Source organism: Saccostrea echinata, unplaced genomic scaffold (assembly GCF_033153115.1).
Source record: "Saccostrea echinata isolate AGI-Se365-2 ecotype Australia unplaced genomic scaffold, CSIRO_AGI_Sech_v1 ptg000009l, whole genome shotgun sequence".
Classification (NCBI taxonomy): domain Eukaryota; kingdom Metazoa; phylum Mollusca; class Bivalvia; order Ostreida; family Ostreidae; genus Saccostrea; species Saccostrea echinata.
Window position 1 is genome coordinate 30,792,954 of NW_026889758.1, and position 144,179 is coordinate 30,937,132.

A 144,179-nucleotide genomic window follows, 5' to 3' on the forward strand; every position below is an offset into this window, starting at 1 on the left:
GGATGGGTCGGGTCACAATAAGGGATTAAAGATTTACATAGGAATACATAGGGAAAAACTTATATATAGTTAAAAAAAAAAAAAGCATCCTCAGGTAGTGTAGATTAAGTTTGTTCAAATGATGACCAACCCCCACCCCCACCCCCGGGGTTAGGGTTAGGGGGGTCCACAATGGGGGGATCAAAGTTCTGCACAGGAATATATAGGCAAAAATATTCTTCTCAAGAACAGAAAAGCCATGTTTAGTCATATTTATATGGAAGCATCCTCAGGTAGTGTAGATTCAAGTTTGTTCAAATGAAGACCCCCCGGGGGTAGGGAGGGGACACAATGGGAGATCAAATTTTTACAAAGGAATATATAGGGAAAAAAATCTTTAAAATCTGCTGCTCAAGAACAGCAAAGCCATTTGTTATATTGATATGGAAGCATCCTCAGATATTTAAAATTCAAGTCCCCCTCCCCCATGTAAACTTTTTCAATACTGAACTCATGTGTGCTTTTTCCTAACTAATGTGCTCTGGTAAGCGATGTGGCCCATCGTTTTTTTATCTAATTTGTAAATGACGTGCTTCTCCTCTAAAGGTTATATCGACGCTAGTTCTTAATGGTTATAATTATATCAATGTGAAATTACGCGATTCATCAGCATCTAAAAGTAAGCTCTTTGATATATGTCTCATCATGACATTAGACGTACTCTACAAAGATGTTATTTTGGATTTTTATTTGCAATGATAATTGTACTTTGTTTCCTTTTCCTACAATGCCTAATTAGTGCAACTCAACCCATGTTTCCGTTTTATTCAAACACACTGTACCTAATAAGGACACGTGATTCGGTAAACACCTTTGCTCAATAACTAAGCGGAACTACAATTTAATCAATTTTAATGATAAACACACCGCATCCAATATCATTAAAAGATCTGAAATCCGCATGAAGACCCTATCTAATTAAAATCAATGTTTGATTCGCTCCAAAATTTTGAAAGTCGCTACACAAAGCGACAATTAAAATTTCGGAGAGAATCAAAGATCTCATTTTAATCAGATTGCTGCAAGAACTTGCTAGTAGTACAAATATTTTCATTATTTGTTTTTCCTCCTCAATTTAGTTACAATAAATGTGTTTGTACTTTGAAAACTTACTATTCTACTTAATGATTAAATGTCATAAGACAAAAAATAAAGATACTTGCAGAGTCAAAAAGGTATTTTAAGTTTGCAAAATATACCATATGTTTAGTTTAACGGAACGCTAAATACATTTAATGAGAGAGATTTATAGACATTCTGTTCCATAGGTTCTAGCCCATATTCATATCTGCGAAAAGTAATTCTTGGCTTTAATATTGAAATGCAAACAGAAGAATCATCTACAATTTACGGCGGATGTACATGTTGAGTTACCTGACTGAACACTGATAATTTTACGCACTATTGCTACAGTATTTGCTAATCCAAAGAGTCAGATCACCGTTCAGTCGAGGGGGATCAAACGATATGATAAATATTCACCTGTACCCTCAATCTTAATAGAAAGTAAAATTGCACTAAATATATTTGAACTTACAAAAACAAGGATATTGCATTCATAGATAAATGGGTTTTTTTTTTCTCTTTGAGTGTGCTTTGTCATTGTTTTGAATAGTAACATAGTGATACAGTCAATCATTGTCCACTTAATCACTGTGAAGGACGCCGGCACTTTCAACCTTCCGGATTAAGATCACTTTAAAGCTTGTTGAATATAAATGTTCTTTAAGTTTTAATTTCATTGCTTATATAATTGCTAAACTCCTCTGACTGCATTAAGAATTTTTTAGCCAAATAAACACAAGACAGATTCAGTTCCACAAAATATTTATTTGAAATGACAACATGTTACGTACTTCGGAGTGGTACTATTGATCAATCTGGCATTTCATAATAGTCTCGTAAAGATCTAGACGGACAAACACACACACACTCATACAATGCGTCATCAGTTTCAGGGAGTGGTGATAAGAGTGTATGGAACTCCAAATTAACATACATTATATTCAAATATTTGTCCATATCTTCAAATAATTGTACCTATCTTCAAATAATTGTACCTATCTCCAAATGAATTGAAGATAGGTACAATTGAATTAAAATAGGTACAAATGAATTAAAGACAGGTGTAAATAATTATACCTATCTCTAAATACTTAAACCTAGGTTCAAATGAATTACACCTATCTTTAATGGAATTACACCTGTCTTTAATTCAATTAAAGATAAGTTCAATTGATTTAAAGATAGGTACAATTGATTTGAAGATAGGTACAATTGAAACATATCCACAAAGGATTTGAAGATGGATACAATTCAATTATACCTAGGTTTAATTCGTTTTGTGTTATAGAAAATAATGAAAACTCCCTTTAATAGCGAATTGAACTTTGAGGGAACCGGACAAAGCATTTTTATGAGGAGTGGTTGTTATTGTCAGTGTCTTTATAATTATAGATAGGTTCAATTCAATTGCTTCTATCTTTAAAATAATTATACCTATCTTTAATTCATGGCATTTGTACCTATCTTCAAATCAATTGCACCTATCCTCAAATCGTTTGTACCTATGAATTAAAGACAGGTATAATTGAATTAAACCTATCTTTAATTCGTTTAGAGATAGGTACAATTGATTTGAAGATTCAAATATTTGAATATATGTTAATTTGACATTCCAAAGATAGAGTCACAGTGCGGGGAACTAAAAAGTCGGAATCATATTCGGTAAAAGCAACACTTACAGAATAAAAAAGATCTGTTTGATAAATACAAATGCCCTGAGAAGGGCTATTTCTAATGATAAACCGCCAGAAAGATAATGAATTGAAGGAGTTTAACAAAAACAAAATAACTACAAGTTAATACAAATGGGTAGTTGGTTGGCCAGTTTCCCTTATACCTAGCAGACACATACCAAAACTACACATATGCCTTACTGTAAACCAATTTTATTCGCGAGCGAGAAATATCCGCGAGTTTCGCGACCCTCCTTTACTTTTATTTCTCGTCGCGAACCAATTATTCAACCAATTATTCACCTATGTTTTATTGTAGAATGTTGCCTCGGTCGCGAAAATTAGTAGTCGTGGATGGATTCCAAACTGAGGAATCGCAAACAAAAGATGTCGCGAATAATAATTGGTTTACAGTATATTAGGTAGACTGTACCTCCGTTGTTGCAATAATATTGCAGGAATAATCAGTGGAATTAACTAATAGCTGATAAAAATCATTTTACATCATTGGACATGCATTTGAATCGTAAACCGCACTGGTACAGTGAATTATGACTACCAAGGTCTAACGTACAACATATAATAGGAGTATTGATAAAATCAGTGTCATATAAATACATGTATATGTATCATCAAAGTAACAAATTCATGCTGAAATATCTTTCCTATACGTGACATTATGATACGAGATGGTGCAAATACGCTAGCAACTATATTAGTCTTTTTACTGGAATGTGCATGACCGAGTTCACTGCACGGCATTCTGGGAAAACATATTATGTCAGCTACCTATTACATGCATGAAAACGGTGATGATAACTAACAGAAATCGATCTCGTAACTCTTTTTATACCCCCCCGCAAATGAAGTTAATGGGGGGGGGTATATTGGAATCAGCATGTCCGTCTGTCTGTAGACGAGATTTTGTCCAGAACATTTCTTGGAAACTGTTGCAAGGATTTGTCTGAAAATTTGTATACTTATTCGCCATATGAAGGTGTGCACCTGGTATTTTCATCATGATTGGATAATTTTTTTGCATTTTACGGGTGGGTTTTTTTTTTCATTTTTATTATGTGCAATGGTTTTGTCCGGATCTGTTCCCAGAGACTATTGCATAGATTTGTATGAAAATTTGTACACTTATTATTTACCATATGAAGATGTGCACCTGGTATTTTCAACATTATTTGATAATTTTTCTGCATTTTACAGGTGTGGGTTTTTTTTATTTTTATCGACTTAGTCATTTCGGGTTCATGTCTAAGGTTTGAGACATAGAATCTAGAACATCTGTACAAAAATGTAAACTACAGCTTAAAACTGCTTATTAGAACTAAAAAGAAATCACACAGTATTAAAAACACTTTTTACATTACACAGCAGATAGTGTAAATCCATTTGTCCTTTGGGAGTAATGAGTGGACATGCATCCAGTTAAAGATTAATAAATGGGTTCAGTGTGGGAAGCTGTTAGGGCATCTCTGATCAAGCAGGTCTTATCTATATCTCCTGAGAATGGGCAGAAAGAAATAAAGATCTCTGTTGTCTAAGTCTCTTAATTGTAATTTATGTCTGTCAAAATACATAGTTACTGGAACCAGCCTTTTATTTTTAAAATGAGTTTGATAGATCAATTTGATTTTGTATAATTAATTATGATATTTTTTCTCAACAATCAATTTGCAGAGTGTCATGTCTCACAAAGATGATAGATAGTTGCAAATTATTTTTTCAATGTAATAAAAAAAAAAACACTGTAATTATTAGTATTGATGTTTTATTAGGCTGCACCTTAGTTTCATTCATTAAAAAAATATAATGTGTAATTAAATTTTCACTTTAAATGTTTAAGCAAATTGTGAACACCTCTCACATCTAGAAAACATTCGTGATTTGGTACCTTCTCTGAAAAACCCAGCGGGGGGTATTTGTCCCTTTTGAGTTCTAGTTAACAATACAAATTGTGAAAACACGGACCCCTGGAGATTAAGTGCACAGAAGGAGTAAGCATCCCTTACATGAAAGAATACGTACGGTATTGTTCAAATAAAATCAAAGCTGTAAATTTTTGTGCTTTAATCAATACATTTCAGTTTGTTTGTTTTTTATTGTTGTTTTTTTTTAATACAGTCTTTTATATCAAATACTCGGCCTATTAATAGGGTGTTAAAAGCTAATTTTCACACAGGTACTTGGGTCTTGGTTTATAAATATGTATGTACCTTATTAATACATGTACGTAAAAAAGGTAAAGTACATTTTCACATATCAATAAGGTACATACATATTTATAAACCAAGATCCAAGCGATACCTGTGAATGTATCCCCCCCCCCCAAATAAAATAATTTATCAGTAAAATGTGCATGTTCGTTGCTTTTATCCTTGACGGAAAAGAAATAAGAGCATCTGAAGAACAATATCCATAACATAGTATAACAGGTTTCACAATAAACGTCAATTAATGAAATTGTAATTTTTCAAGTTTTTACGAAAAAGGGGAGTGGGGTGTCAGGTCAGTCATGAAAAATATGATCCAAAGATAGGTTGTATTTGCAAACGAAGTCACTATAATGACCATAGAATTTGCGAATTGCTGGCTTAAAATGATATTATTGAAAGCCCTGTAACATCAACTTATTTGTCAGTAGCCTGTCTCGGTTTTAAAATTGATCGTACTCAGACCATGCTCTTGCGTACCGACTTAGCTGGGAGACATAAACACAATATGCAGGTGATGGTTGTGTTACTACATAAATAAGGAAAGTTGACGATGTAAAAGCTGAAGACGTCCAATTTGTCATATAGTTTAGTTGTAAGTAGACCATTAACGTCTTTAGTCAGTTGTAATACCGGGTTGAAACGGATCATTTGAAAACGCATACTTATTTCACCTAAGTTTTGTGTTTTGTCCTTTAACCAGTACCATAATTTCCTAATTCCATAAATAATCAAATACTTTATTGTTTCAAAAGTTGTTAGAAAGGTGTTTCACCTACTTACTCGCTATTGATATAGATAATAAATTTGGAACATGCATTAGTCATGGCCAATAACTAAGATGTTTGTTTACTAGAAGACGGAGTGTTCGTTCCGACAAATTATGCTCTATCGACTTCAAAGCATGTACTAACATCATACAATGTAAATGACGAACAAAATACATGTAATATCTGTTTCTGTTTTCGTTGAAAGGATATCAGTACTTAAGAGAAAATGAGCAGCGAAAATATTAAAAATACGAGGGGACCTGGTGACATTTTTTGCTAAACAAGACTTTCTGAAAATCAAAGATGGAATGGTAATGCAATCAGTTTGAGGTATTTATCATTATTAATTTTCAATTAAAAAAATTAAAGAGCTTTGCATCAAACAACAAGTAGAAGAAATATTTTTGAAGCCAAGATCAGTAAATTATATTTCGTATTTGAAACATGGACAATATTTTCAGTATCAAAGAATTCCTTCGTGCATAAATGTATTCTGTCAAATTCAAATTGTGAAATCATCTTCCTACTATGGAAAGGGTTCGTGAAGTTGTGGGCTGGACCTGTAAACGAGTTGTTGGATGGGAATCTAACCCAACTTTCATTTTACGTCCGAAAAGACATCGGATTTCCTTTCTGAAGTTACTTCCACTAACACAATATAACAAAAAGTTAATTGTATTGTTGGAATACATTAACAGATTCGTCACAGCCCATAACAAAACAAGACGCGCCATTTCCTGATTTGTAGCATTTTCCGACCATTTGTTGTAATTCGCCAAATAAATGCTGATGGGAGTCGTTGAAATGAGAAATGTTGTGTTTAAAACTATTAGAGTGGTTGTCATGGAATGGATCCTTTTAGCTTTTTGTTGAATTCCTCCAGGTCCAACTCTTACATTCAATTTCTTATGAGTTTTAATGACATTTGTAATTATACAAACATTGCCAATCATAATAATAACAAAAGGAATAGCATTAAACTTTGCCAAATCAATCCAGGGCCAAACATCTTCGTAAAACTCTTGATAGACATTGGTTTCGTAATAACATCGCTGAAAAACTGTTTGGTTGTTCTCTTCTCTTGTAACGTCACCTATACCGTACAAAATATGAGCATTTACTAACACTAACATTCCAATAACAGATCCAAGAATTATTCCCGCCACGTGTTTGTTGCAGCGTTGCTTACTTGCATGTGGAAACCACACCAACGCAACGCGTTCTAAAGTGACGATTACCAAAATCCAGGCAGATATGTCTACCGAAAGATATACCATCCAAAGATGGAATTTACAGGTGGACTCATCAAATAGGCGTACATCTATGCCAAAGGTTATTTTGATCCAGTTTCGCAACAGACCGGTATAGAGGACTACGAGGTCATTAAAGGACAAAGTTACAAGGTAGACAACTGTTGTGTGCCGACGAAGATTTTTACGAAGGAGTACCACGATACAGATGATATTGCCGACAGTGCCTAAAACAATCATGATCGGTGGACAAAACTTCCACAGATTTCGTCCGGCATGAAATTCAGGATAGGAGGCTGGAGTTGAAACATTACTCTCTATTTCAACTGAAAGCAATACAATTAATCTAGCTGTAATTTTTAGCAATTTTAAAGTATTCTACATTTAAGTCGTACATATTGTCCACAGTGCATGGCATGATAGTCGTGTCTTTCATGAATTAAAAAATTCAATTTCCAATGTTATTAATTTAGGTAGCCAGAACCGCTCGGGAAATAAGATAGAAGTGTTCTTTGGTGCATCATTTAATTAATATTTTATTATGAAAGCAAAAGATTAGATTTGCCAGCATATATAAATATAAATATAAATATATATATATATATATATATATATATAAAATTAATTTTGCAGGGGAAACATCCTTATTTTCATTACCTGAGAATCAGAAAGTATATTCAAAATCTCCGTGTCACTAGGTCTAAGGACAACAACAGAGATTACGATATTTCTAGTTTTATATGTTTTTTTAACAATCATTAATCTTTGAAATTTGAATAGCAAGTCAACTTGTCATATTTTAAAATCGTTGGAAATACATATATATTTTAAAAAATCAATTTATATGAAAACATAGTAAATGTTATTCTGAAACTTATTTCCCATGAAATTGTCTTCAGTACAAGTAGGCTAAAGAGTTGTGATCAGTTGCCATTTTTTCTAAATCTATTCTCATTTCATTTTTCTGCAACCTATCAAAGCCTTTTGATGATTTTGTAAAAACTTACTCGTATCTATTCTATTTCTTTTCTTCACTCTAGACTGTCTATTATTGTTAAGTTTTCATTTATTTTTTGTTCTTTTAAATTACCTGCATTATGATAATATCATTCTCGGTTATGCTGTTTTCCCTCATCATAGTTTTGAGAAAAAATAAACTCATCATAAACAATCATATATTGAAAAAAGAATTAACTTGGATTGGATTTGCATGGAAAGTGGAAATCTTTATTTTACATATAAAAAAGAGGAAATTTAAGACTGAAAATTATCGGAAAAAAATACAAAAAATGACAAAACAATGAGTCTTACCTGGAAACATGATGAAAAATGTAGCATATTAATTCTTTGTAAACATGACGAGGACAGCTCTACTTGTAATATCACAAGCCGTATTTATAGTGCCTGAGTACATTATGTATAGACAATATCATTGGTTGTGGAACAGAAGATAGATCAGGTAGGATGGAACGAAGGGAAACGAAACAAATCAATTTTCAATACTTCTGTCAATTCAACACTCAGTTGAAATAAATTTATACCTACATTGGAAAAGATACTGTATTTCACTTAGAAATTGATAAATGAAAACTCCAACATACATCTTTAAATTACTTTTTCAAATATATGTTGTTACACAAGTGAAATTCTTACTTTTATAAAATTATTTTTTCCAAATTAAAAAAAGACCCATATAGGCCTTGACGATAAAGAGTAGTCTGAGTCTATAACCAACCTGAGACTGGCACTTTGGATTAATGCTGCATGAATTTTACAATTGATTGAGGACTCTATGTACACTATCACTTTGCATGCATGAAGCTGGTCTCATAGCTGCGTTTAGAAAATATTTAAAGATAAAATAAGGTCACCTTAGATCCACCTGAGGATACAAATTTTACATTCAGTACAGGGCTCTTAACTTTCTACCATCATGCAAATGTTATCTACATTGTCGTTTTCCAGCCTACATTTTATTGTAATTCAAGTAAAGTCGGCTACTGTATATAGTTAGACGAAGTCATTCGGAAGTAAGACTGGAGCCTTTCATCATTTGGGTCCAGGGAAGACGGGGAACATGATATTTAACCTTTAAGTTCCCCTTCGTTCTATATCAAGTTACGAATCCGAGGGATGCTTGCATTGAACACGTATGGATAGATGTTTTCATATTCAAAAGCTTTTCTGATGTGTGATTAATTGTTCTTAAAAGGAGTTACAGTGTCAATCACCAATATTTTGCAGATGTTATGTGTGTTTCTAGTAGGTGTTACATTTTATATGTTCTCCAATTAAACAGGAACAAATTACGTATGATAAAAGAAATCATCTTTATAGACAAAGAACTGGAATAAGCAAGAAAAACTGTAGACAATATTTAAACATATTGTCCGTGGTATTGCCCTGTGCAGAGTTGATAAACATTATGTAACGAAATCAAAGTATCTCACGAGACTAAATCCAATGGAATGTTTTATTTTAGTTACAATTTTTTATTGGATATTTTCACTAGTTTTTTTTAATTATTATTTTTTTTCTGAACATTGCTTTTGCAGGCAACAAATGCGTTCATTCAATTACACGTAGCTCAGTCGGTAGAGCGCTCGCTCCGTGATCGGAAGGGCGTGTGTTCGAATCACGACCGCGACTGACCTAATTCGATAAAAATAGGTAGCAGCTGTTCCTTCACTTTGAAGTGAAAGTTGCGGGTCCTTCAGATGAAACCTTAAAAACCGAGGCCCCGTGTTACGGTAGGCGTTGGCACGATAAAGAACCCTCACTGCTCATTGGCCCTGAATGCGAGTAAAGGTCTAAATTTGAAGTCCTCTACCGGTACCTGGTGACGTCTCTAAGTGAGTGAAAAATTCTTGAACGGGACGTAAAACAACATACAATCAATTTATCATTCTATTACCCTAGTTTATTTTCCGTAGAACTGTTTGTAGCAGAATCTATACAATGAGCTAAGATATGATTCAATATGAACCTTGAAGGAATGTATTTTCCGGATAGTATTGGGAAGACCCATACTATGTCCTATTTATTCAAGAGTCAGTCTGTAAAAAAAAAAAAATAGCAAAACGCTTTTCCAAGAGGTTTTGTACTGTCATGTATTGTATAACAAATTAAGTTTGCCATTGCAACCTGATATTTTCACTCAAAGCTAGCTCTATGTCTCCAAGTTACAAAAATATATCCAGGATCAATGGAAGAAGAGTACTGTATTCTTCCCTCTAGGTATTTGGTAGCATTACAAGAATCAAGTTACAACTGTAAAGTTAATCAAATTCAATTCTGAAATTGTCTATGCTGTATATATTCAATTTCTAAACAGACCATAAAAAGGAATTTTAGACGTATTACATTAAAACATATTTAGAAATCGATTTTTATTTAATTTCACATCAATTTAAATTTACAAGACTTCTATACTAATACAGATTCAATATATTCAGCCTAAGAGTATTTCAACATATTGCGTTGCAGAAGGCGTGTTAGTCATTAGTATTTGATTACAGCATACATGTAGCTCAATTGATACGTGTTGTAAAGTGACAAAATATATGTTAGTAGTCAGTTGGGATCATCAACACCGTAACACATTAGTGAAGAATCATTAAGTGGATTTTTACTTTGTTAACACTTACAAATTTTAGTCGGTGACTTCCAACATTCTTATGCTTCCCATTTGCATTTACAGAATGCTAATTATCAATTGCGTGTCTGAAATTTTAAAGTGCTTTCTGAGAAAATTGTCTCAAAAAGATCCAGAAGCTTTTAAGACTATTTCAAATAGATTTTAACTGGAACAAAAAAATATACTAAGTTATTTGAAATTGGCACTTACCTGTACTTCAAAGAGTTGTATATACATGTATCTCTTTTTCCTGGTGAACATTAATTTAACAGTTGTTTTCTTTCTGAACTATAGTACAGACTTTTGATCTTCAAACAATGCTATTTTGAAATACGAAATAAAAAAAATACGTTATGTGTAACAAAATCAGTGTTTTTATAGTGTCGAGTAAAATGAAGAGATTAATTACATGTACATGCCAATTATTTTCAGTCGAAACAAAGAAACAAAGCATATTCGCATAGTAGCCTGCATTATGTCTTGAATTCCATGACGGAAGAAGTCTTCGAAAGTTTTGCTTTTGAATCAATCATGCTCGTACTGAGTAACACTGGAAATACTCGCGTAGCACCTACCCCCATAGCTTTGGCATCAACGACGTGATTGTCCTTTAACCTTATCTTTTATATCGTCTACTGCGAAACTAGATGAAAGCAGCAATTAATTTGTCATAGATATTTCTACAGGGAATTTCACCTTCGGATGGTGTATCTTTCGTTAGAGGTAATAGTCACAGAACGAGTTGCTCTAGTCGGAAGCTATCTGCTTAACTTTACAGCAAACATATATCAGGAATAATCCTTGGATCTGTCATAGGAACACTGGCTCGCCTCTTGATAGGGAGAAGGCAACAATATCAAGGACATGCGACTCTTCAGCAACGTGGCATTGAAGCGATGCAGATCAGAAGTTTGACGAAATTATTTGACCTTGATTGATTTGAAAAAGCTGGGTGATATGATTTTAATTAGCAGTATAACTTAAAATTACAATTGTCATTAAAACTCAAGAAAAAAAATTAAATCTACAATGTTATGAAGGTCTGTCTTACGACAGGCACTCTGTAAGTTTTAACGACTATGTTCAAGAGTAAGCAACCCCACCACCACAACCCCCCCCCCCCCCCCCGGTAAGACCCGCCCTGAGCCCTCTATATTGATTAGGTAAAATGAGTAATACGTAGTCAAAATGGTATAAAAACAATGGCCCAACCAACAATTGATGGGAAACATGTCAGTCATGGCCCAACCAACAATTGATGGGAAACATGTCAGTCATGGTCCAACCAACAATTGATGGGAAACATGTCAGTCATGGCCCAACCAACAATTGATGGGAAACATGTCAGTCACGGCCCAACCAACAATTGATGGGAAACATGTCAGTCATGGCCCAACCAACAATTGATGGGAAACATGTCAGTCATGGCCCAACCAACAATTGGTGGGAAACATGTCAGTCATGGCCCAACCAACAATTGGTGGGAAACATGTCAGTCATGGCCCAACCAACAATTGATGGGAAACATGTCAGTCAAAATACGAACGAACGATAGCTGTATTTTCGAACAAGGTCATTATAACGACTAAAAGTCTGCAAAATGTTAACTTGAAACCAGATAGTTGAAAACTCTTGTACATCAACTCTTTTGTTAGTAGCCTGCCTCCGTTTAAAAATAGAGAATCAGTTGGGAGACATAAACGCCATATACAGGTGATGGTGGAATATTGCTATATAATTAGGGAAAGTTGACAGTGGAAAAGCTGGTCTTCTCGTTTGTCATATAGTTTTATTGATAGTTGGCCATTCACGTCTACGGTCAGTAAAATATCCAAATATAAAACAGATGTAACAGAATATGTGGTGTCTTAAATTTCGAGTTCACTGGGATTATTGAGTTGAATGAAGATAGCCATTTGTTAATTAACGTCGTCGATATATCGAAATGCTAAATTGAAAGCCACAGCAAGAGATTTCCGCCTTTCAAGTTTAAGTTTCAGAATAAATCCTGTGTCATAAGCATATAAAAATAGGTCGCCTAATAAAAGAGCAAAATTAGTCCCCAAACGAAAAGGTTAATGACAGAGCTTTATAGATAACGTCACCTGAAATTAAGGGTAAACAGTGACTAAAATATTAAACACAAATATAAAACAATGATTTTCAACTCTACTGGTCAGAGACCAGAGGAACTTATGAATTTATAAGGTGTCCGTCGTCTATCTGTAGACAATTTTTCAAAACGCTACTCCTCCTACAGTTTTGGTCCAGTTTCAGTAAGATCCGATACACAAGTAGACTATACTAAGATGCACAAATCCTTAATCGGATTTTGATTTTGACGAATTGTTGCCATGGTCACTAAAAATAAAAATTAAAAAAATTGCTAAATTCTTTCAAAACATTACTCTTCCAACAGTTTTTGCCCGATTTCAAATAGACTTGGTACACAAGTAAACTTTAAAGCTTAAAAGTACACTCCAGTAAAGCTTGTCTCATCTGGGTTTTTTTTTTTTTTTAGCCTCAACCGTTCTTTTCAGTAAAATATCAAAACGCATTCTCGTTGAGAGTGTAACAACTCGAAATTCATGAAACCTGCATAATCGGTGTTTAATCAAGAAAAAATAGTAATTTCATTATCATCGTATAGGCGCTTATTTTTCCTCGCCTATAAAATTGAAACATCTATTGATGTGAAAAGAACAAATGTTGGGCTATTCATGATCTTTACTTTGATTTATGAAAAAGACCAACGAATGAATCTCTTTCGAATGCACTGAGGTAGAATCTTGGGCAACATAAAAAAGTAAGATATTGGGTACAGAAAGACTGAATTTAAAGGGGCTTGGACATAGATTTAAAGTTAAATTTTTCTCATAATTTCGGTATAATATTATGAATTGTATGTTATTAGAACATTTCACATCGAAATATGATAAAAGCGCATTTAGAAACTTCTTTTATCTGAAAATTATTAAAACAACAAATTTTGGTAGGCGTTTGATTGACACATGTCCTTGCACTTTCACGAAGTAAACTTTATCTTTCATACTTAAGAAAAGTAGATAATTTGTTATGTATTAAGGATGTTGGATTCGTTATCAAAAGTATTAAGAATTTTTTATCAAGTATACTTTTAGAATCTACACACATAGCTTAGATAAAAATCAAAACAAAAAATGGGGGTCAATGTGTTTCTTTTGGCACTACGGAGCGTTTAATTTGACCTTTTTGCACTGTAATTACGTCTACATGTAACACATAAATCAATTTTTCAAAGTTTTTCCTCTGATATTTTTTATCCAAATAAATTATGGGAACAAATACAGTCTTTTTCATCTTGAATAGTCACATTAAAATTTGTGACAACAAAAAAAGTTTCAAATTATTTCGCATAGTCAAATATTTTACCTTTCTGCACTCAAATGTCATTTTTCTGGCATTGAAAATTTAACAAGCAATAAAAACATTTGAAAATAATGACATTTTTCTTAATTTAAGCAGAATGGTTAAAATTATTTTATGTATTCAGAAAAGAAAATTAAAAGTGGGGCTCTGTGATGTTAAATTTTAGATATTACTTAAATAGTATTAAATTTAAGCTTAAATTGGGGTAATTGTTTTTCCAGGAATTTCACAATACACTTGCTATATTTGTCAAATATGATGATACAATTCAATTCAGTTAATTTAATAAATAATTTAGGACCAACATAAAACATTTCAGTGCACAAAATAACTCTTGTGCAGGCTGCATGTAAAAATAGGAATCCAAACTTAACAATACTGTAAATACTTCGAAAGAGAAAAACTGATCATTATCTTTTTAAAAAAAGCTTCCGCCATAAAATATAGTTCCTCACCTAATGTTTTCGGTATGGAATTTAATCATGGGGTTTAAATTGAATATAGTTTAATTAGCATTGTAGAATCCAAATTTATTGTAAGCACCAAAAAATTACTAGTATGCAGAATTTTTTAAATAGAGGTCAAGACAAAAATCCGCTCAAAAGCTCGGGAACGAACCTCTTTAATGAAAAATATCGAAAGTGTAATCCAGAAAATCCACAGTAGAAACATGAGAAAGCAAAACCAACTCACAAGTATCGTCAGCCCGTGCTCAGTGATGTGTGCAGAGTAAACAAATGGAACACACCCGGTAAAACAAACATTATGTGCCCTGTTTAAGAACACAGATGTTTGACGCAAATGTTTTGAAGAATGTCGTTGTCATCGAATTCTAAGAATATTCATATAACTTCAAATCATTAAACTGAGTTTATTTTTTGAATAAACTAGAAATTTAAAATTGTAAACAATGCAACTGTGTCCAGGCCCCTTTGAAAGAGCTACATGTAAATCTACTTCATAAAAATCCATGAACGTAACTGGTGCGAGAGCGTTTAGTCGACATTGAACAGCTGTTGAACGTGAAAGCTTTATTAAAAGGAAATCCTTCCAACATTGAAAGCGTCTGTCCTTCTCTTTTTTTCGACAGAAATACAGATTTGCTGTCTGAGGCAACTGTTTCTGTTTCTAAAGGTATCTCAGAATACTTGCTTAAAATTGGCATTCAGTTGGGATTTTTTCAGCCCCAATAACAGTATTAATATTTACAGAACTTTTTAAAGAATTAAGAGAGAAAAAATTGAACATCTCAGTATTAAGTCCGAACAAGTGTTGTGGTGACTGTATTAAATTTTCATGAAAAACGCAATCGACAGGGTCTATTGCTCAGCGCTTAAGACCTAAGATTTACCGTAGTCAGAGTTACCTTAAGGAAGCTCTAAACACTAATCGAAAATGCTTTTTGGACTTTGAGAAAAATATATCATATAAAGGTGCACGTATTCAGTGTATCTAGTTCATTTTCAAGATAGGGTACCTGTCCTATTTCTGCAGGAAAAATGTTCAAAGACAAGGAACTATCTGTGAACAGAAATCACTGTTGTTTACTTACATCGAGAAAATTGATAGAAATGATGTATTCAAATACTTCATCTTGTTCTAATACAACATTAAGAATAGTTTAATTCATAACAAATTGTGTCATCAAGTGTAGATTCCCATTTATTCTATTTTTCTTCTAAGGGCAGATCACTCTGACTCAATAAAACTACCCTACAAAAAGTACTCTTTAGTGTGCAGTGTTTAGAGCTTCCTTAAATTTCATTTTTTTTTTAATTTGAAAATTTAAGTCAGTTAAATTGTGTGGAATGAATTTCTATTTTAAGAGCAAAAAGGAGCGTAATTTCTAAGGGATCCATATCCATATCGATTTTGTTCGATAATAATTTCAAAGGGTTCAATTGCTTTAAATCACTTTAAGCGTCATTTAATATTATTTTTCGTCTCTTGTACTTGCGAAAGAGTGGTAAATGAAATACAGATATAGGAAACAACAAAGCGCAAAGGTCAGCGCCTTAATCACCTAAGGACACTTACACTGATTTTTAATCGTATGTACACACGTATATCTAGATATAAAAAAGACTTCATCTAATGATATTTGATACCTTCACATAGAGAAGTGACAAATCTAATTAATTTTTTGCAAATTTAGTTTACTTTCACAAGTTTTGATTACAGGCAAATACTTAAAATACTGCTAATTGGTTTATTTAATTAAGTATTTAATTAAGCTTTCCTACACTGAATCATGGTGAAAGATCGAAGTTTTCATCATGGATACGACAAATGCGGATTTTTAATAAATAATACATACTGGTAGCAATATGTGGTTTTTATTTTAAGTCATACAAACTGAAATATATTTTATGTACATTGACACAATAGTACATACATACAATAGTACATACATAAAACCATGCTTTGTGCCAATTTTGGTTAATATTGGCGAAGTGGTTCTTGAGAAGAAGAAAGTTTACAGACGGATTGACAGACAGACAGATGGAAGGACGGACAGACGGATGGACAGACGGACACTGGGTGATCAGAAAAGATCACTTCAACTTTCAGCTCAGGTGAGCTATAAATGTTCCATCGATACTTACAATAGACCTAAACAATACAATGTCTACAGTACCTGACCATAAGTGAGTCATAATTTCATTTCTTTTTCACTATACATTTCATTGAAAAATGTCTTTTAAAAATATTGCAACGTTACTTGTCTCTCATTTTCATGACAAGGCAAAATGACAAAATGCAAAATTTCTCACAGTTTTGTGAAACTGCTTTTTTCAAAAAGAAAATCACATTATGTGTGATAATTTTAATGACCTTAGCATAAAAAGCAGAATTTCTTGCAGTTTCTTCAAATAGTTTCAAGATAAATTTACATACATGTACATGTAGGCGTTGCGGTCATATGAAATCGAACTGTTACCGCTCAAATTTGTTAAGAAATCATTGTAATTTGAGGTAACAAATTTTGCATTGATGAGTTCACAAATTATTATCATGATTAGTGTACCATTTTGCTTAGCAGATTAAGACAAGAAAGAAGATGGGCGAACAAGCCGAACGAAATGCCTAAGTGTGACAAACATGATGGTGAAAAATTAAATCTTAAAACAAAATTTTCTTTGATATTTCATCTAAAATTAAAGTATACTTCTTGTAAAAGCTCCACAATTTTCAAACAATCTCACAAAGATTGAAATTATTTGCGTATGAAATAGCATATACACAAAAAAGGTCATTTCCTCATACTAAGTTTTCGATGTCAGTGGGTCTTCGCTCCATATATTTGAAAGTTTATCCTCAAAGTTTGCATGAAAATATACATTTTTTTGGTTAACAAAAAGATGGAACAAAGACTCGCTATACCTTAAAAATACACTTTTATGACACAACATTTGCATCTTTCTGAGAAATACTTTCCGAGAAAGTCCATTTAGTGCAGGGTCATATCACAAACATGATTTAAATGCCACCATTCATCAGGCACTGTGTAGCTCAGTGGTCAACATGTTTGTCAGAAAAATAAAAAAAAAAAACGTGTTAGCCTCACAGGAAAATGATACTCAGGATTTTTATTGCTAGGGTTCGAACCCCACAAATACCACATTATTTTTTTTAATAACGGAATTTTTGCCAAGAAAATTTTCTCAGAAAAGTTTTGTTTATCATAATTTCATAAATTTCAATAATGAGAACTTTACTTTAAATACTAAATTCAAAAAACTGAATATGTTTTTTATATATCTGAAGCTATTGGCATTCTGCACGCCTTGTTCACCCATCTCCTTTTTAACAATTCTGCATAACTAAGTGGTTAAATCATGGAAATTGGGCTAAAATTGACCTCACAAGTTTTAATAAAAATTAGTTTTTCAATGAAATATATAAAGTGGAAAAATGACTCACTATTTACTGGGTCAATTTTTAACATTTCTGGTGCCATGACCATTACTGTTAAATAAAAACGTATTTTTCCTCTGTTAGAATACAAGATTTACTCATACTATGCACAGATCTATTCTGTACATACAAAAAAAAAAAATCAAAAATTATAATGCTTTGTAACGTATCTGAAAGCATTCTTTTAAAATCTAATTATCTAGAGTTTCTAGTTTTCAAAACAGAATAAACTAAAAGTCTCTGAGGTGGCTGTAGCCCTACTGGTGTGTACTTATAATAAAGATGTATCTTAAAAAATCCTAATCAGACCAAAACTGTACCGGGAGTAGCTTATTAAAACAATTCATAGACATATCTATTTTAGTAACCATGGCAATACTGTTTGTCAAAATCAAAAACCGCTAAGAGTTGTGTATCTTAGTATAGTCTACTTGTGTACCAAGTCTTACTAAATTTGAATCAAAACTGTAGGAGGAGCAGAGTTTTGAAAGAATTTCAAAGAAATTTCTTTTTTTCATAACCATGGCAACTTTGTCTGTCAAAATACGGCAGCCAGGCGTAAGCGACATATCCTTAAAAAAGGAGCATCGAGGATCTGATTTTAATCAGATTGGCTTCTTCAGATCCTCGTAAGCGACATATCGTTAAAAAAAGGAGCATCGAGGATCTGATTTTAATCAGATTGAAGTATTTGATAATTTGATATCCAATAATATTTGTAAAAGAGAAAGTCAGAAGCCCTTACTATCTGATTTCTTTTCTTATCCATTTTATTTCAACATAACTTTACATAGTGATCGAAAATTCTAAAATTAAACTTGGATGATATTACAAATCATTTTTGGGAGTTCAAACACTTTTCCTATAGAACTCATTTATACAAAATACGCAATACTTTTGTAACATATTATCAATGCTAATGACATGAAAGAACTCTGTTTCTTTTATTCATAATGTTATATTATATAATAATTGACACTCTCTATATTCTCTTCCAAATTAAAGATCTCCAAATTTTTTCCACTGAAGAAGATTTAGTGGATACATTTGTATTTTCACTTTCTCTTTGATGTAAGGACTTATCATCTATGGGTCACATCATACTGACATGTTCATTCACATCCCGTTACTTTCCTTTTTTCTTGTGAAGATTTGGAGCAGAAACCTTAACTTTTCCAGGTATATTTCGACTTGTATCAGCATCCTACAGGAGCAAAGAAAGTGACAAGTAAAACAACATATCCTTGATATAAAAATTGACTTTAATTATAATAAGAAATCAATGTTATTAGTCATAAAAGTATCACTTTAAATACATATGTGTAATTTGTATTTTGATTAGTTTATCTTACATGCAAGTGGACCATTTGAAACATTTTTTTAGCTTAAACAAATATAAAATTTGTCAAAGCAATATTGAGCTAGGGTGAATTACAATGCTCACCTTTAAAATGCGAATGAGATCTTTTTCCCTGGAAGATGTTGACTTTTCATGTGAAAACATATTGAGGGCAAGTTTGGCAGCTAAAATCAACAGAAAATACATTAAAATGATCTCTGAATCAAAGCATTTCTTTTCAGTTTCACTTGATATGAAAGAATACCAATATGAGCCTCTGCAATAAATATCACAGATTGAATTATATGCTGACTTATAAAAAGAACTAACCTTTTCCTCGTTTTGTACTTCCAGGTGTAAGTTTTACTTTAAATCTATAGAAAAAGAAATTATGAATACATGTATTCATGAAAACGAAAAAAGGTCAAGCAGTTTAGAATCATCAGAATCATTAAAAGACAAAAAACTCATTATGTGTACATTTATGTAACACAGAACATACATAATCTTATTTTAGTGATTCAGATTTGAAGAATGGCATGTTCAGTCCATCCATAAAATGTATTCCTTAGGAAAGCAATTATTATTCATCATAGTTCATTAAAACATGTCCTGTACATAATGATTACAGTAGATTTTTTCAGAGTAGAGTTTTAGTTTGAAAGATTTTTACCAAGCAAAAATTTGAACCTCTATTGCAGCCCCATCCTAGCCCTAAGGAAACTTCACTGTTTTGTAAATTCTGATAAACAGGTTCTTTAGAAGAAAAATTATAAATGATCCCACTCTATTTGCCATATTTCTTAATCATCTTCCCTTGATAAATAGCATGACTGGTCACCTTCTACTTGAACAAATTTGAGTCACCTTTACTCAAGGATACTTCATGTGAAGCAGGATAAAAATATTAAAAATTTTTACATAAATATTTTAAGTACATGCCATACATTACGTACATACGTATGTGGGACAACCAACAATTAGAAAAGCTTTGAGCCTCCTTTGCCATAAAACTTAGATGAGCTTTGAGTCTTTTGTTTCCTTGGTAAAAACTAAGTTTGTTAATGTATGGGATATGTTGACACATACTTGTAATTTAGCATGGTGCTATACGGAGCACACACAGGAACAGCATAGAGAAGCTCATCCTCTGGAACAGGGCACCCTGTCAAAGAATCCAGCATCATAACATCCTGAAACACATATACAACATATATAAATGTTACAATGTACATGCATATTAAGACACCTAATTTACACACAAAATTAAATCTTGTTAATACAGAATTTTTAAAAAAGAATCTTCTCATTTCTGTTTCCAGTGTGTGATAATATGTAATACATGTACATGTTTGTACACAAGACATTTCCATGTGGAAAAGATATATGTTCTACTTTTGAAAAGTATGTATAATCATTAGTTCTTCATGTAATAGTTGTTATCTATAATTAACTGACTAGTTTAGAATTAATAAACATGGCTGACAGAAAATGTCTTACATCAGGTTTATCGTCCTCCTCCTGCCTCTCATCATCAGAGTCAGCTTTTTCCTGGATAAGAATAAAACAGAGATTACCTACCAAATTTCTATTCCTTAAAAATAACCATTCTTCTTTATTTTATGAATACATGTATACTATTTTTTTTCTCAGTAACTAAGACAGGGACCTTCAAAAAATAGTTTAGTTCATAATTGGTCACCTTCAAAATCTTATCACTTACAAAAATATCAGCATATCTGCAATTTTTGAATAACATTTTCATCATATTTGACTGATTTGACTTGCACATTCTTAGAATATAACATCTTAATCTCAGTCAAAAGCAAGCCATGGTGGCTGTTTTGAACATGACAAAAGGGTAAAATACAAACACTGATCCATCTTATAAATACACAATACAAATCAAGAAACAGAGCAAATACACAGACCCCTGAAAACACTAGAAGTAGGATCAGGTCCCAGAGTATTCCCTGTAGACTAATCACATTTACCCCTGGCCCTCTCTTATGATCAAAAAATAAAGAAATCTGAACACAAAATTAGAGTAAAAACAAGGGCCTGACAATTGGTAAGAAACATCTACCGTAAACACTCTAAAAAGTTAAACTTTATTTTTTATTTTTTATTTTTTTTTTGAAAGGCACTAAAGAATTTTGCGCATGCTACATGTAAAATTGCCTGCATCAATCTTCCTTATGCGTGTGAATTTATAATTCTATCTAATGAAATATAACACTGCATCCACAGTATGCAATAAGACAAAATATGATGCATGTCTGTTGTCCTGATTCATTCAGTATTTTCAACTTACATGTATTTTGAATCTGTATTTTTTAAACATTTTTTTAAAATTATCTTGGTATACCCTACATGTATCTCTGTATCATTTTTCTTTCTCTATCATAACATTATAAAAGATTGTAAAAAATACAATGTACATGTAGATAAGAAAAACTTAATTTTTCCTATCTTCATGTAGTTTCATTTTTTTTTTATTTTTGGAAATTCATACCAAGTACTGAACAAAAATTGATCAAATTTTTACAACACTGATGGGTAGGCACTGTACACATTACAGAACTTTATATCTTGTCACCTGTTTAGCTGGGTTGTATTGCTGTTTCTCATTTTCCACAGTGGTTGAATCTGATGGTAAAAAACAAAGAAATGTAAATTATATTAGGACATTTATTATGTTTATTATATTATATGTATTAAAGATAGCTAATTTGATGATAATTTGTTTTACATATATTGAGTATTAAATTAATCTAAATTTAAACATGTTACAAAGTTACAGAAAAAATACATGCAGATATCTAATCATTAATGTGTATAATCAGAACAAATTCTCTGAACCTTTTCTATAAAGAGAAATACATCAAAGGACATTTTTTTCCTCATACCCTCAATGATGATTTCAGCTGTAGGCTTCAATATGATGTCCACAGACTTGGTTTGACCTTTACCCTTTTGTTGCTGCAACTGTTGCTTAGCACTGACAGGCCTGGAGTTCTTGGGCTGGTCTTGACCCTTCTTGCCTTTCTTCTTTTTGTCTTCCTTTTTAGAACCTGCTGACTGTAGAAAGAAAAGAATTCTATGACTGCAGAGGAATTATTATTACATACTAATATTAAGTACATGTATTTGTTTTCCATTATGAGAGGTGACATTATTTTTTATGGTTATCTGTTTGTCTATTTGTCTGCCTTTGAGCCACAATATCATAAGGGGTTTCCTATCCAAATTGCTCTCTCTCTCTATAAATACATGTACTTTACAAGTGATGAATCAAAACACAAATTGTAAACAATGCTTAAAATCACATCACTTCCTGGAAACAAATCAAATTCAATTATTCAGAAGGCAAAAAGCATTCCCACATCATCATATCTCTATTTTGTTCATTATAATTATATTAATATACATTTTTCAACCACTATCCATTGTAAGAAGTCAGTGTAAAGTAATTCTCACAGCTAAAATTTCCATCCTTAGTTGTCTCTCTTCTTCATCTTGATCTCCATATTTTTCTTTTATCTTTTTCATTTTACTCTAAAGTAGACCAACAAAATAAATTCATTACTGATCATTATATTTAATAAACCATAGACAGGAAAGTGAAAAGTTTGTTAACATCTACATACATGTGTATATGAAATCATGAGATGGAAATAAAATAGAACACATCATCAACATACATGAAATAGAACTTCTAATGAGAAAAACTCTCATCAGAGACAATCTTAAACAGTATTTATAAGTGCTAATACATGTACTTAGTATCTTGGTTACCTCACAGTTTTCGAACTTACTGCCGCTCTTTTGCGGCAAAGTCCAAGAGGCTCTAAATCTAAAAAAGATTTCTGAGGAATGGCATTGTTGGCACTAGTGACAATGATTTGAATAATCAGTATGTTGAAAGTACAATGTATTGCCAAGAGTTGGACTTCAAATAGTTGGTTGTCTAATTAGGAATGTTTAGAGTATTTTATCAGCTTCCAAAAGTAATGATTTTCAGAAAGAAATGGTTGAATTTGATTAGACGAGTTGGCTTAGTGAAAACTATCATCAAAAATGTAACAAATAAGGACTAGCTCCTCTCAAAGTTTTATTAGAGTGGTTCAGTGAATGTTCAGCGAGACATTTCACCAGAACATCTTTCTTGTCGTTCCTTATAAAATCCACAAAGATTAATCTTGTGTTGTATTCAACAGTTCACTGCCCCCCAAGCTAGCTAATAGACATTTCTGACCTCCACTACAAAAGAGTTCTGTTAAGGTAAGCAATCACGATATCAAGTACAATGTATTTTTATTTATCTGACGTATTTATTAAAAATTCTATAAATGTACATGCATAAAGGTTCAAATGAACACCATTTTAATACACCTCTTCAATAAGAATTCAATGCTTAAATAAATCTACATTCTTACTCTTTGTCCTCTCTTAGGCTGTATCTGGATAAGTTTTTCAGAGGAATCCTCTTCCTGAGGTTCTGTCCTTGGACTGGCATCTTCTGGCTGGTTCTCTTTCATATCCTCACGTGGAACCTTGCCCTTTCTTGGATTTAACCAGGATACACTATCTTCTTCATCATCATTGCCCTCTTTCTGTTGGTTTTGGGCTTTTTTAGCTTTCTTCATTTCCCTAAGTCAACAACATATAATGATGCTATGAATGACAATAGGCCCAAGGGCCTTAATGGTTACCTGAGTATAATACAACACTGTAAAGAGATCCCCAGAAGTAGAAAATAAAATGTTTGATGAAGATACATGTATGTTATCCGAAAGCAAGAAAAAAAGGATGGTCAGGGATCAACTAAAAAGTTATTATAGTGCTCAGTATTAAATGATAAAGTAGACCTATTTACTTGTGTGTACTTGCCAGTGCTAGTGCACTGCCATTTACCACTATCTCCAAGCAGACTAAACAAAACAATGTTGCTTGGGCAATAGAGAAACCCATCACGTTCCCTCCAACATAGACCTCTCTTGTTCTCTGAAGAACATAAATGTACCCAGATAAGGTATTTTTGTCTCATTTTTATTTATCTATTATCGACAAGGCTACCTGAACATTTAATGAAACTACTTTTTGTATTATACTTTAAAAATTCTCCTATAATTCTTTTATTCAATTGAACCACCAATTACTTTATTTGCAGAGATTATCATAGGTGAATAGCAAAGGGAAATAACTTCTCTCACGACAATGGCAGACAAAATCAGATCACAACATGTCACCTGGGTCACTCAGGTGACCTAAAAATTATTATTTTTTCTTTCCTTATAATAGAGATCAGAAAAAAACCTGGTTACTTACCTCCTTTGTTTAGCTGAAACCTTTGCACCTCTACCTCCACTCTAAAATTGTTGCAAACAAAATGATTTAGCCAGTGTTTCTTTTTTTAGGGCTTAAAAAGTTTGGAAATACTGATAATTTATATTATGTGATTAAAGATTTTGATTGTAGGCTTATTCCTTCTTTACATCTTTACAAATCATTACAATTTCATACTTCAAGTTTTAATTTATGTATTAAAAAAAAAAAAAAAACACACACAGACACAGAAAAATTCAATCTGTTTGTCATTGTGGAACTTTTACCTAAATTTTGGGAGCAAAAAAGAGCCAATTTTCAAATGGGACTGGAGCTGGATTTAATGGATATTAAGCAATATTTTTAAATGTCAAATTCTACATCATTTCATTATATGAACATTGATAGAACCCTTTTCTTCACAGGCCTGCTACATATACATACATGTATCATGAACACAATTAAATGTACATAGGATTATTTGAATTTAAATAGTCATCACTCCTACAAATACATGTGGTTGTTATATATTACATTTTACATGTACCTTTCCTTCTTTGTCCACTGCCATTGTTTCTTTTATCTGTGGAGCCTCAATACTACCATTTGTACTGCTCCTCTCTCGCTGAAGCTCAAACCTAAAGCAAATGAACATGTACAGCATATAAATCCAACAAAACAAGCCCTGTTTTACAGTTCTCCACAGTGTTTTGTTATCACTGGATAAAATGAATCTATGAAAGTTATTACTTACACAGCCATATAGTTTGTGTGCTACTGTACAACTACCTATTAACAAATCCTCCATTAGCAAGTACATGTACCTTCTTAAAGTTACAAAGGTGTCCAAAATTTGAATATAGCCAATTAATCATACTGGTAAATATACATGCTTGAATAACATAATGTTGGCTGTTCTTGTAGGTTTCCAGTAACCATGTTTCACTGTATACGTGGGTCACTTACTTGTCTCCCTTGACATGCTGTAATGATATTGCTGTATCTGGAAACAAACTCTCTGTCTCATCCTCTTCCTCAACTTTCACTTCCATATCAGTTCTATTATCATCACTACCACCTGTTCTATTTTCACTTTTCACACTTGTCTCTTTGCCTTCAAGTGCACTAGCTTTATCAACTGTACTGTCAATTTCACCAAAGTCATCCCTAAGTCTTTCACTGTTTTCACCATATTCACTGTTATTGTCATTCTGGTCATTTTCCTCCTTTTCACTTTCACTGTCAGAGTCTAGACTTAAGCTGTTTGTGTCAGCAGTAATATCACTCTCTGTTGCTAAGGAATCTGCTACAGATATGGAATCATCCTCTGTTACATGAACCTTTCTTTCTCCTTTATGTCTTTCAATACTTCCATCCTCCAACTGATGTAAAAGTAAGAAAGCAGTCTTAAATAAGCTAAAAAGTAGCACTTAACAATTTAAAAATATACTGATCTTGTAACAAAGAAATTTAAAATTAAGAAACAGAATTAACAAAAATGGAGCAAATACTGACAAATCTTTTCTTGCAATGTGATACATATATTTCATTATTCCTTCATTTGTCAGGTAACTGTGTATGTTAAAAAATGCAATACAGTCAAACCTCTTTATCTCAAACTCAATGGAACCAAGAAAAAACTTTCCAAGATATCCAAGGATTCAAAATATCCAGGGTGGAATACATAAAGAAGAAGTGGTTGTGACTTCCAAATCATTTCGACATATCCATATATGGTATTTGAGATACAGAAGGTTAACTGTATTTTGTAAAATTTCTGTACCTTGAACATTAATCCAAACCCATACACAAGATGGGTAGGTGGAAGGTAGTTTTTCTTTCCTGTTGGTTAAACAGAATGCAATATCTGATACACATAATAACTGAAGAGTTTTATTTTTACTATGGATTACATGTACTGTACATTTATCTTTTCTCCTAATTCCTAAAAGTTACCTACCCCTCACCATAAAGCTTCCTGTTGTGAGGTATTCACCAGATGGCGCTGTCTTGGATACTTGATCATGATACACCCACCAAGCACTTGTGACAACCTTGGCATCCCATGCTACACTGTTACAGATTGCCATGGTGCCTGCTTCATTGAGGCTCTTGGGTGGAACTGGTTCCCCTTCATACGAGAAAATTCAACATGTCAAAATATTGAAATATACAAATTTTAAACAGAGGGTATTTATAGTTGTTTTCATGTTCGATAATCAAAGTACACGTATACATGTGTTGGTAACTGTAGACATTTTTGTTGTATTATGCAACCTAACCTGATGGATTTTTGAGGACACAGCTACTAGCTCCATGGAGATCAGCATGAATGTACAAGTCCCCTGTTTAAGAAGCAATCAATATTTCTCTCATTTTTATCTTAATGCTGAACTTGTACATGTATGTACATAAATCATTCTTTGCAAAATCTCTCCTACTTTGAAAATCAAATTACATGATCTAAATTTTACACTTTCAAGCATATCTCAGTTACATGTATCTAAACTTCTACACAGACCTGGTCTGAGGTATCTTTTTACAATCATTTCATTTTGCTGCTGATCACGTCCACCAATTACCAAATAGTTCTCAGATGTAATGAACCATAGAAACTTTTCAAACCTATAAACCATTATCATTGAAAATAAATTTGTCTGATTTTTATCCTTCACATTAGATGATGATTTAGCCCTGATTCAATATAAATATCATTTAACTCTAATACATACCAGTATGTTTTCCTGGTTTTATTGATGGTTGCAGCTGTTGCTACTTCTTTGAGAGTTTCCTTAGTTTTCCTCTCAGCAGATTTTAAAGCCTGATTTATTAAAATAAAGGAAATTTGTAAATTCTAAAATTACCGTTGGTTTTCAAAGTTAGCGGCCACTGGCTAAAAATATACTTTAGGAATGTTTTTAAGTTTTGTGTGAGTTATTGGTGTGATCACTGATCACACAGACTTATCACGTGGGCATATTTCATGAAGCGCACTAGCGCCTCATGAAAAATATGCCTATGTGCGAGTCTGTGTGATTTACACACCAATCAGGTTAGGTTGCATAATACTGACCTTTGCAGATGCATCTATTGTTTTTTGTTCTTTCTTTGCTGCAGATTTTTTCTTATCAAAATATCTGTTAAAAATAAAATAATTACAATCATTAAATAAAACAATTTAAAAAATATATTTTTTAACACTGCCAATGAGCTAAAAATATTTGAAATTTTAAATTTCTTCTCATAAAATATCATATAGCCATTTTATCTTATCCAGTATACAAATCACACATAATGGATGTTTAATGTAGCTAAGGTATCACCAATAGAGACTTTATCCTCATTGTAAGAATTTACCTAATAACTTCATCTCACTCTATAGATTTATTTAAAAATGTTATAATAATAACTTTCCCTAATTTTTAAAATGAGGTATTGCATTTCTCCCCACCACCCTTTAAGAAACATTCTCTAGATAGGCTAATAGTCTATAAGAGACTTACTTCCTGGAGTTGCCATAAGCACTCATTGATATGTCAATGTCCACCTTTGTCGGTTTCAATATATCCTCATCTTCATCATCAAATTCATCATCACTATATCTATATGGGTCCCTAATATATCAAAAATCATATGAATACTCTAATATCTATCCTGTAAATTTTAAAATGTGAGTATAAAATCTCAAAATGTATATTTCCTTCAAAAGAAGGGTGTAAAATTTGAGCAGAAAATCTTGAACTGTATATTTCCTACAAAGAAGAAGTTGGTGAAAGAGTTCACTAAGTATTTACATGAATATGGAATTGAAACTGTTTTTGCTGTTTATATCAAAAATTGGGGGGGGGGGGGGGTTCAAAAAAAAATTCAGAGACATTAACAAAAAATCTCTTATTTCTTAGCAGCATTATCAAAGAACACAAGGTTTCTGGGCCGTATTGCTTAGTTGAGTCACAATTCTCTTTCTGACAAATGAACATATAAATACATTTAAATAAACTCACATTAAATTCCATTATTTTAAACAATTCTAATAACAGTTCATTAAAGCTTAATATCAACTTCTCTCAAATTATGGCCCTTTTTTCTTTTGAATGTCATTATAGTTCTGTATAAAACTTTGTTTTCTAAATGTGGCCCCATCCTAACATGCATATCATGATTTCTACACTACATGCATACTGAATTGTATACATATCAATATGACTGACTCTGGACTTGCTATTCCCAAGAAAATTTTTAATAGATTTTTTCTATATAAATGTATGACTGTATTTCAATATAAAACTTTGACTCCCTATTATGACTCCAGCCTAGCCTCAGGAACCATGATTTGAACAGTCCTGGTTCTACGCAATATTTAAATGCTTGCTTGTCAATATGGCGAAGCGATATGTGAGCATTTTCGTTTTCATAGTTCTAATCAGGACAATATTACTAATTTTGGTCCTGCTGTTCTTGAGAATACAACTACATGTACATATATTTAAAATTTACCCTCAATTGTGGCCCCACACAAGCCCTGTGGACATGGTTTAAAGAGACCTGAGTCTACACATAAAGATGCTTGATTATCAATATGACTAACTATGGACCTACCGGTTCTATTCTTGAGAAGATTTTAAGAGATTCTTCTTATATGCGGAGGAGCCTCGCGAATCTGATGCCGATAATCTGGACCATTCACCTTCTGGATGAAGTTAGTGGGGAACAATTTATATTTAGATGTACCACGGATGTTTCATTAATCCCCACACTTCATTAATATGTATGATTTGCTCAGGAATGCAACCATCTGGATAATGAGGCTCGACTGTACATGTATTCCCATATCAAAATTTGACCTCATATTGCAACCCCATCCTAGCCCCTACGAGCATTATTTGAATAAAATTGAATCTACACAGTGACTGTATAGGGAAGCTTTCAAATAAGTTTTATTATTGGCTTATTGGTTCTGGAGACTTTTGACCCCACCATATCTTATTTGTTTCTTGATTAAAGGGTGTGGCTTTTCATTTTAACAAGTTTGAATCCCCTTTACCCAAAAATGCTTTATGGCAAGTTAAGTTCAAATAGGTCCAGTGGTTATGTCAAAGATAAAAATTTTGAAAAAATGACAGCACAAGACAAAATGAGTAGCACTCTCTGATCAGAAACGGATATTTGAGCCTTTGGCTCAGGTGAGCAAAATAAACACCTTAGAAGGAGGGTGATGATGTTAGATTCTAGTTTCAGTCCTGTTATACATGAGGCCACTGGATCCCCCTGTAGCTGAGCTTCTTTGACCAGGTTCTGTATCTCAGTCCAATCAATCTGATTGGCCAATGCACTCCTTACAATCAGCAGAGCCTGGTCCACCTAAGAGTAGTTACAGTACATTAAAAAACATGCACTTTTTTTTTTAAATCATTTGTATTAAATTTAACTTTTCGTAAAGTATGGAATCAAATAACTTTTTTACAATGTAAATATTACATTGATTCTATGTAAAGAATTTATCATCAAACTCTTGTCTGGCCTGCAAACCTTTAAATTTTCTGGTAAAGTTCATAAAATTTGCAAGCTGTATTCATTCTACTCAAAGCAGATAAACTTTAAAGCACAATGTCACTTCTCAAGTTGCAGCATCATTACTCCATTACTCACAATTCAAATTCAGATTTCAGGAAATCAGCCAATGAATGAGTATATTTTAATTCTCTGTCTGGGGAAAAAAAACTTACTAGTGGCAGGTTTAATTCAATTAAACGACCCTTGTTGATATCAGTTCCCTGCTCCTTTTGCAACCCCTCTATTCTCTTCTCATGATCTTTCTTGATATTTTCCAATTTTTTGAGAGCTGACTTTTCCTAATAATCAAGTAAGAAATAAGGAATTTAATGGATCTTGCTAAAAAAAATAATACAAAACAGCATCTTTCAAAAGAGATGCAACATGAAATGTATTAAAATTTTTACTACATGAATAGAAATTAGAACCTGTGTTTACTGTGAGAATAACTAAATTTTAAGCATTTAATTTTTAAATTTTAATTATTTTAAAGAAAATGAATATAGACAAAAATATTTAATATAAATATATTATATGCTTAACAAGTGAAATACTCCAAATATACATGTACATGTACTTTACCTGTTGCAAAACTTTCATGTCTAATTTCTGACTCTCTAACTGGGAGAAGAATTCATCTACAGATTTGTTAAAGTTATCAAACATACAATGAGGTTTGTTTTCAAACTGCTTAAATAACATTGGATGAAACTCTTCATAGCTGTAAATAAAAAAAATCAAAAATATTGAAGTACATGTTATTACAATCAAGCAACTCTCAGAAAAGAAATGTTTTTTATCATTAACGTAATCTTACGTTAACAGTTCCGCTTGTTCTCCATCTTTGACTGCAGCTCTTCTTTCTTTCTTTTGAATAATTACTCCCTGAAAGGTATGAAAAGAATTCCTTCCATCAGGGGTAAAATATTATTGATAACTCTTATAAATACTTTAGCAAATAATCAAATCTTCAGTACACATGAAAAATCCTGTACAAACATTTAAGTTCAGTATCCTATTCTGATGGTTCACTTACCTGGCAAGGCTGTGATGATAATGTCTCCAATAAAGATTCTGCCATTTCTATTGCACTCTTCAGTTTATCCATATCTATTTCAGGTTCAAGAATGAGGAATGGAACAAAATAAGATTATAATTTTTTAAGATATTCACTTACTTTAATGTATCTCAATACAAGTTTGTTCTTTAAGGTAGATATTTACCAAATAGATCTAGAAATTTTAGTTTAATTTGAAATAATTCTTGGAATATCACCTTTTTTTGTCAAAAATCTTGATGCAAGTCCATTGTATAGTGTCTGAGAGAGGAATTAACAACAATTCTGGGGGGAGATTGGCAGTGAACGTGAACATAACATTTAATATACTTACCCTCTGTGATACTGAATCCTTTAGCCACCTTCACATTTTCTGGAAATCCAAGAGACTGTAGACAATGTTCAGTCAATGCAGGCCCATAATCTAAAGTAAACACATCCACATTTAAGTAAAATGTAATTTGCTTGAACTGGCCAAGATGGAAAAAGAAAGGGTACTAATTCAAAAAGAAAGAAAGAAAGATAGTTAGATAGATTAGAGAGAGAGAGAAACTAGGGATGTCAAAATGATATATTTTCTTATTCAATTATATGACAGCTTTAGTCAAAGAATATTCTACATGTATTACTCAAACTGTTCAATAAACCACTGTTAGTGTGATGAACAGAACCTTATTCAATGTAATGTTTCATGTATCATACCCAAACATATACATGTATCTACATGCCTACATGTATTCCAATGTTAAGATAGTGTAAAGGCATGCTGAATGGACATTAACATTTTATATACATGTATGTTTTTTTTAAAGTATAAGCCTCATACAAACCTATATGAGGAAGAAGAACTTTCTTCAAAACTTCTCCAACTTTGGCAGCCAAAATAACTTCCCTCAACCTTAGAAAAATTCACAAAATAAACTATATAAATGTCACAGACTAAGAAATCTTATTATCACACTATATTTAAAGTAAAATTCTGGTGGTTATGAATCAGGAAAATAAATGTATAAAACAAAGAAAACTGTTACGGTCAAACCTTGTTATCTCGAATTCGATGGGACTGAGAAAAAACTTCGAGATTATCCATGAATTTGAGATATCAGGGGTAAAATACTTAAAGAATAAGTGGTTGGGACTTCCAAATCACTTGACATATCCATGGAATTGAGATATCAGTGTTTGAGATACCAAAGTTCAACTGTATTTTACACTAATACATTGTACTCAATTATTGTTTAAAAATAATTTACAACCACCATGACTATCTCAGCAAACTTTACTTTATGAATTCTATAAGGATTATATGAATATGTCTCACTTCTCATCTGAAGGTATGGAATGCTGCTTGGCAGCACTGATTGGGTATGTTTCTCTCACAGCAAACTTTACATCCTGACAAGTGTCAGTACGAGGTCTCAGAATATTTAAAATGGTGTACTCAAAATCTGTCAGCACCACATTTCCCTAAAAAAAATTAACATTTTTTTGCTGATGACATAATATACAATATCACCTCCATTGGTCTGCAACATTTCAGGATCTTAAAAACTGCAGTATATAAATATAAAATTAAATTCAAAATATAAGTAGAAATATCCATTCACAATGTACATACATCCATTTACTTAATGGCTCACGTGAGACAAAACATTGGATCATTAATGGTTAAAGGAATAGAGTAGGATCAAACTAGGCCTTTTTTTACTGGTACTTTTTTTTATGAACAACACTGCAAATATTTTAATTAACTGACAACTACAACATTGTCAATATCATTGTCAAATACTCAGTTTGGGAACACAGTAAGATTAAAACTGATGAAATACACTGCACAGAAAGAAAACAAATGACATACGAATGCACTGAAGCCCAATTGCCTCAGTTATCAGTAAATGTACATAAACTTCTATTTTAGCTGGCTTTCCTTGCATACTAATGCATAGTTAATGGTGTTTATATTTAAAAAGTTGCTGGCTGTTACACCAGATGACTCACTCTATCATACAGTTCCAATATAACATGATAAGCAGCTTCCCCAGAACCAAACTGTAGGTCAACAATTCTGTCCATCCCTAGCTGGCAAATATTCTCAAGGCGTCTCCCCTTAATGTGCTTTCTCAGCTAAATATTTAAAAAAAGAAAATAGATACATTTGCACATTTCTTTGAAATATTAAAATAGATTCTCATTGCTACTAAAATATTTTTAATCAATAATTAACTTTTATGAAATTCACATTTAATTTAATAATGAAAATATTTATACCTTCATGGAGAAGCCTGAAGGAGCCATATTCTTTGGCCAGTCATACTCTGTTCCATGTATTCGAATACCAGATTCAATCAGAATCACTGCTTTATCATCAGGTCTAAATTGAAGGCCAAATAATAAGTACAAACACTTTTTATGGTACCTGCATCTTATTCCTCATACAGTCAAACCTTGTTATCTCGAACTCAATAGGAATTGAGATATCAGTGTTCGGGATACTGAAGTTCAACTGTAATAATTTTGAATCAGTTATCTATAAGGGCACTTATGAGGTAAATAAAGCTGCAATAATAATGTATATGATAACTACAACCACCATTTGTTCTGAACTAAACACAAAGATCTGCACATATAATACCATTTAGTTTTAAACTGAACAGTTTTAAATCAGTGTGGGCTCATACAGGGTTATTATTTTTTTTGTAGGGGAAAGTAAAATTTGCTTGGGCACTAGCCCCCTGGGCTAGTGTGTAGAAAAACTTTTCATTATGACTAGACTAGCTTATTTGTGAATGATGGTCAGGTCTGATCCTGAAAACGATCAATATCCTATTGACAACTGGATATTTTAAGGAATGTTTAGAAGGGGGTGGTCTGGAAAAAAATCATAAAAAATATATACTTCATCAACAAATGTGCTGCATCAAGAAAACATGTTTAACATGTTTCAAATTGAGATTGGGGTCAATTCTACAGAACACTGTGCAGGGGTCATGCGAACAAGAAGTTTCTGCAAAAGAATTGTTTTTCTTGCTTTTACGATGCTCATTTAGTTACACATTACACATACATGTGCTTGATGCAGCATAATTATTGAAACAGCATGTGGCTGATATTTAGAGATGTCAACAAATATTCGAACATTCGAATATTCATTCGATGAGTTAATACTGGAATATGAATTTAAGATTCGAATATTCGGTGTTTTTCAGATTTCACAAAAAAGAAGAGATAATAGATTTTAATTAGAACAGTGCTGGAAGTATCCCCGTCTTATTTACTAGCGATCCCCTGATTTCTTTCATTACTTTCTTATCTTATAGACCTTCTAAATTATTTCATTTTGAGTAAGGTAGACTAGTATAAAAGAAAGAAACAAGAATTATGAATGTATAAAACAAAAAGTACTTTCAGTAGTTTAATATGATCGGATCTAGAATCGATGACAATGAAATGAAATCCTTCTTGAATGTCTAAGAGACGTGAAGAGTGTACTTATGAAAATAAGTTATATTGATCATTGAATTACATCTTTGATAGAATCATCCTGTAATATTGTAAAGGGCTCAATTACAGAATAATGCATCAATTACTTGATTACCTCGGGTTGAATATATTCCTAAATTTTAAAATCATTATTAAATTAATGAACATAGGAAAATTGTCTATGGAAATGTTTGTTTTTATTTTCAAAACATTGTATCAAAGATTAAATTATATTAAGCAAATAATTGTAATTAATTATGTGCATTTAAATCTGAAAAGTAAACGACAATCTTGCCCCTGGTTAGATGACTGGTTCGTCAGTCTGAGCTTGTATAGATATCATTTGTTAAAATTATATTTCGGTTGTATACACTTAAATCAATTATCTATTTTAAACATGCATTGACAAATATCAAATGTAGAATTCCTTATTGTATATCTACAAAAGTCTACATCCATTTTTACTTTCAAAACCTGCCATGAGAGTATGATGATGTACATTTAAAATAAACCACATTCTATTCACATGATTCATTTTATCGAATATTTGAATACATTCATTGAATATTCGAATATAAATTATTGACAAAATTGACATCCCTACTTATATTAGTTTTATGATCTTTTTCCCCCCCAGATCACCTTGCTTCTGATGAACAATGAACATTCTTTAAAATCTTCAACCATAAAAAGGATTTGAGATGTCTCAACCTTCATTCATCATAGACGTCATTGGTAAAGGATTCAGACCTTTACTCGGCACTCATCCAAAACCTTCCCATCATGTGAGAAAGGTTATTAAATCCTCAATACCTCAATCAATGGTTATTGCATATTTCATATAAATTATTAGACCAGCTACATCTTCTGTAAACATTTTTGGAGAAGGGGGGGGGGGGGGGGGGGGTAGTTAGGGGGAAGATCCAAAGATTGATTGAAAATTAAATTATGAGCAGAGACGGTACGACTACATGTCCACTAAGTTGTCCATGCATCTGTAGAAAAATTAATGATTTGATAATTATAATGAAAATTACAGTTACAATGTGTTATATTCAATAAATGCAGTATTAAAATCATTTATCATTTGTATTGTATTGTATTGTTTACTGAAACACGCACACAAATGTAAAATATAATTCATGAACATCACAACAGTTTGAAAATTAGAAAAGTTGTCTTTGGCCAACAAATAAGTGGGATGAATTGTTAAAAACATTGGTTGAGTATCCTTTAGTGGAGATGTCAACCATCATAACTGTCACTGGGTGGAACAATTTTGACTTTCTAACATACATTACACTTACTTTCCAAGTTTAATGAGGTAGGTTTTAGAGTCCACATCATACACATTAACAACTCTCATACCATAAAATCTGTAAACAAACAAACAATATTGTGTTTCATCTATTGTTTTTACTTTTATACCAGCTTTTGTTACCAGAGATTGGATATTAAATTTAAAAAAACAAAAAAAAAAAAAAAACAATATTAATACATTATATATCAATATAATTATAGTAACATGCCAATCAAAAAAAAATTTTAAAAATCTATATGTAGCAAATTTATAATAGTTGGTTTTCAGATTCCGGATTGTTATCATGATCATAGCTACCTGTTATTAATTTTCTATTTAGCTGTTTAGTCTTATCTATTTGTAAACTAGGACAGTTTATTGCTTTTTAATTATAGTGATAATTAGTTAATCACAGGTGGTCATTGTTTAATGTTATGTATTGCCTCCCCACTTAGAGGAGGTAGATTTTTCACTCCCCACATTGTGGAGGCTCAGTATAGTATATAAGGGAGCAAATTTGAACAGTTAAAGTAGTTGCAGTTGCAGTTGTATAGTGAATTGTTGTAATATCAGACAGAATGGATTTAGACAGGATAGCGGGAGTTTAGGATTTTTATATATTCATCTGGATTATTTTACTATTATTTCTAATGTGAAGTGTGGACTATATATGTGTAAATATTTTGTGTAGATATGTAAATAAATTAGTGAACTTTTATGCGGACTTCATAGTCATTCAGCACAATACTGGGGAAAGATGAGAATTTAAGTAAAAACCGCTCGGACAGTAAATGTTTATCAACTCAGCAGTTTAAGTTGACTCCCCCGCAGCTCGGTCTGCGCTACATATACAAGAATCAATCAAAGATTTATGTAAATTAGTTATACTTGATAATTCCAACATTTACGAAGTAGTCTTATCCTTACATATATTTTCATTCATCCACAAGACAGTAAATAAATACAATCATAATCTAACATTTAAAATGATTATGAAATTTGTACGGCCATGTGAAATGAAACCAACATGTTAAACCTTTAGACCAACCTTTTCAGCTCTTTTATGACAACAGTAATATCAACTGTGCTGAATCTGGACTTCATTTTGATGGATACTGTTATTTATCTAAGGTTAAAGTAAAAATCTTAGTTTTTCATACATCAATCATTATTCAATGAAATGTTCATGATGTGTTGACATTACGAACTTCCGGTTCGACTAACCTTTGGTCTGTTCTCGGTGTAAAAATCCGGGTTTATTAAAATACTTTTTTTCCCTCTATACTGAATACAGAATAAACTAAGAGGTACTGTGAGGGAGCTCACAAAATAATACCCGTTCCTCCCAGCTGCAATTTATTTTAAGTGTCCATCACAATTTTGTGTAAATGTTTAAAAAAAAAGACACATCTTCTGATCATAAGAAATCTTTGAGAGAAATAATATGGACATTTAATGTTTCTCCATTAGAAAATTATGGATGCGATATGAATTTTACACTTTTCTATCAGTGACCTTGAATTTGCCATAATGACCCTGGGTCAAGTTTATGACATTTTCAGCTAAAAAAAAATATTTGGAGTTTCAACTCCCAACAAAAATTTTCTTCTTTTTTTTTTTTAACTTTAAACTTAAACTTGCCAGAATGACATAGGATGAAGGTCATGACACACCGTCATATCATAAACAATCTTTGTACCAAGTATGAACTTCCAATTAGCCTCCATTTGAGAGTTATAGACAGGTACTGATCAGAAATAAAACTTATTTTTTTGCCTGGAATGACCTTGGGTCATGGTCATTATGTACCCTCGGATCATATGCAATATTTCAATGACAAGAAAAGCTAGCTGTTAATGATGGTAGTTTATAAGTAGCTTATTAAAGGAATGTTTTTAAGTTTCGTGTGAGTTATTGGTGTGTAAATCACACAGACTTGTCACGTAGGCATATTTCATGAAGTGCGCTAGCACTTCATGAAAAATATGCCTATATACGTGCAAGTCTATGTGATTTACACACCAATAATTCACACTAAACTTATTTTGATTTCTGAAAAATGAACATTTTTATCATTAGTATATGTAATATAAGACTACAATGCCTTGTGATGTGTGGAATTACATTTTCAAGCAATAGACAAATCTCACAAAATTTGAGATAGAAAATATCATTTACTAGTTTGTCTCCTAGTTTGTTATAATTAAAAATAACGAAACCAACATATTTTTGAAACTCAATTTATTTTGTCTTAAGTAAACATAAATAATACATGTATAAACCTGAAATTATTAAAAAAAAAAATTAAATAAATCACATTTTAATGCTTTGAAAAGTGCAATAATATGTAGCAAAGATGGAAGTTAAAGTGTCAATCATAGAACAAATTTGATAACATTGTAAAACAAGAGTTATAGATCTTTGATATGAATAAATACAATGTATGTATTAAATTTTCATAGTCTAGTCACACTTGTAAAATATACACGTAGAGTACATTTGTAACCCTGAATATACATGTAGTACATATAGTTCCCTGTTAGAAATATAATTATATTTACATTTCTGTAATAATCACTCTTTTATTGTCAGCAAAGCATTAAATCACAGGTTTTCTTTATAACTTTGAGAATGTTGCTTGTTTCTTCTCTATTGCTGCCATTGCAGATTTCATCACATCTTCACTTTGAAGCATTCCTTGATTCCATAGACCCTAAAAATTATTTCAAAAAATCTTCAGAAATGCACACACATGTTATAATACCTTCTCTATTTGAAAATTTTATCCAGTTACCTAATTTACTTTTTGAAATATAGAAATAAACACACAGATTATGTTTCATCTCAGCCACACAATATTACCATTTATACTGATATCTACATTATTGTACCACAGGCACCTAATGTATGGATGGTTAACCCCGTCCCCACTTCTGAGAATTTTTATTAGACAAGACAACTTATCAAAAATACATGAATTCCTAGCCTATCACACCTCTATTCTGATATCTGACATAATTTTCCGGTCTTCTTAAATTTAATAGATTGGCCTTCTGTGCTTTACAAAAATAATTTCATTTTATTAGATGCATGCCGGTACGTGTACTGACATTATTTTTCATAATCCCTACAGCGATCTATATTTTGAGAATTATTAGTGTTGCAATTTGAACAACATTAAATACATATGCAGTATACAGAACATAAGTAGAACACCATAACAGACCTAGAGGCTAGATCTGTCTCTGACTTTACCAGGGAATGGTTTAGTTATTACAATTTTTCAATGATTCATATTTTAGTTTTTTATTTCATAATTATATATTGTGATTGAACAAATTCTAATTTTCTCCGTGGTAGTAAAATGACCTCACCACATGATTCAATCCCTCCTGTACACCATGGTCCCTAGAAAACACCAGGCTAACTTTGGTTCCTTGGACAGCAATTGGTGACTTTGAAGCAATCATAGAGGCCATCTCTAAAGAACCCTCAATCATGGCCTCCTTGTCTGGGAATATCCGACTGATAAAGAGGGTGATACAAAATACATGAATAATATAATATTAATAATTGTTAATATATTTCATTAAAACCACAAGTAAATTAATTACAAGTCTGAAATCAAAGAATCTAATGAAGCAAAGACAAGTTTTGGAAAGTTTTTTGTGTAAAATAAAAAAGGGGGAGGGGAATTTTAAATTTTTGGTCCCCAATTGGCCTCCCAGATGTAAATGAAAATTTTGAAACTTTATATATCTACAAGACACAACCAATCATATTCCAATTTAAAGATGATTTGGCTACTGCCTAAAATATCAGAGTTCTGGGAACATACTTTTTATAGAAATACCTTTTTTTGGCCCCAAATTAGCCTCCTTGATAAAAATGAAAATTCAGAAATCTTATTGCACATGTACAAGATATCACAAATCACATTCCAAAAGATGAATTGGTTAGTGCAAATAATGTTAGAGGAGTTTGAGATAGAAGATAGTGTTAAAGATGGACAGATTGGGATAATATCAATCTGCAAGTACATGTACCTTAACTTTCTCAAGAAAGAGTGGGTATAAAAAATGACATGCAAGTACTTGAATAAACTGATACAGATATTGTACCAAAAAAAACATGAGTACCAGAATGTTACGTTACCTTACATATCCAATTTGCTTTGCTTCATCACTGTAGAATTTCCTTGCTGTATAACAAAGTTCCCTTACTAAGCTATCATTTCCTACTATCTTTGGAAATCTCTGTAGCGTGCCTACATCTGCTGTAAGCCCAACATCTACCTCCTATAAAGATTATCACATCATATTAAAATTTCTTGATTAGGCCTTATTTTAACTCTTGTCAAAAATCTTATCAAATTAAAGCTTTTTCTGTATCACAAGCATATTATTTCTGCATCAAAATTATATTGTTTCTGCATCACAAGCATGTTGTTTCTGCTTTACAAGTTTATATAATTGGATTATTATTAATAAAATATCTGTAATTACTAACAATGATCCACTCTTACTCATACATTTAAATGACATACTTACAGTAAGTATCCAAAATTCACAAAACACTTTTGATCTTAACCTAGTACATGTACCTGGTATTTAGTTCATTTCCAAATATAAATACTGGTAGGTACATGCAGTGATAAGTTAAAAAATAAAAAACAACCTCATATCCATTGTACTTTTATATATTTTGATATTTTGAACCATTCTTTTACGTATTCATAAAACAATCTTGCCACAAATGTTTCTCTACATCTCTAGTAATGTAACTCTTTTACTTGCCTTTATTTGAAACCATGCATCACTGGTACAGTATCTTATATCACAGGCTGATGTCATGTCAACTCCACCTCCAACACAAGCATTGTGTATTGCTGCTATCACAGGTTTAGGGCACTGCATTCATAATATTTTTGTTATACTTCTTTATATAATTAAACTTAAACACTGAAGAATTAAGAAATGTGAACTAGATGTATATTACCCTGATGATAAGGAATAAATTAAGCAACCATTAACTTTCAACACTATGTTCATCTGAAACATGAATGATTCATGTCAGATTAATTTTGTATATCACAGTAGGCCCAAATTGAAATTGATTCCTTCGATTATTCAGAGTTTTAACTTACCGTATATACTCGCCTATAAGTCGGTCCGCCTATAAGTTGGTTGTATTTTATAAGTTTAAATTAGAGGGATGGACCTGCTAAAATACCGATCTTTTTATAACTCGCGTATAAGTCGGATAAAGAGTTTTGGACCAAAGTTTAACTCCCAAAAAATCGACTTATAGGCGAGTATATACGGTAAAAGTAGGTTGGTGGGAATTTTATTTTCCTGTTTCAAAATATGTTTTTTTTAATTTGTAGAATTCCCCCAATCAATATTCCCACACAGAAAATGTAGAACACTGCTCACTTTTTCAATAACTGTAAATGTCTCCTGATAGTCTCTGATTAAATTCCTTAATTTGAAGGCTTTCCTACCAACTTCTAGGTCTGAGCTCATAAAATCTTCGGCCATGTCTGTCAAATCTAATCCTGTCATTATAAAAACATATCAGCAGCATCCAAAACCAACACTTAATATGCTTTCAGCTTTCTTAATACAATGTACCTTTGTCCCTGAAAAGTAATGTGAAAAAAGAGATATATTTAAACTGGTACTACTCCATATATTCAACCTTTTGCACTCTGTTGGGCCTACCTGCTGTAAAAGCTTTGCCAGATCCTGAAACCAAAACAACTCTACAATCTTCATCTGTGGACAGTCTTTGAAAGCACTCCCTGCACTCCCTAAACAGAGATGTAAGAACATTTTAGTGCATATATTTAAAGAATAATTATCTATTTTGTCGGCTTTATGATGTGATCTATCAGTTTGCTCAGTGATAATTTGCATAACAATGCATATTATAAAATTATGCGAGCATACTGATTGATCATCATCATAAAACCCCCCAACCAGAGAGTTTTCTCTTACATTTACATTTTCACCTGATCCAATAAAAAAAAAATACTCAGTAATGAGAAATTTCTGCAGGAGGTGTATTACTAAGCAACATACAGCAAGAAAGCATGGATCAAGTTCTGTCATGTGCTGAACGAACTGCTTTATGAGGATATCAAGCTACATCATTGTATTACATTATTTGTAGTTTTATCAAAGGCAAGACATTTGAAAATGTAAATATATGAAATTTTATTTAACAACCCCCATTTAATTTAACAGAAAATTTTGACTAAGCACCTGTTGGCTTTGATAGGAAAAGTGCATGGGCTACTTAAAATCATTGTTTTTTTTTGTAATTGTCATACTGAGATGACATTGTAACAGTGATAGAAATACAGCTGATGAAATGTCAGAACAATATCACAGCTAAGCTTACCTCCAAAATGCTCGATTCATTGCATTCAATTTTTTGGGTCTGTTCATTTCCACTTGTACAACAAAATCCTTTGGTCTTGTTACTTTCAGGGTTTCAAATGTGTAATCCATTGTTGACATGTTCCTTGCTTTGCTTCCAAATGCCTGTGACTGGCCTGAATAATGCAGTTCATGATTTAACATAAATACACCACTGAATTAACATTACAGGTATCTTAAATTCTGTAAATAATTTATGTTATATTGGGTGCTCATGATTTATCTACACTGGGCATAAAGTCTACACTTTTCCATAATCAAGTACTCCTACACCCTGTACAGGGCATGTTTTGGTAAACAATATGGCTCAAAATTTTTAATACATGTACAGTAAAACTGCAGATTTTTTTCTGTATTTGAGATAACTGTCAAGTATTTGATAGGATGATTACAGTGAATTGGTTCAGTGCATTTTATGGAAAAATGAATTTTTCAAAATCATCAACAAAAACAAGTTTATAGCAAGTTCTGATGATAAAGTCACCATATACTTTAGAGCATGGCTAGATAGTTGGTTATATGGTTATTTATAGGTGGATATAAATTTGTTTCATACAATATTCTTGGCCTTTTCATAAAATGTTGTTTTTTTTCTTAAGTAATTCTTATTATATTTTTTGAGTATCCTGTGTCCTTAACATTGCCATAGGAACCGGGGGAGGGGAGGGGGGGGGTGGATATATAGAATACAGTTATACTGTAGAAAACATAGCTACTATTTGCTTATGCCCTCAATGATAACATCTAATGACCTTTTTTTTTTTTGCTTGTGAAGGAAATTTGAATTTTTGGTAATCCCCCCAAAACTAAAAATGCTTGGTTGTGTCCCCCCCCCCCCCCGAAAAAAACTACTTGCTTCCTAATTAATTCCTGCTTGAGAAGGAAGTGTAATAAAATAGCCAAATCACTTTTTTAATGGCTTAATCAAGCTATAAGAGATTGTGCAGGACCTGAAAAGATCAAGAATATAAAACTATACAGTAATACGTACAGTAAGCATGGTAAGCACATTCACAGGATAAGTCTCAAGCTTAACAATGTAAGTAAACATAAAATATAATCAAAACAAATATACAGACCAATAACCAATCTTTTTTGTATGACACCCAATGAGAAAAATAGTGAGCGAACTTTGGACATATTGACCAAACCGAAAGTCTAGTTGCAAACCGAAAGTAGAATTTCAGTCGGTAGTACATATGTAGTTCGTATAGCAACCTGATATTTGTCTTCTTTTTTTTTTTAATTTCTATGTTTGTCATATGATTTTCGTAATGAAAAAAAATTGTGATTTTTTTAAAACGATGACCATAATGAGGTTGCCATTTTGAGTAAAAGAAGAATTATAATTCAATTTACAAAGTGAAAGTACTAGAGTAGAGAGAACAAGAAAACAGAGGTTTGCGTAACGAGATTTACATAACTCACATTCTTGCTGCTTATAGAGATGTAAACGATGTCAGTTTGGAAATACGCCACTGCAGGGTGTGTTTTTGCTCTTTCAATCATGATCTTGAGGAAAATGACACGGTTTTATAAACGTGGAGTTCTTACTTGCAGTGAGGAAATGCGGAACAAGACCGTCATCATTACTGGAGCAAATTGTGGCATTGGGAAAGCAACGGCACTGGAGCTCGCCAAGAGACATGCCCGTGTCATTATGGCGTGCAGGAATAAGGAGAAGGCAAATGCTGCTATATCAGATATAAGAAAAATTACAGAATATGGAGAACTTATCTTTAAACACCTTGATCTTGAATCTTTCAAATCAGTTAAAGCTTTTTGTCAGGATATAATTGAACACGAACAAAAGTTACATGTACTGATCAACAATGCAGCAGTGATGAATCACCCCTATGCACAAACTGAAGACAATTTAGAAATCCATATGAGTGTCAACCACTTTGGAAATTTTTTGCTCACAAACCTTCTTCTTGATTTGTTGAAAAAATCATCACCAAGCAGAATAATATTTGTGTCTTCTGCCTTACATAAATATGGAAGAGTAAATTTTGAAGACTTTCAAGGTCAACAGAGAAAACCATATGCAGACAGTAAACTTGCTAATGTGTACTTTGCACGTGAACTAGCAGAAAGGCTCAAGGGGACAGGCATTAGTGTACACACATTACACCCAGGCATGGTAAACACAGAACTGTCAAGACATTCTGTTTCCCCAGCCCTAAATTTCATAGTGAATCCAATTAAATATCTTCTACTACCTTCAGCAGAAGAAGGAAGTCAAGGCATTGTAAATCTTGCAGTGGTTGATCTAGGCACTGATACTGGAAAATGTTATGGCAAAAAGGGTCAGGAAGAAAAGTGGCCTGAGATCTCTTCAGAAAAGGCAATATGGAAAAAGATGTGGGAAGTTAGTGAGCGATTGACCCAGCTCAATTAGTAATTTAACAATATTCAATGATTAATGTATTGGGCATAATTAAATTAAATTTGTATAAAACTACTGGATATGCAACTCGTAAAAAATCATTTTGTGCCTAACATGTCACTGAATAAAGTTTAGAAGAAAATTTATCACATCAGCTAAAAAGTACATGTATTATATAAATGTATGTGAATTACATCCATTAAACAGCTAAAACAATTATTTTAAAAATATTCTGTAGATTGGATGCTTTTTAAATTATTGAAGCTTTGCATGGATGCATGTATTTCATTTTACAACCATTCGTTGTCTTGTACAAGGTCAGAGCACTTGTTCAGCTACTAACAAGCTACTGAAGAAGCAATCTGATTAAAATCAGATCTTTAAGGTATCCGACCCATATTAGGACCTATTTTTCTAACCTTAAATATCCATCCTGTATTAAATACTCTTGATATTAATTCAAAGCATTTTAGAGTAGTGAAGGATTTACCAAGAGAAATTTTCAAAAATGTAATTACCTAAGCAGTAATTAATTAATGAAGATTGCATTGATGTCTATGGGGACAAGGAAATTTTTGAAAATAAAAATTTAAATACTAAGAATATCAAACAACAGGCCCAAGGGCCTTAACGGTCACCTGAGTATAATACAACAATTTAGAGGATCCATAGAGTATAAAATGAACTGAAAGGTGAAGCTTTGTCGCCCAAAAGCAAGAAAAATAGGGTGATCAGGATCAACAAAATAATTAGTCTAGTATTCATTAACAGTTCATAAATTAGGTTCTAATCTGTTCCCCATTTATCACTCTCACCATACAATATATTAAAGGTGCATAGACACAGATTTGAAGTTAATATTTTCTCAAATTTCCTGTATAATATCACGACTTATATATTGCAATAGCATTTCACACGAAAATATAATTAAAAACTTATTTTATCTGGAAATTATTGGAACTACGAATTCCTGGATGCGTTTGATTTACACATCCTTGCACTTTCACAAATTTTGTCTTTATCCTTAACATTTAAGAAAAGAAGCGATTTTGTTGTGTATTAATGAAAAACATTACATCTATAATCCAGAAAATTCAGAGTAGAAATGTGTGAAAGCAAACCCCTCACTAATATTGTCAGCCCGTGCTCAGTGTTGTGTACAGAGTTTAACAAATTGAATACACCTGTGAAACGTAAACTGTTTTTGTAAACAGGGCACGAGCTCTGTTATTGTTAATGTTTACGATTCACCGGGTGTGTTCAAATGTTAAAGTCTGCACACACCACTGAGCACGGACTGACAATACTGTGAGTGGGTTTTGCTTTCGAACATTTCTACTCTGAATTTTCTGGATTATAGTTTTAATATTTTTCATTAATACACAACAAAATTGCCACTTTTCTTAAGTATTAAGAATAAAATTAAAATTTGTGAAAGTGCAAGGATGTGTCAATCAAACGCGTTCAGAAATTTGAAGTTTCAGTAACTACGAGATGAAATAAGATTTTTATTATATTTTAGTATGAAATGCTATAGCAACATATAAGTGATGAAATTATACAAAAAATTTGAAAAATATTAACTTCAAATCTGTGTCCAAGCACCTTTAACAAACTATCAGTGCTTCTGTACTATTTTAATTCCTTGTTGAAATCTCTTACATTGGCCTCTCTTGGTCTTTGATGAACATTTTATAAGACACATTATTTTTGTCTCATTTTTATTTATCTATTACTTACAAGTCTACCTGATCATTAAAACTAGGAAAGTACTTTTTGTATTATACAATAAAATTCTTGCATAATTCTCCTATTCTATTAACCTTTTCAAGTACATTATTTACAGTTATTAATTATCAAAAGTAAATGGCAAAGGGGAATAACTCCTCTCAGTAGAATACAAATTAATAGAGCCCTGGTCAGGACCAGAACACTTGACCAAATGGTCCAGATGTTCAAAAATCTGGTAAAAATACCCTTCCTTATTAAAACTTTTACTCTCTTTGCCTCTGATATGCCCATGTGCAATGAAGATTTTTTAAAGAAATAATGCAGTTTTACTACAGATTCACTATATTATCAATAGAGCACCCCCCCCCCCCCCCTCCCCACCAAGAAACACCAGAGCCTCTCACTCTGGGATCAGAATTTTGCTCATCATAAGTAATCACTTTGTTTATCTGCTTTACACTACGGAGCAGACAGGATTATTTAATAGAATTATTGCATTTTCACTATATTATCAAGAGCCCCACCCTTACACCAGCACATCTGACTCAGGGGTCATGCAATTCACTACTCTGGAAGAAGCACTTTTGCTCATCATATTTATATACTTAGCTTCTTTGCTTTTTAACCAGAAGCAGAAAAGAATATTTTCAAAGAAATTTTGCTTTTCACTATATAATCAATAGAGCCCCCCCCCCCCAACCTTTTCACCAGAATGCCTGTCCCTAGGGCCATGAAATTCACAATTTTGGAAGAGGCATCCTTACTTATCATAACAATGTACTTAGTTTGTTTAAAAAATACCCAGGAGCAGAGAAGAAGATTTTTAAAGCATTAATGCATTTTCACTGCATTTCAATAAATAGAGCTCCGCCCTAACATCAGAACCCCTTATACAGGGACCATGAAATTCACAATTTTGGAAGAAGCATCCTTGCTTATCATAACTATGTATTTAATTTGTTTAAATAATACCCAGGAGTAGAGAAGAAGATTTTCAAAGAAATAATGCACTTTTACTATATGATCTATATAGCCCCGCCCTAGCACCAGAACCCCTGACCCTGGGCCTATGAATCTCACAATTTTGGTAGAGTCACTCTTGCTTATCATAACTATGTATTTAATTTGTTTAAATAATACCCAGGAGTAGAAAAGAAGATTTCAAAGAAATAATGCACTTTCACTATAGGATCTATATAGCCCCACCCTAGCACCAGAACCCCTGACCCTGGGGCCATCAATTTCACAATTTTGGTAGAGTCACCCTTGCTTATCATAACTATGTATTCAATTTGTTTCAATAGTACCCAGGAGTAGAGAAGAAGATTTTCAAAGAAATAATGCACTTTCACTATAGGATCTATATAGCCCCACCCTGGCACCAGAACCCCTGACCCTGGGGCCATCAATTTCACAATGTTGGTAGAGGGCTCAATGCTTATTACAATCATGCCAACAGTTTGACTGCTTGATGTCCAGGAGTAAAGAAGAAGATTTTAAAGATTGCATTAATTTTGGTGGTTTTAGCCCCACCCCTCAGGCCCCAGGGGGACAGGGACCATGAAATTCACAAATTTTGTTCCCCTTCACCCATAGACGCTATATGCCAAAATTGGTTGAAATTGGCTCAGCAGTTTTGGAGAAGAAGTTGAAAATGTTCAAAAGTTAATGCACGACGACGAACGAAATCGGATAGATAGCAATAGGTCACCTGAGTGACTCAGGTGACCTAAAAATGCTGTGGTGGAAAGATGTATTTAATTATAAAGAATAGAAAAGCGATTGAAAACTTAAGTTTCACCAGATAGATTTTTTTAGAATTGATTTTTATTGATTAAAAACAAAGGGGGATAACTCTTCAAGGACAGGACAAGGTCAAAAATTAGGACACATTCCGCTCTTACATATTGATACTAAAACATGAAGATTATGTCAACATATACTGAGTATTCAGCCAATATATCTGTTATACATTCAGATTCATTGAATCTGAGGCTGTTATGGGTCGGATACCTTAATTGCTACGCTCCGAAATTCTGATGGTCGCTGTACAAAGCGACCATCGGAATTTTGGAGCGTAACAAAGATCTGATTTTAATCAGAATGCTAAAGAAATACATTAATACAAGGGCTGCAATTATGAATAGCTGTATTGACCAGATATTCTTAAAGTCAAATTGTTTCATTATATAACATGTAAGTGATGTATATGTAGACTTTTTGAACATTTTCAGCTTCTCCTCTAGAACTGCTGAATCAATTTTCACTTTCAGCCAATTTTGGTATAAAGCATCAATAAATAAAGGGGAGCAATATTCATAAATTTTATTGTTTCTGTCTCTTTGGGGCCCTAAGAATGTAGAAAAAACCACCAAAATTAATGCAATAGCTTGATTTATTCTTAATATTTCGACACTTAGTAGTCAAACTGTTGTATGAAAAGATCCTTAACCAAAAGTGTGAATTCATGAGCCCTTAGTTCATCTACTTAAAAACTACATTATATAGAAAATCTTCTCTACTCTTGGATATGAAGGAGTCAAAAGTTCTCAGGATTATACTGAGCAATGAGCCCTCTTATAAAATTATGAAATTCATGTCTCAAGGGTTCAGGTCCCAGAGTGGGGACAACTTTTTACTAATAAGTTTTTTTTTTAGAAAATGTTCTTTTAGTTATACTCACTGCATCTGGACACCCAGCTGCCAAACTGTCAGCATGATTATAATGCACCCTTTACAAAAACTGAAAGCTCCTGGATTCAGGGTCAGGCTCAAGGGTGAGTCTAACGACCATATTTCGAAAATGCAATAATATTAGGAAAAAAAACTTTTTTATGTACATGTACTACAGTGAAATTTTTTTGCATGATTATTATGAGTACTAAGCCTACCTATGGAGTTACCGAAAAATAATAGATTCTAAAAACATTCATGGGGTGTTGTTTAAGAATTCAGGAATTTAAAATCATGTTAATCTAGTGGCCTAGACCTGTTTAATATGTTAATTCGCTCCTACGAAATAAAATTCGTTCCCACGAAATAAATTTAAGTAAGTTGTAAGCCGAAAACTAGTTTTAGATTTTCTCCTGTTTTATATCGATAAATATGAACATTAACTTTGTTTCGTCTTATTTATCCGCATTGCGACGTTTTAATTCAATTCACTTTATCGACAATTACCATGTCGGCATACAGTCATGAACAATAATGACATAAAACAAATTAACACGATTAATACATGCATATACAAAGTGACAAATGTGAGGTAAACAAAATAATTTGTAGTATATTTACATACTTTTAAGTATTCATTGCTGACTTTCTGTTCTGGTGTCAAAGCACTTTTTCAAGAAAAACATATCCTTCTAGCAGTTGTAATATTTGTAGGATTAACATTTTTTTCTGATGGGATTATCACTAGTATATGTGTTTACATTAAATATATATCAGTATATTTTCATCTATATTGGTCATACTTTGAACAGTATAGAACAAAATGATATTCATCTTCAATAAACAATTTTCATGAATAGCATAGACGTTTTAATACATGTATATATAATACGCATGCGTAAAAGTTATAGTTCCATTAAATTCTTGACCATTCATTTATTTTACAACGCAACACCACGGATGACGGCGTACGTTCAACTTCTTCAGATTCAGGTATATTTGACGATGCTATTAATTGAAAACACATCAAACTTCACCTTAGTTTTCTACTGTAAAATTGATGGAGACACTGTTTCTTGCCATCTCCGAAATAGCATCCTCACAATGTCAAGGTTTTTTGATTTCGGAACTCCACTGTGTGTAGTCCGAAATATCTGACGTTTTCCAGGCTTTTTTCACGATTTTGATATTTTACGTGCCAGAAAAACGTCAGAACCGGCGCAGTTACGAAAACTGGAAATTTCACCGTCTCCAACCAGAGCTGATTTTCGATACTTGCGAACTGAATTAAATGCCGAACTTGCAATTTATTAGTAGCACAATGCTTCTAGTACTCGCCAATATCGATGAAAAGAAAATATCACTCCATATTTCGATATATACAGTATTTGCGAGATTTTAAAATGCACGAAATGAAAAGAAAACTCGACCGTCTGATGAAATGTTTTCACCAGACTGTATATTTCATAAACAAACCCATAAAAACGATGGTGGTGAGTACTAAAGGCATTGTACTATTAATAAGTTGTGAATTCAGCATTTAATTCGGTTTGCAAGTATTGAAAATCAACCCGAGAATGCCGCCTCCAGTTGGAGGCGGCGAATTTCCAGTTTTCGTAATGGCGCTGATTCTGACGTTTTCCTGGCACGTAAAATATAAAAATAGTAAAATAGCCAGGAAAACGTCAGAAATTTCGGACTACACTGTGTGGAGTTCCGAAATCACAAAACCTTGACATTGTGAGGATGCGAAATAGAAGAATTATATATTTCAGAGATGGCAAGATCGAAACAGTTTCTCGGTTGTGTAAAACAACAGGATTTGAAGGATTTTACTCTAACCATTCTTTAAGCTTGATTTTTGCTTTCTTTTGATGGAATTGGAAGATTATTTTTAGATATATTTTCTTTTATTTTGCAACAAGCAGTTTCTCCATTGTGCGCAGGTTTTGAAGGATTTTACTCAGACCATGCACTCTGTAATTATTTTATAACTCTATAAAGCAACGACAGACACTCGCTCATACAACGAAGGACTGGATGGGAAACTGGTCACAATTCTCACAAATCACCTAACGAAAATACAGGTTTACATCACAGAATCAGTTGAGATTTGGCGAGTGAAATAGTTAAAGGCGGAAAAATGGACGTTCAACTAAGCAAACATAAAGCCAAAGGTTGTGTGTAGGAAAACGCATGCACCTGATTCTTCTTTTGTGTCCCCAAGATTCTGTGAATGTTCCGTGTATCAATCGTTTTGAAATGAAAAGTAATGAAGGGAAGTTATGAAATTTAAGATCGCGGTGTCACGGATTCCTCTACAATATCTCATGTGAGACATTCAGTTCACCGTGGATTACTCATGCCAATTTCCATAGGATTTTTTTGTAAAATATTTATAATTTACGCTGCTAATTTCGTACATTGTTCATATTAAATTGTATGATTTATCAAATCCTTTCCAGTGCTGTTTATTTATCTACATCTACATATTGCCCTTTGTTTTCATTTCAATGTTACCTGTAGCTGTCCAATAAGCTGAATTTCATTGGACGCCTACAGGTAACTTACTGGACGGAGTGCAGGACAATAAGAAATTTACTGAACCACAGGTTTAACAAAAAGTAATGCCTCGAAAATGTTTTAAGAGCCCTATATACACTGCACACTAGTGAGTTCTGATTTTGTGGTATTTTTATGCAGATAGAGTGATCTGCCCTTTGATCAAGAATAAAATAAATTGAAATGTACAGTTTATTACTTAATTTGTGATCAAATCAAGCATTCATAACACTTTAATAGGCCAAGATGAATAGGTAGAACACTTCATTTGCAGGTATTTTGCACACTTAAGTAAACAACAGTAATTTATGTTCACCAGTACTTCATTGTCTTTAAACATTTTTCTTGGGGGTAAATGCAAGGCACTCTATGTTGAAAATGTGATAGATAAGCTCAATATTTACACCTTCACACACTATAATTTTCTCAATGTCCAAAAATTATTTTCCTCTAGTGTATAGAGGGTCCTTAATATCAATGATATCGATCCAAGTCTGATAATGTAAGGTGTATTCTTTTATCATTCTCCAGTTTTGTATTGACGAAGTTATCATATTATAGCATATGCATGTAACGTGAAAAAACTAAAAAAATTGCAATGAATATTGTCAAGTCATTAGGTTATTATTTAAAGAATCGAGATATAACCTCACTTAATTTAAAGTGTTGAAATTGATCAATAATCTTGACCTTTGATAATGGAAAATTTAAAAAAAAATGTTAAATTGATCAATAATCTCGACCTTTGATCAAGGTCAACATCAAAATATTAGATAGTAAGCCACAAGTTTTAACAAGTTCCCAAATTATACCCCATTACAGAACATTACCTTAGCTCACTAGCATCAGACATGCATCAACTGATGATGCATAAACCACCAATCTCATAATCAATCTACAACTTTCTAAAAATTATCCATACTTGTATACAAACATTTACAAATCCGTTACTGTATTTGCTTTCAATAAAACATGAATTCCCTATTGTGGACCCTCCCTACCCCCGAGGGTCATGATTTGAACAATTTAGAATCTACACTACCCCATGATGCTTCCACATAAGTTTCAGTTTTTATGGTCCAGTGGTTCTTGAGAAGATTTTTCCATAGATTTCGAAGTAAAACATGAATTCCCTATTATGGCCCCACCCTACCCCCGGGGGTCATGATTTGAACACTACCCCAGGATGCTTCCACATAAGCTTCAGCTTTTCTGGCCCAGTGGTTCTTGAGAAGAAGATTTTTCCTACAGATTCCAAAGTAAAACATGAATTCCCTATTGTGGCTCCACCCTACCCCCAGGGGTCATGATTTGAACAATTTAGAATCTACACTACCCCATGATGCTTCCACAAAAGTTCCAGCTTTTCTGGTCCAGTGGTTCTTGAAAACAAGAGGCCCATGGGCCATAACGCTCACCTGAGTAACTTTGGCCTTGCTGTTTTTCATCTGATTTCCCCCTTGTAGTACTTATTGTGGTCCCACCCTACCCCCAGGGGTCATTTGAACAATAAGAATCTACACTACCCCAGGATGCTTCCACATAAGTTTCAGCTTTTCTGGCCCAGTGGTTCTTGAGAAGATTTTTAAAGATTTTTCCTACATATTTCAATGTGAAAATGGATTCCCTTTTGTGGCCCTGCCCTACTCCCAGGGGTCATGATTCGAACAATTTAGAATCTACACTACCCCAGGATGCTTTCACTTATGTTTCAGCTTTTCTGGCCCAGTGGGTCTTGAGAAGAAGATTTTTAAAGATTTTTATTACAGCTTTCAATGTAAAACTTGGATTCCCTATCGTGGCCCCACCCTACCCCGAGGGTCATGATTTCAACAATTTAGAATATACACTACCTCAGGATGCTTCCACATAAATTTCAGTCTCTCTGGCCCAGTGGTTCTTGAGAAGAAGATTTTTAAAGATTTTTTCTACATATTTCAATGTAAAACTTGGATTCCCTATTGTGGCCCTTCCCTAACCCCGGGGATCATGATTAGAACAATTTAGAAGCTACACATAAGTTTCAGCATTTCTGGCTGAGTGGTTCTTGAGAAGAAGATTTTTAAGATATTTACTACATATTTCAATGTAAAACTTGGATTCCCTATTGTGGCCCCGCCCTACCCCTGGGTATCATGATTTGAACAATTTAGGATCTGCATTACCCCAGGATGCTTCCACATAAATTCCAGTATTTCTGGTCCAGTGGTTTTTGAGAAGAAGGTTTTTAATTATTTTTCTAAATATATTTCAATGTAAAACTTGGATTCCCCACTGTGGCCCCGTCCTACCACCAGGGGTCATGATTTGAACAATTTAGAATTGACACTACCCCAGGATGCTTCCACATTAGTTTCAGTTTTTCTGGCCCAGTGGTTCTGGAGAAGAAGATTTTTCCTACAGATTTCAATGTAAAACTTGGATTCTCTAAATTGTACAAATCATGATCTGATTACCCGTTGTCCGTCGTCCGTGCGGCTGTCTGTAAACTTTTCACATTTTCAACTTCTCAAGAACCATTACGCCAATTTTAACCAAAATTGGTACAAAGCTTCCTTGGCTGAAGGGAGTTTAAATTGTTAAAATGAAGTGCCAAGCTTCCTTAGAAGGGAGATAATCAAGAAAAGACAAAAATAGGGTGGGGTCATTAAAATCTTCTCCTCAAGAACCACTGGGCCAGAAAAGATGAAACTTATGTGGAAGCATCCTAGAGTAGTGTAGATTCTGAATTGTACAAATCATGACCCCCGGAGGTAGGGCGGGACCACAATAGGGAATCCAAGTTTTACATTGAAATATGTAGAAAAAATCTTTAAAAATCTTCTTCTCAAGAACCACTGGGCCAGAAAAGCTGAAACTTATGTAGAAGCATTCTGGGGTAGTGTAGATTCTAAATTGTTCAAATCATGGCCCCCAGGGGTAAGGAGGGGCCACAATAGGGAATCCAAGTTTTACATTGAAATATGTAGAAAAAAATCTTTAAAAATCTTCTTCTCAAGAACCACTGGGCCAGAAAAGCTGAAAAGACTTCTCCTATATATTTCAATGGAAAACTTGGATTCCCTATTGTGGCCCTACCCTACCCCCGGGGGTCATGATTTGAACAATTTAAAATCTACTTGGACATAAAACTTGGATTTCCCCAGGATGCCTCCACATAAGTTTCAGCTTTTCTGGAACAGTGGTTCTTAAAAAGAAGAAAAAGACGGACAACGGGTGATCAGAAAAGCTCACTTGAGCTTTCAGCTCAGGTGAGCTAAAAAGATTTTTCCTATATATTACAATGTAAAACTTGGACCCCCAGGGGTCATGATTTGTACAATTTAGAATCTACACTTACCCAGGATGCCTTCACATAGGTTTCAGCTTTTCTGGCCCAGTGGTTCTTGAGAAGAAGATTTTTAAAGATTTTTCCTACAGATTTCATTATAAAACTTGGATTCCCTATAATTGGGGCCCCGTCCTATCCCCGGGTCATAATTTCAACATTTTAGAATTTACATTCCCCCAGGATGCCTCCACGTAGGTTTAAGCCTTTCTGGTCCAGTGGTTCTTGAGAAGAAGATTTTTAAAGATTTTTCCTCTATATTTCAATGTAAAACTTGGATTCCCTATTGTGGTTCTGCCCTACCCCCGGGGGGTCATGATTTGAACAATTTAGAATCTACACTACCCCAGGATGCTTCCACATGTTTCAGCTTTTCTGGCCCAGTGGTTCTTGAGAAGAAGATTTTTAAAGATTCCAATATAAAACTTGGATTCCCTTTTGTGGTCCCGTCCTACCCTCGGGGTCATAATTTGAACAATTTATAATCTACACTTCCCCAGAATGCCTCCACATAAGTTTCAGCTTTTCTGGAACAGTGGTTCTTAAGAAGAATATTGTTAAAGATTTTTTCTATATATTTCAATGTAAAACTTGGATTTCCTATTGTGGCCCTGTCCTACCCCCGGGGTCATGATTTCAACAAAATAAAATCTACACTACCCCAGGATGCTTCCACATATATTTCAGCTTTTCTGGCCTATTGGTTCTTGAAAAGAAGATTTTTAATGACCCCAACCTTTTGGTCTTTTTTGATTATCTCCCCTTGTAGGGGTGCTTGGTCCTTCATTTTAACAATTTAATCTCCTCTTCACTCAAGGATGCTTTGTACCAACTATTGTTAAAATTGGCCCAGTGGTTCTTGACAATAAGTTGCAATCTGATTAAAATCAGATCCTCGATGCTCCTTTTTTAACGATATGTCGCTTACGACATATCGTTAAAAAAGGAGCATCGAGGATCTGATTTTAATCAGATTGCAGTAAGTTGAAAATGTGAAAAGTTTACATATAGACGGACGGACGACGGACAACGGGTGATCAGAAAAGCTCGCTTGAGCTTTCAGCTCAGGTGAGCTAAAAATGGAATCAAAGTTTCTTGGTAATATACAAATCTACACATTATGTCTGAAATACCTACAAAGTTTCAGGAAATTCAGTACATTCGCACTGTAAAAATTGTGCTTAGGAAATATAAACACTTCCATTACGTGTTTAGATCTAAACGTGTTTGATTTTGTGTTTAACTACAAAACACTTACGTCTAAATGTATTTAAAATCTATACGCATTTAGATATTGAACATGTTTTTTGTTTTAAATTCGGTCAAGTGCAGAGTTATCTTCCCGGAAATGATATATATTTGAACGTTAATAAGCGCGGTTTCGAAACAAAGAAAGTCACAACAAAATAGTAAACGATATTTTCAAGGAAACTGGTGAAACTTGAGTGACAGTGATCGCAGAAATAGTGAAATACACATGAAAGGCTTCTTGTTACTTCTATAGAGGGGTATGTATGCTTTTGTTTAAATAAAATTTACATGAAGAGCAAGGTAAACAACATTAATTGCTTTTTATATCCAGAATGTCTTTGGATGCCATATCATGTATTCACTAGAGTAAATATTGAATCTAAAGATGCATAAATATCGATTAAAACATTTTAATTATATGCTCAATAGACTAGTTAAATGAATGTAAAACTGTAGCATCTTCATGCAGTGAGGGCCCATACTGTTACATAAATGCATACGTCCTTCCTTACAGGTTAACGTTATTGGATAGCCGAGAGAAAGAACTTCAAAATTCATTTCTGTTAATGGATGTGACAGATGAATTATACATACTACCATAGAAAATACTTTCAAGATTATTCAGATATTCTGCTGTATTGTTTACATCCCGACGGATTTAAAATAGTGAACTGTATTCCATCACACTGCAAGAAGCACACCATACATTTGTACCTGGAGTCTTTACAGTATTAACTTCGTACTGTGCTACTGCCTTAAAATACAGACAATTCAACAGCTGGGTGTTACTAACTCTTTAGATGCAAAAAGGATGGTATGTCAAAACTTCTAAAAGACTGTACAAAAAATGAAAAACATTCACAGGAGAAAGGAGTTCCGCCGAACGATGATTCCGTGAGAACACTTTATTGTGTGTTAGGTCTTTTTTAGCATTTTAATATGATGTTTATAAGTAAATAAAACTTATAATGGACACGCTTGTTGTATTTTCAGTTTTCTTGCAGATCCTTGTTTAAAAATTTCTAATCGCAAATCTAAACTGTTCAGAATTGTGTTTAAAATCTAAACATGTAAGCATTTACTAGGTTCAAAACACTTTTCATTACGCGTATTGAAATTAAACATGTTTAGAATTTAAATGCATCAAAAAAAGTGTGACAAGATTGTGTTTAGAAATGTGTCTAACATCTAAACACATTTTTACAGTGCAGGAATTATGCTGACAAACAGTTATTTAAATTGCTCAGTGATTTCGATGTGTTAATGAGTGCAAGTCCATGTCCAACGTTTGACAATTTATACATTTAAATAATTGATGGAACAAAATTATGATGTAGTCAAATAATTTTGTTTATATACTGTACTTATGAAATTATTTAAGGCAAAGCACTAATTTGAGGTATGTGTGTGGGGAGGGGGGAGGGAGAACTTTTTGTGTGCTTCTATCCAAGATTGTGTGTGTGGGGGTGGGTGAGGGTGTGTGTGTGTTGAATCATTAATATTTTAATCTCAAAAACAAAAGGGGTCTTTTAAGGTCATAAAATATTTCACATAAAATTTCATTAGAAAAGCTGATTCCAGTGGATTTCCTTATTACGTATAGCTAGAAAGTTTCTTTAATAATATCCAGAACTCTAAGCCAAATATAACGGAATCGAAATTTCCTGGCAATATGCACAAGCAGCACAACTACACACTGTGTCCTAAATGCCTGCAAAGTTTGACGAAATTCTGTGCAGCGGTTTATGAGGAGTTACGCTGACAAACTGTTCATCTCTATATTCAAGATATGGCCAAAAATCTAAGTTGAAAAGTGCCAAAATTCCAAGAAAAATAATGGAATCGAAATTTCCTGGCAATATGCACAACTACACACTATATGTCCTAAATATCTGCGAAGTTTGTCGAAATTCTGTGCTGCGGTTTAAGAGGAGTTGCGCCGACAAAAAAAAACAGGACTGATGGACTGACTGACTGACGGACGGGTCAAAAACATTATTAATACCCCCGCAACTAGTTGCGTGGGGGTATTTCAAAAGTAGATGGGAATCCGGTTTTTGGTCAGTCTTTGCTCTCTATACTGGTAAGAAGTCTGTAAGAAAGAAAACCCATAGAAAAAAGTAAAATTCTTAGGTGAAAGGGGTCATTGAACTTTATTGCATGATTAAGACTAGGTATCACACATGTTTGAATGCATTAATAAAGTTACACAAGTAATCAACAAAAACAATATCTAACAGTATCAACAAGGATGATGAACATTGTCAGTAATTCTTGCATTCATGCACATTTCATACCAACAAGGATGATGAACATTGTCAGTAATTCTTGCATTCATGCACATTTCATACCAACAAGGATGATCAACATTGTCAACAATGCTTGCATTCAAGTGCATTTCTTATAAATAGAAAATAAATTATGTATAATCAACAATAAATAAAGATATAGTAACATCATAAGAAGCAATAACAGTGAAGAACAACAATGACAGGTCCCGCCAATTAAAACATAACTATTCCTCCATGTAAAATTTGGGATCAGTGATAGAGCACGAACTAGGAGTTCTCTCATTTAAAATCTGAAACATGTTGATCTCTATTCTGAACAACAATGACAGGTCCCGCGAATTAAAAAAAATAAATACTATTCTTCCATGTAAAAGTTTGGAACAACTTGGTCAGAGGTAGAGCACGAACTCAGAATTCTCTCCTCGTCGGAATCGTAAAACGATCCATTCAAATCTGGAACACGTCGATCCCTATTCTGTATGACGCTCCCTATAAAAACTTCCGCATTTTCTGAAGGGGTCCTTCTGAGAACATTTACACTTTGAATCCCAACTTGTTCTTCCATTATATTGTCCTCCGTCTCGTTTTCTGATTGGCTCAAATCTTCCATTGATATGCGCCGGTTTAGATCCTCACCCATATCGTTAAAGATCATAGGTGGGTTGTTTTCAACTGGTGGATAAAAAATGCCTTCTGAGATGTTGTCCGACTCCTGTGAACTTACTAAAGAGAACGGGACATTGTGTTCAACTTCGTCGGAGAGAGATTCCGGACAAAACAAGTCGCAATCCGTAACATCTGGAACCTCGTCTCCAGCATAGTCATAGACATCAAACATTTCGTGGAGGTTGAATTCAGTCTCCTCTGATGTTTCTTGTAGAATCTCTTTGTTTTCGCTTGCTCCATCTCTTGCGTAGGTACCTTCAAATTGAAACGGCAGAATTTTCATCTTCTGTAATAAACAAAACATGTTTAATATACGTTTGCACATTTAAGTTTAGCAGTAGTAGCAACTTGATTAGCAAAAATAAAAACAAACAAACAAAAAACACTGACAGACGGACTGACAGGCGAATGATTTTTAATGTCCCCTCGCTTTCGCAAAAGCGGGGGACAATAAAGACACTCACAAGGTGAATGAAAATATAAATATTTTAAAACTAATAAAACTTGTACATTTTGCATCTGTATTTTGAAGCACATGTTCACAATATGTAAGATGGAAAGTGTATACCAAAACCTGTACATCAACCTTTTGCATTTTTTAAACGGCACTGTTTTGGTTATTTAAATTTGTAACGTAACAAAATCGGCCCCAAATCTGTGTGCGATGTCTGATTGTTAAGCTAAAACTTTTAAGAAGGAAATATATTAAATTCAAAATCAGGTGCTCTAACAACCATACTCCATCAAGATAGATTAATAGAACACGCCAGGGTAATGATGCAACAATTCCAATGACCCTTGACCTTGATAAAGAAAAAGAATATAAACATGATAAACAAAATAGTCGACTTTATAAGCAAACTACAAACTCATTTAAACATAGTGAAGTTATATACCTTCCTAAAAAAAATTAAATTTTGCACGTCAATTTTTTAATCAAAAATGGAATTCACACAACACATTTTTAAATGAATGTTTTCCTTTCGTGAACTTGAAGCGTAAAAAAAAAAACAATGTAGTACAGGGAACGAGGTGGATATTCCTTGTTTTCTAATTACAACACAAATTGCTGTATCCAGTAATTTAGAGAATTGCTGTTCACCTCCGTCAAAAGTGGACATTTTTCCGTGCTGCACGCCACTCCTTGACCGTTCAAATTGCCCATTTGGTATATTTACGAGTGTTAGGATTTTTTTAAGAGTCTATCAAATGCTGAATTTCAGGATCGGACACTTGTACAAACCGTTCATTTGTCGTCTTTGTCTCGACCTCGGGACTGGTGAAATTGACGCACTCATCTCAGTCTCCCATATCATGTCTAAAATATCTCTTGTATCGAAATTCATAATAGGTTCAATTTTTAATTCCGGTAGATCAAACGTCATACTTCCCAAATAATCTTCAACCTGTATTTGGTTCCTAACTGACCTAAGAAATTTTCCATCATAATTTCGATTGCCACCGTTTCTAAGAATTGCAATAGCATAAAATCACAAAAGTCATCCATGGCGTTCAGACTTGAATGGACAAGGTAGAAACTCAAGAATATACAGCGCACTATACTTTTCGAATCACATACTCTTTTTTCATTGGTCATATAAAATGGTATGCTGAAATTTTGATAGATCATGGCTAACTCAGTGCACGAGAATATAGTTGAATCGCGTGAAATTGATAGATCATGGGTAACTCAATACCTGAGTACCTTTTAACTCGTGCATCTTCACTGAAGACTTCAGACTCGTCTGATTTCTGAAGATACACTCGTTAAAAGGTACTTTATATATTACTTGAAAATGAATAGCATATCCTTGACTGGCATGAAAATTAATAATCTGACTCGAAAAATTTTGCCCCCCCCCCCCCCGACTCAAATGGTCGTCCCCTCAACAAGGTAGCTATCTACGTGAGGACTAGACCTTAATTTTATAGATTGTAATCAACAATTTCTGTGTTCAGTTTGAGTGAAAAAATATTTTTATATTTTATTTTTCTTTAGATTTTAGGCCTCGGAATGCACCCCTTTTCTTGCGTGCTCTGAACGAAAGTTCCTCGAAATGAGCGCATTACGTTATACATTCAACAATAGTTTTTCATTTCGTAGAAGAAAAATTCAAGAGGAGAACAATAACATGAATATTCACCAACATAGATAAAAATACACTGATAAAATAAAACCAAAAAGGGTGTGTCTTGCCTTTTATGCCATTCGAATCTTCCTTCAAGATTTGGCAGACGACAATATTTACAAACAAGTGTATAACACACCCGATTCTTATGACGCCAAATGAATTCATATTTGTTTTAACCTGTAATTTTTTATTTATATATATTAGTGTAGAAATATATGGAAAATATATTATCTTTTATACGTAGATTGTAGAATTTTACAAACATAATGGAATTAACCCTCATACGTGCTCATGAACTAGGACATACAAAACTACCCAAAACTTGTTTTAGGCCTCACAATAGTTGATGTCACGTGATTCTCAATTTTCCGGTCTAAATCTGAAAGGTGCAGAGGAATATTAGACAGAGATGGTTAGGAAAACATGTATGTAAATCTCATAACCAAGCATATGAAAATCTGAAGGGTAAGCGTGTCTCATTAGCGTAATCAACGTTCTTTTTAAATGTACTGTACAGATGTATATTGGGGAAAAAATATAAGTGGTACCATATCTAAACAGCGTGGCAAATACAAATCAAAATACAATATCAGATATGTGACATGTTTATATAATATCTACTTAAATTTGGGATCATCTTAAATACGTGTTGTAAAGTGTACTTTTCTGAACTTATTCCATTCGTTCCTTAAATCATTTTTTTCCCTTCCATTTTCAGAATTACGTACAAACCTAACGTTAGGGAATATATAGCTTAAAAATGTGGCATGAAGCCAGGAAGCAGGAGAAGAAAATCAGAGGTCTTATGGTGGATTACAAGAAAAGGGCAGATCGACGAAGAGAATTCTATGAGAAAATAGTGAGCAGTCATTTTTTTTACACGAACAATTTATTCAATCAGTGTGTTATTGTTTTGAAATGTAAACAAATCTCAGAAAATGGTGTTGTCATAATTCTACTTGTCTTCTCTTTTATTTAAAGAAACTTGATCCCACCCAGTTTTTGAGGGTGTATGGTCGTCCCGTGAAGGTGAATTTAGATCCTGCAGTGGCTATTGCAGCAGAGAGCCCACAAAGCATGTTTGTATTTAGCAAACCAATATTTCTATGCACATTTAAAATTGGCTTTGTATTTGTCTCAATTTGATCAGGGTTCTCACTAGGATTTTGCTTACTTGAGTCCCAGGACTCAAGATTTCTGAGAAGGTTGCATCCCAGCTTAATTTGATGCATCCCAGAAAAATTATGTTGCGTCCCAACTAAATTATTGCAGTATCCTTCTATCCAAACATCAGTAAAAATCTTTATCATTTAATCAGTTTGTTTATGCAATATTAAAATATTCAAGTATATAAACTGGTAATGCATTCAAGCCATATTCTAAAATACATGCGTAATCAATTGCCATAAAAATTAACTTGGTATTTATAAAGCTAAAATTAACTGTTGCATAATTAACAAGTACCCAAAAGTTGACTGTATACAATCACAGGTGTCATCTGCAATGAGGCGTAACTAATCCCGTCGGTTGTCTGCACTGGGCGAAATTCACGAGATAATCAAGCCGCATTGTGTATACATACAAGCAGTAATTATGGTTTCTACATTTAGAGAACACTCAAGATTTAAAATTTTTTTTTTTCGTAAAAAGCTGCAATGTGTATACAGCTGTCGGAGTTTGGTATGCAACACTATTATGACTATGGACTAATAAACATGAAATATCTTATGATCAATCCCTGTTTAAAAAAAAAAGAGAAATAAGTACAAGAAAAGTTGTTTCTTGGATAAACTCTATGATACTTACAGGAAGGTTTCGATTAAATATTACTTTGACAAATCCTAACATCTAAATTCCCCGTTTTTGAAATCACCCGAATTTTCTCGCTAACGAGGACGTGTACGATCATGAGTCCGCGTCCGCATCATTTTTAAGAACCTTGCGTCCCAAGTAATTTTGCTGCGTCTAGGAGGCAGATTCTTGCGTTAATGAGAACCCTGTTGATTACATTAATGATTTGTGTATAAATTTTTTATTCCATTTTTTAATAGTGATACATAAGTGTGAAGATTTCATGTAAGTTAATGTTAGTATCTTGAACATAGATTTCCATAATACCATGGATATATTTAAGTGAGTCATAAATCCCAGCTACTTCTCCTTTTGGTATTTCAACCTCAGTATCTTGAATCATCATAATATCTCAGATTTTTTCTCAGCCCCATCAAGTTTGAGATAATGAGGTTTGACTGTTTATAGTTTAATACTTAATCCACATGCATAAATTTTCAAGTTAGATAGCAAAGTTGTACATATATAATAATTTTGTTTACAGGATGCCTTGGCAAGGGGACAAAGAAAACATGATTGATAGATTTGATGTCAGAGCACATCTAGACATTATGCCAAAATTTAATCTTGTGGCACCACCCATGTAAGACTATTGTCTATTTTTACAAATGCATTTCAGTTTTATAATGCATTTTTTTTTTTTTTTTACATAATAAGAAAAAGTATTGATTTCAGTCACAGTGATGTACATACATGAACTATGTTTTGTTTTTTTTATATAATTTTTTCTTTAGATTGAGTCAGAGAGAAGAGGAAGAAGAGAGGAGAGCAAATTATGAGAGATATCGAACATTGGTTGAAAATGAAAGTGCAGGAGGTACAAATCTAAATGGCTTATTGACTGAAAATTCCATTTAGCCCTTTACCTGGATACTTGTAACTTTCACAAGACTAACAAGTTTTTATGGACCATGTTAGCACCTGCAGTATTCTAATATGTTTTGGATATTGTTATTAGAAGTTAACTGAAACAAAGAAATGAAATACATAGACCTGTACACTAAGAAAGAAATGAAGACAAAACTTTAACATATTTAAGTACAGTGGCACCTCGTTTATCCGGACGGCTCTGACCCCAACGAAATCGTCTGGATAAATGAATCGTCCGGATAATTGAATCACATCTCAAAAAGCACTCTCTAAGCATGTATGTACATTCTTGTTTCAAATGTGACAGCAAAGAAAAAAAAACTTTTAAACTATATTTTGGTTAATTGTTTTAAAAACAGTGATTGATTAATGAAAAAATATATTAAAATGTAATTTACACAATTAAAAAAAAATGGATGGGCAATTTTATGCCGAGACCTCCTTTTTTAATTTGCCTTCTCTTTGGCATGTGACTTCATGGTTTGAGCAAATTTTGATCTTCTGTTGTTTTTTTCGCATATATTATAATTATTAAAGCTCATATGACATGACAGAACTGTTCAGCATCATCATTGAAAATGTTCAAATATAAACTAATCCTGAATATTCCCCGTATATTCATTACACAGGGTTACTATAAAATTAACTGAACACTGCAAGCTAACTCCAACAAAGTATTAAAAACATTCGTAAACACTAGCCATCTTCATGATTATCAAAATTATTTTTTTTCTACAGACGCTAAGTTTGAATTTCGATCATTAAAAAATACCTTGAAAAACGCAATCAACTTCTGTAGGTAACGCCAGTTTTATATGTAATGGACGTTTGTAAACGGTAGTACATTAAATAGAGATATTTCTTCAATTATGTACCTTTCTATACTGTCTTGTGGGGAAAAAAGCGTTTCAAATACATTTACGTTTTTTAGAGATGGAACATCGTATTTTAAACTAAAGCAATCGACATGATAAAGAGCATTACGAAATCACTCGTTATTTATTGTTTATTTTATTTACAAGTCTTCAAAATTCTCCTGAATTTACCGATGTATATACAGTAAGCAATATGATTTTGAACGGATTATTATTTAATTAATGCACAGTGTCAGCTAAATTCTTTGAGATTCATAATAAAGATAAACGTGTGATTAAATTGGGGTAAACACACGCTAATTATAGACACTATTGTTTGTAGGTCACAGGTAACCGCCTTTAAACTGACTGCATGGCCAATGTTTTTACAACAATTATCACGAATGCAAGATAAGTGTGAAAATGTCGTTTCTTGAAAAATTACCGTCCGGATAAATGAGTCATTTTTCAATGAACTATTATGTTTTGTAGTAGAAATTGACTGTCCGGATACGGAACGCGAATTTCCGGATTAATGAGTCAAAATAACGTGGAAAAAATCGGTTCCCAAAAAATATCGTCCGGATGGTGAAGAGTCCGGATAAATGGCGTCCGGATAAACGCGGCGCCACTGTACATGATTGTTAAAAAATAATTATAATGTGGTATTTTGCTTTGTGTTTGTAGTTTCAGAGGAACAGGCTTTGCATCAAATTTATATTGATGAAATGTATGGTGCTGTGAACAAGGGGCCAGAGGATGAGAAAAAGAAGTAAGACATTCAGATAAGGCTACCGACTTTAGCTCACCAGAACCAAAAGCTCAACCAAGCTTTTCTAATTGAAATTTGTTGGCTGTCATTGTCTTAGCATTTTCATCTTCTCCAGAACCGCTTAGCGAATATCAGCCAAACCTGGTTCTAAGTCCCTTGAATAAAAGGGGATAATAAAAAAAAAAAAGTCTGGCTGCACAGTTTAATACATGTACATATATTTAAATATACATACAGATGCATGTATGTATTTTTAGGAAAAGCTCAATTTACAAATCAGTATAGTTTCATATTTAAAAAGTCCAGTAATATTGATGACCATTCTTTTTTGAGATAACTTAAGCCCCTGAAAGTAAAACAATGGAAAATAATTTGTTTCTCATTCTAATGTGAACTAAGATGCAGATGTAAATATTTCAATGAATGTTTAGACTGGCAGAGAGGAAGGCAGCAATAGGTTACACATATGAAGACAGCACACCAACCCCTGACAAAAAAGAGGAGGGAGAGAGTGAAGACGAGGACTCTGACATAGATGTAGAAGCAATGGATCTAGGTAAAGGAAGGGTTGAAGTAATTCAATATATTCAGTTAATGGAAGTTGTAGAATTTTATCCAGGTGTAGATGAAATAGTGATTTACACAATGATTCAATCTGTTCATTTTGTTGTATTTTTTTTATGCCCCACCATAAATAGTGTTTGTCATGTCCATCTTGGGTCCCTCTTACCTTCCATCTGTCACAATTTGCTTTTAGCTCAGTTTCAAAGAAACTTTGAGATATGTTATCCAAAACTGATACTTGATATATATTGGTTAGAGTTATTCAACTGTGGCATTGTTATTTTATAAAACAAATTTCGAGAAAAATTATTGTAATCAAGAATCAAGTACTTATCTTTCTAATGAACTTAATTTTTTGTAAATATGAACCTATAAATGCATATCTGATTTTTGAGTCGGCTCGCAGAGCGACTCATAGGTATCACAGCTGTAAGTGTAAAAATTATCACTCATTCATCTAGGTGATTCATACACCAAATAAGATAGTTCTAGCAAAAAATGCATTTGTTTGAGTGATTGCTTAAACTTAGGAGGTATAAACAGTATAAAATTTCATATTGTAACATTCTTTATGTGTTCAGTTTTTTAGGTCACCTGAGTCACTCAGGTGACCTATTGCTATCTGTTTTTGTCTGTCGTCGTTCGTCGTACGTCGTTCATCGTCAATCGGTCGTAAACTTTTGAACATTTTTAGCTTCTTCTCTGGAACCACTGAACCAATTTCAACCAATTTTGGCATATAGCATCTATGGGTGAAGGGGAGTAAAAATTGTGAAATTCATGGCCCCTGCCCCCCTGGGGCCTGAGGGGTGGGGCTAAAACCATCAAAATTTATGCAATCTTTAAAAATCTTCTTCTTTACTCCTGGACATCAAGCAGTGAAACTGTTGGCATGATTGTAATAAGCATAGAGCCCTCTATCAAAATTGTGAAATTCATGACCCCAGGGTCAGGGGTTCTGGTGCTAGGGTGGGGCTCTAATGATTATATAGTGAAAATGCATTAATTCTTTAAAAATCTTCTCCTTTGCTCCTGGGTATCAAGCCGATGAATTAAGTACATAGTAATGATGAGCAAGAGTGCCTCTTCCAAAATTGTGAATTTCATGGCCCCTGGGTCAGGGGTTCTAGTGTTAGGGCGGGGCTCTAATGAATATATAGTGAAAATGCATTAATTCTTTGAAAATCTTCTCCTCTGCTCCTGGGTATTAAGCCGATGAAATAATTACATAGTTATGAAGAGCAAGAGTGCCTTTTCTAAAATTGTGAATTTCATGGCCCCAGGGTCAGGTGTTCTGGTGTTAGGGCGGGGCTCTAATGAATATATAATGAAAATGCATTAATTCTTTGAAAATCTTCTCCTCTGCTCCTGGGTATTAAGCCGATGAATTAAGTACATAGTTATGATGAGCAAGAGTGCCTCTTCCAAAATTGTGAATTTCATGGCCCCAGGATCAGGGGTTCTGGTGTTAGGGCGGGGCTCTAATGATTATATAGTGAAAATGCATTAATTCTTTGAAAATCTTCTCCTCTGCTCCTGGGTGTTATATAAACAAACTAAGTGCATGGTTATGACAAGCATTTATGCCTTTTCCAAAATTGTGAAATTCATGGCCCCTGGGTCAGGGGTTCTGGTGTGTGTGTGTGGGGGGGGGGGGGGGGGCTCTATTGATTATATAGTGAAAATGCATTATTTCTTTGAAAATCTTCTCCTCTGCTCCTGGGTATTATTTAAACAAACTAAGTGCATGGTTATGACAAGCATTTATGCCTTTTCCAAAATTGTGAAATCCATGGCCCCTGGGTCAGGGGTTCTGGTGTTTGGGGGGGGGGGCTCTATTGATTATATAGTGAAAATGCATTAATTCTTTAAAAATCTTCTATTTGCTCCTGGATATTATTTAAACAAACTAAGTGCATGGCAGGACAAGTAATGATGCCTTTTTCAAAATTGTGAAATTCATGGCCCCTGGGTCAGGGGTTCTGGTGTTAGAGGGGGGGGGGCTCTATTGATTATATAGTGAAAATGCATTAATTCTTTGAAAATCTTCTTCTCTCTCCTGGGTATTATTTAAACAAACTAAGTACATGGTAAAGGTGCACAAGGTTGCTTTTTCCAAAATTGTGAAATTCATGGCCCCTGGGTCAGGGGTTCTGGTTTTAGGGGGGGGGGGGGGGGCTCTAATGATTACATTTTAAAAAATGCAATGATTCTTTGAAAATCTTCTCCTTTTCTCCTGGGTATTAAGCCAATGAACAAAGAATATAGTTATGATGAGTAAGAGTGCCTCTTCCAAAATTGTGAATTTTATGCCCCCTGGGTCAAGGTTCTGGTTTTAGGGCAGGGCTCAGGGCAAAGTTGATACATGATACTCAGGTGACCTATAAGGCCCGTGGGCCTCTAGTTTAAAGAAAAATTCGATTAAATATCTGTACAGTGCATGTACAAATACTGCGTATGAATATACGAGTATGTGCAAGCATGTTAGGCGGATCTAATCTTCCCATCTGAAGTTTATTTATCATTGACCAACAAATACTACCTAACATACACTCCTGCTGTTCTCATTCACTACAGCTAGTGTGCCTGAAAAATCTATTTTTAGAATCCAGGTTTTAGTGTGAATCAAAAACCTTAATGTTTTAGATGTTACTCTGGACATTGACACATTGACAAATGAACAAAAGACCTTGCTGAACCAGTGTGCGCAGACGTATGGGATGAAGGATGAGGACTTTGTCTGGTAATCTTCAAAATTTGTATTAAAGTTATGCAAAACTATGGAACCAAGAGCATATAACTTTTTGTTTTTGAAAATTCAATTTTCAAGTACAGTATTGATGGTATGAACTATTAAAAGTAATGTTATCTATAGCTGGTTATCAAGAGACAAAGAGGAAATGGAGGAAATACGTCAAGCAAAAATGTTGGAAGAGGAAAAGGCACAGTTTGCTGTAAGTAAATATGGTACTGGTAACTTTAAAATATACAAATTTTGTACATTTTCATCCATTAGCAACCATTGGAATGCTGATATTCAAAATCAGCAATTTGCTCATCAAAAATGAGAACACCACACCCATCAGAAAACATTTGATCTCTAGTGTCAATCCCCTTAAATTCTGAAGTCAAAGCATAACTTCTCTCCAAGCCAGTTTACATCTTGCACCATTTTGTCTTATTCTACGACATGCAGTGGAACGTTTATAATAATTGTATAAATATGGAAAAAATAGCAATCTCAGAAATTTCACCGGGAAATGTAGTGGGTTGCTATGTAAACAGGGCTTTTTCAAGATTGTAGATAGCTTAGCAGCTATGCTAGCTGCTTGTGATCTGTTGAATCCACTGTATGAATTAATGCGTGTTATCCCTACATAGCGGCTAGGCTTAGAGCTATGATCTAGTAGTCTAGCATATCATTCAAGACATGATCATAGCTCTACATAGCAGGTACAATCTTGAATTCAGCCCAGATCTAAGGAGTTCTTCAGGCTTCACATGATTTGATCTTGTGATCAACCCACTTCATTCCTCAGTGAAATTTTTTACCTTGTCATAAGTGCTCTAAATGAAAATTCAAGTCAACATACCAGTAAGATTTAATACTCTTCATTTACCAATGTGCATATATTAAACAATAACAGGGAAGGAAGTCGAGAAGAGAAAGAAGAGCTTATAAAGAGAAGAAGCTTGCTGGCAGGAAACTCAGCCCACCAAGGTAAATATTCTGTTCTCTTCTGAGGTAGTAACAATTACATCTATTTATAGTACCAGAAATTTCTTTAACATGATATGCTCTAAAAATAAAATGTGTCACTTTTTACATTTCAACCCTGCAAGTTCCTTATAGTGAATTTTTTCAGCATTTATAAAATTACATGTATCTCCTGCATGTCTCAAACATGTCTGGTCATTCAGAAGAGTCAACATGTGGCATTAGCACTCAGTGATAAATGATAGTGTATGTTTAGTTTTTCCTGAGAAAAGGGACACAAGACATTGTCCTTTTCAATTCTTGATAAAACCAACTGCCTCTCTAAACTGGAAATTTTTGACTAGTATTTAATATCTTGCAATTCTTTTCTAGCTATGCTGCAAGAGATAGTCCAAAATATGAACCATATCAAAGGTGTGTATTATATTATTTTTTAGATTTTTATTTCATTACAGAATCATTTGTTTTTCATGATTAACATTAATCTTCGTTTTTTTTTGTTTTTTGGGGGGGTTTAGAAAGTCTTCATCATCAAGATCCCGCTCTCGTTCACCTGAAGAGCCCAAGAAGACAAAAGTGGAGTTTATAACAAGTTTTGGAGGAGAAAGTGATGAAGAGGGTGTGCTCCAGGGTCCTGCCCTTCCTCCACAATTAAGTGTTAGCGAGTCTTCACAGACATGGTCGGTGTCACTTATTTTTATGAATACCGACATCTGCATTTGTAGAGTGTACAATAAGACTTAAGCTATAGATACATACTATGAGGCTATTCAGTTAAAATTGATAAACATGCCTTGATCAAGATACACATGTACATGTATGTGTTTCAAATGGTAAGTTGCTGTTTTGAATTTCTGAGCAAGTAAGGTTATGAACTAGAATGAGTAACTCTCTCTTGGCATTAATTCACATGATAGTTTTTGATTATTTTCAGTAAGAAGAAAAAAGAAAAGAAGAGACGAAAAAGAAGATACTCATCTGCATCTAGATCTCGATCAAGAACTCCACAGAAATCACAGTCTAAATGTAAATCACCAGAAAAATGTAAATCTTTCAGTGAAAAGACAGTTAATGAATCTCCCCAAAAGGAGAAAAATGGCAAGCGATCTGGAGATACTAGAATGTCTTCTGGATCTCCGCGTAAGACAGTCAGTAGTGCCAGTCACTCAAGATCTAGGTCAAGATCCTATTCATCTTCACGATCAAGGTATACACTCATACATGTAGATAGTCATTATTTGACAAGTTAATTGATGTCAGTAAAATAACTTAAGTTTTATTTTTATTGAGTACATACATCATCAATTATTTGAAGACAACAAAAAAGGATTGTATGGTAAATGATTTACAATAACATATCTTTTTAATGAATTTAATAGATGAAAATTTAAGGAGAATAAAAGCATATTTTATTTTAGGTCAAGATCAAAATCTTCCAGGAGTAGATCAAGGTCAAGTAGATCAAGATCTAAGTCATCAAGATCAAGGTGAGTTCATAGTAAGTGATTATGTGTGTGGATGTGGAGAACAAAAAGTTTATAATTCAACATTCTTTGAAACCATCCACTATAACCAACTTTTTGCATTATTAGCTCACCTGAGCTGAAAGCTCAAGTGAGCTTTTCTGATCACATTTTGTCTGTAGTCGGTCTGTAAACTTTTCAAATTTTCCACTTCTCCTCCAGGACCACTGGGCCAATTTCAACGAAACTTGCCATAAAGCATGGTTGGGTGAAGGGGGTTCAAGTTTGTTCAAATGAAGGGCCACACCCTCTTCCAAGGGGAGATAACTAAGAATTAGTGAAAAATTAATAGCATCTTTTAAAAATCTTCTTCTCAAGAACCACAGAGCAAGGAAAGATGAAACTCATGTAGAAACATCCTCAGGTAGTGTAGATTCAAGTTTGTTCAAATCATGACCCCTGGGGGTTAGCTGCAGATCTGTAGCGCTCCGCAAAAAAATATATTGACAGACCGGTCTGTCAATATATTTTTTTTCGGAGAGCTACAGATCTGCAGCTACATGGGGGTAGGACGGGGCCACAATGGAGGATCAAAGTTTTACATAGAAATATATCGGAAAAATCTTTAAAAATCTTCTTGTCAAGAACAGCAAAGCCATGATGAGTCATATTTATATCGAAGCATCCTCAGGTAGTGTAGATTAAAGTTTGTTCAAATCATGACCCCCGTGGGTAGGGCAGGGCCACAATGGAGGATCGAAGTTTTACATAGAAATACATGTATATAAGAAAAATCTTTAAAAATCTTCTTCTCAAGAACAGCAAAGCCATGATGAGTCATATTTATATCGAAGCATCCTCAGGTAGTGTAGATTCAAGTTTGTTCAAATCATGACCCCCGGGGGTAGGGCAGGGCCACAATGGAGGATCAAAGTTTTACATAGAAATGTATAGGAAGAATCTTTAAAAATCTTCTTCTGAGGAACAGCAAAGCCCTGATTGGTCATATTTATGTGGAAGCATCCTCAGGTAGTGTAGATTCAAGTTTGTTAAAGTCATGACCCCTGGGGGTAGGGCAGGGCCACAAGACAAAATAACGTTAAAAAATTTCATTCCCATGAAAAATTGTCCGGAAACTGAAGCGTCCAGATATCTGGCGTCCCGATGTCTGAAGGTCCACTGTATTCTATTTTTTAGCTCACCTGAGCTGAAAGCTCATGTGAGCTTTTCTGATCTCCCATTGTCCATCTGTCCGTCCTTCTGTTAACTTTTCACATTTTCAACTTCTTCTCAAGAACCACTGGGCCAATATTAACCAAAATTGGTACAAAGTATCCTTGGGTAAAGGGAAGTTTAAGGGCCAAGCCTCCTTCATAGGGGAGATAATCAAGAAAAGACAAAGATAGGGTGGGGTCATTAAAAAATCTCAAGAACCACTGGGTCAGAAAAGCTGAAACTTTTATGGAAGTGTAGATTCTAAATTATTCAAATCATAACCCCTGGGGGTAGGATGGGGCCACAAGAAGGAATCTAAGTTTTACATTAAAATTTATAGGAAAAATCTACTTCACAAGAACCACTGGGCCAGAAAAGCTGAAACTTAAGTGGAAGCATCCAAGGGTAGTGTAGATTCTAAATTATTCAAATCATGACCCCTGGGGGTAGGGTGGGGCCACAATAGGTATTACAATGGGGAAATCAGGTGAAGAACAGCAGGGCCACAGTAACTCAGGTGAGCATTGTGGCCCATGGGCCTCTTGTCAAAGGAAGGTCTATTACATTCTGAGACTTTTTTATTATGCATTTTTAGCTCATCTCGACGAAGTCGAGATGAGCTTATGCTATACCGTCGGCGTTAGCGTCGGCGTCCCAGGTTAAAGTTTTAGGAGCAGGTCCATTCGTAAGTAACTATAAGCCCTACCCGGACCAAACTTGCATGGATGATGCATCTAGGGATGGACACTACCACACTTGCTTCGGATGCTGGATCTGACCTAGATTTTCCGGATGAGTGACCAGGTTAAAGTTTTAGGAGCAGGTCCATTCCCAAGTAACTATAAGCCCTACCTGGACCAAACTTTCATGGATGATGCATCTAGGGATGGACACTACCACACTTGCTTCGGATGCTGGATCTGACCTAGATTTTCCAGATGAGTGACCAGGTTAAAGTTTTAGGAGCAGGTCCATTCGTAAGTAACTATGAGCCCTACCCGGACCAAACTTGCATGGATGATGCATCCAGGGATGGACACTACCACACTTGCTTCGGATGCTGGATCTGACCTAGATTTTCCACTTGTGAGACCAGGTTTAGATTTAGGAGTAGTCTTGTTCCCAAGTAGCTATAAGCCCTACCTTGACCAAACTTTCATGGATGATGCATCTAGGGATGTACACTAACCAACCTGCTTCAAATGCTGGATCTGACCTAGATTTTCCACATGAGTGAATTTTAGCCATATTTTAACCAAATTAGCATGGATGATGTATCTAGGGATGGACACTTCCAGACTTGCCTTGGATTCTGAATCTGACATACATTTTCCAGATGAGTGACCAGGGTAATTTTTTTGGAGTAGCTATATAATATTATGGCCTGTTATGATTAAACTTGCATAGATGGTGCATCTAAGGATGAAAACTTCCAGACTTGCTTTGGATGTTGGAACTGACCAAAATTTTCTTGATTACTAAACAGGTCAAAAGTTTTTTGAGCAGGTCTATAATTAAATCAAACTTGCATGGATATTGATCTTGGGATGTACCCTAACTAGAAAAAAAATATGATGTGAAATTTGCATGTAGATAACATTCGTCGAGGTGAGCTTCGTAATCTTTGATTACCTATGTTTGAATTCTATTGTAATTTCGGAAATTTTAACTGGAATGTATATACAATGTTGTGTTTTAATTGAAAAATATTTATGGCAAGCTGAATTTTTTCAAAAGAATTCAATTTACTGGTCATTATTTTTTGATTCACCCTAATGTGAAATGATAAAAATATGTAAATAATAAATAAAGTGCAGATACTTCTCTGACATTTAACATTAAGCTTCATTGATTATAATAAAGTGAGTATTTATCATCAGTATAGGCAAATAAACTACCTAAAATATTTATATCCCCTTCCCCCTCCCCCCACCCCCTTTTGAAGCTGGGGTAGAGGGTAAACCTGCATCACTATGTCCATTTTTAGGTGTCTTTAGAATTTTTTTTAATCCAGAGATAATCTCCAAAACTATTCATGTTTTTCAATCTTTGTAGAAATAATACATACCATTTAAACATTTCAGAATTTCTCCAGTTTTAACATGACATGGCCAATCATATAAAAGAGTGATTTTTTTTTTACAGATTTTAAAATTTTTGATTGATTTTAAGCCAAGCAATGGTTTGCACATCAAATTTCTGTTTTCTAGTTCTAGGTCTACAAGTCCTGATAAACCTGTAATAAAACGATACCGTAGGAGGAGCCTGTCATCTTCAGCTTCTAGCAGTGATTCAGAGTCTGATCGGAAAGGCAAATCAAGCATTCAAAAGTAAGATCTTGAAATTATTTCAAGAAAACTTGAGTAAAGTGTGTAGAAAAGGATACAATATTGGTACTTTAGTCATTAGACTGTTATTGATAGGTTTGATATCCATCTTTCATTGATTTAAATTGTTTCAGAGCAATATTGATAAATTTTTTGAGTATAGATACATAAGTTACAGTGAAAAACAACAATTACAAAGTACCACACGTATTGGTATACTGTAAACCAACTATTATTTGTGACATCTTTTATGCACGATTTGTCAGTTTGAAATCAGTCCACAACGATTAATTATCGCAACTGAGGAAATATTCTCCATGAAAATGGTTCGCGGCTATTAATATTTGCGAGTTAAAGTATGTTGCGAAACTCATGGACATTTCTTGCACGCGAAGAAAAGTTGGTTTACAGTAAACTATTTCATTTATGACAAGTCTAACAAATGGGTTTTTTTTAAAATATTATTTAAAAAAGGTATTTTGTTTATCTTGTAGATCTGGATCTGGTGTGGGTAAAACATCCTTGGCCACGTCTCAAGTCAGTAAGATCAATAACATTTTGGGTGTTTGAGTGTTTAAAAGAAAAAAAAATCCATTTCTAAAGTTCACTGCTCTACAGCTTTCATTTTGCAGCAGTAATATTATCCACATAGGGATAAGCCTTATAAACATTATGTTTTATTTTCAAACTTATCAATTGAAGTGTTAAAACTTGGATGATTAAATGTGAATAAAATTACTGTCCTTTCTTAACAATTGTTTTCACAACCCCTATTGCCTGATTTGGCATTTTTAATTTACATCATTTCTTATATCCTTTCCACATCCAGGCATTTCGAGAGCCGCACAGCTGTAACATAATAAAATGAATTTAAAATTCTGGGTTCGTATAGCGGATGATGTTTTTCTGGAGGACCACCTTATCATAATAAAACAGATATTTCAAAAAAATAATAATAGCCACAGCATGAAAACAAGTTTGTTTTTCATTTCACTTTTTCTTCCATATAAACTTTTATTTTTAAGCTTTGATATGGCATGGTTCTAGAGTTGATAGAATTAATTCTAAGGATTAAAGGTACCAGATTTGTTTCTGATGCTGGATCTAACATAGCATTTTCCAGATGAGTAACCAGGTTCAAGTTTTTGGAGCAGGTTCATTCCCCTATAACTAAGCCCTACCCGTGCCAAACATGCATGTATGGTGCATCTAAACACTACGTGATTTGCTTTAGCTGCTGGATCAGACCTAGATTTTTATACTTTATATGGTTAGACATTTTGGTTCATTTTAACAAGATGACAGTGCCCTCATATACAGAGCCCATATTACTTCGGATTACAGATGGGAAAATGATATTCAAATTATTGTTTTGCTGACATAGTACCTGGACATTAATGTCATTAAAAAACTGTGACTTCAAATTAACTAAACTCTTCACAATAGACAGCAAGACATTTGGATGCTTAAGAGCTCTTCGGCATTATTTTGAACATCTCAACTTCTTTTTATCAGAACTACCCAAAAACTCTTCATGATTCCAAACCATTCCTTTTATTAGCTCTCATTAAGTGTAAGAAACAAAACATCAAATATATGGATAGTTTAAAATAAAAATTGTTATTTGATGTTTGTTCACATGAGGAGCATCACTGTATAGTTTACTGTTTGAATATATAGCATTATAATATGAATGATTGCTTTAATTTTTGAAGCAGGTTGATTCCCAAGAATTGTAAGCCCAACCTGGACCAAACTGCCATGTATGATTCATATAGGGATGAAAGCGACAAAATTTGCTTTGGATTCTGGATCAACCGACATTTTCTTAATGAGCTACCAGGTTAAAGTTCTTGGAGCAGGTTCATTCTAAAGAACTATAAGTCCTGTGGTGACCAAACTTGCATGTAGGATGCATTAAGGGATGCACATTACCAAACATGCTTCCAATGCTGGATCTGATCTACATTTTCTGGACAGGTTAAGAGTTTTTGGAGATGGTCCATTCCCAAGTAACTATAAGCCCAACCTGGCCAAACTTGCATGATGATTCATGTAGGGATGAAAGTTACCTGACTTGCTTCAGCTGCTGGATCTGACCTACATTTTTCAGATGAGTTAACATGTTAAAGTTTTTAGAGCAGGTCCATTCCCCAGTAACTGTAAGCATTCATTTGCATAAATGTTGCACCTAGGGATGCACACTAGCAGAACATTTGACTTACTTAAAATATTTGTTGAGGTGTTCTGTATAAATCTTGATTACCTAATGTTTTCTCATATTTTGAAAAAAAATTTAAACATACATCTTATTCTAGTTATGACATTTTTGTGGATTGTGTTATATTTTCTAAATATTTGCAAAATATCAATTATGCAATTTTTTATAAAAGAAAATTAAACCATATACATGTATTCACTTTTTATGCCCCCGTATCGAAGATTTGGGGGTATATAGTTCTTGCCCTGTCCGTCCGTCTGTGTGTCTGTTTGTCCACAAGAACTTTAACCTTGCCCATAACTTTTGATTGGTTGGAGCTATGGCTTTCATATTTCACACACGTGACAAGACCTTTCTTTGGGTACCACCATATTTGACCTTTTGACCTTGACCTTGGAGTTTGACCCAGTTTTGCAAAATTTTATGAGACTTTAACCTTGGCCATAACTTTTTGAACAATTAGAGCTAGGGCTTTCATACTTCACATGTGTAATCCTTGTGACAAGACCTTCCTTCGGATACCAACAACTTTGACCCTTTGACCTTGACCTTAGAATTTGACCTACTTTTAAAAAACTTTAACCTTGGCCATAACTTTTGAACGGTTGGTACTAGGGCTTTCATACTTCACATAAATAATCCTTGTGGCAAGACCTTCCTTTGAATTTCAACATCTTTGACCCTTTGACCTTGACCTTGGAGTTTGACCTACTTTTGAAAAACTTTAACCTTGGCCATAACTTTTGAATGGTTGGTGCTAGGGCTTTCATACTTCACATATGTAATCCTTGTGACAAGACCTTCCTATGAATACCAACATCTTTGACCTTGACCTTGGAGTTTGACTAACTTTTAAAAAACTTTAACCTTGGCCATAACTTTTGAACGGTTGGTGCTAGGGCTTTCATATTTCACATAAGTAATCCTTATGACAAGACCTTCCTTCAGATACCAACAACTTTGACCCTTTGACCTTGACCTTAGAATTTGACCTACTTTTAAAAAACTTTAACCTTGGCCATAACTTTTGAACGGTTGGTACTAGGGCTTTCATACTTCACATAAATAATCCTTGTGGCAAGACCTTCCTTTGAATTTCAACATCTTTGACCCTTTGACCTTGACCTTGGAGTTTGACCTACTTTTGAAAAACTTTAACCTTGGCCATAACTTTTGAATGGTTGGTGCTAGGGCTTTCATACTTCACATATGTAATCCTTGTGACAAGACCTTCCTATGAATACCAACATCTTTGACCTTGACCTTGGAGTTTGACTAACTTTTAAAAAACTTTAACCTTGGCCATAACTTTTGAACGGTTGGTGCTAGGGCTTTCATATTTCACATAAGTAATCCTTATGACAAGACCTTCCTTCAGATACCAACAACGTTGACCCTTTGAACTTGACCTTAGAATTTGACCTACTTTTAAAAAACTTTAACCTTGGCCATAACTTTTCAATGGTTGCTGCTAGGGCACTCATACTTCACAGGTTTATTCTTCGAGACAAGACATAACTTTGGGTACCAACGTATTTGATTTGCATTTGAGAAAGTTTAACCTTTGTTATAAGTTGCTATACGGGGGCATCAGTGTTTCACAAACACATCTTGTTCTAATAAGCATTGTGTCCATGTAAATTTCAAGAAAAAAAAATCATTTTAGTTTTACCTCACCTGAGCTGACAGCTTAAGTGAGCTTTTCTGATCTTATCCATCAGTAAACTTTTCACATTTTCGACTTCTTTTCAAGAACCACTGAGCAATTTAACCAAACTTGCCACAAAGCATCCTTGGATAAAGGGAATTCAAGTTTGTTCAAATGAAGGGCCTCTTTCTAGGGGAGATAATAATTAGTGAAAATTTGGTGGCATCTTTTTGAAATCTACTCAGAATCAGTTGGCCAGAAAAGTTATAACTTAAGTGAAAACTTCATTACATAGTGTAAATTCTATTTGTTCAAATCATGACCCCAGGGGTTAGGGTGGAGCCATAATGAGGCATCAGAGTTTTACATAAAAATATACTAAAACGCAAAAGAAAAGCAACAAGCAGTAATCTACAAATATTTGAATTTTTTATCTAATGATTTTCAAAAATAAATACAGTAAGGAAAAACTCGATTTAAAAACATCACAGATTTGATAAAAATGTTAAAGGATTATCTTTTAACTTTAGAAAGTAACACATGACTGTTAAAACACCACCACCCCAGCCATTCAAGTACAGCGTGCAAGGCTGCCAAGCACAACAATTGTAGGTTGATTTCTACGATGCAATAGGTTCATCAGTCTCGAGATCTGAGCGAAAGAAATATTCTTTGCCAGTTTTAAATGTCTTTTTTTCAGATGAGGAGGTCGAATTTTCTCTAGCCTAGCGCAGTGTAGTAACCCTTGGACTTCCCGTCCAAGGACTGTCATTCATGCTAATGATACATAAGAGCCTATTGAGGCATGATGTGCATATTTACATCTGCAACTCTCCATCACCTTTATTTTGATATTTTCCCACTAGAGCATTTGGAAATGCGTACTTAAATCATTTTCAGGAAGCCTTGGCATCACTTGCAGAAAAGAAAGGAAAATTCATTTTTCGGAATATTGCTGCATTACTTATGATGAACAGATGCAAACCCTTAAAACCCCATATTATTAGCTCTTCTAAGCCAAAGGCTCAAAGAGCTAATGCTATGGCCATTTGTGCAGTGTGCGTAAACTTTTTAGCTCACCTGAGCCGAAGGCTCAAGTGAGCTTTTCTGATCGAAATTTGTCTGTTGTCTGTCGTTGATGGCGTTGTTGTCGTCATTGTTGTAAACTTTTCAGATTTTCATCTTCTTCTCAAGAACTACTAGACCAATTTCAACCAAACTTGGCACAGAGTATCCTTGGGTAAAGGGGATTCAAATTTGTTCAAATAAAGGGCCACGCTCTCCTCCAAGGGGAGATAATAACGAAATAGCGAAATATTAATGGCATCATTGAAAAATCTTCTTCTCAAGAACCAATGGGCCAGGAAAGATGAAACTCATATGAAATCATTGTCAGGTAGTGTAGATTTGTTCAAACCATGACCCCCAGGGGTAGGGTGGGGCCACAATGGACTATCAAAGTTTTACAAAGGAATATATAGGAAAAATCTTGTAAAAATCTTCTTCTTGAGAACAGCAAAGCAATGATTGGTTATATTTATGTGAAAGTATCCTCAGGTAGTGTAGATTCAAGTTTATTTAAATCATGACCCCCGGGGGTCGGTTGGAGCCACAATGGACGATCAAAGTTTAACATAGGAGGATATAGGAAAAATCTTCAAAAATCTTCTTCTCAAGAACAGCAAAGCTATGATTGGTCATATTTATATGGAAGTATCCTCAGGTGGTGTAGATTCAAATTTGTTCAAATCATGACCCCCAGGGGTAGGGTGGGACCACAACGTATGATTAAAGTTTTACAAAGGAATATATAGGAAAAATCTTCTTAACAAGAACAGCAAAGCCATGGTTCGTCATATTTATATGGAAGCATCCTCAGATAGTGTAGGTTTAAGTTTGTTCAAATTAATTACCCTCAGGGGTAGGGTGGGGCCACAATGAAAGTTCAAACCTGTAGGGAAAAAAGTCACAGTTAGTCAAAAAAATATGTAAGCATCCTTAGTTAGTGTAGATTCAATTTTGTTCAATTCATACCACCCCCCCTCCCACCTCCCTCCGCACTCCTTTTTAGGGGTAGATCAGGAAAACTTATGCACTTAAGATTTTCAATACTAAACTGATTTTTGCTTTTTCCTAGCCACAGTGCTTAGGTGAGCAATGTGGCCCCTGGGTCTCTTGTTAGAATATGGGCCATGACCCAAGAACCCCTTGGCCAATCATTGTCAAATTTGTCACAGGGTATCCTCAGCCCAAGGGCTCCGTTTTTTAAGTTAAAACTAGGGTTGTGACCCTTAAACAAGGGGAGATAATTCGGTAAATAAAATGAAAAGTACTGGTTGCTAAAAAATTTTCTTCTCAAGAACCATTGGGCAGATTATCACCGAACTTACACAAAAGGATGAGGATATGTTGTAGATTCAAAATTGTTCAAGGCATCACCCTGGGGCAAAGGACGTGGTCTCAAGGTCACTTCAAAGTTGATCAAAAATTACATTTTATTAAAATGTTGATATTTTGCTTACTTTACAGACTAGGATCTTCAAATCTTGTCAGTTGATGCATCTGAGGACCTCATATCATGTTGACTCAAAAGTAGGTCACAGTGACCTACTTTTTAAATTTTGCGGCCATTCTTTTTCAAAATGATTTAGAGGCACATTTTGAACAATTTAAGGCCTATGATCATCAAACTTTGTCAGTTGATGTATCTTAGGTCCTCAAGTACGTCACCTAAAAAGTATGTCACCTTGACAATTTGGCTAATCTTTTTCAAAACAATTAAGGTCATTAATTCGAATACTGAGAGGTTTAGAATCATTAAATCTTGTAAGATGATGCATCTTGGGGCCATAAAACATATTTATTATAAAGTAGGTTACAGTGACCTACTTTTTGAACTTTGCAGGCATTCGATTTCAAAACGTTTTAGAGACATAATTTGGACATTTTTAAAAGGCCTATGATCAAAAAACTTTGTATGTTGATGCATCTTGGGTCCTCAAAAAAAGTCAACTGAAAAATAGGTCACCATGACCTACTTCTGAAATTTTATGGCTATATTTAAATATATCAGGTACTAATTGGTTTAGAATCATCAAACTTTGTCAGTTGATGAATCTTGGGTCCTCAAAGTATGTCATCTGAAAAGTAGGTCACTGTGACTTACTTTTGAAATTTTATGGTTATGATTAAATATTTTAGGTATTAATTGGCTTAGAATCATCAAACTTAGTTAGTTGATGTATCTTGGGTCCTCAGTAGGTCATGATGACCTATGTATGGAATTTCAAGGCTGTATCTAAATATACAGGATACTTAGATGCTTCAAATAGAAGTGACAGGTTGTACAGTTTATCAGAAGAGTGATTCAAGGCCCTTGGGCCTTTTGTGTCCAAATGTTTTGTTAAACATACATTTTTTATTTCTGTTAGCGGATTCAAACTTAACTTCCGGTAATGGTATGAAAATCATTCAACCGTTAAATTACCGATATTTACAAAGTTGAAGATATCCTTACTTTTTAGATACAAAATTATATCCTATATATAATATTTCCCTCTAAAATAGGATGTTGCATTTCTTTTGCATTTCAGTATATATTTGAAGAAATCTTTAAAAATCTGATGACAAACAGCAAAGCCATGATTAAAAATTTTCACAAGAACAGCAAAGCCATGATTAGTCTTATTGAAGCATCCTCAGGTAGTGCAGATTCAAGTTTGTTCAAATCATGACCCCAGGGTTAGGGTGGGGCCACATCTTTAAAAATCTTCTTGTCAGAACAGTAAAGCCAAGATTAGTCATATGAATATGGAAGCATCCTCAGATAGTTTTGATTCAAGGTTGTTCATATCATATCACCTGGAGAAGGGCAGGGTCACAACAGGGAATCAAAGTGTTACATAGGAATATATAGGGAAGAAATCTGCTGATGAAGAACAGCAGGGCCATATTGACTCAGGTGAGTGTTGTGGCCCATGGGGCTCTTGTTTAAAAAGGTTTTCTTAAATTCATATGTTTTAAAATGAATATGTAGATTTTGTGCAAAATTGCCAGCAGTTCTATGGTAAAAGACCTTTGGCTATACAATCATGGAATTTTATATCTGTTTTATTATGCTGAGGTTGTTTCCCAGGAAATCACCCTGGGCTATATGAACCCGACGTGTACTTTTTAAATCTGGTTTATTAGGTTACTGACATCAAAAGCATATATCATTTCAAAAATCAATTGTACAGTTGAAAGCATATGAATCGTATCATATACAATAACGTGTATATGAATTACACCATATGTTGAATTTTTTTTGTGTTTAATCAAAGAATTGTTAAAATTTCCACTTCAATTTTTTTAGTGATTGTAAGGTTTACAGAAGTATATAGTCTTCAATTTTGCAGTTCATGTATTGTATGAGTGCAAACTGTTTGTAGGTCATGAAACTCACACCACAAGAACGCCTTAAGAGAAGAATGCAAGCAGCATTAAATAAACAATGTAAGTACATTTGATTTATTATCCTTTCATGTTAGATACTGAAATTTTATTGGTTTAGATGCAATACAAGCTTATCTTTTAAAAAGATACATGTAGGTGATCTAGCATTGTTGGAGGATAAGAACTTTCTCAGTATCCAAGTGTGACATCAAAGTTAATTCTGAATGGTTCTATACCATTACATTATTGACAGTAAACAATGGATATCACAAATAATAATGGATCCCTTTTCAAAGTGTGTCCATTTTAAGGTCACTTGAGACACTCAGGTGACCTATTGCTATCTGTTTTTGTCCTTCTTTGTTCATCAGTCATACACTTTTGAACATTTTATGCTTCTTCTCATAAACCGTTAAACCAGTTCTAATCAGTTTTGGTATACAGTGGAGCCTCATTTATCTGAAGGCTTTGATTCTCAGTCAAAATCGTTCGCATAGGTGAAGCATCTGTAGATACCTGAACTGCCTAGGTTTTTAAGTCACCTGAGTCACTCAGGTGACCTATTGCTATCCGTTTTCGTCCGTCGGCGTGCGGCGTCCTTTGTGCGTTAACTTTTGAACATTTTTAACTTCTTCTCTAGAACCGCTTAACCAATTTCAACCAAATTTGGTATGTAGTATCTATGGGTGAAGGGGAACAAAAATTATGAATTTCATGGTCCCTGCCCCCCTGGGGCCTGAGGGGTGGGGCTAAAACTACCAAAATTAATGCAATCTTTAAAAATCTTCTTTACTCCTTGACATCAAGCAGTCAAACTGTTGGCATGATTGTAATAAGCATTGAGCCCTCTACCAAAATTGTGAAATTCATGGCCCCAGGGTCAGGGGTTCTGGTGCTAGGGCGGGGCTATATAGATCATATAGTGAAAGTGCATTATTTCTTTGAAAATCTTCTTCTCTGCTCCTGGGTATTATTTAAACAAATTAAATACATAGTTATGATAAGCAAGAGTGACTCTACCAAAATTGTGAAATTCATGGCCCCAGGGTCAGGGGTTCTGGTGTTAGGGCGGGGCTATATAGATCATATAGTGAAAGTGCATTATTTCTTTGAAAATCTTCTTCTCTACTCCTGGGTATTATTTAAACAAATTAAATACATAGTTATGATAAGCAAGAGTGACTCTACCAAAATTGTGAAATTCATGGCCCCAGGGTCAGGGGTTCTAGTGCTCGGGCGGGGCTATATAGATCTTATAGTGAAAGTGCATTTATGCTTTAAAAATCTTCTTCTCTGCTCCTGGGTATTATTTAAACAAATTAAATACATAGTTATGATAAGCAAGGATGCCTCTTCCAAAATTATGAATTTCATGGCCCCTGGATCAGGGATTCTGGTGTTAGGGCTGGGCTCTATTTATTATATAGTGTAAATGCATTTATGCTTTAAAAATCTTCTTCTCTGCTCCTGGGTATTATTTAAACAAACTAAGTACATTGTTATGATAAGCAAGGATGCCTCTTCCAAAATTGTGAAATTCATGGCCCAAGGATCAACGGTTCTGGTGTTAGGGTGGGGCTGCATAGATCCTATCGTGAAGGTGAATTATTTCTTTGAAAATCTTCTTCTCTGCCCCTGGGTATTATTTAAACAAATAAAGTACATTGTTATGATACGCAAGGATGCCTCTTCCAAAATTTTGAATTTCATGGCCCCAGGGTCAAGGGTTCTGGTGAAAAGGGGGGGGGGGGGGGCTCTATTGATTATATAGTGAAAAAGCAAAATTTCTTTGAAAATATTCTTTTCTGCTCCTGATTAAAAAGCAAAGAAGCTAAGTGTTTAGTTATGATCAGCAAGAGTGCTTCTTCCAGAGTAGTTAATTGCGTGATCCCTGGGTCTGATGTGCTGGTGTAAGGGTGGGGCTCTTGATAATATAGAAAAAATGCATTAATTCTATTAAATAATCCTGTCTGCTCTTAGTGTTAAGCAGATAAACAAAGTGATTACTTATGATGAGCAAACTTCTGGTCCCAGGGTGAGAGGCTCTAATGTTTCTTGCTGTGGAAGGGGGGGGGGGGGCTATTGATAATATAGTGAATCTGTAATAAAAATGCATTATTTCTTTAAAAATCTTCTCTGCACCTGGGCATATCAGAGGCAAAAAGAGTAAAAGTTTGAATAAGGAATAGTATTTTTACCAGATTTTTGAATATCTGGACCATTTGGTCAAATGTTCTGGTCCTGGCCAGGGCTCTATTAATTTGTATTCTAATGAGAGGAGTTATTCCCCTTTGCCATTTACTTTTGATAATTAATCACTGTAAATAATGTACTTGAAAGGTTAATAGAAAAAGAGAATTATGCAAGAATTTTTATTGTATAATACAAAAAGTACTTTCATAGTTTTAATGATCAGATAGACTTGTAAGTAATAGATAAATAAAAATGAGACAAAAATAACTTGGCTATTTAAATGTTCATCAAAGACCAAGAGAGACCAAGAGATGTCAACAAGGAATTAAAATGGTACAGAAGCACTGATAGTTTGTTAATATACTGTATGGTGATAGTGATGAATGGGGAACAGATTAGAACCTAATTTATGAACTGTTAATGAATACTAGACTAATTATTCTGTTGATCCTGATCACCCTATTTTTCTTGCTTTTGGGCAACAAAGCTTCACCTTTCAGTTCATTTTATACTCTATGGATCCTCTAAATTGTTGTATTATACTCAGGTGACCGTTAAGGCCCTTGGGCCTCTTGTAATAATAAGGTTTTTCTTACCAATGGCAAAAACAAATAATGCTGCATATATTAATATATATATTAATAAACATATTAATATGTTTTATTGTGTGTGATTAAATACTTCACTACATAACACACTTAAGATAAACAGCATGTTTCAATTTGATGTAGTTTTTAGTTCACCTAAGTTTAAGTGAGCTTTTCTGATCACATTTTGTCTGTAGTCCATCTGTCTAGCTGTTGACCGTCTGTCTGTAAACTTTTCACATTTTCAACTTCTCCAAAACCACTGTGCCAATTTTAACCAAACTTGCCAAAAAGCATTCTTGGGTAAAGGGGATTCAAGTTTGTTCAAATGAAAGGGCACACCTTCATTCAAGGGGAGATAATTCAGAAATACCGGTAGTGAAAATTTGGTAGCATATTTTAAAAATCTTCTTCTCAAGTACCACTGGGCAAAAAAAGTTGGAACCTTATAGTGTAGGTTCAAGTTTGTTCAAATCATGACCCCTGGTGGTACGGTGGGGTCACAATGGGGGATCAAAGTTTTACACAGGAATATATAGGAAAAAATCTTCATTTCAAGAACAGAAAAGCCATGTTAAGTCATATTGATATTGAAGCATCCACAGGTAGTGTAGATTCAAGTTTGTTCAAATCATGACCCCCGGGGGTAGGAAGGGGCCACAATGGGGGATCAAATTTTTACAAAGGAATATATCTAGGAAAAAATGTTTAAAATCTGTTGCTCAAGAACACCAAAGCCATTTGTTTTATTGATATGGAAGCATCCTCAGGTAGTTTAACCCCCCCCCCCCCCCCCCATATGTAAACTTTTCAGTACTGAACTGATTCATGCTTTTTTCCTAGCCAATGTGCTCAGTTGAGCGATGTGGCCCATGGGCCTATTGTTTATATTCTGTTTTTATGGCCATGGTAATAATTGCCCTGAAGAGCTTTGAATTTACCCAAGCAAGTAGAGTCTCAATTTAAATGATCATCACTGCTAAATTTGATATTACCTATTTGCCTCTAAGTGGCCTCTAAAATTTAGGTGGTAGCTGGCTCCTTATCAAAAAAATTTAGTCACCAATGCAAATTTTTAGTCACCAGGCAATTTTTTTTAAGGCGCCCACTTTAAAAGTTAATAGTAATCAATAAAGGGACCCATGACATGACTAAGAAAACATGACATGTCCATTGCTAGAAATAATTTCCTCTTCTTTTAAATTTCTATTCACTTTTTCAGAAATATTTTTAAAAATGTTAAAATTTCCAGAATCCGACGACCACCAAGTCAATTTAAAATGGTCACCGATTTGGCGACTTAAAGAAAATTTTTAGGTGCCAATCAAAAATTTTAGACACCATGGCCCCCGCCTATACATATTACACTAATCACCAAAGTGAGATCATATTACTGATTGTGTAAATTTGATTAAAGTTATTTATGTAATGTGATTTTGTAAAATCATTAAATTACAAAACAAGCTAAAAAAAATATTAAATACTGTACATAGAGAACAGCTTTGAGTCAGGTTAAAAAGCGATATGTAAATTTTACTATTTGTGCTCTAACTGTAAATGTTTTTGCCTGTAACAAATAACCTATTGATAGAAAATATTTCCTTAACCAATAGTGTAGTGCAAATTTGATTCACAACTGTCAGGAAAGTGAGAGACTTTGCTTACAAACACTTTTTTGCTACTGAACAACCTACAGTTATCTTGCTAATTGAGTACAGTTTGCTAATACATTTCCCATAGGCAACAATATAAACGTTTTCTCACAGCTTCTCCCCTAATTTTTGTTGAAAGATGGCACACCCCTCAAATAAAAGCTTGTCAAATTCTCTCTCACTGGTTAAAACCTCAAGGTTACATGTCAGATTCCTTTTTTGGCAAAATGCATGTTTCCAGAAACATCTGAAAATGAAAGTAAAAGTAGGGTATTAACAAAATTCAGGGTATGCACACATCAAACAATTCAATTCTTTAAATTTCATAAATAACATGAAACTAAAAATGGTTTTGAACATGAAATTTTCTCTTCTTTCATATACAGTTGAACTTCAGTATCTCGAACACTGATATCTCGAATACCATAGATATGTCAAAGTGATTTGGAAGTCCCAGTTGCTTATTCCTTAAGTATTTTACCCTGGGTATCTCAAACCCTCAGAAATCTTGAAGTATTTTCTTGGTCCCATCAGGTGTGTGATAACGAGATTTAACTGTATATCAAGCATCTTTAGTTTTACTTATTTTATATACTGCTTGCATGTTCAGGAATTGTTTTGTTTTAGCGCACTACTTTCTTCCCCTACCAATTCATTCTAAAAATAATTAGAGGTATATACCCAAAGTATTTTCTGGATTTTAGAAAATTTTGTATCATATGTCATACTAGAGTCTATGAAAGACATCATACCAAATTTCAGGAAAATTCAATCTTAAATTAATAAAGATTTTAAAGTGTGCACCGTTCTGCATACAGTATCCTATAAAAATGCTTCCATGTAACCAAAGCTGCACCCAAAGTTTTCAGTCGTCAGTTAGCTTATTAATGTATTATACCACTTTTATTCTCTTTCAAGCAAAAGTTCTCATATATCAAAAAATGTTTGTATTTTTGCACAAAATTTGATATCCCTCATCCTTAAATTCATACTTTCTCCAAACTGAGAAAAAATTAAGATTATAAATACCCCAAAAATAATAAAATTAGAAAGTACTGATTTTTAATTCCTGTCCATTGCTGTATCATTCACAAAAATTTGTGTTTGAATAAAAAAAGTTGTGAGCCTTTGTATTCATGTATGCATTCATTTCTTTCAAAGCAATTTTTACACCAATGCAAATTCACTCATCTATGATGTCATAGTGCCGTCATAAGATGGAATGCTCAAGTAGTATATAGTGTTACTTTTCCTGTACTTTTAATTAAAAATCATAAAATATTCATTAAACTATATATTAATAAAAATACTTGATAAGCAGATTAAATAATCTACAGAGAGTTTTTTTTTTGTTTCCATGGTAGTCATTTTGTAACTGGTAGAAAATGGTAGAAAATTTTGAATTTTCTTACAAGTCACTCATCCTGACTGTCAAATATTAAAAAATGTCAATTCTCATATTTGATTAATCTATGAGTGTATCATTCACAGCACTTTGAATATAATTGTTTTGATTTTTTTAAAAAAAAAATATATATTTAGCTGTAAACTTTATAACATACATGTACAGATCAGTTTAATAAATACTGTCATAATTCTAAAATTAATCAAAAATCTACATTATCCACGTGTTACCCCCTTCTTTTGAAAAACACTAACCTTCGTCATAACTTTTGAATGGTTGGTGCTAGGGATTTCATATTTCTCAGGCTCATTCCTTGTGACAAGACCTTTCCTTTGGTCCCATTTTTTTCCCTTTGATCTTGACCTTGGAGTTTGGCCTGCTTTTGAAAAACTTTAACCTTGTTCATAACTTTTGAATGGTTGGTACCAGGGCTTTCATATTTCACATGGTGTATTCCTTGTGACAAGACCTTCGCTTGGGTACCAACAGTTTTGACTTTTTAAATTTGTCCTTGACCTTGAAGTTTGAAAAACTCTAACCCTGGTCATACTTTTTGAATGGTTGGTGCTAGGGCTTTCATATTTCACAGGTTATTCTTTGTGACAAGAGCTTTCTTTGGGTAAGAACATTTTTTATCTCTTGACCTTGGAGGTTGACTTGCATTTGAGAAACTTTAGCCTTTGCCATAAGCTGCCGTACAGGGGCATCAGTGTTTCATAAACACATCTTGTTTTACTGGCGAAGATTCAAGAAGTATTCAGGGGCCCATTTTACAAAAGAAAACTTATGACTAAGACCAAAAATTTAAGTTGATTGTAAAATTTTGTAAAATTAATTATTCTTTTTAAAATTGCTAGCAAATAAATATCTTATTCAGTTCTTTTTAAAAATATTAAAACTATTTTCAAATTAATGTGAAACAGAAGGTAATAAGCAGAATTAAATTTTGGACCAATCAAGTGAAAATTTTAGTCCAGATAAATGAATCTAAATATAACTTTAAAATACATTTTGTGGTAAAAATAGATTGTCTGAATATGGAATGTGGAATTCCAGGTAAACCAGACAAACAATGTTAATAAATTCCATTCCCACGTTTGGTTCTAGGGCTTTCACATTTCACGATCATGTGTATCACTTGGGACAAGAACTCCCTTGGGCACCATTTGACCTTGACCTTGCCATTATACTTAGTTTTAAAAACTTTATCCTTCGATATAACTTTTCAACGGTTTTTACTAGGGCTTTCATATTTCACAGGTATATTCCTCGAGACAAGACCTTTCTTTGGGTACCAACATTTTTTTTATTTCTTGACCTGGAGTTTGACTTGCATATAATAAACTTTAACCTTCGCCATAAACTGCCATACGGGGGCATCAGTTTTTCACAAACACATCTTGTTCCGATATTGTTTTGTTTGCTAAATATGCCTTAAAATATAGCTGTATGAGTCATTTAGTACAAAATATTACATTTTTATACACATTTTTGTGTTGCCTGCAGAGCAGAGCGACAGTTAGGGATCACTTTACCCAGCAGTGTGTCTGTCCATCTGTTATGCTTTGGAATACTGGTTCCTATCTGTAACTCAACTTATTCCACTGAATAAGATTTGATGAGACTTTCACAGAATCTTTGTTACATAGTGCCATTGTGCACTGCCTATTTTACTTTTTGGTCTGACATATATTTTGGGTTTTTCATAGCAAAACATAGACACTGCCATTCTTTCTATAATAATGGAGGTACCCATCTTTTTTGTGCAACTCTTCCCATACCACTGAATAAAATTTTAATTTTGGATACAGATTTTCTAGAATTTTTGGTATTATGTTGATAAAGTATTTTAGACCAATACATTATGAAAGTGTGTTTAGTAACTTCCTTTATCTGAAAATTATTCAAACTACAAACTTAGGGTGTGTTTGATTGACACACATCCATGCTCATTCTCAAAGTTAATTTATCCTTAATATTTGATAGCCATTCTCTGTAAGCATTTAAACTCTTATATAGGGAGTGTGGCACGCTATGTCTTAGATTTTTATGAAACTTGGCACACATTCCTATATTGATGTATGAAACTAAAATTCATAATAAAATGGTTGCTATGGTCAGTGGTTACCATGGCAACCAACATACATTTTCCATGGCCTAAAAAATGCTAAATTTTAATGAAAAATGACCATTTTTGACAAATTAAAAGTCTTTAATACAACAAGATATTTACATGGCTTCATCTTTTTGCCAAAATACATCTTTTTTGTAGTTCTTTAGATAATTTCTAGTATTTGAGTAACTTTACCTAATAGATAAAATATTGCCCGTTTTTAGGCAGGATTTTTCTGGGAAAAAACTGTAGATTTTAGGCTCTTTTGAAAAGCCTGGTATAAAATTTTGCGGACATTTAGGAAAAAATAAATACATTGGTTTGAAAGTCCATATATAGTTCTAATATAAACTGCAGAGAAATACTTGGTATTCATATTTTGTTTTCATGTTACCATGGTCACAAACTTGAGCTTTTTTAAAGAATTCCTGACAAGGGCAATAGGTATCTACAATCAGTTTCCATATACCTGGTAAATAGCTGAGTATTTTAAAATGGATTAAAACCAAATTTTGTTATGTGGTACACAATAGAAAAAAAAGAGAAAAATCAATTTTCATGACAAAAGGTCAAAGGTCAAGGTCAAAATAGCTCGATTTAGATGGAAATTTAAGGAAACTAAGCACATTTTTTTCGGTGTCCTAACTAATACTTTTGTTTTAAACAGCATGAATAAACAAAATTACATTTCTGGTGGACAATAACTACATGTGGCATCACATGAATTGGTAAATACGGACAGAAGGTCAAAGTTCAAGGTCACAATGGTATATAAAAATTGCCTTTTTGTTCCCCACTTTCAGTGATTTGGGTCTGTCTGACCATCCATCAGCCTGTCTTTCTGTAACACTTTTGTTTCGGCCCAATGTCTCGATAAGCCTTTGAGCCTTTGCAATGAAATTTTGCATAAAAAATCCCTGCGGCCTATATAGGGAAGACCCCCATTGATTTTAAGGTCAAATGTCAAGGTCATGAATATATAAATTCTGTTTAAACACTTTATTTCTGTGTGATATCTCGAGAAGCCTTCAAGCTTTTGCATCAAAATTTTAAAGCACAACTTCCTATGAACTAAAAAAGACCCCTATTGATTTCGAGGTCAAAAGGTCAAAGGTCAATGTAAAAAATTTATACATTCTGTTTGTGTGTAAAACTTTCATTTCCGAGTGATATCTCAAAAAGATTTTAAGCTTTTGGAATGAAATTTTATATCATAACTCCCTATGGTCCTGCCCGCTCCTCTTAAAGTGTCCTATCCCCCCGTCCCCACCATCACCCCTCTAGATCCGTACATGCTCTTCTTTTTTCCTTAAGCAGGGGACACAGATTCCCTGAATTAGCTTGTTAGTATAGCATTTATACTTGGATATTGTGAAAGCATATCCTGTTTTATACACAATTTATTTTACTGAAAGTACATGGTAAATAAATTACATTCTCACCTTTAGCTTGATGCATAATGTGAAAATGCTATGAGAAAGTTTTTTTAAGGTCATTTATTGATAAAAATGTAGCCAAGTCAAAATATTGAAAGCCTATACACTTACCATATTGAGTGACCTGTATGTAGAGAATTGTGCTACATGCATGTAAAAACACTCTTTCATTGTTTTTGTAGAGTAAGTCCTTGTTCTAAAATGTACATTTTTTACTCTATTCAACAGTCCACACTTTTCCAGTGACAGTCAAATTATGTTTTCCTGTGACTTTTTTCAGAGAAGTTGACAGAAAAAGCCTAAGTCCATTTTAATTTGCAATATTATTCTTAAAAACTTGAAAATTTAGAGACATTGATGATAAATATTTCAACCCAAATATGCATGGGTTTACACATAATAGATCTGCTATTTCCGAAAATATAATCAGTACATATATATAATTATCTGTTGTAAAAATCTGCTAGACCTGTTCGGAAAATCTGTTTTTGTGCTTTCTTGAATTTATGTCGGTTGCTAAATTTGAGCTGGTTGTAAGCTTGATGGAATCGTACACCTTATGGTGTGTAATGTAAACATAATTTCTAATTAAAAGTTTAGTCCTTGAAAATGCTTGAAAATAAATAATCTGTCCCTGCCCTCTTCCTACGGTTTTCATTTTTTTTAAAAATGAATATAGTAAAGTAACCAATGACCAGGACTTATTCAACCCCTTCCAGGAACCATGTAAAGCATGAGGCTTATATTAGGCTTCAATATCATGAATGTGCACAGAGCCACAGCCAGGAAAACGTTAAGTTCCTAGACAGTACCGTTGTCAGAAACCTTTAAAGTTAAGCACTGAAACTGGTTTGTTGTCATGAACATACAGGTGAGGTTATGATAAAATCGGTCCGGTGTCATGCAAAAGATACAAGACTTTGTACATAATGCCTAAAATTTAACGTTTTTGACAAATTCTGAGAAAAAATTTGAATTTTGGGAAACAGATACAACATTCAGTATTCCATACAAAGATTTATGTATTTGATATCCTTAATACATTTTGAGGAGTTTTGGTTGGTGATCAAATGCCCATGTGTGAGGGCATGATCGAAAGATGTAAAATTATATATTTCTTTTATTTAATTCATCGAAATGGTACTTTTATTTTAAAATATGAAGAAAAACTTCATTTTAAATATATTAGGCAACTGACAGCCTTTTGTAGCTAACATGTTTTAAGAAATCGCAATTTATAAGCAAAAAGTCCGTTGTCAGTACATGTTAAGTTTATGTGGTCCGGTGTCATTTTTCTTAACATACAAGTAAATCAATAAAATGCAACAGAAATGATCAAATATATGCTTAATTTAAAAGAATACAAAGCATATTACAGATAAGTGTGAGAAGTGTGGGATCTTTTTTGTGCCAGTATCTACAAAATTAAAAGTACACTATGTACTTTCACATAAGTATCATTTCTTCTGATCCAGAAGTTCTTGAGAAGAAAATTTTGAAAGAGTTATTCTTAAGTATTCTATTTAAACTTTGATCACCTATTGTAGCCCCACTCTTCCCTAGATATGATCTGAATAAAAATGAATCTACACTTTATAATAAAGCTTTCACATAAGTTTCAACCTTTCTGACACAATGATACTTGAGAAGATTATTTGAAGATGTCACTAAATTTACACTAATTCTTAACTATACTTCCTTGAAAGAGGGCATGACCATTAATTTGATCAGACTTGACTCCCTTTATCCACGTTTGCTTTCTGGCAAGTTTGATTGAAATTGGCCAGTAGTTCCTGAAAAGAAGCTGAAAATGTGAAAAGTTTACCGACAGACAGACGGACGACACAAAAATGTGATCAGAAAAGCTCACTAGAGCTATCAGCTCAGGTGAGCTAAAAATGTCAACCCCTACACCAATTATATCGGCACTCTTATGAGAATTAAGCAAAAAAAAATGAATTACAGATGACATTACTACTGAACAAATAACTTTCAATCTCATATCCATGTATATATAATGAGAAAAAAGAATAGACTGATTTTTTCAGATATCTCAAGAACTACGGTATTTTAACATATCATAGTCAAGTAAACCAATGCTGGACACGAGCAACACCATTTCTCCCGACAGTACTGCGAGTAATGCTAAATAAATACAACTTGTTTACTTATTTATCAGCCAAACACTTTGTCTATCCTTCTGTCTGTCTATGTGTCTGTCTGTCTCTCTCTCTCTCTTTCTCTGTGCATGTGTGTCAATCTCTCTCTCTCTCTCTTCACGACCACCTTAGGCTGTCCAAAGTTAATTCTATGTTTAACGTCACCCGCGCGCGTAGGTTTCAGATAAATTGGTACTTTGAAAAAAACAAACAAATCCACATTTTTTAATGTTTCTGTTCCGGTTTGCTCTTACTTTTAGCACCTAAAAACTACATTGCATAGTGATAGACAATACTTGGGCCCTCTACGAGGTATATTTGAGCTGAGTCTACTCAGTCTATCATTTAAAGATACAGGTTTACAGAAAATGATTATTTAACCAAGAGTCTGTACATGATTACAAATACTTACAGTATTAATTCATGTAGATGAGTAACGACTCATTTGTTTGAAAATTCTGTTTGTTTATTTTTTTCCTCCCGCCCTTGTAGGTTTTGAAGTTTATAGGTGACGTTAAACGTAGAATTAATTTCGGTCAACCTTAGTAAAAATTTAACACAATATATCGGCGAAAAAATGTGCAAATGTTCATAGTACATATTGCACATATTGTACGACAAAACGTGCCCATGCTTGACTGTACATTTTGTCTTTCATTACGTAGGAGGAAGAAAAGCTTCTCACAGTCTCTCTTTTCAAGTCATGACACCGGACCGATTTTATCATAACCTCACCTGTATGTTCATGACAACGAACCAGTTTCAGTGCTTAACTTTAAAGGTTTCTGACAACGGTACTGTCTAGGAACTTAACGTGTTCCTGGCTGTGAGAGCTGATTTCTTGTACCATATGGTCTTGTACATTTCCCCATTGTTCACACATAAAAATTACTCTTTTGCATCCAGGAAATAAACAAAGAGGTTAAAATTTGTATGCACATTAAATAAACAGAAAAAAACACTTGATTTTACTTGAAATCCAGGATATATGTTGACAATGTAAACAACTTCCAGTCAGTTTTGTCCAATGATTTTTTTTTATCTCTCACACTAAAAAGCTCACAACTATCAAAGGGAGATAATTCAATTTTTAAATGAATGTCTACTATTTTAATCATAGATTTCTCATATTTATAGACTGAATACCAACAATGTTTTTAAATGACTTTTAAAATTAGATGTCATACTTTTTATTTCTGTGAGTAACATGAATTGAAGTAGCCGCATTTCATTGAATAACATTCCCAAAAATGGCATTTTTTTCAGAAAAAAATCAACTTTAGACACCATTTCCTTGGTAACTACTCAACATTCATATGATCTAACAATATTTTTGGAGTAGTTTATGAGGTGGTAAATTCTAGCCAAATTTGAAAAAAATCTGTGACTATGCATGCCACAAAAGTTTAAGTGGTTACAGAGAATGGCTATTAAAAATGTGGAAGAAAAATTTTGTGTACTAATGCAAAATATTAAAACTATAATCCAGAAAATTCAGAGTAGAAATCCGAGAAAGCAAAACCACACACCAGTGTTGTCAGTTCATGGTCAGGGGTGTGTGCAGTTAGCATATTGAATACATCCTGTAAAATGTAAACATTACAGTGGCGCCGCGTTTATCCGGACGCCATTTATCCGGACGCTTCACCATCCGGACGATATTTTTTGGGAACCGATTTATTCCACGTTATTTTGTCTCATTAATCCGGAAATTCGCGTTCCGTATCCGGACGGTCAATTTCTACTACAAAACATAGTAGTTCATTGAAAAATGACTCGTTTATCCGGACGGTAATTTTTTAAGAAACGACATTTTCACACTTATCTTGCATTCGTGTTAATTGTTGTAAAAACATTGGCCATGTGGTCAGTTTGAAGGCGGTTACCTGTGACCTACAAACAATAGCGTCTATAATTAGCATGTGTTTACCCCAATTCAATCACACGTTTATCTTTATTATGAATATACGGGGAATATACAGGGTTAGTTTATATTTGAACATTTCAGTGATGAAGCTGAACACTTCTGTCATATCATATGAGTTTCAGTGATTATAATATATGGCAAAATAAAACAACAGTAGATCAAAATTTGCTTAACCCATGAATTAAGTCACATGCCAAAGAGAAGGCGAATTAAAAAATTAAAAAAGGAGGTCTAGGCATAAAATTGCCAATCCATTTTTTTTTTAATATTGTGTAAATTACATTTTAATATTTTTTTTCATTAATCAATCACTGCTTTTAAAACAATTAACCAAAATATAATTTAAAAGTTTTTTTTTTCTTTGCTGTCACATTTGAAAAAAGAATGTACATATATACATGCTTAGAGAGTGCTTTTTGAGATGTGACTCAATTATCCGGACGATTCATTTATCCGGACGATTTCGTTGGGGACAGAGGCGTCCGGATAAACGAGGCGCCACTGTACATGTAACAATAACAGAGCTTGTGCCCCTGTTTACAAAGATGTTTGATGTAAGGTTATGAAGAATACTGCAGTACTGTGGTCACTAAATTTTAATAATTTTCATGTAAGTTCAATCCATTTAAATGAAGATATTCTTTTGAATAAAAATAGAATTTTATAATTGTAAACAAAATGGCAATGCAACTGTGTCAAGGTCCCTTTAATGTGTAGTGTGGAAGTCTACTTAAAAGCTATGTACATGTATGTATATATCAATATTGCCAAATTGAAATAATTTCCTTAAATAAGTTCAACTTTTGTTGATGTCCTGCAAAGACTAAGAAAAATTAATCAATTTACTTCTTAGATAAGGCAGACAAGAGAGCGGACATTGAGAGACAGAACAAGATGGAACAGGAACGTATGGTATGTACTACTTCCTTTCATATATGTATAAAACTGCAGAATATCACAAGAAGTGTCTTCATATTATCAGAATTGTTGATATTATGGTTTTGGGGGAAAACTACCATTTTTTGAGAAGTAAGTCAAATTTGTTTAGGGTCGGGGGTCCTCTCAGGCCCCCATTAGGTGCAGGTCAGAGCCTTGCTAGAGTGCCCAGGGGGCATATATTCTTTTTTTTTATTGAACATTGAGTGAATCTTCTAATAATTAACTTATTCTGAAACAAAATTGATGTTGAATAACCATGATAATAGAACTCAACTGTTCATGCCCAGTGTAGTGCATCAGTATACAGATAAAGTATATCATTGAGGGAGTCAGCAAGATTCCAGTTCCCCAAGAGCAAGTCTATTTCCTGAGGCTTGCTTGAGGAAAACTGAAATCTTGCTGACTCCCTCAATGATATACTTCAACTGTTTTATTACACTGATACCAAAATTAAACTATTTTCAAAACCCATAGCTGCAATTTTATTTTATACTCAGTGCAATTATAAGGTGCGCAATGGAAATATTGATCACTCAGAATGTAGATAAAATACCAGTAAATAAAGTCTTTGCATTTGAATCAATTGTCTATAAAATACATTTATCTGCAAGCAACTTTGTTTATTTTATAAACAATGTACACCATAACAAAGTTACGTGATCCATCTAGCTCTCAGTGCACATTTGTTTACCATGACGTCACAATAACAAGTTACTCTTTTCCATATAAATTAGGCCCCGTCTCCTTATATATAACTTTAAACTGAGCTGCATTATGAATATTCATGATTTTTAGCTCTACTGGTCAGAGACCAGAAGAGCTTATGCGATAGTAAGGTGTCCGTCGTCCGTCCGTCCGTCTGTCTGTCTGTCTGTCTGTCCGTCCGTCTGTAAACAATTTTTCAAAATGCTACTCCTCCTACAGTTTTGGTCTGATTTCAGTATAACTTGGCACACAAGTAGACTACACTAAGATACATAATTCTGTGTATCGGTTTTTGATTTCAATGAACGGTGTTGCCATGGTTACTAAAAATAGAAATTTCTGTGAAAAACATTTAAAATGCTACTCCTCCTACAGTTTTGGTCTGAATTCAATATAACTTGGCACACAAGTAGACTACACTATGATACATAATTCTGTTTATCGGTTTTTGATTTCGATGAATGGTGTTGCCATGGTTACTAAAAATAGAAAATTCTGTGAAAAACATTCAAAATGCTACTCCTCCTACAGTTTTGATCTGATTTCAGTATAACTTGGCGTGCAAGTAGACTATACTAAGATACATAATTCTGTGCATCGGTTTTTGATTTCGATGAACGGTGTTGCCATGGTTACTAAAAATAGAAATTTCTGGGAAATACTTTCAAAATGCTACTCCTCTTACAGTTTTGGTCTGATTTCAGTAAAACTTGGCAAACAAGTAGACTACACTAAGATACATTATTCTTTATATTGATTTTCTGATTTCGATGAACATTGTTGCCATGGTTACTAAAAATAGAAATTTCCTTGAAATACCTTCAAAATGCTACCCTACAGTTTTGGTCTGATTTTAGTATTACTTAGCTCACAAGTAAACTACACTAAGATACATTATTCTCTGTACCAGTTTCGGATTTCGATGAACGGTGTTGCCATGGTTACTAAAAATTGAAATTTCCTTGAAATACCTTCAAAATGCTACTCCTCCTACAGTTTTTGTCTAATTTTAGTATAACTTAGCACACAATTAGACTACACTAAGATACATAATTCTCTGTACCAGCTTTGGATTTCAATGAACGGTGTTGCCATGGTTACTAAAAGTAGAAATTTTCTTGAAATACTTTCAAAACGCTACTCCTCCTACACTTTTTCTCTGATTTCAGTATAATGTGGCATACAAGTAGACTACAGAGATACATAATTGGTGTTATTGTTTTTTGATTTTGTTGAATGATGTTGCCATGGTTACTTAAATCAAAATTTCTGTAAAATTGTTTTAAAAGGCTACTCCTCCTACAGTTTTAGTCTGATATAATAATAAATCTTGCCACAAAAGAGACTAAACCAAGGATCATTATTCTGTTTATTGCTGTTGCAAAGTTTCAAGTCAAAGTTCTACTTTTATCTTCCTTTATAAATACAACCAGTAGAGCTACAGTCTCGTTAGAGACTTCTGGTATTTGGAACATATCAGTACTTTTCATATGATTAAAAGAAATTGCTAGGTGTTCCGAGTAAGTGTGTATTAGTTATCAAACTTATGCTTTTTGCAGGGAATCAGTCTTTTTCAGTGATTCTCAGGGAATCAGCAAAATATATCAATTTACTCTTATATAGTGAAAAATCAGTAGAGGTATAATAATCATATTTGTAGGACAGAGAAGAAGAACTAAGAATTAGGACTCTAGAAATGAGAAAAAGGGAGAGGGAAAAACGACACAGAGAATTAGAAGGGCGACAAAATAGCAGTGACTCTGATGAGAGAAGCAACAGTCCTCAAGTTAGAAAGCGAAGTCCTAGTCCTAAACATAGGTCCCCAAAGCCAGAGAGACGGAGAAGTCCTCAGCCAGAACGTCGTCGAAGTCCTTTCTCAGATCGAAGAAGAAGCCCATTACAGGACCGCAGAAGGGGTTCCCCTTCTGAAAGGAAGAAAAGTCCAATTAGAGAGCGCAACAGAGGTTCACCAGACAGAGGAAGAACCCAGTACTCTGAGAGGAGACGTAGCCCAGGGCATTTAAGACGGAGTGGGGATAGACACCGTAGTCCAGTCAGAGGTAGACGAGAAAGAAGCCCAAGAAGTTATAGGCACAGGTCAGAAGGTTTACAAATAAACTTATGTTAAGGCCATATGATATTTACTTTTTGGGATTTGAGCCATACCTCAAGAACCACTGGGACAATATTTATTAAATATGACTCAAGGATCTTTAGGATTTTACCTATGACAAATGATGTTAATTTTAGAAACACAAAAGATATTCATATGATCCATATAAATTCTAAAATGACCAAATGTGTACATTACAAAGCGTTTACTGGTAATATTAAAATATTTCAAAAGTGTTTCAGTTTATGTAAATTTCTGTGTATTTTAAGCACAAAAAAGTACTTTTTACCCCCTAAAACATTACTTAAAGGGTCATCTTAACACAGAAAAAATATGATAACAAATTTTTTTAAAACTGATTTCAATGTTGCCTGGAATGGAACCAGTTTATTAACTCACATTTAGAGTTTCTAGGAATAAATTGTTCCTCAGAGTTTCTAGGAATAAATCGGCAGTGCTTGGAATTACATTTCAATGACAACAATCTGTTTAAATTTTGAACTATCTATCCAATTCTTAACAAAATCAGAAGTCAAAATAAAAAATATCGCTTCTGAAATTGGCATGTTTATTTCAGTTTGGCTCTGTCAAAAAGGCTGATGTTTTTAATAGAAAGGTCAGCAAAGCTCAAATCATTGATGAACAGTTTTGCAAAAACGTTCACACAACTTTCTTATGTTGCTCTTGATTAACGTCTATTCCAAGAAACCCAAATGGCAGAATTGGTAAAATGGGTAAATAAATGAATCAGTTAACATTTTTTTTTTAAACATCAAATTGTGATGTAAGCAAGCATATCCAATATAAGAACTGAAAGCAGAACCAGAATACTGTAAAAGCAGAAATATTTGTTGGGGATTAAATTTTGTTTATTTTAGGAATGACTCTAATTCTTGGCCAAATTATTCGAGGATAACCTGGTTTGGGTCAGTTTACGCTTTATAATCCGCGAAGCGGATTATAAAACAGCGTAAACTGACCCAAACCAGGTTATCTTCGAATAATTTGGCCAAGAATTAGAGTCATTCCTTATAATTTAATTCTAAAATCATTAAACAACTGTGGGTGTAAAATTTCGTTGCTTTTTATTAGTTCAAATTTGCCGCTCAATAATACAACCCTAGTAACGGAAGTGATGGGAAGCGAGGGGAGGTAAAAACTGATACATAGTCCTAGCAGCCATGTTTTTTGTTTATATGTGGTAAGATCCGAGTTACTGTTTGAAGTTAAAGGTACATTTATTAAATCTGGAATTTTTCATGAATCCTGAGGACTGGAAATGAGAGGATTGCATGGATACAGACGATTCAGCTGGTTGTCAGGGGGGTGTGTCCCCATACCAAACCAGGTTATACAGAAATAATTTGTGTTCCTTTTTGGATATTAACCAATCAGAGGCTAGAATACAAACAAAACTAGTGCTAATTGTAACGGGAACCGTTACAGATGTTCCCCAAACGGTTCCCCAATCCCTTATGATGCTCCATTCCCTACAAGCTTAAATAAATTAAACAATACTTTAGTAATATAGATGGTCACTTTATTTTTAAGGGTATTTCATTGGAAACTACTCCGATATAGTCATATGGGTATTAGCCAATCAAATTTCAGCGCATGTGCTTGCACATGTTTTCTACATTTTTCACATTAATTTTCTTATAGTGTCTCACAATACATACATTTGTGTTAAATATTAAAGGATCTCATTGAAAAATAAAAGAGATGTAACCCTTTAGGTATTAGCCAATCAGAATTCAGCATAAGCGCATGCATGGCCTTGCATTCAATTTTGATAGTATCATAATGTGGGGGCTCTATGTGCCTATCCATGTCGTAAATTTCATTCTGTTTTGTTGAAAACCAAGGGAGTTATAGACATTTAAAGTTTCAACCAATCAGATTGCAGCACACCTGAATGCGCGTGTTTTCAAGAAATTTCCTATATAACATGTTGTAGCACTTTATAATATATACTTATATTCTAAATTTCAAAGTATTTTGTCAAAAAACAAGGAAATTATTGAGATTTTTGTATCAGCCAATCAGAGAAGAGCGCACGTGCATGCGCGTGAGTTCACGCTAATTTGACCATGTTTTCTTGTCTAGACTACTAATATATCTTTATACTTTGAGTTTCAAAGCAATTCATCAAGAAATATAAAAGTTACGGCTTCATCAAGTATATCAGTCATTTCACTCATCGCACACGCGCGCACGTGCATGCATGTGCGCGCAAAATGACCTTCGTTCCGAACACCTACACAACATGCCTATTAACCCTTAAAAGGTTTCATGTCAATCGGATGAGTGGTTCTATGAGAACACTCCCGGACAAAAAAGTACCGGAGAAGAAAGTAGAAAAAAAGAATAATAATAATAACTAGAAACTCATTGCGAGCAATGAGAGGTCTTCCGTCCGATTCTGAAAATAAAAACGAAAATTCAAGCTGAAAAAGTGATAAAAGAAATTGAGACACTCTGGAGATTGAACCCTCGTCGTCAGAGTGAAAATCCAACGTGCTAACCATTAACCATTCACTTTTTTGCATCACTTCCTGTCACCACCGGAAGTAACGGCGACACACGATTTTCATACGATGCAAATAAACTGATGACGGACTATCAGTCCTGAAATTTTCAGACTTCAGTCGTTTATTGTTGCCGAGCAATTGTGAGAAGAAATTCTAATTTTGAGGACAGGAAAACATGCGACCGGAAGTGAATCTTATAAAAAAAATCTCCAACGTGTCTCCAGACATTTGCAATATCTACAACATGTATTTAAACATTTCAATTCCTTTTCTATAAGCGATATTTATGAGAAAGTTAAATATCGAAATAACGTATTTTATCTCCTAAAACCGGAAGTTGACGTTTTTGTTTCCGGAGGAGTCTAACATATTTCAAAACAGCGAAAGAGATGCAATAAGGTGATGCAAGTTTTAATTTAAACAAGAAAAGTTGAATTTTTGGATTTCTTTGATCACTTCCTGTGACGACCGGAAGTGACGGCTGACAGTTTAACCCAAAGGATTTTGCCTACTCTTCAAGGACTATTACTCATATAAGTTTGTTGTCTTAATCTCTTACCGTTTCTGAGATCTCGCTCAGATGTTTTCTCATTTTGAGGACAGAAAAACACGCGACCGGAAGTGAATTTTGCAAAGATATTGGACGTAACTCTAGACATTTGCAATCTGAATAACATATCTAAAAATCATTTCAAATACTTTACCTATAAAAGATATTTATGGGAAAGTAAAATACTCAAATTATGTAGTTTTTCTCTTATAACCGGAAGTTGTCGTTTTTGTTTCCGGTGGGACCAACATATTTCGAAACTGCGAAAGAGTTGCAATAATGTGATGCAAGATTTGATTAAAAAAAGAAAAGTTGAAATTTTCGATTTCTTTGAACACTTCCGGTGACGACCGGAAGTACTGACGACGAAAACCAAAGTAATTTCGAACATCTAGAAGTCATGGTCTATCATCTCTAACAAGTCTCCAGTTCATATCTTTAGCCGTTTCTTAGATCCTTCGAGGACAAAATTTCATTTTAAAATCAGGAAATTGCCCATAACTTGGCACTGGAACCGAATTTACCAAAAAACGGAATTTTATATAAAATTCATATAAAGACCTTTTATCCCTGAAAATTTCAAAGAAATTCATTGAATAGTTTTCGAGAAATCGCGTGCACAAAATTTTGTCTAAAAAAAAAAGAATAATAATAATAATAAGAAACAATAGAATCACTATAAGGTCTTCCGTGGAGACGGAAGACCTTAATAATAATAATAATAATAAGAAACAGAGTAAAAACAATATGTTCCCAAACTTCGTTTGGGGAACATAATTAAATTATTTCATTGTTAACAATTATCAACGAAATTAAAACCTACACAAATTTTTTATATGACTATATATTGAATAGGGTTATTTTCGAAACAATGAAATTAAATGCCCACGAACCTTTTATTAGAAGACAAATCAAAGAACATCTATCCCCATAAAAATTTGTGCTTCTACATTATATTTTGACCCTCAAAAGTTCTCTTTGACTCCCAAAAGTTAACCTCAAAGGGTCATAATAACCCTTGGTTTTCAAACTTTGCAGAAACACTGATTTCAAGGCATCACCACACAACTCTTAGGAATTATAGTGTATGGATGTAGAAAAAGGAAATATTAACAAGGTTATTATAAACAAAATATCGGTATGCATTTTGGTTTGAAAATACAAATTTTATTAAATTTTTATTAAAATGTGTCTTGATTTTAACAACCACAACAAAGGAAAGAAAAGTTCATTTTAATTTATTGGATAAATTGCATAGTGTATTTATTAGCACAATTGAAGTCCAGAGGGAGTTATTTTGATGAGCAGTCCATTCTCCCCTTAATCAATTCAAAAGAAAACATCTCCAAGGACTATTCCAGCAAATCTTCTTCTCTGCCCCTTGGTATTTTATGGGAAAAAAAAATAATTGCATGGTTATGATGAGCAAGGATGTCTTTTGAAAAAATTTGAAATTCATAACCCTGGGGTCAGGTTTTTAGCTCACCTCAAAGAAGTAACTGTAAGTCCTATGTTGACCAAACTTCCATGGATGATACATCTAAGGATGCACACTACTGGACTTGTTTCAGATGCTGGTTCTGACCTACATTTTCAAGATGAGTTACCAGGTTAAAGTTTTTGGAGTAGATCTCATTTCCAAGTAAATGTAAGTCTTATGTTGACCAAACTTGCACGGATGATACATCTGAGGATGCACATTACTGGACTTGCTTCGGATGCTGGATCTGAACCTACATTTCCCAGATGAGTGACCAGGTTAAAGTTTTTGGAACAGGTCCATTGCCAAGAAACTTTAAGTCCTATGTTGACCAAACTTGCATGGATGATACATCTAAGGATGCACACTACTGAACTTGCATCAGATGCTGGATTTGACTTTCATTTTCTGGATGAGTGACTAGTTTTAAGTTGTTGGATAAGTCCATTCCCAAGTAACTGCAAGCCCTATTAGACCAAAATTGCATAAATGTTGCATCTAGGGATGCCTACTACTAGATTATTAGTTTTAATGTGGGTCTTTGCCTTACTTAAAAACAACACTCATTGAGGTGAGCTCTATAATCTCTGATTACCTATGTTTTGTTGTTAGGGTGAGTCTCTTGAATATATAGTAGAAATGCTATATTTCTTTGAAAATCTTCTCTGCCCATTGTTACTAAGGGAATATACTAAGTGTTTATGATGAGCAAGGGTGCCTCCTCCAAAATTTTGATTATCTTGGCTCCTTGGTCAGGGGCTCTGGTGTTAGGTTAGGGCTTTGTTGAATCTATAGTGAAAATTAATTATTTCATTGAAAATCTTCTCTGCTCCTGGGCATCCAGGAGGTAAACAGAGTATATAAATTTGCAGTAAGCAAGGGTGTTTTACCAGATTTTGAAATTCTGTACCCTTTGGTCAATTTATTTATTTTTACTGAAAGAAGTTATTCCCCTTTTGCTATTCTTCTTTGATATTTAATCACTGTAAATAATTTAACTTAAAAGAACAATTGAATAACAGAATTATATAAAATTTTTTATAATATTTAATACAAAAAGTACTTACCGGTAGTTTTTAATGATCAGGTAAACATTTAAATAATTGATAAATAAAAATGGGACAAAAATACCATATATTTGTACATTAAATAATCTTTGAAGACTATGAGAGGCCTATGTGAGGGGAATGAAATGTGTTAAAGCTGTACCCAACAATCCCCATATAAGCCTATATATCCCTATATAAGCGGCAGACCTCTTAACAGTTCAAAGTGTTTCACTGTAGACATCTTACATTGATGTGTTGCTTTGTCGCGATGAAATTATTAAATTTTACGCACTTTTTCCGAGCCAGGAGAAAAGTAAAATCAAATGTACAAGTCAGTGCATTATTTACAAACAGAAAATGCACATAAAACAAGGAATAAACGCAAAAAAAATGTAAGACCACAAATGGAATACTACTTTGGCCACGACTTTCAAGTGTGCAAAACTATTGTTTTGATAAGTCCACATGGGGATAGTGACAAATGGGAGAAAGTGCAGGCAAATGAAAAGATAAACTTAAAAGATTTGGTACCGAGTACTAAATTAATATTTTGTTGATCGCTGATCATTCTATCTCTTGCTTTTTGGCAGCGTAGCTTTATTTATCAGCTTATTTTGTTTCAATGTTTGGATCGTTACATTATACTCGTGTGACTGTTAAGGCTTTGCACCTCTTGTTCATAATAAGTATTGCAGCAATTTTCCGAAAAAAGTTCTCATTTCTTTTCTGTAAGTGATGCCAAGATTGCAGAAAATGACTGTAAGCATGCATTTCAATTGCTGTAGCTGGAAATTCTCAAAATAGAGATGGATGCAAAGATGCACTTTATGATGCCTCATCAAGCTCATACATCATTACTTGAATGACATTCCATCGACCGGAAGTCCAGGAGTTACTCTGCTGCGCCACGTTCAAGGAAGTTCGACTTCAGCATCTGAAAAACATGCATTTCAAAAAGGCTGAGGAAAATTTCTTTCACTCAGATCAAAAGACTGATGAATTTAATACAACGTAGAATCCGAGCTGCAATGTTAGTGCATGGTGGACTTGCGTGTTCTCATTGAATGTAATTGAAAAAGGGGGGAAGGGGGGGGGCATGGATATTCGTGCATGAATAAACCGTTATTTCAGTTTCATCAACTAAATTTAGAAACCACCCATAATATTTTTTTCCTGGAAAGACAACTATGTGTACAAATTAATTACCAAAAATTTAGACCACCCATACCAAAAAATAAAAGCGATTGTCATCTTCCCTACACTTTTTGCTAAAATAGGTCTTACTTATATAGTATAAAAAAATAATAACTGGTTGAATATTTGATTTATTTGCATATTTTGCTTTAAAAATTAATTATTGAATTGATTCTTTGTCATTTGTAGATCAAGATCCCGTTCAAGGTCACGATCAATGGACAGAAGACCAAGACTTGTGAATTACTGACAGAACAACAAAGAGTGTGAATGTTATCAGAAATGTTAATTGAACTACAGTGTGATTTAAGAGAATAATTTGTACAGAAACAGAAGAGAGATTCTTTTAAACTTTGTGCACATAGTACCGGTAGAATCTGATTGCCTATTTATATACCTTAGTACTGTATGTCTGACAATCAGTAGTAAGGGTTTAACAATATATCGATGCATTGTGATACAGAGGGGAATGATACATCAATAAATAAAATGAAGAATCCATTTTTTCAGTACTTTCAGAAAGTATATAATGCACATGTTATGGTTCCAAAACAAGAGTACTTGCGTTAACAACAATGTTAGAACTCATTAAAAACCAAAAGAAATTTAAATTTCATCTTTTCCAAAAATTAAAAAAGAAAAAAAAGTTAAAACTAGATTGCTTAAATCTTGGTTTTGGAAAGTACTAAACACTGGGAATATTTTTTCTTGAAAGAGGAATGCTGAAATCTACATGTTTACTTTCTTAAAACCTAAAAATAATTATGAGGAAACCTGTAGATTTAAAATCTTGATATATCGTGATATATTGTGATATTTCTGAAATATCATGATGAATCATGATACATTTTTTCCCTTACAATACACAGCCCTAATCACTAGCAAGATTTACAAAAGTTCTAAACCAGCTGTGCATGAGGTACTTTACAAATGATTACTTCCTAACAGTGCATCATAGGCATGCAAATTCCAATTGTCATATACATGTATTTGAATATGATTGTTAATAAATGATGTATACAAACAAATAAGTAATATCTGTATTGTACATTCTAAGAGGAACAAATTCTACAAGCTTGATAAAAAATCAATTGGTTTTGATTACTTTATTTGGGGATAGAGGTACACATGACAAAAATTTTTAGACCCCTATTTTTAGCTCTTCTGACCCAAAGGCTCAAAGAGCTAATGCTATGGCCATTTGTGCGGTGTGCAAAAACTTTTTAGAATATGGGCCATAACTCGAGAACCCTTGGCCAATTATTGTCAAATTTGTCTCAGGGTATCCTTGGCCCAAGGGTTTCCGTTTAGACTAAAACTAAGGTTGTGACCCTTAAACAAGGGGAAGTAATTAGGAAAATAGAAACAAAAGTAGTGGTTGCTAAAAACTCTTCTTCTCAAGAACCACTGGGCAGATTATCACCAAACTTAAACAAAAGGATGAGGATATGTTGTAGATTAAGAATTGTTCAAAGCATCACCCTGGGGCAAAGGACGTGGTCTCAAGGTCACTTCAAAGTTGACCAAAAATTACATTTTATTAAAATGTTGATATTTTGCTTACTATAAGGACTAGGATCATCAAATCTTGTCAGTTGATGCATCTAAGGACCTCATATCATGTTGACTCAAAAGTAGGTCATGGTGACCTACTTTTTAAATTTTGCGGCCATTCTTTTTCAAAATGATTTAGAGGCATATTTTGAACCATTTAAGGCCTATGATCATAAAACTTTTTCAATTGATGCATCTTGGGTCCCCAGAGTACGTCAATTAAAAAGTAGGTCACTTTGACCTACTTTTTGAATTTTATGGCTAATCTTTTTCAAAACAATTAAGGTCATTAGTTTGAATACTGAGAGGTTTAGAATCATTAAATCTTGTAAGATGTTGCATCTTGGGGCCTCAAAAAATATATATTAAAAAGTAGGTCACAGTGACCTACTTTTTGAACTTTGCAGGCTTTCGATTTCAAAGCGTCTTAGAGGCATAATTTGGACATTTTAAGGCCTATGATCATAAAACTTTGTCACAATGACCTACTTTTGAAATTTTATGGCTATATTTAAATATTTAGGGTACTATTTGGCTTAGAATCATCAAAATTTGTCAGTTGATGTATCTTGGGTCCTCAGAGTAGGTCAACTGAAAAGTAGGTCACCATGACCTACTTTTCAATTTATATGACTATAATTAAATATTTCGGGTACTAATTAGTTTAGAATCATCAAACTTTGTCAGTTGATGCATCTTGGGTCTTTAGAGTAGGTCAACTGAATCATCTTGGGTTCTCAGAGTGTTTCATCTAAATTGTAGGTCATGATGACCTACCTTTGGAATTTCAAGGTTTTATCTAAATATACAGGATACTTAGAAGCTTCAAATAGAAGTGATAGGTTGTACAGTTTATCAGAAGAGCGATTCAAGGCCGTTGGGCTTCTTGTAATTATGTACAGTGTACTTTGAAAAGAAGGTAGAACATCTGTTTCGTTTTCATCCCAACTGTTGACGACTTTCAGATGACTGCTTCTTAAAACTGGTCAGACTATCTGCTTCTGACTTCTGGTATGAGGCCCCTAATATGCAGATTGTCACTTTGCTCTATCTGGCTACTGCTGAATGATAAGTCCACCATTGACATCATCACATGGGTTCCTACTGTTACTGGATGTTTTGATCCTTTAAAACTATGACATCCTATAGCTTGTGGTCCACAGTGGTGATTTTCTTCATGCAAGTCATGCAGCTGCCACTCCTTTGTGTCTCTTAGGTGCCAAATGCAGCACAAAACCCTCTCTGCCTCCTTACCTAAGTTTTTGACGAAACTTTATTCTATTTCTGCCACTGATTCCAAAGGCTTTATTAACTCTCCATACAGAATGTGCAGGAAATCCACAACATCCAACTCCTATGGGGAATAGCCAAGTCTTCCATCCTCTAGTCCCATTGTTCCTATAGCTTCCAGTACTTGGCACTCTTCCTCTCATCCCTAACCAAAAAATACTATAGTTTACTATAGTATCAAAGTTTTTGCTATAGTAAAAAGGTATTTCTACTTTGGATTTCAGATTGTTATATTTTATTTTCTCCAAATCATACATGCAATTTTTTTATATTAATTGGAATTATTATTTGTATATTCACATATTATTTCAAAATATTACAACACTGTTATCGAAGTTAAGAGATTTTAAGCATTGAAATCTCAAAAAGTCCCAGAATAAAGTGTAGCAGGTCTGGTGTTCATTTAGCCTGTACTTGGCGTTGTGTTTATTTTTGTTTTGAGACGACTTTCCGAATTAGACCTCTACATTAGAATATACCTTGGAAATATTTGTAAATTGTGATGAACTAGAAAAGAAAATAAGATTAACAAGACTTTACAAATTTATTACAGTTACATGTATAATATACGATGTGAAAACCTAATTCCCCTAACCCAAATATAGTCTAACTTAACCCAAATATAATTTAAATTAACAGAATTTAAAGCACAATGGACGATTCCAGTATATGTAGAGTGTAGCTAGCGAAGCCAGCTGTCTCACTCCCCGATCTAATAGTTGCATAGCTTTATATAGAAAAAAAAAAGAACAAATGAACTGTCAAAGAACTTATTGGCCGAAAAGATAAAACTGGGCGTTTCTAAATATAAGATATATAATTTACATAGGGATCGAAATGAAATAATTAAGAAAACGTAAATAAACCTAATCTACCACAAAAGTTTCATGGTGTAACGTTTCCGGGTTCTTTTTAGGATTCGGCTGCTCTGCCTGAGCAATTTAAGAATTAATTTTCTCAATCACAAATTCAAATTAGAAATATTTACACTATCCCTGTCTTTTCTCGGGAGCGCACGTGCCTTCCAAGGATTGAAGCGCATTAGCTTCTCCCCTCCAGCCAAACCCGTGTATTATTGTAATAATATAATTATATATTCACTACCAAAGTCCCGAAAGCCAATTTCAGGCACTTAAGACTTTATTCAGGTATTACAGTACCTAACACGTTTGGCTCTTCTGTTTTGGGCGGTCTTTACAAACCAGCCGTCAGCAACAGACTGACTGTTCAACCCGGCTGTCTCGGTATATATACCCTACAGGTCACGTGATCTGCTGAGAACCGAAAGGTACAACCGTGCGTCAAGAAACAAGTTATCACAATGTAACTACTGAGAAACGAAGGGATACTTTGATCTTGATTACAACTTTGCTTCATTACCCACGCCTCCAGGAAATGCGTCTCGCATTCCTCTTAAATCACAACTGGACTTTTACGTCTCGTACATTTGTCACAGCCTATAACACACCGATAAACATCTTTCTGAAATCCAGGCCAATGATATCTTTGTCGTATCTTAGCTATCGTTTTGTTCACCCCCAGGTGTCCCGACGTCTGATTATCACGATACATTTCTAAGACGCGTCTGCGCTCTTTCTCAGGTATGATAGCTTGATGTACTTCTTTGTTGGAACGAAGCAGAGTCCACTTGCGCATTAGCAATCCGTTCTATATAGTAAGTCTAGAAAACTGATTCCAAAAAAACTTCACTACGTAGCCATGCATAGAAATATCGCTAAGACTTGGTCGCTCTTCTTTCTCAACCCTTGTTAATACAAGCTTAATGTCTCCTCTGCTCTTGAGCTTCTTGAAAAGTATAATCCATGTCGTCACTTTTTATCTCCGATTGTTGTAAAAGTTTTGCAACTAATTCAACTTTCGGATAATTTTCCAATGATGAAGGATCAAACCCACACTGAGCGCACGGTATTCCGCTCAGTGCATCCGCATTACCATGCTTTTTACAGGATCTGTGTTCTATTTTCATATATATCATAGGTACTGATTACTTTCAGCCACCTAGCCAACTGGCGCTCTGGGTTTTTGAACCTTAAAAGCCATCTCAATGATCCATGGTCCGTTCTAAGAAGAAACTGTTTACCATGGAGATAATGGCGGTATTGCTTAAAAAATGGACAACGGTCAAAAGTTCTTTCAGTGTCACACGATACGTTCTCTCTGACTTGGACAATGTACGGCTAGCATATGCTATAACACGTTCTTTACCGTCAATATTTTGAGATAATACCGCACCAATCGCTTCGTTTCTAGAGTCGATATCCAAAATAAATTGCTTTGTTATATCAGTTAGGGCTAATACTGGCACAGTTATCAATTTGCCTAACGAACGCTTCTTGTGCCTCTTTACTCCATAGAAACTTCCTTTTTCTGTGAGTCGATGCAATGGTTTGGCAACTGGGACAAAATTCTTAATAAAACGCCTGTAATAAGTGCAAAGACGTAGAAAAAAATATTAAATCGGTCACAGTACTTGGAACTGGCCACTCAGCTACCGCTTTTACTTCTCTGGGTCGGTCGCAATTCCTTCTTTGGAAATGATATGTCCCAGATGGATACCATTGTAGCAAATAAATTGCATTTCTTGGCCTTTAACTTTAGACCGGCCTGATGCAATCTCTGAAAAAACATGTACGTTTTCAAGCATATCATCAAATGATTTGCCTACAACAGTAATGTCATCAAGGTATACTAAACATATATCCCACTGGAGTCCTGCAAGAATGGTTTCCATAAGTCTTTCAAACGTCCCAGGCGCACAGCATAAGCCAAAAGGCATTACCTTGAATTGGAATAACCCATGTCGCGTTACAAATGCAGTTCTGGACTTATCGCTCTCCTCCATACTAACCTGCCAGTAACCACTGTTATGATCAAGGGTAGAAAACATCTCGTGTCTTGACAAATGGTCAAAAGCCTCATCAATTTTTGGAAGAGGAGAAGCGTCCTTTGTGGTCACATCATTTAATCGACGATAGTCGATAGAAAAGCGCATTGTGCCGTCTTTCTTGCGTACAAGCATGACTGGCGATGCCCAAGGGCTGTTTGAAGGTTCTATCACACCCTTTTCGAGCATTTGTTTTTCCCGTGCATCTACCTCATGAGATAAATGAATCTGGATTCGCCTAGGACCTTGTTTAAAAGGTTGTTTAGTCTGATCCGTGTTTATCTTATGGCGCAACACATTTGTCTGCCCTAAATCATAATTAGAGTTGCAAACAAAAACTGATTTTTACGTATAAAGTCCTCAACTTTTGTCACTTGTTCGGGCAATAGGTTGTTCTTACATCTGTCTAACAAATCTTTCAGATCATCTTGCAGCTCTTCGGTTAACTCCTGAGGATAAGATAGCGATTTTAGTCTCTACTCATCTGCTGTCATTTTTCCAATCAGAGTTCCTCGAAAAATCTGTTGCACATCATCCGTGACGTTCATTAGGCAAACTGGTATCTTATCGCCACCTTTAACGAGAGTGCGTCCTACCAGTGCACGCCCTGTCTCAATAAAGATTTGTTCTGGTTCTACTAAGTAATCCGCTCCTCCATAGTTAGTATTTCCCGTAACATTGGCAGAAATCATTATTATTATATTATATTAATGATTATTTCACTTCTTAGTGGTATGCAAATGTCACTTGCTCTGTAACAACCTGGTGTAGCTTCCCAGGAAAATGCGTATTTTGCATTATTTAATAGCATCGAACTCTCTTGAAGATCTATCAGCCCATTGTATTTCTTGAGAAAATCAAGTCCAATAATTCCGTCCACAGAAATATCTGCAACAACTGCATCAATAAATCTATCTGACTCATCCATCTTAAAAGAAAATTGTTGCTTTGCCATAGTGGGACAGAACAGAACCACTAGCATTGAATATTCGCTGAGCGTTCTCCTTTAGCTCAGGTCTTTCCTCCTGCAATCTATCATGCAATCTCTTTGATATAAAAGTAAGGGATGCTCCAGTGTCAATCTAGTAGTTTTGCGCTACTCCCATTCACATTTCCCTGAATAAAGATACCTGCTTCCTCACACAAATTGCTTGCACCAACATTGACATCTTTTGTCGATTTTCTCCTCCTTTTACGTCTACTGCGAACTTGACATGCGCTTACGCCATCTGACTTTGCTACATGTCTCCTTTTATCCTTCTCTTTATCTCTGTTCTTCAACTTTGGGCAATTCTTCCGTATGTGTCCTTCTTCCAAGCAGTAGTAACATTTTACATTGTCAAGTTTGCATTCTCTCTGAAAAGGTCTCTGCAAAATATTGCATTTTTTTAATCTGTCTCTCCAAATTATCAATTTTATTTTGCATTTCCTGTATCAGCCGAAGGCTCAAGTGAGCTTTTCTGATCAAAATTTGTCCGTTGTCTGACATCGTTGTCTTCGTTAACTTTTCACAATTTCATCTTCTTCTCCAGAACCACTGGGCCAATTTCAACCAAACTTAGCACACAGTATCCTTGAGTGAAGGGGATTCAAATTTGTTCAAATGAAGGGTCATGCCCTCTTCCAAAGGGAGATAATTACAAAATGGTGAAAAATTAATGGCATCTTTTAAAAATCTTCTCCTCAAGAACCAATGGGCCAGGAAAGATGAAACTCATGTGGAATCATCGTCAGGTAGTATAGATTCAAGTTTGTTCAAATCATGACCCCCGGGGGTAGGGTGGCGCCACAATGGGCGATCAAAGTTTAACTAATAGGAGTATATAGGAAAAAAATCTTCTTCTCAAGAACAGCAAAGCTATGATTGGTCACTTATGCATTTAAGCTTTTGAATACTCAGTGTCGTCCCTAAGAATTGAAAAAGAAGGGGCCATAAAAAAAGTAGACCGGGGTCTGGGGTTCCTCTTCTAATGGTGAGTTTAGGGGAAATACCGAAATAATCGGTGAATTAATTCATTGTAGGCGGGAAAATTCCCCGGCCCCTGGTTCTTAGGGACAACCCTGAATACTGAACTGATTTTTGCTTTTTCCTAGCCACAGTGCTCAGGTGAGTAATGTGGCCCATGGACCTCTTGTTTCTGTCTTGTAGTAGTCAAGTTCTACTGCTAGGCGTATAGCTTCATTCAGAATCTGTGGTCAACTCTGTTTTATGCGTAGTCTCATATCGGAATCTATCAATTCATCAATAAAAGCCTCCTTACTAAGGGTTTCTCTTACTGATGGATATCCAAAAAGTCAATCTACGCACAGCTTGGCCCAGCTCAGATAATGTTTCAGATGCCCGTTGACGCCTTTCTTTTAGTTGCGCGCGGTACAAATCAGTTTGATTAGGTGGGGCAAATCTCTCTTCAAGCGCTTTCACTTACAGGTCATATTGTTGTCCTGTTTCTGACGAAACATTTCTTATTATTATACCTTGTGCAGCTCCTCGCAGTGACACTGCTAAACACAACCCCTTTTCCTTAGCATTCCAATTATTGATAGCCGCACACGCATCAAAATAGGATTAATAATCTAGCCAGGAATGAGTCCCATCAAAGGTTGCAGGCTTAATGTTACACTTGGCTGTAGTTTTATCTTTTTGGTCTTCCTTCTCTTTATCCAGTCTCTTATCTGTCGGGGAAATGCGCTACCTATCTATGATTCTTCGGTATCGATGGCTATGCATAATGCTCTAAAGCATTTTCTGAAAACCGTGCATTTAATGAAGACCTTGGAGTCTCATACTTGTTCTGTGCCTGACCCTCATGAGGTAATTCTTCATTTCTCATTTGCGCCGGAGGCCTATTTTGATATAGTGCTTGCGTTTGTACACTCAGTGGAAATTGAAAAGGAGAATGCGCAAGAGTCTCATTCAACACACCAACTGGATGCGGATGCGCATTTGACAAAATGCGTGGCATTTTTCTATTAGGCAGTGGCGCAATCGTTTCATACTGTTGTGCACTCGCAGCATAATCTGTTGTCAAAAGGGATGCATTTGTTCCAGACGCAGAATTTCATTGCGCTGTTTTTCTTCTTACTCTCACCTAACTGTTTCTTCATTTCCCTTCCTATGGTTTTTGGATTGCTGTGCATTTGTTAATACCATCGTCTCTTCTCCAGGCGGAATTCTTGCTGTGCGCTTTCGCCAGCCATTGTTGCAATGCCAGAATCGCACATGGGTCTATTTGTAGCAACAGGTGTAGACTGCTTTTCTATCTCCAGGCGCAACCATGCACAACTCTTTTTCAAGAAAAGATATCTCCTCATCTATCATTTTCTCCATAATAACTGATTATAAAGAACTTAAGTCAAAATCTCATTCAAAAATTAATTTGCCCACCACGCTGCCACCATATTCGGTTGCTCTGCCTGAGCAATTTAAGAATTAATCAATTTCTTATCACAAATTCAAATTAGAAATTATCCCTGTCGTTTTTCGGGAGCCCACGCCTTCCAAGGACTGAAGCGCATTAGGTTGTCACCTCCAGCAAAACCCATGTATTATTGTAATATATAGAAATATACCGGTATATTCACTACCAAAGTGCCGAAAGCCGATTTGAAGCAAGCAAGACTTTGTTCAGGTATTACAGTACCTAACACGTTCTTCTGTTTTGGACCGTCCTTACAAACCAGCCGTCAGCAACAGACTAACTGATTAACCCGACTGTCTCAGTATATATACCCTACAGGTCACGTGACCTGCTGAGAACCGAAGGGAACAACGCCAAGAAACAGGAAGTCATCACAATGTAACTACTGAGAAACGAAGGGATACTTTGATCTTGATTACAACTTTGCTTCAATAGTAAATCTATGTATCGAAGTTTTTACTATAGTTATCTATAGTAAACTATAGTTATCTATAGTATTTTTTTATTATAGATGGTCCACACGGCACTGTTAGTTCGATGATGATCTTTCTCTTTGCAGACAACAAACAGGTCCTGCAGCTGTGTTGTCTGGACCTCATCAGGAGTTTCCGCCCGAGATCAACCTGCATCTACCAAGCCGACCCCTCTAAGTGGCTGCTATTCCTTTTTCTTGTTTGATGGGCTTTTGTGTGTCTGTGTGTGAGAGCAAATACAATCTATCATTGGGTTATATTACTGCTAACATTTTTTCATACCAATTGGTAGACCATTGTTTATACTAAAGTACGCCGTTTACCTGATCAACATATCGAGCTCGAGGTGGGTGTGACCGACCAGGGGATGCTTACTACTCGTTAGCACTACAATTCTTATTACTCGAATTGTTTTCTCGTAATCATGTTAAAACTTCGTAATTTATCAGCTAACAACACAGTTTATCCACCCAGAAAATTTTATAAAGAGAATTAATTTCTGATAAAAAAGATGTAAGGTCACTCTATGGAATTTTGGGACAACCCTAGTATTTTTTTTTTTAAAAAAAAAAGAACAAATTATACATTTTCAATTGTTTTTTGCAGTCCATTCAATATTGCATCGTAGATTGACCTGAATCACGTGTTCGAAGTAAAATGATTAATTGGTTGTTATTGTTTAACGCCGAGTTGGTAAATTTTAGCCATATTTCAGAAAGGTTAAAAAAAAATTCCTGGTACATGTATTTAAAATAAACAGACTAAAGCAATTCCCTGTTTACTGCCATTTAAAAAAACGCTTTTACCCTGTAACCTTAATTTGAGTGGGTCAACCAAGACCACATGTTTGGAATTAAATCACAATAATATTAGTAGGGGTGTTTCTTCTCCTTGACTTCGAGTATCAGCTGGCTGATGACACCGGTTCCACACAGCAGGAAAACCCTGGAATACTGCCTTTGGTGATGGAAATATCTATGTAGTTGTTTGCTTTCATGTTTATTGTGATCATCTTCGAATTCGCTAGTACCGAAAAGAAGATATCTCCTTCTATACTCAGCAGTCAGATGGTTCGAATCTGACCGATGTTTTTGAATTTTTTATTTTACTTCCGCTCTACTCCTGCATGTTGGTACTACTCCTTTTCTCCGAACCTTTTTGAATAACTGCCACAGCATCCTGAACAACTTGGGGCATTCCTTGTACATCTTTATGGAATGTCACTTGGCCCTGGTGTCGATCAGATCTGGCCTTCTTCACCAGGCTAACAGATTTCTTTCAATTTTGGCTCTCTTTCGTCAAGTGCTGTTGTTGATTCATCCACTGGAACTATCCTATCACAATTTTCATGGTATCCCTTTCCATATGTCATTGACTTGTTTGCCCTCCCTTCCCTTACTGCCATGAAAAGGCCAGGGTATGTAGTATTACCACAGGCACTTGTTTCTGTAATAAATTTTTAAACCCAAAGTATTATAACACAAGGTTTCTAACTCCGAATTACATGGAGTACCACTCTTCCCAGAATCATTCTGTCATTTATATTTGCAGAGAAAATGCACTGCATGACATACTGTTTATTATCATTGTCTTTTACAATAATTTCTCTACACAACCATATATGGCATGCATGTCTTTATTATCTTTTATCTCCATAGCCAGCGTCAAAACTCTGCTCGCCGACGGGAAAATTCGTCTCACATCACGAAAGGGTATATACTTTTCTCTGGCGAAAAAAATATATCGTTATGGAAAATAAAACGTAAACAAATTTTTATTTATTCACTGCAATATTGAAATATTTTAAACCCACTCATTTTTAAACTTTCTCTACCCGAGATTGGTATATACACCTTTTCATGGTGTGAGTCGAATTTTCCAGTCGGCGAGTAACACTCTCTGAGTCCGAACTGAGAAATTCCTAGTGCTGTAACTTGGCTCCTGACTAGGTTTCTCTTACATCTCACCAGAGCTGAGCAAGCTTTGGCGTGTAGTCGCACCTGGATCTCACAAGAAGATCTTACTTGATGGTAAAGTGTTGTCAGTCTTTTCATTTTAGTTCACCTCGAAAAGCCAGGATTGCTTATACCTGGTACCATATCACCGGCTTCGATGTCGCAGGTTAAAGTTTTTTGAGAAGATTTATTTCCAAGTAACGCTATGAACAATTTGATCACAATTGCATGGAGGATGCATATCGTATGGTTCATGGTACCAGTCAGGTTTTAAATGCTGCATCTTCAGCCTCTTTTTTCCCGATGAATCACCAGGTTAATGATTTTGATGCAGGTAAGAGTTTTTGGAGCAAGTTAAAGTTTTCTGAGCAGGTCTCATTCACAAATATGTACGAGAAGTTATCAAAAAGTACGTTGACTGGCGCCATAAAATTAAAACCGATTAAGATACATCAGTGAATTTTTACACATTTATGCCTATGTGACACAATTGTTCCGTAAATTTACAGTTTTTACCTCATTTTGTAGCAGTTTTATGAGATCTTAACGCAAATTAAATAAAGAGTGCTTAAAATTAGACGTTTAAAATAACGTCTGAAAGGGGGATGGGTGTGTTTCTTTTTTAACTATTTTATCGTTTCATTCTGGAAAAAGTCACATAGACTTTGGAAATGTTTTAACAGACCGGGGAGAGACCAAATAATACCAGATAACCTGTTTTGATGAGAATTATATTTAAGGCCGATTCACGGTCCAGAGTCAGTCACGTCGAAATGTAATGTCGCTTGCGTGAGGTGGAAATTGAACTCCGACAAGCGCGGATCAAGTGAGGATCTTTATCTTTTGTATGGATCCATTTACAAGACTGTGTTTTAAAAAGAAAGCTGTTCAAGAAATTTAAAATTCATATAAACAGATGAGTTTCAGTCAATAATTAACACTATGGTATCGTCAACGCAGAGGGAACGGTCATTGAGAAGCAATGTAGTTGCATGTCGAACGTCATAAAACTCAAAAGTGACAGCGCCGGATGATCACATAATGCCTTTTGTATTTGATGATAAAATAGCAAATTATCAACGTATCAAGCCAAAATTTTCAGGACTTCTTATACTTTTGTTGTTTTAAGTTCCCTATAAATTTTGTATACATACTATTAATTTTATTGCATTAGTGCATGAACTTTTTGATAACCCCTCGTATAAGCCATATGGTCACTGACTGGACATGCGTAGATGAAGTATCTAGGGATTCAAATGACCATATTTGATTCAAATGCTGGGTCTGACCTATAATTTCCGGAAGAGAGACCATGTTACGTTTTCGGTGCAGGTCGGTAAGCCCTAAGGTGACAAAACTTGCATGGATTATGCATCTAGGGATGCTCACTACAAGACTTGCTTCGAATACTTGTCCAACAGTGTTCTGTATGAGTAACCAGGTTAAAGTTTTGGATCAGGCCCATTCCTAAATAACTATAAGCCCTACCTGGTCCGTGGATGATGTACGGTATCAAGGGATGCACACCACCGGATTTGCTTTGGATGCTGGATCTGACCTACATTTTCGTGACGCTATTTGACTGGGTGATCCACTAGGGATGCACACAACCAGATATACATGGGGTGCCGGGTCTGACATACATATTCCGTGTATTTGAACATTTAAGTTTTGGAGTATGTTCATTAACAAGTTACTTTCAATGCTACCCAGACCAAACTTGCAGAGATGTTGCATGACATGTGAAGATAATGAACAATTACCATTCTCAAAAGTCTATTTTAAAATACAAATTATGAGTAGGTCCATCACGGACCTCTGAAAATAGAGGTGGGATCAGGTGCCGTGAAGGAGGAAGTATCCCATACCTACCGGTCACACCCGCCGTGTGCTCCTTATCATGATCCGGTAAACGGAAAAAAATCAGTGGTCAATTCAGTGTGAAAATAATGACCGAGCAATTTGTTTGAAAGGCACAAGCCAACATTCGACCCAAACTAAAGATAAATTTGCAAACAAGTTCCTTGTATCGACTATAGAATTTCCAAAATATTGACTTTAAAGAAGATCATTTGTTGATATTCTTGTATCATCAACTTATTTGTCAATAACCTGTCTCGTTTTAGATCATTTCTATGTAGAACATGGTCTTGGGTATCGAATCAACTGGGAGACATAAACTCCATATGCAGGTGATAATGGTATATTGCTACATAAATAAGCGAAGTTGACGATAGAGAAGTTGAAGGCATCACGTTCATTATAAGGTCTAGTCAGTTTGACATCAATTTCTATCTCTAGTTAAACATTTAAATATAAACAGACTGTGGGGTCTTTTATTTCGAGTTCAATCAAACTGAATACAGTGTTGTGTTGTTTATTGATGAAACGTCGTTAAAATACTTGTATTTAAAGCTGAACACGATTCGTAAAAGGAATGTCCGATTGGTCTCTCGCTTTATCTGAGGGTCCCTATATAAAGCCGCTCACTTATACACTGCACTATTCAGTGTAATCAGTCGTCAGCGGTGTAGACATACGTATGCTTATACAGCACTCGGTATGGACAAAAAATAACTGATTACCTCTTCTTATGCAGAAGAGTAAGTTACCAATGAAACTTACAACAGTTGCACAGATCATTGCAGTATACAAACAAACAAAAATACACGTTACTGCAATAAAATGTAAACAAGGGCAATGCAAGATAACCAGCACGAACACGAGTCGCCATTCCACGCCGATACCCGTGACAATAAAGCAGTCAGGTTTAACGAATGCGAAGAGTATACCCCGGTGCTGATATCGTAGATAGTAATATCGAAAATGGCGTATGCCTATTCACGAGGCGTGCTCAGCTTAATTGTCGAACTAAAGTCTACAGCAAGAGACCTCTTTTTTATGTTGAAGTTTTTCAATAAATTCTGCTTTACATGAGTACAGGAACAGGTCTGCTTATAACCGGGCACATTAATGATGATATACACTACCAGAACATTGTTTGCTGCGAAAATTTTGCCTTGCTTCTGGATAACATTCGTGGTGGTGAGCTTTGCAATCTTTGATTATTTTGTTTTCTAAATGCTATTCTCTTCCATTTCTTATAGAAGTAATTATGTTTAATTTTAATAGGCCGTATTCTGATAGGGCGTTTTCTGTTCATCTCTCTGATAGTTTGTTCTCTTCCATTTCATATCTTCACGCAGATTTTTTTAGGAAAGATGTGTCACAAATCAAAACTAGATCATAGAGATTTTTTGGGCTATACCAAGTCAAATTGTACCCAGATTTTGTCTGGATCACTGATGTACAGTACGAGACCTTCAAACCTCTCCAATTGATGCATCTTATTAGAAAGTGGATCAAAACCCAAAACTATGTCACTGTTTGTCATTTTCAATCTGTTTGGATATACATAGTCAAATAAAGTCCTTATGATTCATTTCTTGCGCATTACATACCTAGAATCGACAGACCTTTTTAATTGTTGCAAATGAAAAGGATAGAGTGTTTTGAAGCAAAGTAAATTAATAATGGATATATGGTAATCTTATTTTGGAAAATTTCTATTCATTGTTATTACATGGTAACACTGCTTGCAATAGCAAAGTTTCTAGTTTTTATATTTTATCTGTTTAATACATATATATTATTAGAATTATGTATACCCCAAAAAATGATACGATGTTACTCTTATGAAAGGTTAATTACACAAACAATATCGATTGTTCGCACAAGGAATTACTGTACTTTTTATTGTGTTTTCAACGTATTCCCACTTAAAAAAGTCCACTTTTTCCCACTTGCAATTAACAATAGATGTATTGATAGTTCATTTGTTTTATAGCAATTAGGTTAATTATATCCCACCTTAGATTTACTTGTTTTTTAAACACTTAAAGACAGAAAATAAGATCAAACAGATTTCAGGGGGAACAGATTTTATTCATGTAGGTTTTTTTTAACACTTTAATTCACTTTAAGGTGTAATGTCTCTCTGATAAGAGAGATAACTTTCCAAGGAAATCATTTGATGCAATCTAATGAATTTTCTTACCAGAGTTTAATAATGAGGACCATTATATTATATAGTCAATTTTACTTACTCTGAACTGTCACAAATATGGATTTCCAGTTTCTATTCCCAATATTTTTATTAATTATTTGTAATAGTTAAACTAAAACGTTTATACTCAGTTCTGAAAGAAATTTAAATTGAAATATTTCTAATACTCTTAACATATAATTATTTTACTTGTTACAGAAATTTCAGTTGCAGAATTTTTATAATCGATTAATTAATATCTTTTTTCTCATAAAAATATTTTGAAGATAGGTAACTCCTGTAGATGGAAAGATCACTCTTGTAGATGGATGCATTTTTACTTTATAAGCACAGAAAACAATGTGATATTCTGATTTAAAAAGTAACCCTTCATTATGTTTATGAATTAAATAGGTATGACAGTAAATATTGTTTTCATATATACCTCATACACAATGTATTTTTAATTTCGTGATGAGATTTTAAAAAATACTGATCTTTCTATTCACCATATCAAATTTTCTTCATAACATGATTAGATACGATATTCATTTCTGAAAAAGTAAGCAACGCTTCATACTTCAAACTATTTTCCATTTGAATCTAATGCTATTGTTGCTGTTGAAAATCAATGCTGGAATTGAAAAAAATGGTGAAATTTAGAGCAGAGGGATATTTCACCTTAAGATAAAAAATAATTGAATAAATTAATTAAAAAGATTCAAGAAAAAAGAATATTTAATTCACTTAATTTTTTGGCTTTTTGAATACATAAACTTAAAGACAGAAAATAGATTAAATAGATTTAAGTTTTTTCACTTAATTTGCTTAAAATTTAAAACAATGTTGTCTGATTTTAATCTAATCATTTTTATCTGATTTTTAAAATGTTATTATATACATCGAACTGAAAGAATAAGACAGAAAATATTTAGAAAATCAGAATTCTCAACTTTAGGATTAATGAGGAAAAATTTTAGAATAGTTTATTAAATCATAATTATTTTATCAAAAATAAAATTTAGAAAAGTAAACAAAATAGAATGAAAACATCATTTTACCCTAAGCATCAATGCTGAACTGAGAATAAAAAACATATAATTTCAACTGACTAAACCAAGCCTAAAAAGCTCAGAATAAGGTGACAACCCCAAGTTTTGTGAACGCCATGCCAAAAACAATCGAAATAATTTTTGACCTGTGCAAGATATTTGCTCAGCTTAATGAATTTCGAGGTTATATTTTGACATAAATGCTGGTCCATCTCTTATCATGTTATTCTTCTGTCACAATGGCTAATGCAATGCAACTAAACTTACTTCGATACCGAATCCTTGTCCACAATGGATATAAGTTTCAGTCTAGGAACAGGTGTGGTGAAAGAACTTACTAGAGATATTCCAGTACACACTGTCCTGCCACAATTAATACTCTAAAAAACTTACCAAATAAAGTCTATGCAAACCACAACTGTATCTGGCTTGGTCATTAATAAAGAAGTCCAAATACTGGTGATGAGTTTTATTGGTTCATCAACGTAAGAACTTGTTCTGACCAAGTCGCTAAGACGTTAGATCAATCGTTATCTGCGAAGATGCTGGGCTGAAGTTACGTTGAGCACAAGTAGTTGCCGGTGTTAAGACGAATAATGACCCCGCTGAAAAATAACCGGAGTCATATTTCGACGTTGACAAATGACCCCCCCCCCAAGGTGTAGAAAAATCTCATTTTTTGTAGAATTAGAGCCCTAGGGGGTCAGTTTTCTACCTAGGCAACCTATAAGAAATTGAACCCCGTTGAAAAATGACCCCCATCTCAACAGTGTACAAAAAAAGTGATCGATGACAAGGTTTGGGTCTCAACATAGAGCATTACATGTGTTTAGATCAATTATACCTATTTGGATATATTACTACAGAAAGACATTGATGGCAACTAACAAGAGAACTTTATGATGAACGTGATGACTTTAACTTTTCTATCGTCAACAACCCTATTTATGTTGCAATAAACCATTATCATCTGCATCTGGAGTTTGATTCCCAGTTGATTCGATACGCAAGAGCATGTTCTACGTACAATTTCTAAAACAAGGCTATTGATAAATAAGTTGATGATTCAAGAATATCAGTTTCGTTTAAAGTCAACATTTCGCAAATTCTATGGTAGATACAATGATCTTGTCAGCAAATACAATCTATCGTTAAATCGAATGGTGACTGACGTTTTTCATTCAAATTGTTAGGTAATTATTTTATCACTGAAGAGTCTTCTGATTTTTTTCCGTTTGCTGTTTTGTTTTCAGCACACAATAAAAATCGCACAATAGATATGTCACAGTGGCATTTGGTTCAAACTGTAATCTAAATCTTTCTTTTATTTTATCGTAATCTTTCTTTTCTTTTCTTTCTCTAACTCTAACCCTGACATTTCATATTTGGATATTCAACTGATTATAGACGCTAATGACCCACTAATACCTAATCTATATGAACCGGAGGACTTCCGAATCGGCTTTTCCATCGCCACTTTAATTCTTACATGTATTTATATAGTAATATCTCAATACCGTCTGCATATGATGGTTAAGTCTCCCAAATTATTCGGTACGCTAGAGCATTCTTGAGTACGATCAACTTTCAAACAGAGACAGGATACTGACAAATAACATGCTGTTACAGAGCTCTCAACATATTCGCAAGCAAAGTCAGCATTTCGAAAATTACTGGATCACTACAAGAACATCGTTAACAATTACACTTATATTTTTCTTTATTTAATTTTGCAAGGATATACATTTTGTAATCTTAAAAACTTAATAACAATAATCCGTGAAGGTCATGCTTTTATTAATATATATAATTATATAATACAATTGAAGTGTCTTTGAAGACCGGAATAAATATACATGCACAATTGTTCGGACGAGTTTGATGTATGTTCTGACAAATAAGGTAATATTTCTGAGGTTTGTTCTTTGTTCGGATAAACAAGACATTTGAGTGGACAAATAAGTTCTTCCTTCGAACAAATTACACTTAGAAGAAAGTAGATTAAAGTATGTCACTCATTAGCTTTATAGAGAAGCTGATCAGAACCTCTAATTTCAAAACTATTTTTTTACAATTCAATTTTTATAACATATTTGAATTAAAAAATAGAAATTATACAATATTCAATTTAAAAACTACTCACAAAATCATAAAGAACACGATTTCTTCCAATCAATACATTTGTTAAATTTACTATCTTGGAACTTTAGTCCTACATATTTTTCCTCAGGTAATTATTTTCTTTATTTCATTTTAAGAAAATTAAATATAGGTTCAATTGATATTTTTAGAATAAATTTTACACACTCAGTCAAACCAAGAAATAAAGATATAATGAAGAATTCATGATGGAATTTACATATTTTATTTTTGGTCTAAAATTCGCATATTTTGACCAATATCTCAAAATATACATCACTGGCCCCAACTTTTTCTTTAAAAATTTTAAACTACACGACACTCCCAGCCGATTAGCACTTAAGTCATAAAAAGCTTGATACAAAAAAAATAATTTAATCCTATTTAGATTTTTAAGGGAGCCGACTGGGGTTTTATTGTGTGAAAACTACTATAGAGAAACTCTAATTTTATACCATTTGTACCTTACACTGACTTCAGTATACATGCCAAGTTTAGTGAAAATCTACAGTCTGGTTATTTTTTAGGGACCATCTCAAAATACAGGTACATTTACTAAAGGATTATATAGAGAAATACTTTTTTCGCACTTCGAAGCAAATTATACAAATGCTACTACAGACTTTTTGCTGAAATTTAATTATTTGATGCATGTGTTATACTATATTGCACATTTTATGCAAGAAACACAAAATTCTACCATCTGGTTTCCAGAGGGGCATCTCAAAATGTCAAAATTTATTATATTTTCCTTTTTTTATGAAGTACTACAAAACATGACAGATACCACAGATTTATATAATAAATTTCTTATGTTTAAAATTTCAAGAGCACCTATTTTATACTTCTTATTTTATGACATACTTAATGACCCCTCTTATAGAACGTCGAAAACACATACTCACGACGTCTATCTACCCATCTTTTGAAAAATCGTTGAAAAAATTCAGTCATTTTAAAGCGTAATTAAATTTTTTAACCTGAGATTTCCTAAATTTGTTAATTTTTATAAATTATGCAAAAATAGCTGCTTTAAAAGAGTAAATACGCTTTATTTTACTATGCTGCGCGAAGTATTGCGCAACGAAAACCCCAGTCGGCCCCCTTTATACCCCAAATATGACATTTTTTTGGTGCAGAAAGGTCACATAATAATTTAAGCGCATTAATTTGCAGGATTTTTTCAAAATATTTTACATGAAATAAGATTATATTTATTGTCATGATTACATCTAGTAAAATATTATAAAGTTTAGTGATTAACTTACTAGTATATGTAACAGTTTAAGTGCAAAAAATGTCAAGTTAATTGTATCGTTGCTAAGTAAGATGCACACTGAACCCCAGTTTTCTTTGAGTCGTCATGCTATATGAGTAGTTATCTTAAATATACTTCTCGTCACCCGTGTGGCGCAGTGGTAGAGCGTCCGCTCTAGAGTCGCGGAGTAAGGAATTGATACTTACATTGCGGGTTCGAATCCCACTGTGGGACGTGGTGACCGGTCCTTCGGTTGAGACCGTATAAACGGAGGTCCCGTGTCGCAGAAGATGCTGGCAAGAAAAAGTTCCCTCACTGCTCAATGGCCCTAAGTACCGAGTATAGGTCAAAATTTGCAGCTCTCCACCGGCAAGTGGTGGCTTCTCCCATATGAGTGAAAAACTCTTGAGAGGGACGTTAAACAATACACAAACAAACATAAATATACTTCTCAAAAATCCTTAATGTAACATATGTCAGGAGTGATATAACTTTTAAAATGTTTTTGATTGGAATTGTTCGGACGAAATGGACATTTGCTTGGACAATAGTGAAATACATATTTGTTCGAACAGATTTAATGTTTCGTCATTATACAACATTTATCATTCCTCTGATATTTAAGGAGTGCTTCCAGAAAATCAAGGATGGATATGTCTAAAGCTATGCACTTTGGGGACGAGATATGGATATCAGCATGATCAATTGTTTTATTAAATCTATTCCTTTGCGTTTTTTTTTTTTGGATTTCATGAAAAATTTACTTGCAGTTTATGTTAAAATTCCTTCCATATCCACTTTCGTTTGCCATATACAATGGATAGTAAAAATAATTAATGCCTGTTCTTTCAATTTTACTGAAATGTACCAAAGTGTCTAAAACATCACACAATTCTTCTTATTCAGATTGTAAGATACTTTTGCTATATGTCCGAAAATCACATGTATGTACACTGTTGAAATCATTGACTTAAAAGCAATCCATTCAAATGCAACTTAATTATTCTGTAGATAGACTTTATTACAATTCTCTCTTTCTCTCTCTCTCTCCCTCTCTCTCTCTCTCTGGAATAAATGTGATTTTTTTAAAAAGAATGTTCTTAAAATTAAAAATGACAACATTTGTCAAATCAAAATGGAAGCATTTCCGCACAGTGTAGATTAAAGTTGATTAATATTGTCAATTTATCATAAATGACAGTTTATTTTATTTGAAAGATTAAATGAGACCAACAAATCATCCATGTATCCTCATTTTATGTACACCTCAGGTGAACAATTAGGTCCACGGACCTTTTGATTTATAATTCTACATATTTCTATCTAAAAAGAAAAATACATAATTATATCCCTACCAAAATCTACAAAGAGTCATTATTCTACGGGGGTCATTTTTCTTTACATAGGGTACGCAGATTTTAAGGGTGATGCCACTTTTTCTAAAGGCAAAGGGGTCATTTTTCGACGTCGAATAATGACCGGGGGTCATTAATTTTATTGATGTAAAAAAAAATGATCCACGGTCATTATTCTAAGGGGGTCATTATTCGTCTTTACACCGGACCAAAAGATAAGAAAATTGCCAAATCTGAATTAAATACCTAAACAATAGTAAACATTATGATATTATGAGCTTACAACCTATATTATAATAATATGAAGTACAACATACAATTAGATTAGTTCTCGATAAGTAGCACAAGCTTATAAATTGTGTACTCCAGATTGCATTTTCACGTTGACTCTCCGTACTAGGTCACCTTTATCAAGGTTAGCTTCGATGATTCTACCAAGAGGCCTTTGGTTGCGTGGCAAGTCAACGTCCTTCACAAGAAAAATGTCTCCTTCCTTAATGTTCAGACGAACTCCGTGCTACTTCTGTCGCATGGTAATCTGGGCCAAGTACTCTCGTCTCCAACTGGACAAAAATTGTTCCATAAGGAACTGAACACGTCTATAACGTTTACGGACAGTCATTCTACGATAAATGAACCAATTCAGGGTATAAAACATGAAAAAAATAATTGTTTCAAATAGCAAAATGAACATCATAATTTTCAAAAGGACATATCAGTGAACTTGAAAAAAAAAAGAATTTTCCACAAATCTGGTATCGTTAACTTTTTACAACAATTTCAGTATACCATTGATTTTAAGGTAGTGTTACGGAAGTTTATGCTTGATCAAGCATTATTATTTTTTTAAATAAAGCTGAATTTGACCTATTTTTTGTTTCTGATGTTCAGTTTAGAACGCTAAGATATGATTCATGAAGTCTTGCATGGATCGGAAATTAAGGTAAAATTTCGGAAAAAATATCGTTACGGAAGTTAATTCCAAACAATAAAAATTAAAATTCTCGGCAATAGTTAGAATTAAAGTTTGATTTAGGATATTAAACAAAAGTATGAAGCATTTCGCTCCAATTATAATATTTAAAAAAAAATTGATACCTTTAATGCAACAACTTTCATGAATTACCGTTACGGAAGTTAATTTTTTAAGAGAGACAACTGTTATGTCGAAAATGTAATCGTCTAAAATAGCTGACTCGCAACTAGAATCGATGTATTAGGTTCCTTGGTCACTTTAAGATAAGTTTCAGTCTTTTTTAAATGAAGCGACATTAAGATCTGCAGTGGAATACGTTTTTCAACATTACGTTATGTTCATATCAAAACTTTAACTGCATATATATATATATATATATATATATATATATATATATATATATATATATATATATATATATATATATATATATAGTAAATATTTGCAAAACCATGTGTGTATATTAAATCTTAGAGTTGAAATCGATCTTTAAATTTATAGTTAAGATATTACAACGGTAAATTTGTAAGCGACATAAAAAATTCTTAATTGGGCATGTTTTTGTAGAATGACTGACATACCCGGAATGTCTTCCTTCACGAACTCTCCAGAAGGGGGAAGAAGAGATGTGTTTCGGAGTAAGTGGCTCCAGTGAGTCTGGGTTGTCTATCTTGCTCACAGTGAGTGGGCGACAGTTCGCAATAGATCTTGCCTCGTAGAATATGGTTCTCAGTGAAAAGTCATCTAGTCTTCCAGGACAAAGTAATAGTAAAGAGTTGAGGATGCTTATTTGACCTTCCCACATACTCCCGGTATGACCAGCACTGGGCGCGTTAAGCACAAAATCACACTGTTTCTCTGCCAAGAATGAAAATACTCTTTCATTGTCAAGTGCTTACTGGAACTTCTTAGATCCGATAAAGTTGGTTCCTTGGCGCAATTGTCCTTCGGCTCCTCCAATGGCGATAAAACAGCGTAAACCATTGATAAAGGCATCTGTAGATATGTCATCCAACATCTCAATGTAATAGCGCGAGAGCACATGCAAGTAAATAGTAAATCATATCGTTTTAATTCCTTCCGTTCCTGTTTCACAATAAACGGGCAAAAACAGTCCATACCACAACATGTTAAAGGTGGAGATGGCTCGCTACGCTCCTTAGGCAAGTCTGCCATTCTTTATGTCTCTGTCGGTTTATCAACTTCCTGCATATAACGCATTGACGTATGTAGATGGGTACCGTCTTATTTCCTCCTACAATCCAATATCCAAGAGATCGGAGCTTGTTGAGGGTAATGCCTCTTCCTTAATTAAAGGTTTCCCTGTGAGCTTGTGAGAGAACCAAGTGCGTGATGTGACTATTCTTAGACGAGATTATTGGGTTCTTGTAAGACTACCTTACTTAGTTGGCCTCCAGCTCGAAGTATCCCATCCTGCAGAACTGGCTCTAGAGGTTTCAGGAGGTTTGACCTTTGTAGCCCTTCAGATTTCTTGAGGGTACTGATGGCATCTTGAAAGGTTTCACGTTGAACAAGCTAGATGACTGTTTGTTCTGCTTGAACTCTTTCATCCGGTGCTGATGGATGAGTTCCCTTGATACCATTAGAGAGTCTCCGCATTCTGGCGACGAAGGATATCATTTTGGTCCAAGATGAGAATCTAGACACGAACCCCTCGAGAACACTCGAATGACTTTTGTTTTGGTGCGTAGAGTCCTTGCAGAATTTACTTCAGAGCCTCCAAGTTGCAACTCTGCTTCAACACTTTGGCTTTCAATTTTCGGTTGCCATAGCAACGGAGGACCAGTCAGCCTTGAAGAATCAATAATTTCAGATGCACGAAGTCCACGAGAGGCGTGATCGGCTGGGATGCTGGCAGACTCAATGTATAGCCACTTATGCGGTTCTGTTGCATCTCTTATCATCTGTACATGGTTCGCAACAAATACATGGAACCTGCGAGCCTCGTTGTTGATGTAGCCTAGCGCCACATTGGAGTCTGTCCAAAAGTACACTCTGTTGATGGGTAGATTCAGCTCCCTCTTCAGAAATAAGCTGATTTTCACTTATTATACTGCAGCTGTCAATTCCAAACGAGGTATCGTTACAACCTTTAGAGAGGTATCGTTACAATCTGTAGTGGTGCTACTCTTGTCTTTGCGATTACTAAAGCATAGTGTACCTTCGTTCCCTTTACAACTCTGAGGTAAGAACACTGTCCTTAGCCATTTGTGCTTGCATACGAAAAATGATTCAGCTCAAAACTCAGTTTGCCAACATCACCAAGTGTGAGGCATTTTGGGACTGGTGAGATCAAGGTTCTGTAGATCTTTGATCCAAGCTTCCCATTCAAGCAGTCTGTCTGGTGGCAGGGGGTCGTTCCATCCTATGTTACCTCGACACATCTCCTGAAGTGTTTGTTTCCCCGTGGGTGTGAAAGGGGAGAGGAATCCCAACAGGTCAAATATTGATGCTACAACGGATAGCATACTGCGCTTCGTAGGAGATACATTCTGGTCGACGACTTTGAAGCAAAATGCATCTCTTCAATATTCCACTTAATCCCAAATGCTTGTTCCATAGACATTTCGTTCATGTGAAAGGTCTAGGTCTTTGACATCCGCAGCCCTCTCTAATTCTGCAAAAGAATTTATCACGTTCTTGTTGTGTGAAATAAATTTGTGTAGGAGCAGTCCACCATTAGCACATAGAATCTGTGCATCAGGTATCTACTTTTTAGCTTCTTCTTCCGTCTCAACACTTCTAAGCCCGTCGTCCACATAGAAATCATTCTGCACAAAGAATGATGCAGCTCATCTTCGCTAGCCAAGGGTTTCTCATCGCTACTCTCCTCACAAACCCTTGGCATACGGAGCTGTCAAAAGTTGGGATTGTTTACGTCACGTGATCTTCCCAAATACGCACAGATTGCGTCATCGACAAAAATAAAAGGCGTATTTGAAAATTTAAGTTTTAATGTTTTATTTGTTATTTATCCCGAAAATCTACATCTGCAATAAAGATTCCTGATCACAATATTTGTACATCAGCTTAAGATTGAATGACACCATATTTATTCATAGAGTGGCATGTTATCTTACGGATCGTTGTTTACTTGTGTTTTCCATTCCCGAGACTAAAGAATCAAGATACATCCCGAAGACAAATATCATCATTTAAAAAAGCAATTGCTGATTGGTCGAACGATGTCAATCAACTCCAATTACAACTCAGGTGTACTCTCATGTAATATTCTTTAGGTTCTGCATCCAAGTTTCCATACACCCAGAAATCGTAAGAAATCTCGGTCTGCTTCATGTACAACAAACTGGTGGAACATCTTCTCCACATCACACATGACAGCCACAGGGTGTTATCTAAATATGCATAGAACACCAGTAGGAGCATTTATGAGATCCGGACCCGTCATTAGATGCTCGTTCAACGAAGTGTCTTATTATCTTGCCGAACAGTCGAACACCACTCTGAGTTTACAAGGCTTCCTCGGGTGATAAACACCATGATGTGGGATATACCATGTATTTTCACTTGCACCATCTGACATCACTGGTTCAGCATCACTTTTATGTTTTTGATATGTCCGATCTCTTTAAGTTTTCGTCTCAGATGATCTAAGCGGATCGACGCAAGTGACATGTTGTTGGGAAGAGAGGCTTGCTCCTTGAATGGAAGAGTCATTTCCAAGTGCATATCTTCTTGCTGATGTATGTTTGTTCCATACATTTAAGGAATGCAAAATGCAATGTCATTCTGAGATATCTTCACATCTTCATTCTTGTCATGAGCAAAGTCCTTCTCTAGAATCTTTATAACATCTCTGGGTGTATATCCAACCACGCTCCAACCTAACAGTGTCTGAATGCCATATGACTGGATGTCCTTTCCTGTTAGAGTTCTTCTCTGCGCAAGAGCTTGGAGACAATTATATCCAATCAAGAGTCCAATTCACAAGACTGAAGATGTGGCAGCTCGTTCCTCAGCTCCTTCAAGTGTTACCAGCACAATACTGTTTTCCTTTCGGGTATTGTGAGCGATTTTCAGAAAAAAATCTCTTGTATATGCACAGTCTATTGTTACAATGTCTGTAGATTTGAATGCTTTCACTCTCGGGTTCTGGATTCGTGACCTGTTAATAATAGTGTGCTGTGAGGTCATGGTAGACAAATGAGACGCGTCGATTGTTTATTCACGTGCAGGGCAGCAGCCGTGTCGTCTAGCACAAAGATAGTGTCATCTTGCGTGTTTAGGAGTGCGTATGTTAAAATCTCGTGCGAGGGATTCTCCTGAACAGAAAGCCATACTGGATCAATCATGGAAGTGCTGTGACCATATCCTCTGCTCACACGAAAGGAACTGGCTTCCTGACTTTTAACTGTTGCCTTCTTGTAGGTGATTCGTCTTCAAGTAGGCAGGTCGGGTGTTTTCCCCTGCAGATACCACACGTATGCTTCCTTCTGCAGTCTTTGTTTCTGTGGCCCTTGCGTAGACATCCAAAGCACAGGTTTTTCTTACGTACCACAGCTCGTTTATCATCAATAGATTAGGCAACAAATTTCTCACACTTGAACAAAAGATTATCTTCTTTCTCTCAATACTCACACGGATAAGGCTTTGTGTCAGTTCCCGTTGCATTGTGCAGATGAGCTGAAGTTATTGCGAGGACATTTACTTTTCGGCTAGAGTTTTTGTGTTCTCTGGCAGGTTTTGTGTCAGCGCCCCTAGAGTGACGAGACTGGATTGCAAGCAATGCGAGCCTCTTTTACAACAAAGTCGACAAACTTGGAGAATGACAGATATTCACCAGAAGAATCAATAGTTTCTGAACTTGGCGATTCCATCGCAGTGCAGCCCACTTTGGAAGTTTGCTTAGTTTCTGACTTTCAGAGCAGTCGTCTAGAATTTTGAGGCTTGGAACCTGAGGCGTTACATCTCGACAGGCTAGTAGAAAGTCACCCAAATCTCTGCTAGCCTTGGAATTCCCCTCTGATATTTTGGGCAAATTCTCTAGTCTCTTCCTAAATGCCTTCTGCATAATAAATGGGTGTCCATATCGGTCCTGCAGGGCTGGCATTTTCATACACAGAGCTGCTTCCGCTGTAGAAGAATCCGTCAATAGCCTATAGTGCTTCGCCAGTTACGTATCTCTTAAGATTGAGGAGTCTTTCTTGCTCTATAATGCCCTTACGTTTTATCAAAGCATGAAAGACTGCCTTCAATTCTACGAATCTAAGTGGATCTCCTGTAAACAGCTCAGGTATATGGAGTCTATTAAGGTTCACTGAGTCTGCAAACATCCTTCCTAAGTTACTTATCGCAGAATAATAGTTTTTGTAGTGCTGTTCGAGTTGACTGCAGCATGGTTTATAGGTGGGCTCAACGGAGTATAAGTTGATCTCTCAGCTTGCGTAACGGTAGGACGACTAAAAGACGTAACAACGTGTGCAACAGTAGGATGGCTAATAATAGATGTAACAACGGAGGCAACAGTTGGATGGCTTCTAATAGATCTGACAAGATAATGACCAGTTTGATGGCTGCTAGTGGCTGTAGCAATGTTCACAACCCCTTGCATCAGATCAGAGTAGGCTATGAGTCTTGCTTCCACCATTGCAACTGACTTCTCCGCTTGCATTTTTCTCACTTCCCGCTGTTGGGCTTCTGGTAGTTTTCGTCGCTGCTCTTGCAGTGCTTCAAACTCCGTTTCCTGTTCTTCTTCTATCTTTACTGACTCCAGTTCTTCTCTCTTGTTTGCTAAGTCTGCAAGAGCATCCACATACTTGGTGGACAGTTGAAACTTTACATAGCCGCTCTCCGAGAATCTAGACAAAGTCAAGTCCCTAAACACAGACGAATCATGTCTTTAGAGATAGCGATACAAGCATCTACCTTCCAAACTACACTTTGTTTTGGAGCGCCAGAAGCGCTACGAAGTGTTTGAAGGTCTGTATGATGTCTTCTTCCAGCTTCGTTTTTTCGTCGATCATATTTCCGAGATCTTCTTCACTGGACTCTGTCTTCATGTTTTGTCTACATGCTCGGACCTTCAACTTCCACCGATCAAAACACAATTGAATTCTCATCTCATGTTTCTGAGCCTCCTGGTCCATCATTCTGTCTGTGGGTGTCCGAATACGGTTTGACTTCATCTATTCCACACTGAACGTTTCTTTGTTAATTGTTGTTCTCCACTATTCACTGGATCAGAGATGGCTTCTGGTTCGTTGTGTTCTTCAACAATTATTGTATCGGACTTTTCTTTAAACATTGTGCCAATAGCTGTCTCTGTAGCGTCAGGTGTTGTACTATTCAGTGTTGCTTCTCCATCAACCTTCGACATCTCGGCGTGAAGTCAAGTTCTTACTGTAGCTGGCTTGAAGTCCAAATACTGGTGATGAGTTTTATTGGTTCATCAACTTAAGAACTTGTTTTCCTAACCAAGTCGCTAAGGCGTTAGATCAATCTTATCTTTATGTGCGAACATGCTGGACGGAAGTTATGCTGGACGGAAGTTGAGCACAAGTAGTTGCCGGACCCAAAAATAAGAAAATTGCCCATTCGGAATTAATAACATAAAAATGTTGCACAAATGTGACAAACTAAAATTGCAAATAAAAGTAAACGTCATAAACAATAGTAAAAATTATGACATTTACAACAACCATGGGCCTGGCCAGTGGCCACATGCAGATAAAGGTAGACGAGGCCATACAGAGAATTATAGTTCACTGCACTGATGAGCTTACTCCAATTCCAACCATCTAAGAAGAAGAATGTGTGAAATTCAGCAACGACAGATGGAATGATGACACACAACTCACTCTGCACATTTCATGCGAGGGTGGACGGTGCAATTTATCTGCTATTATACAGCTTACATCGGACTAAGAGTCAACTCGTGTACACTAGGTTCCTGATTCTACTCAAAGACTTGTGCCACCAACACCAGCTACAGCTTCAGAAAACTACTTCCTTTCTGGAATTTGTAGTTACCATTAGAAATGCAGCCTATTCCGTATTTCCTTGAATCAACGCAAAAGGGTGTTTCTTCCAATGCACACACAGCATATTGAGAAAAGCACAAGAAACAGGCCTGCAGATTTCTTTCAATGAAGTTGACAACATTCACCGACTAATGCGCCGTGCTGCTGTCCCTGAACAGTCCTTCTCCTAATATCTACAGCTGAATTCGAAGGTATATGGTTTAATGCCCTCGAAGTAATAGAGAAAGTCAATACGAACATCAACTTCAATCTATTTATAGACTATGTCACTACATACTGGATATTAAAGAATAGACACTTGTGAAACCACTTCACAATACGGGGGACAAGGTCTAATCATCTAGCTATAGAGAGATGGCAGAGCAAGCTGGAAAAAAAACATGTCCAGCACCCACATCAGAACACTTTTTATCATTTCTTAAAGACTAAATGAATTTTTTTCTTCAAAATTACAAAGTACAGAAAATTTCTGGCATGGACACTTAACAATTGGTATTTTGCCAATAATAACTTTTTAGATATTTAACTCTTAAGATTTTGTAAACAGAACGGTAAGCACTATTCCACATAAGAATCAGGAAGGGGTTGGCACATGAGGCGTTTCAGATTTATTTTTAACTTTGCATTTTGGTAGAGTATGCTTAGTTGCTTCCAAAAATAAAATAGATTTTTATCAAATCATTGTCTGGTTTCCATGGCAACAGAAACACTGTTTTTGGTACAATATGGCTGAAATGCCAATATTTAAGCTAAAATAAAAAGAAAATCGAAAGTGAAATCACAGTTATGTTGATTTCTCATTCAAATACAGCACAACTAGTTACGTGTACTTCTCACAATTAATCAAAATATCTCCATGTCCAGTAACATTTCTAATTTTAATTGAAAAGGGGAGATAATCCAAACGTGCAAAAACACGAAAATATCAATTTTTGGGGGAGGATTTTCAACTATCCAAAAATATAAAAACCCAACAGCCAAATCAAAAGACTATGCTATTTTCATAGACATCATACCCTTTGGCTAATAAAAGAATAAAAAAAAACGTAGCCTCCTTAATAATAATAAAACATTATGTAGGTACATAATAAGAGTACTTCACTAACGTAAACTCAGTTCTTAGTACTTCTTACATATAATACAAAAAGGTTACATATTTAGCCCCCGACAATTGTAAACATTGGGCACACCCTCCACATAAAAAAGGTGTACCGTACACTCTATAAACAAAATTGTTCTAAAGCAGACGGGATGGGGTGGCTGGTGATTACTTGTTTTCTTGGGGAATTCCTCAGTATTTCAATAGAAATGGCAAATGACGCTAGAAGCTGCCCATGAGGAATTTACAGATACCACTGTCCTTTTTAAAGATAGGGTGTCAAGTACACAATTACAAAGATCAGTATTCATTGCTTGTAAAATATACATTTTGATAAACAATTTCGGACATAAGATTTTGTAAGAAATTGCCTTTACTTCTTTGTTTGACAATAGGATAATGTTTATTACAAGATTTTCTCTTTTTCATACTAAATGAATCCAAGTCCATTTTCAAGAAGTTTTCCTTCGATGTTTACAATTTTTAAAGTCTTTACTAAAATATTCATAAATAATTATAAAACATTTTAGGACACAACTATCTGGCTAGTTGAACCACAGACACTTGTTTCGTTTCAAAAGTTTCACGACCATGCTGTGTACTAGTCTTAGGCATGAAGCAAAATATTAAAACTACTGTGTTGAAAAAATTATATATAGTGTTTAAATATTCTAATTAATACATATATTATAATAGTTTAATTGCTCTAAATGACGTACAATATTTTCAGATGTAATGTTTAAAACAGCCTTTCAGCACTCAGCATTCGACAGATTATATTTGCTGACAAGGTCATTGTATCGACCAAGGAATTTGCAAATTGTTGACTTTAAATGAGACTGTTGATATTCTTGTTTCATCAGCTTATTTGTCAATAGCTTGTCTCGTTTTAGAAATTGTTCGTACGCAGAGAATGTTCTTGCGCATTGAACCAACTGGGAGACATAAACTCCGTATGAAGGTGATAATGTTATATTTCTTCATAAATAAGGGAAGTTGACGCTAGAAAAGTTGAAGTCATCACGTTTATCATAAAGTTTTGTTGTTAGGTTACCATTTACGTCTTTTTTAGTGAAATATCCAAATATGATACAGATATGTCAGACTCCGTGGTATCTTTTATTTTCGAGTGCAAAGGGATTGATTGATTAAAAGAGTGTTGTTTAACGCCGAGTCGGCAATCTTTCAGCTATGTTTTGGCGGTCGAGTTCAAAGGGATATATTGAATCAATGGAATGAAATTAATATTGATTATTGACAAAACGTCGTCGAAATATCTAAATGTTGAATTTAAGGACACAGCAAAAAATTTCTTCTTTTTATGTAGAAGTTTTTGAATAGATTCTACTTCATGTGAATACAGAAATAGGTCTCTAATAACGGGACGCAATTGGTACCCATGGAAATTCCGACAGATTGTATGAAGACTTCATCTCCAAAAACTATATAGATATTGTCAGTCAGAAACTCAAGCATTTAATCTTAGCTTTTTTGATAATTTACTGCGAAGATTGGAGCTCAGTAATGATTTTCTTTAAAAAGGCACCTAATAAAATGTGTAACAGTGTGTAATATCTACTACAATGACAAACCTTTGTTTTCCTTATATGGCTATTGTTATTACTGCACACAGCGGAACTTACCACGAACAGTTGTTCAATCATTGAATGAATAACAAAGCACGTTTGCCTACTACATGTTTACATTTTACTTCGAACACGTAATTCAGGTCATTCTAAAGGCCGATACACACGGTAAGATTTGTATCATAATACTTGTTTTGTGCTACAAAATCTTATTGTGGGTACAGTCTATCATAAGATTTTCGAATTTTATAAAAAATTGTATTACGAATAGAGTAATGTTCTATTTCTTAATACAAATCTTAGCTGACCTTTTATCCAAACCAGTCAGATGGTTTTGTATGTATAGAAGGTTCATCATGTTTTAATGCATGCTATTTTTTATCAATATTACCTGTTGCTTCAAAAAGTTCTAACTAAACATATTACACAAAAGAGGTCCGCGTGGCGCAGTGGTTAGAGCGTCTGCTCTAGAGTCGCGAAGTAAGGAGTTGATCCTTACGTCGCGGGTTCGAATCCCACTGTGGGACGTGGAAACCGGTCCTTCGGATGAGACCGTATAAACCGAGGTCCTGTGTCGCAGTAGGTGCTGGCACAAAAAAGATCCCTCACTGCTCAATGACCGTAAGTGCCGAGTATAGGACAAAATTTGCAGCTCTCCACAGGCAAGTGGTGGCGTCTCCATATGAGTGAAAAATTCTCAAGAGGGACATTAAACAACATACAAACAAACAAACAAAACACAAAAGAGATTCCCATTATTACAAAGAATATCATAATATATGCCATAAACTTATTTAAGCGACTCAGATAAATGCAAAATACAAAATGTTTGTGTTATAATAGTAGAGAACAAAAAAAATATAATAATGGAATTATGACAAAGAGTGATTCTAACACTACTGAAGATGTTTTGAAAGAAACATTGCGGGAAACCAGCACGTGAATTTTATTTACAATCTATAAAATTGTATTAGTGTACAGAAACAACAGTATTTCATGTATAATACTTGCTTCATGATTCAAATCTTACTGAGTGTAGTGGCCATAAAATGAGATACTAAATTGACTGCGAAAAAAAACGAAAATGTTTTTATTGTGTGTGTGTTAGGGTCTGTGTGTGTGTTTGTGTGTGAATCCAAAGATTAGAAATTAAGAGAGATGTCCCGGTCATATGCTCTTGTAGCATATAGTGAGCTATCTTTTCTAGTGATGCGGTAGAGTCTTCCTCTATTTCAGTCAAGGTAAGCAACGGCGAGCCTGAATAACCCTTGAATGGGTGACCACTTCACGTTACAAAATTGGTGGCAGCGTAGTGACTCTGATGTTTGGCGTCCTTCTTCAGGAATTTTAGAGCTAGGACCTTAGTGTCCATTTACGGACTAAGTATCCGTAGACGGTAGAGGGTTTCCGTAACTGAAGAGATTCTAGGCCTGCTTGAGGAAGCTCTTGAGCTAGGACTTTGTGTCCAGGTATGGACTTAGTGTCCGTGGACGGCATTGCTTGCCGTTACTGAAGAGGTCTCGGACACTCCGAGGGAACCCATCCTAAGCTTCGGGGTGAAGCCTGAGCGGGGGGAAGTGTACCGGACATTATGTAGGGAACTTATACTGCCTTGCTTGTGAGCTAGCTTTTCTAGTGATACGGTGGAGTCTTCCTCTATTTCAGGCAGGTTAAAGCTGAACACGACTCGAAAATTGGCATACACCATTTTGTTTTGCTGTCTCCGATATCAACACAGGGGTATACTCTTCGTATTTGTTACACCTGACTGCTTTCTTATCACGAGTACCTGCGTGGAATGGGCGACACGTGTTCGTGTTGGTTATCTTACAATACCTTAGTTTACATTTTATTGCAGTTTACGTGTATTTCTGTTTGTTTGTACTGCAGTGACCTGTGCAACGGATGTAAGTTTCGTTGGTAACTTTCTCTTCTGCCGTGGAAGAAGTTACCAGCGAAACTTACATCAGTTGGATAGGTCACTGCAGTACAAACAAACACAACTAAGGTACCGTAACTGATTTGTATTTGGCCAGGGAATCCACCTGACATTTGTATTCACCGATAGACGCAAATCGAGATAATGATGGATATTTTGATTTTCATATATGAAATGCATGAAAAAAATTATCGTTGTGTTTTCCGATTTTGTCTTTTCCAAGTGTAAAATTTCTGTAGTATTCGTGGTACCGGTGTTGTAGAGTAGGATTTACTCAATAGCCACCTTTCCCCGGGAATCTGTACTCTAGAGTAGGATTTCCCCCCGAGGAGAAATCTCACATTAGAGCCAAATTCCCCCTCTTTCTATCTCAGAGTAGGATTTTCCCTCTTTTATCAATGCTTAAATCAAATCGACAATATTTTGGCTAAAAGTTTACATGAAAATCAACTGATTTTTTTAATGGAAAAATGATTGTTTCCAACGCAAGAATTGTCAAATTTAGTATGAAATCTTAAAATATATAATAATCGATCAATATAATTGATCATAATTGAATACATATATAGTTCAAATCATTAAATCTCAACCCGAAATTTTTAAATCAAAGGAAATTGTAAAATTAGTCACTCAAAAAATCGTGATTCGATGCCTCAACACCCTTTGTCGGCGCAGTGGTACGTTTGTTCACGAATTTTAATCAGTCCAACTTTAGTGATTTGATAATTTCTTTGTCCACTAAAGGCCCAGTGTTTTATCTATGAATAGATCTTTTTTCAAATTCTACAATTTATGTTATTGATAGGTTCCACATACCATTTTGTTAGTATTTGAATCGAATACTTCTTCAAAGTGAAAAACAAAAACAAAACAAGAAACTCTGCTTTTGCAATCCGAAGCATAAATATGTCTCGTCGACTCCAGCGGTGTAACTTGGATGTGAAAGCAAAGAGCAAATACTCTCTTAAAGTTTTTGCAAAATTCAAATTTTTAGAAATGAAACATTTTTAGTTCCATGGCAACTGTTTTGGATATTTAACCAGAATCATGGAGAGACACTTGCACATTAACAACATTAATATTATGTACATGTAGTTTGAAATACAATTGGAGAAAAAAAATCCAATTTAAAATAAAATTCCGTTTTGTTTTCATGGATACAGTCAAAGATGTGTCCACCCGATTACATTGTACATTTTTTTTTTCAGGAACAAGTTTGACTAGATGGAAGCAATGCGAATTTAATACTTCAAAAGAATTGGTATGCTTCAATTAAAGTTCGCCATTTTGAAGAAGAAAAACTTGTAAAAAATGTATACCCGCCACCTTCATACACAGCCATGTTATTTTAGGGGAGAGAATTGACTATAGAGGAAATCACACTTAATAACCTACCCATATGGAGAAATGCTGTACATTTTTTCATGAATTAATGATCACGTGACTGTTACTAATTAATATTCATTATATATATATATATATATATATATATATATATATATATATATATATATATATATATATATATATATATATATATAAGGCGTAAGTCTATAAGTCTATGAATTCACAAAAATTTACACATTCAACAACTTTTGAGGATTTTCCTCATAGGCTAAAAATATTTAACACTGAGCATTATAATCAACAAATTCATACATTATTCCTCTTATTTAGCTTCACAATTAGCACACTATTACATCAAACATAAAATATAAGTGGTTTTATGTTGGTCATGTTTAATTTCAGCTCTAAACTACGTATATATATATATGTAAGGCGTTGTGAGTCTCTGAATTCGCAAAAATTAAAATATTAGGCCCTAAACAACTTTTGAGGATTTTCCTCGCAGGCGCATATGAACAAGATCTCCACCCCGCGGATTAAGTTTATATCCCTGGCTGACAGATTTTTATTTCCTTACAAAATAACATTATTTTCAGCAGCTCTTCAAGATGGGCGTAATATGTGGTTAAACTACATGTAATTTCATGTTATGAACATGTATTTCTTGAATTAAGAAGAACCTTAACCAACAAATGGGTAATGGCATTCAAATAATCATAACGTACTAAAAATTTAAAAAGCGTGCCCCCTCCCCCCTTCCTTGTGTTTTTTCTTAGACATTTTTTTTGGTTTACTATCCTCCATACTGATTTTGACCTGCCTTGAAAAAAAAAATAATCCCCGGGGTTTCGGTGTAAACAATGGGGGAATTGGTCCTGTCTTCAAGCACATGTGATTTTGATCTGAAACTGATCTGGTTAAAGGGTCAGTGTCTCCTGGAATTCTCCTCATGCTACCGATTGGTATAATGACGAAGACATGAATTAAAATTCTCATAATCACACGATGTCCATTTTGGCATTTTTAATTTTCATTTTTGTATTATTTAAATTGACAGAAAACCATTGGTACCATGCTATACTACTTCCTTGACGAACCAATGACCACGATTAAGTTGTTTTCGCCTTTTTATTTATTTTTTTTTCTTTACAAGGTAACCACAAGAATGACACGGCCATGGGCCTATATTTACAGCAGAACCATATGATCTGTAGCTGACATTTTGTCTTCTTACGGCGCCATCTCAGACCTAATTAAAACATTACCTACCTGGACGGCCATTTTAATATT

The 144,179-nt window shown here is 34.4% G+C and overlaps 5 protein-coding genes across 5 annotated transcripts; 2 read left to right on the top strand and 3 right to left on the bottom strand.

Annotated features, from left to right (window-relative positions):
• Positions 1-18,727: 18,727 nt before the first annotated feature.
• On the bottom strand, positions 18,728-37,207 carry LOC133182203 (ribosome quality control complex subunit NEMF-like). The gene is made up of 31 exons (XM_061316957.1): positions 37,088-37,207; positions 36,047-36,115; positions 33,528-33,630; positions 33,258-33,383; positions 32,581-32,726; positions 32,090-32,157; positions 31,594-31,683; positions 31,239-31,312; positions 31,020-31,087; positions 30,785-30,923; positions 30,376-30,501; positions 29,850-30,010; positions 28,153-28,263; positions 27,723-27,786; positions 27,382-27,470; positions 27,171-27,274; positions 26,932-26,994; positions 26,610-26,780; positions 26,433-26,491; positions 25,616-26,031; positions 25,197-25,287; positions 24,653-24,693; positions 23,761-23,974; positions 22,802-22,879; positions 22,231-22,402; positions 21,921-21,970; positions 20,822-20,872; positions 20,411-20,514; positions 19,652-19,695; positions 19,427-19,506; positions 18,728-19,186 (listed from the first exon to the last, which is right to left on the bottom strand). Exons 1-31 carry the CDS (start codon positions 37,141-37,143, stop codon positions 19,109-19,111), a joined length of 3,306 nt encoding a protein of 1,101 aa, XP_061172941.1. The 5' UTR covers positions 37,144-37,207; the 3' UTR covers positions 18,728-19,108.
• A 1,155-nt stretch (positions 37,208-38,362) lies between these two features.
• LOC133182214 (delta(3,5)-Delta(2,4)-dienoyl-CoA isomerase, mitochondrial-like) lies at positions 38,363-43,638 on the bottom strand. Its single transcript, XM_061316970.1, has 8 exons — positions 43,562-43,638; positions 42,445-42,598; positions 41,763-41,851; positions 41,475-41,596; positions 40,836-40,949; positions 40,195-40,337; positions 39,414-39,564; positions 38,363-38,752 (listed from the first exon to the last, which is right to left on the bottom strand). Exons 1-8 carry the CDS (start codon positions 43,620-43,622, stop codon positions 38,657-38,659), a joined length of 930 nt encoding a protein of 309 aa, XP_061172954.1. The 5' UTR covers positions 43,623-43,638; the 3' UTR covers positions 38,363-38,656.
• A 237-nt stretch (positions 43,639-43,875) lies between these two features.
• LOC133183581 (retinol dehydrogenase 14-like) lies at positions 43,876-45,090 on the top strand. The gene has a single exon (XM_061318521.1). The coding sequence runs from the start codon at positions 43,939-43,941 to the stop codon at positions 44,881-44,883; it is 945 nt and encodes a 314-aa protein (XP_061174505.1). The 5' UTR covers positions 43,876-43,938; the 3' UTR covers positions 44,884-45,090.
• Positions 45,091-58,550: 13,460 nt separating this feature from the next.
• Positions 58,551-59,660, bottom strand: LOC133183582 (uncharacterized). Its single transcript, XM_061318522.1, has one exon. It carries the CDS (start codon positions 59,654-59,656, stop codon positions 59,063-59,065), a length of 594 nt encoding a protein of 197 aa, XP_061174506.1. The 5' UTR covers positions 59,657-59,660; the 3' UTR covers positions 58,551-59,062.
• A 2,232-nt stretch (positions 59,661-61,892) lies between these two features.
• Positions 61,893-107,976, top strand: LOC133182211 (CLK4-associating serine/arginine rich protein-like). Its single transcript, XM_061316965.1, has 20 exons — positions 61,893-61,970; positions 62,224-62,364; positions 62,487-62,584; positions 63,841-63,939; positions 64,091-64,173; positions 65,768-65,852; positions 66,284-66,408; positions 69,063-69,159; positions 69,292-69,370; positions 70,064-70,137; positions 70,507-70,548; positions 70,653-70,814; positions 71,069-71,341; positions 71,553-71,621; positions 75,023-75,142; positions 75,634-75,676; positions 83,439-83,502; positions 97,768-97,826; positions 100,219-100,655; positions 107,665-107,976. The coding sequence occupies exons 2-20, from the start codon at positions 62,266-62,268 to the stop codon at positions 107,723-107,725; spliced, it is 2,169 nt and encodes a 722-aa protein (XP_061172949.1). The 5' UTR covers positions 61,893-61,970; positions 62,224-62,265; the 3' UTR covers positions 107,726-107,976.
• The last annotated feature ends 36,203 nt before the right edge of the window (positions 107,977-144,179 follow it).

Coding starts and splice junctions, on each gene's coding strand:
- LOC133182203 (XM_061316957.1), bottom strand. CDS start 37,143: ATGAAGTCCAGATTCAGCACAGTTGATATTACTGTTGTCATAAAAGAG. Junction 23,975..24,652: donor GTTTCAGCTAAACAAAGGAG/GTAAGTAACCAG, acceptor TTGTTGACTTAG/GGAAATGAAGAAAGCTAAAA. Junction 20,515..20,821: donor AGGAGGACGATAAACCTGAT/GTAAGACATTTT, acceptor TATGTGTTTCAG/GATGTTATGATGCTGGATTC.
- LOC133182214 (XM_061316970.1), bottom strand. CDS start 43,622: ATGTCCAAAGTTCGCTCACTATTTTTCTCATTGGGTGTCATACAAAAA. Junction 42,599..43,561: donor ACAAAAAAGATTGGTTATTG/GTCTGTATATTT, acceptor TGCATTATTCAG/GCCAGTCACAGGCATTTGGA. Junction 40,338..40,835: donor ATGCATGGTTTCAAATAAAG/GCAAGTAAAAGA, acceptor TAATCTTTATAG/GAGGTAGATGTTGGGCTTAC.
- LOC133183581 (XM_061318521.1), top strand. CDS start 43,939: ATGTCAGTTTGGAAATACGCCACTGCAGGGTGTGTTTTTGCTCTTTCA.
- LOC133183582 (XM_061318522.1), bottom strand. CDS start 59,656: ATGAAAATTCTGCCGTTTCAATTTGAAGGTACCTACGCAAGAGATGGA.
- LOC133182211 (XM_061316965.1), top strand. CDS start 62,266: ATGTGGCATGAAGCCAGGAAGCAGGAGAAGAAAATCAGAGGTCTTATG. Junction 64,174..65,767: donor TGAAAATGAAAGTGCAGGAG/GTACAAATCTAA, acceptor TTGTGTTTGTAG/TTTCAGAGGAACAGGCTTTG. Junction 69,160..69,291: donor AAGGATGAGGACTTTGTCTG/GTAATCTTCAAA, acceptor TGTTATCTATAG/CTGGTTATCAAGAGACAAAG.